At 39.7% G+C, this 144179-nt stretch overlaps 1 protein-coding gene and 1 non-coding gene across 2 annotated transcripts; both read right to left on the bottom strand.

The window, feature by feature from the left end:
• Positions 1-33798: 33798 nt before the first annotated feature.
• SLC15A5 (solute carrier family 15 member 5) lies at positions 33799-121951 on the bottom strand. Its single transcript, XM_075553076.1, has 9 exons — positions 121591-121951; positions 109005-109227; positions 95431-95600; positions 87380-87600; positions 81421-81607; positions 71674-71862; positions 65498-65629; positions 40663-40771; positions 33799-33940 (listed from the first exon to the last, which is right to left on the bottom strand). Exons 1-9 carry the CDS (start codon positions 121949-121951, stop codon positions 33799-33801), a joined length of 1734 nt encoding a protein of 577 aa, XP_075409191.1.
• LOC142452008 (U4 spliceosomal RNA) lies at positions 51982-52123 on the bottom strand. The gene has a single exon (XR_012785080.1). It is a non-coding gene; the product is annotated as a U4 spliceosomal RNA (small nuclear RNA).
• Positions 121952-144179: the final 22228 nt, after the last annotated feature.

The raw sequence follows: 144179 nt of genomic DNA, 5'->3' as shown, positions 1-144179 counted from the left end.
ACACACACACACACACACACACTCACACTCACACACACAAACACACTGATAAGAAAGGGAGGTAGAAAAACACTAAATACAAAAGGTATAAAACAACAACACATTGTCCACAGTTGGAGGTAATAACCCTGAATATCAATAGATTGAATTCAGACATTAAAAGACTGAGGCTAGAAGGCTGGCTTAGAAAACACAACCCATCAATCTGCTGCCTACAGGAGACATATCTCAAAACTACAGACAAAAATAGTTTGAGAATCAAAGGTTGGATAAAAACACACTAAGCAAACAGCAATTCAAAATTAGCAGGGGTTGTAAGCCAGATCTCAGATAAAATAGACCTAAAAATAGATAAAGATAGATCACAGGGAAAGAAACTCAACAAGGAGGATAGAGAGCTAAACACCACAATTAGAAAATTTGATCTGATATAAATTTACAGAGTTCTTCATTCAAATACAAAAATTAATTCACTTTCTTTCCAAGCCCACATGGCACATATTCAAAGATAGATGACATGCTGAGGCATAAGGCAAATCTGCATACATTTAAATACATTGATATCTGGAAAATAAGGCAAATCTGCATACATTTAAATACAGCATACTGATAAGCACAGACCTCTCTCTGACCACTGTGCCATAAGGCTAGAAATCAACAAAAGGAAGAGGAAGAAAACAAGGGTAAACAATTGGAGGTTGAATAACTTTCTATTGCAAAAGGAATATGTACTGGCCAAGATCAGAGATGAAATTAGGAAATGTCTAGAAAACAGAGTATGAAAACAGGATGTATCAAACAAAGGCAGTTATCAGAGGACGTTTCATAGCAATAGATACACACATTAAAAAGGTAGAGAGACATGATTGATATGCTGGCACAAAATTTACAGCAAAAAGGACAGAGTCAACAGAACAATCCTACTAATAGCAAAAAAAAAAGAAATAATAAAAATCAGTGCTGAGATTTATGAGAGGGAAATTAAGAAAACTATGGAAACAATTAATGCTGATAAAAATTGGTTCTTTGAAAGGATAGACAGAATTGACACACTGCTGGCCAACCTAACCAAAGAAAGGAGGGAACAAATTTCGATAGCAAGGATGAGGGATGAAAGAGGAGAGACTGCAACCGACCCTAATGAAATCAAAAGGATAATTACATAGTTCTAGGAAGGACTGTACTCCAATGAATTCAACAACTTGGAAGACAAGGAAAAATTCTTGGAAAAGAATTTTGGATTTTCCATATCTCAACTGACCATAGCATTAAAAGAAATAGACAAGGTTATCGAGTGACTACCAACAAAAAGATCCCCTGGACCAGATAGCTTCACAGGTGAATTCTACCAAGCATTCAGGGATGAACTGGCACCAATCCTACACAAACTCTTCCAGAACATAGAAAAAGATAGAAAACTCCCAAACTCCTTCTATGAAGCTAATATAACTCTGATACCGATACCGGGCAGGGATTCCACAAGAATTGAGAACTACAGACCAATATCTGAAAAATCCTTCACAAAATACTGGCCAATAGAATACAAAAATATATAAAACAAATAATTCACATGACCAAGTAGGATTTATACCAGGGACGCAGGGATGGTTCAACGTATGAAAGACCATTAGTGTCATTTACCACATTGACATGAAAAACTATAAGAACCACATGATAATATCAATAGATGCAGAAAGAAAGCATTTGACAACATTGAACAATTCCTTTATTTAAGACACTCAAGATCATAGGAATGGAAGGAAAATTGTTCAAGATAATACAAGTTATATATGAAAAATCAAAAGCCACCGTGATAGGCAATGGAGAAAAGATGAACACAATCCCACAGAAAAAGGGGATCAGACAAGAATACATCTTGTCCCCACTCTTATTTAACATTGTACTGGAGGTTTTAGCTAACAGCATAAGGCAAAGAAAAGTTATCAAAGGTATTCGCTTGGGAAACGTCGAGGTGAAACTCGTTCTTCGCAGATGATATGATTTTATGTATGGAACATCTCAAAAGCTCCACAAGGGGAGTACTGGAACCAATAAAGGAATATGGCAGAGTGGCAGGATACAAGATCAACAACAAAAAGTCTATCAGAGAGCTATACACATTGAATAAGAACACGGAAGAGGAGATCCAAAAGGAGGCCCTTCACAAAAGCCAAGCACAAATGGAAATATCTAGGGATATACCTGTCTAAAAATCCAAAGGATTTATATGAGGAAAACTACAGAATACTATTACAAGACATCAAGTCTGACCTCAATAAATTAAAGAATATCCCATGCTTGTGGATTGGAAGACTCAATATAGTAAAGAGGTCATTTCTGCCTAAGACACTATAAAAATTTGATGCAATCCCTATACAATTATTCTCATCTTCCTTCAAAGAAATGGAAAAACTGATTACCAACTGCATATGGAGAGGGAAGAAGCCCAGAATTAGCACAGAACTCCACAAGAAGAAGGACACAGTGGGAGGGCTTGTTTTACCTGACTTTAGCACATGTTACACAGCCACAGTTGTAAAAAAAAACACATGGTATTGGTATAATAACAGATACTCAGACCAATGGAAAAGAACTAAAAACGCAGAAATGAAATCATCAGCATACAGACAACTGATCGTTGAGAGGGGCCAAAAAATATCCAATGGGAAGCAGATGCTCTCTTCAACAAGTGATGCTGGAAAAAAAGGATATCTACCTGCAGAAAATTGAAGCAAGACCCTTATCTCACTCCATGCACAAGAATAAACTCAAGGTGGATCACAGACCTTGAGGTACAACCCCAAATGATTAGGGCCATCAATGAGGGAATTGGGACAAGTCTGAGAACGTTGGCACAAGGAATACATAGGCTATCAGAAACAGGGAAGAATACAAATACAGATGGGTCACAAATTGACAAGTGGGATATACTGAAGATAAAACACCTGTGTACATCGAAATAATTCACCAAGAGAGCAATGAGAGCCTATAGACTGAGAAAGCATCTTTAGCAATGACACATCAGATAAAGGCCTTATTACTAAAATCTACAATACTTTGCTAGGTTCTAAAAAGACAAAAAAAGTACTTACCCACTGAGGAGGTGAGCAAAGGACCTGAACAGAAATTTCACAGGGGCAGAAATCCGAATGGCTAATAAACATATGAGAAAACGTTCACAATCATTAGCCATAAGAGAAATTCAAATTAAAACACCAATGAGATCCACCTAACACCCTCAAAGATAGCCCCAGAAAATAACAAATGTTGGAGGGGCTGTGGTGAGATAAGAACTCTCATCCATTGCTGGTGGACCTGTAGGTATGTTAAAATACTATGGAGATTGATTTGGTGATATCTAAAACAGATGGAAATTCAGCTACCATATGACCCAGCAATCCCTCTACTAGATGTATATCCAGAAGAGGCAAGAAACAAACCACGGCCAGACATCTGTGCTCCAATGTTCATTGCAGCACAGTTCATAACTGTAAGGAGTTGGAAACAACCCAAATTTCCATCAACAAGTAGATTAAAAACTGTGGTACATACATTCAATAGAGTACTACACGTCCCTAAAAGGCAATAATGAATACATGAAGCACATTGCCGCATGAGAAGAACTGGAGGAAATAATGCTGAGTGAAGTAAGCCAAGCACAAAAGGACAAGTACAACTTGAGTCTGCTGAAGCAAGCTTAAAAAAATGCAAAAGGGTATTAGGTAAAAAGCTACTGTATACAAACATTCCTGGGGTGAGGACCAAGTAGTATGGCAGGGGCCTTACCCAATCCAGGGATACATATTGTAGTCAACCAAAAAGGAGGGAAAAAATAAATGGGTAGCGGGGGAATAGAGCACTAATCCACACAAGGGGAGGGGCTTGTCTATATCTCCACTGGGAAAGAGGGACCAGACTTCATGATGTGAATGCAACATATTGGTATGAAGCAGGGAACCAGTAGAGAGGTCTAAGGGGCCGACCCCAATCCCAACTATGTGAACAGATGCCCATCCCCCCAGAAGAAATAACTTCAGAGGACAGCACTGGAGCTGCAGCTCAGGGAGAGGGACATGTCTGATCAGAGCACACAAGATCAAATGAAGGGCGAGGAAGAGAGAGTGGAGCACATCCTGGCCCACCAAGCCTTGAGGTCAATCTCCCTGCTCAGAGCAGCCAAGCAAAATAGAGGACCATATTGCCGACCCCACTATGCGACTAGACATCTGTCACTGGCCCATAGCCCTACAGGGGACAACCTTGGAGACACAGTGTGGGAATTGTTCCCGATCTGACTGCACCACGCCGAGGCAAAACACTAAGGGCATGCAACAGAATAGCAAGGGGAACAGAGCAAGGAAGTCCTGAGGGAATACCAAAAATAGACTTTGGGTCTAGGGCGTGGCACCCCATCAAACTCGACCAGAAAACATTCCTAAAGATCAACAAACAGACCTTGAAATATTTACAGACTTTTCCTTTTTTTGTCATTTTTTTTGTTGTTATATTGTTTTGTCTTGTTCTGTCTTGTTTTTGTGCATGTTATTATCTTTGCAGATCTGTCTAAATAAAATAGGCTGGATGAACAATCTGGAGGAGATTAGAACAGGACCGATGGTTATGGGGGACATGGGAGAGAGGGAGGTGGGAGAAAAGGAGTGGTGTTAACAAACCCAGGAACATGGGAACAACAAGTGACCCAAAAATCAGTGGTGAGGAAGGTGTAGAAGGCCTGGTAGGGCTTGATCAAGGGCAATGTAACTGAGAGGAATTACTGAAATGCAAATGAAGGCTGAGCATAATAGTGGGACAAGAGGAAAGTAAAAGGAAATAGAGGAAAGAACTAGGAGGCAAAGGGCATTTATAGAAGTCTAAATACAGGTATGTACATATGCAAATATATTTATATATGATGATGGGGAAATAGATCTATGTGCATATATTTATAGGCATAGTATTAAGGTAGCAGATGGACATTGGTCCTCTACTCAAGTACTCGCTCAATGCAAGAACACTTTGTTCAATTAAACTGTTATTCCATGATACTCACCTTCCTGACAAGATTGCTAAAGACAAAGTGGGCCATAAGCAAATGTGGTGAACAAAGCTGATGGTGCTATCAAAGCTATGCAGCGTATGTGGTCTTAAAAGCTTGAAGATAAACAAGCGGCCATCTAGCTGAGAAGCAACAAAGCCCACATGGAAGAAGCACACCAGTCTGTGTGAACATGTGATGTTGATGGGATGAGGTATCAGGCATCAAAGAACAAAAATATCTCATCATTGTGAATGAGGGGGAGTGTGGAATGGGGACCCAAAGCCCATCTATAGGCATCTGGACATTCCCTTACAGAAGGGTCGTGGGGAAGAGATGAGCCAGTCAGGATGCAGTTTAGCATTGATGAAACATACAACTTTCCTGTAGTTCTTTAATGCTCCCTCTCGCCCCCCATCATGATCCCAATTCTACCTTACAAATCCGGCTAGACCAGAGGATGTACACTGGTACACATGGGAACTGGAAACACAGGGAATTCAAGACTGATGAATCCCTCAGGACCAATGGGGAGAGTGGTGATCGTGGGAGGGTGGAGGGTAGGTGGGGTAGAAAGGGGGAACTAATCACAAGGATCTACATATAACCCCCTCCCTGGGAAACGGACAACAGAAAAGTGGGTGATTTTATATGTTGGACAGTGTGAGACATGACAAAATAATAATAATTTATAAATTATCAAGGATTCCTGAGGGAATAGGGGCAGGGAGGGAGGGGAAAAATGAAAAGCTGATACCAAGGGCTCAAGTAAAAATAAAATGTTTTAAAATGATGATGGCAACAAATGTACAAATGTGTTTGACACAAGGGATGGATTGTGATAACTGTTGTATGAGCCCCCAATAAAATTATTTTTTTAAAAACCACTTTTACTGAAATATAATTCACTTGAAATATAATTCACAGGCAAGGTTAAGTTCTGTCATGCAGAAGATTGTTATAGGTCAGAACAGACTCGATGAAAACTAACAACAACTTCTCCTTTTGAAATAGTATTTGTGAATAAAGCACTTCCTTGTCCCTGGAAACAGATTATGTTCGTAAATGTACAATTCTGTTGAATATGACTGAATTATGGGAGGATCTGAGACATGTATTAATCCCAATTAGTAAAAAAGTTGTACAATCATTAACACACACACATATACACACAAAAAAGAGGCGTGACCTTGGAAAAGTTACTTCTAAATTCCTGCATTTCTTCATCTATAAAATGAATATAATGATAATATTTCTGTAGTTTTGAGGATAAAATATAAGTGAAATATTCAAAACAATGCTTGGTAAAATGATAACGATGCCTCTAAAGTAAACCAGAGATGTTTATAAATCATAGACAAGTGGATGGATTTGGGGCTTGTACTTAATTCTAGCCCCAATCCAAGAACAATGAGTTCTTATGGCATGGTCCTGCTTGATGCTCACGCTCGTACCGAGATCAATGAAGAGATGGTTGCTACAGCCAAGTAAGAAAGCAGATGGTGCCCAGCTATCAAACAGACTAGCATCTGGGATCTTAGAGTCTTGTATTCAAACAAGAAGTCATCTAAGAGAGGTTAAGCAAGTACACATGGAAGAAGCATACCAGCCTATGTGATCTAAGGCTGATAAATAATAAAATCTAAATCTGAAGGAGGGACTAGTATTAAAGTTTCAATTGTGATCACCCAATTTTTAGAAGATTATTGATGACAGTGGGAGCCGAAAATCCATTTATAGGGTCCCTACATGGATTAAGCCTCTGGTGAATTTTCTCTGATGACAGTCAAGGGATGTGAATGACAGCAAGAATTGTAAAGTTGATTATGGCTGATGTAATTAGGTTAAAATGTAATACCTGATTTTTTTATCACCATTTTGACCCATTTTAAATTTGCTCTAGTTTTTTAATCCTGACTTTTCTCAACAGAGGTTTTTTTCCTCTGGTTTATTTTAATCCTCTTGTTGGTCTTTTCTTTTTAAAATATAATTGTGTTTATTGGGGGTATATTTTCCAGTCTATGAAGCACAGGATGGGAAAATATGTAGAGACAATAACTGGTGAATGACTTATTGAGGATGGAGAGTTGGAAGGAAATTGGGAGCAAATAATGAATACAAAAGAGAAAATATTTTAGAACTGATTATAGCGATGTATATATAGCACTTTTTAATATGGCTGAACTATGAAAATGTATGATATATGAATTATATCTCAATAAAACTATTGAAAAAAGTTTGGCTGTTAGAAGGAGCAAATCAAGTTTAATTATTGTAGTTTAATGCTTTTGAAGAGGAATGGGATACTTGTGTGACTGGAAAATGGGGAAGGAGTGGGGGCATTGATGAGAGAGGAGAAGAATAAAGATCTCAGGGGCCCCTTTTTAGGCCAAGTCATTTTATTACTAAATGCCAGTTATTTTTGAATAATTAATCCGTATTTGAACTTTTGTATCGTTATTTTTTATTTTTGTTTTAATTTGCTTCTTGGGAAAGTGCCTGAAAAACTTCAGTATTGAAGCAATGCTTGTTCTAATGCAGGCATTTTTTGGCTTTGAAAGACCTGCGAAGTCCTTATTTTGCTTATGTTTGCGCAAGTTAGCTTATGAAAAATTTGTTTAAAATTATTTAGTCAGTTTTCAGGAAGTATTATATTTGTTATAAACAATAACAGAAAATTATTTATTTGTGTACACACACACAGCCTCCTCTCAAGGAGAATTGCCTACATAATTATAGACAGAGATCGTAGGTCTGCAAGATTATTTTGTGAATCTAAGTTTTCTCCACTGCCCTGGGGATGAGGTCGCACGTGTCCCAAGCCTGGGCCTAGTAGAATGTCTTTATGTGACACTAATTGAACTTTTCTTCAATTTCTCCATTATAACAATGAGATGAACCTTTTTTTTTTACATTTTATTAGGGGCTCATGCAACTCTTATCACAATCCATACATATACATACATCAATTGTATAAAGCACATCTGTACATTCTTTGCCCTAATCATTTTCAAAGCATTTGCTCTCCACTTAAGCCCTTTGCATCAGGTCCTCTTTTTTCCCCCTCCCTCCCTGCTCCCCTCTCCCTCATGAGCCCTTGATAATTTATAGATTGTTATTTTGTCATATCTTGCCCTATCCGGAGTCTCCCTTCTCCCCATTCTCTGCCGTTTGTCTCCCAGGAAGGAGGTCACATGTGGATCCTTGTAATCAGTTCCCCCTTTCCAACCCACTCACCCTCTGCTCTCCCAGTATCGCCCTTCACACCCCTGGTCCTGAAGGTATCATCCATCCTGGATTCCCTGTGCCTCCAGCTTCCATATGCACCAGTGTACAATCTCTGTCCTATCCATATGCACCAGTGTACAATCTCTGTCCTATCCAGTAGAATTCGGATCATGGTAGTTGGGGGGAGGAAGCATCCAGGATGTGGGGGAAAGCTGTGCTCTTCATTGGTACTACATCGCACCCTGACTGACCAATCTCCTCTCCTAAACCCCTCTGTGAGGGGATCTCCAGTGGCCGACAAATAGGCTTTGGGTCTCCACTCTGCACTTCACCCTTCATTCACTATGGTATATATATATATATATATATATATATATATATATATATATATATATATATATATATAATTTTTTATGATGCCTTATACCTGGTCCCTTTGGCACCTCGTGATTGCACAGGCTGGCATGCTTCTTCCATGTGGGCTTTGTTGCTTCTGAGCTAGATGGCCGCTTGTTCACCTTCAAGCCTTAAAGACCCCAGACACAATCTCTTTTGATAGGCGGGCACCATCAGCTTTCTTTGCCACATTTGCTTATGCACCCCTTTGTCTTTGGCAATCGTGTCATGGAGGTGTGCAGCCAATGATATAATTTTTTGTACTTTGATGACTGATAACTGATCCCTTCGGGACCACGTGATCACACAGGCTGGTGTGTTCTTCCATGTGGGCTTTGTTGCTTCTGAGCTAGATGGCTGCTTGTTTATCTTCAAGCCTTTAAGACCCCAGACACTATCTCTTTTGATAGCTGGGCACCATCAGCTTTCTTCACCGCATTTACTTGTTCACCCGCTTTGGCTTCAGCAGTTGTATCAGGAAGGTAAGCATCGCAGAGTGCCAATTTAATAGAAGAAAGTATTCATGCATTGAGGGAGTGCTTGAGTAGAGGCCCAAGGTCCTTCTGCCACCTTAATACTAAACCTATAAATATAGACACATAGATCTATTTCCTCATCCATATATATATATATATATATATATATATATATATATATATATTTGCATGTACATGTCTTTGTCTAGACCTCTATAAATGCCCTTTGACTCCTAGCTCTTTCCTCCATCTCCCTTAACTTTCCTCCTGCCCTACCACCATGTTCCGTCCCCACCTGGGTTACAGCTATACCTCTTCTTTATGTAACCTTACCCTTGATCATTCCCTACCCGGCCTGCCACTCCCCCCTCACTACCATGGGTAAGGAATTGGTGTTAACTAACACAGGGACAAGGGAACATGAGATGAACCTTTATTGTTCTCTCTTCTCAAAAAAGTCCTCCTGCTACCTGGAGAAAATCACACTGGAAGTGAGACATGAAACTTAAAGATATGTGAGTCGAGTCCTTTAGATTTCTAGATTTCTAGAATTAATCCTAGTTTTCTGGGGGCAATTGAGTGGGTGTGAAAACAAAAACTTTTTAGAGGAAAACATTCCTTTTACAGGGTCACAGGTGATTAAACAACAACAGTGAAAAAGTTGGAAAAACTGGGGTACCTGTTATGGAAAATGAAATATACTTCGGTAAGCCTTTGGCTTTTTCAGGTAGACTTGGGGATAGACACTAATCAAAGTTGACAGAATGTTGGGAGTTCCTATCTAATCCTGCTAATGGGAACGTACAGAATAGGAGTGTTCCGGATTGTGTGAAGCCCACCCAGGAAGGCAGGACCAGGGTGAGAGTTTTCAATGCTATGAAAGTCGATAATCTGTGCTCCACCATTCTTTGGAAGTTAATGTAGCAAGCCATTTTGTTGAGGGCAGAAAGTCGCGATCTGGATTCTCGCTCTGGCTTTGCCACTCGAGAGTGGAACTCTGTCTACTAAGGAAAAGGATCCAAGTCGATGACATTCAGGTCATTCTCAGAGATCAGTTTCCACACAACTCAACCCCCTGGTGCTACAGGAACTTATTTCCAATCCCAAACAATTTTCTGTGATATAATTTTTTTAATGAGAAACAGAGCAATATTTCTGGAATCTATCCTCATCAAACTCTGAAATCCTTCACAAGATCGTAGACTCAGATTGTAAGCTGGCCAAGCACCCACGTTTTCTTTAACCATGAAATCTTGGTAGTTTTTAAGACCCTCAGGTATCCATGACATATATGTGTATGTTCATGTGCCAGGACATGAAGGCCTGGCTACTCTGATTTGATATTTGTGTGGTAGATTAGAGCCCACGATCGGGTGAGATTTTAACAAGGAACACAAATATGGCTTCAAGAAATTGAGGGATTCTGAATAAAGAATCCGAAAGTTTCTAGCAGAGTAGAAACATCTGCGTCAGTCCTTGGTATCTGGTAGTGGTGATACTTGCAATGATCTTGGGAATGCTGAGTAACAGATCCCTGAAAGTCAGTGGGCACCTGCTGCGATGTGCCAGTTAGAGTCTCTTGAATGGCTTTTTGTGAGTGCATGTGTTAGGGGAGGACACAAGAATGATGTACTCCCTGTGGGATGGATAAGGCTCTTCCTTGAGAACAAAAGAAACTACCCCACCCCCAACCCATCGTGAGACTTTAAATGGGGCAGAATTTCCCAAACTGATGGGTTTGGTGGAGAATTTGACAAACACAGGTGACTACTACACATTTGACCCACTTTTTTTTTCACTCTCCAACCTCCATCTTTAACTACCCCCTACTCTTGGCCATCTCTTTTCCTTCAATCTGGTATTCTGACAACTACCTCGCCAGAAGTAGAAATCCCATTGGAAGCCTGAAGGAAATAGAGCTAACATAGTTGCGGAGCTTGGTACTGTGATGTTGAAAAGCAGTTTTTATGTGACAGGAGTAGAAAGGGTTTTTGAGGGTCCAGGAGCGTTCGAGTGGAGGTGTAGGTGTCAAGGCTAGGATGCAGAGGTAATCCTAAAAAACGCACCCAAAGGGGATATCCTGGTGCAGACGCTGGAGAAGGGCCACGGCATCACGTGCTGCACAACCTTACCTCATGGTCTGCATTGTGAGAGAACAACCCACTAACTCAGCAATACAAACTCTCTGATGCTTTCTACCACCCCCCCAGAAGTTTGATTACTTAATTGCTTTAAACTTTCTTTTCTCACATCACAGATCGCCATCTCTGTCATGGTGATAAATCTGTCATAAAATGAAACCAAAGGCTCATGAAAATCTGCTTCCAGATTTTATTCCTGAAGCTCTGAAAATATTAGTATATTAGAGATCAGATATCAAACTGTCTTTCCATAGATAGTGGGATAAAGTTTTAGGGAAGTCAAACTGAATCCACATATTTTGCCAACTAGAAGAGTAGAGCCCACATGCACTGATGCGTCGCAGGACTCTGTCCATTCTACTGTGGATACTTCCTTCAATTGTCCGTAGTGTGGACATACTTGGCCTAATTTTGATTGCTGGGTTGGTGCACCTGCCTAGTAAAATGCACCTTTCAGATGACCGTTGTTAACTTTCTTAAACACAGGACCATTTGAAGGCAATGTGTGCCAGTATACCAAGATTCCTGGCAAATTCAAACAAGCAAAACGAATGCTGTAGAAGACTGCTGTTCCCTTTTTAACGCAACTTCAGAAAAAGTCACAAATGCTGTATTCTAAGCAGAGATCTTTATAGATGCATCTTCAATTACAGGATGTGCAAGGCAATCAATAATCACAGAGGGTTACTTCTGAAAACCAACTTCCGGTTTCCAAATGAGGATTGAGATTTGAAATTTAGAACACTCTCCAGCCTCCCCCCGGATGCGATTCCACATGCAGAGCTTCCATTCTGGCCTCAAGAACTACCAGGGAGCAGAGAAAAAAAAGAAAGAAGAAAAAAAAACGACCCACGACAACAACAGTATTTCACTAGCACAATTTTCTAAAGAGGAATCACGTACAGAGTGGATGGATATTTTTTATTTATTGAATGTTCTCTACATTTCTCATTGGTGTCTCTAAGCAGCAGAACTAAGATCAATAGGAAGGCATAAAGTTGCAGGATGGGAATGAAAAATTAGATTAAGAGGAATGCTTGTGAAAAATGCAAAGATATCTGCTTGAGAGACAGTGGGGGTTGCTTTGACCCAGCCCCTCTCAAGCCTCCCTCTCTTGTCCCACGACAGTGTCGATGCTGTAACCCTCTTGAAAAACCCCACTCCCCAGTGCTGAAAAATAAAGTCTCCGTGGAGACAGAAACAGAGCCAGAGAGCGTGCCACTTCCAGGGAAATGACTGCTTAACGTTGAGCTCTTTGTCATGGCCCTAACTTCATGCAGCTATGGCGTGGCTGCTTTTTTTTTTTTTTTGGGGGGGGTCTCTAATTTCGCACAACTATTCTGATAAATCCAAATGTATGTTTTATTCAAAACGGTCACCAGGGAAATACATGTAGCTATTTCTCAAAAGAGTTGTGGAATTGCCTTTATTCTTTCAGTGTATTTAGAACTAATAAACATTTGTCCCTTTATTTTTAAGAACTGCCAGATGCCACCAAGTGGCATGTTTGGTGATTGAAACCTAGATTTAAATTGATAAAGTTTCCTCTCTCGTTAAAAAAAGAAATTCTTTTACAATTGGCAATCAAATCTGGAAAGCCAATATAAACTAATGGAATTGATTTTCTTTTATGGTTTCTAAACGGATACTGAGGGCTTAAGAAAGGATTTGAACAATGGCAACATCATAAATAGAGCCTCCCAAGGCATGTGTTCTATAGCGTTCAATAGTCAAATACATTTGGGTATGACTGTAAAGACAAATGAAAGCAGATCAACAATGAAACCACACGCACACACGCACACGCACACACGCACACGCACGCACATACATGCACACGCACGCACACACGCACGCACACGCACGCACGCACACACACGCACGCACACACACACGCACGCACGCACACACACACACACGAAGCCGACTTGGAGGTTGCAGTACAGGTAGTCCCTGCTTAGGGAGGTATTCAGTTCTGATGTAAGTCAAACACGGCACTTTCCCTCCTTCTTCCCGTCCTTCCGCCGCACCCCACAGTTTTCATTATTATTGACGTTTGTCAATATAAATCTGAGTTTGATTGGTCTGCGCGGCAACATTGTGTGCAGTACAATGTACCACTCATGAACTGTTTTCTTTGTTCCTATTGGGGTTCATCTCAGGTAAAAGTTGTTATCGCGGGTGACCCTCGTGAACTTTTGTTGTGTGCTTTCCTGTTTTCCAGCATGTGGAAGCTAAGACTGAAGAACCTACAGAGACAGCAAACAGAATTCTGGGGGTACAGTGGTGGTGGGGGTGGGGTGGTAAAAGGGAGCTGAGGTCAAGGGGCCCAGCAAGGAAAAGACTGTTTGTATCTGATTGTGGTAGCAAGTGTACAACACTGCTTGCTGATACTGCACTATGTATGGAATGATACGATATCTGTATTAGCTCCCAAGTAAATGGTTTTGGGGAAAAATACCACAGAAAGTGTGGTTAGTCATAACTGGAACACATAAGCTGTGGAAAATGCAGCTAGATTTTCAAGTGACCTGACCGTGTAAAATATGAAACTCTATTTTGTGTAATTGAACGAAATATACATTCAGAGAAACCACTTCCACCACTGTGGTTATAGACAGTGTAATCTAAATGTTCTCGATTTGGGGCTTGAGTTCTGGTTTAAGCTGCATTCGGTCTCCTTTTTCCTGGGGCGGATTTAAGTCTTGAAGTGTTCGCATGCTCACGGCCCTAGTGAATGGATGGTAGCTACTCCTGGATTTATGCTTCTCCTCAGCCAGTCTTTACTATCATACCTTCACTCCTCAGGCTGGTTTCCATCGACCAGGTGATGGGAAAATTGCAGACATTTTCTATTCGCCCCACCTGCAGCCTCCCTGCAGACACGGCTGCACTGACGTCCTGAAAGAGGGAGCAGAGGAGGACTGCAGGTCAAGGCAGTAACTTTCAACTATTTTAGGCTCACTGCTCCCCCTGTTGCCCACCCCTTACATTCTGTGTTCTCCTCTGCTCTGGAGTTACCACCTCCGCGTCTGCTTGTGACTTCAGATCCTGTTCCCTTGGGTGGCAGAGTGGTTATGTGTTGGGCAGCTAACCACAAGATCTGTAGTTCGAAATCACCAGCCACTTAGGGAAGAAGAAGAGACTTTCTATGACGGTAGAGTTCCAATCCAGGAAGCCTTCAGGGGCAGTTCTGCTCTGTCCTATAGGGTGGCTATGAGTTGGCATCAACTTGGTGGCAGTGAGTGAGGGAGTGTCGTTGGGGTGGGAGTGGAGATTTCCTGGAGCCTTTTCTCCTACAAGTCTGTTCCTGGATATCTGGAACCCCCTGTTCCTTCTGCTTCCCGGCAGTCAGTCACTTCCTGTACCCTAGGTGCCTTTCTTCCTCAAGTTTCCGGCCATGCCCAACAGACTGGGCCTTCCTTCCCTACGAGCTAAGCCTCTGTGTATGCAGGGGCGGCTCCCACCACCATCTCTTCCTGGCTGAGTGCCAGCTGCTCTCCCAGTACTGCTTCCTCTGCTCCCCAGAACTCACAAGTTCCTCCCCGTGCTTGCAGGAGCCAGCCCCAAACGTGGGCAGCCAGTCTGGCTGCTGCAGTAGCTTGCATAGCCCCCCCTTGCCCTATTCATGCACCTGTGCATGGGCTTTCTGCTCCCTGAATTGTGGGCTTGTCAACCTCTTTCTCAGACTGCTTGTTGGGCCTCTGACGCCCATCCTGCTCTAAAGGCCAGTCTGGGAAGCCCATCCCCAGCAGTGGGCATCTCTAGATGGCTCCCTTGGGAGGGCCTCACACCACCTGTAAGCTGGGTGCAGTCACCACGCTCCTGAAACTCCATGCTAACCCCACAACACTTCTGCAGGCCAGGCCCACTCTGCACAGCTTCTCCACCCTGAGCTTTAATTCTTGGAACTGCCGCAAGCCCAGCAGGGGATCCCAACCCACGGTGGCTGCAGTTCCTGCAGTGTGGGACTGAGCCTGCTGCCCTCTTTCTGTGTGTGCCCTTGGGGCACCTAGTCTGCCAGTGTCATTGCGCAGGCTTTTCCCCAGCGCACCAGACTGGGTGGATTCACCCCCCCCTCCCCTCCCGCTCCCAACCAGATGGTGCAGCCCTTGTCAACCAGGCAAACCACCCTTCATCTGAATCCTTTCACCAGGTTTCTGATCATTAACGTTAGCCTGCTGAATAGACTTCTGCTATTGGTGTAAATGAATAATGCATGCTAATGAGAGAATCATTAAGTGAAGAATACCCCCCACTCCAAAACAACAACCACAAAGAAACAAGCAAACCCTCTGTCTTGGAGCTGATTCTACTCATAGTGACCTTACGGTTGTAGACAATTATTCCACTTGGCCTTCGTCTCTTATGTTAGAGTTCTCTAGAGAGATAAAACCAGAACAGTAATAATTTTATATATATTTATATAGATAGATAGCATGAAAAATAAACAGTTAATTAATCTATAAAGCAGTACAAATGGCTCAGTGCAACTCACTCCCATGAGACAGCTGTGAAACACTGGCAGTTGTTCAAGTCTTGAGGACTGCTGGGTAGTCCTTTGTAGAGCAATTCAGGCTATCCAGCCACAGGCAGCAAACAACAAGGCAGGCCATCAAGAATCAGCCAGATGACAGGGTCCGACGGTCCCCAGCTCAAGAGATGTAAATTCCAATGGTGTGGCAAAGCAAGTCTTGAAGGAACCCCAAACTACAGTGACACAGTCCACGAGTTAGATGTCCCACAGGTAGTGTAGTTTATAAATTGACGCACAGAACAAACTAAGGCAGCCACACACTGGTCTGATGTTTAAAGAGCATGAGATAAAGGCGAGGCTCACCAAGCCATTTACCTCTCTGCCGTTCAATTAATCCTGCATGTGTTTACTGGCCAGGTTGGTACAATAAATGTTAACTATCTCCGCCCTCATCTTACTCCTTGCTGCAGTGTACCCCGCCAGGACTGCAAGGTACATAGGGGTACCCGCTTGCTCTCTCACTCTTGTTCTTGTTCCCATTCTAATTCTTGCTGTCCCTCTGCTTCATACCTAAATTCTAAGCTCTGCTAATGCAGAAGGGAAGGGAAGTTTATTGTGGCTGCCATATGTTTCGGGTGTAATGAGATTTGGAGAAATCTTGGGACCAAGGCAAACATGAAGGTATTCAGAAATAGTGCTGTCTGACTTTACCAATGTGGGAGGAAATATATGCACAAATGCCTGCTCCATAGAAGGAGCTCTATGAGTGTTTGTTGACTCCCTGACTGAATAACTACAGAGACTGCTTCCCAGCATTCCAGAAGGGAAGTGGGGCACATGCTTTCTCATCTCTTGCATTCCAAAAATTCCCGTGGCTTGTTCTAAGGGACCCTGCTGCTTTAGATCAGAGGACTTTTTACAACAATGGAGTCATTTGAGAGGCTGTGCGATTCTGAAACATTCTTTTTTTTTCTTTCTCTTGCCTTGTTTGGCTACATTCTAGTCGTCTTTGGGTTTACAGACCAGACTTTCCCCTTGGTTCCGCTCTCGACTCTCTGGAGTCTGCATTCCAAGAGGGCCCCCAAGTCTTTCCTGACCTTCTCCCCATGCACTAGTAGGTACTGTGATGGGCACATCAGGTTGTCTCCTTTCGCTTCTTCTTCTTTCTGTCCCTCTGTGAATATGAATGAGTGAACGATCTGAGCAAGGCTGTTGAGACTGTTTGAGGATTATTGGCTCTTTCCAGGTTTTGATAGTTCAGTTATCTTAGGAAGTTAGACGTACTGTCTTAGTCCTGACCGAGGGACAGGTTTAAATACATTCCTTGAATGTAGCGTGTAACACGTGACAGGTCTTACACAAAGGGACAGTTCACAATTCTGTGAGAGTAAACAAAGGAGCACTAACATGTCGGCCACTTTCTTCACAGATGGGAGGGGAGGATGAGGCTGGGAGGCAAGTGGGCATTGATCTCAGGTGGAGAGGCAGGCCAGCCATTGCTTCATCAGCTCCCATGGCTGAGCTCTCAGTATTCCCCCACTGGCCATGAACTGTGAAAGATGGGGCTCCTGTCCCTTCCGGCTAAGGAACAAACAACATTTCCTCCACACATTTAAAATTCAACCAGAGTCTTAAAAGTCTGACAAAGATCACCACCACCTACTGACTTACGGTCACCCTATGGAATAGAGTAGAGCTGCTCCTTAGGATTTCCCAGACTGTCGAGCTTTGTGGGAGCAGACAGCCTCAACTCTCTTCCATTGAGTGAGTGGTGTGTTTGAAGCGCCAGGATTCTTTTGACAAGGACAGAAACCATATATAGAATTTTTTTGTTGCATAACCGATAATCAATTTCTTACACTTCAGATTCCTCAGTGACTGTAAATGACTTTGGCAGGAAATCTCCATGGCTTTTTAGTGCAATGGTGATTATGAAAGCCTGGTGAATCTTTAATGGACATTTGGCTCCATTCACTTTGGGTTCATTAGAACATCTGCACCAACCTTCCTAAACTGAAATACTCTGTATTGTGCAAAGACTGCTCAGCCTTCCTTCCTTCCTTCTTTTCCCTTTCTCCATTACATTTCTAGCTCCTATAGCTTTGACCTAGTTAACTCGATGGAGACAGAAATAATTCTATGATTGACATATGAGGGTGCAAGGAGTACTCATTTCTAGTTGTTCAAACCTTATCCATCTCCAGGATGGCTGTACATAGGAGCTAAATTATTTAAGGACGAAAAATAAAATCCAAGGAGGATATCAGTAGTCTGGGGTTTCTTTTCTATATGTGCTTTCCTTTCATCAGGTAGCAAAGAAGGAGAGTTATTATATGGTTTGGAATAATGACACAAATGATTGATGAGATCCCTCCAAACCCCAAACTCACAGCCATGAAGTGAATTCCGACTTATAGGGAATATATAGGATAGGTTAGAACTGTCCCTGTGGGTTTCTGAGACTCTGACTCTTTACAGGAGTAAAAATCCTCATCTTTCCCTCAGGTAGGAGAGTTTATTTTTATTGACTTAGATTCAACACATATGAGTAGCAAAGTCAATCAGAAAATCAGAGGGAGAAGATCTTGGTCCTCGGGGATGTGCGTAGCCTTGCTGTCATGCAGAGTGCATTGCCAAGTGGATTATTGCAGGTGGAGTTAGGCTAAAATTTAACACTTTATTTGATTTCCCTTTTGAACCATTTAAATTTTGTTCTGGTTTTGAATACTTTTTACTTTCTTTTTGATTGAGTCTTTCCTCTGTTTCACACGGTTATTGTTGTCTGTCTCCCCCTCCGGCACCCATTTTTAGGTGGTGTGAGTGCGTGTGGGTGTTTTCCTGGATAGGTGCATGTCTGTCCAGGATAATAAATTGATAGGGACAGTAGGACAGTAACTGAATTAATGGTTTCTTGGGGGGTATGGAAGGGAAGGTTGGGGAGAAATTGGGAGCTAATAACAATGAGTACAAGAAAGAAGAAAGTTTTCTAAAATTGATTGTGTTGATGATTGCCCAACTCTTTTTATATGACTGAACTATTGGATTGTGTATGTGGATTATGTGCCAATAAACCTGTCTAAAAACATTTTCAATTTGAGACTAAATGGTCTTAAAAACAGGACAAGAAGACAAGGGAATGGGGAACTAGATCACTGAAAATAAAACAACCAAAATATAAATGCTAAAAATTGACATGTAAAAAATGTAACCAATGTCACAGCAAGAAATGTGTAGAAGCTGTTAAATGGGAACCCCATTTGTTGTATGAAAATTCACTGAAAACTTGAAACCATATTCTAATTAAAAATTTTAAAATTATAAAAAAGATTGGTCTTTTTTCTCAAATCTAGGAGGGATATTAGTTAAGATATTAACTATAGTTTTTTGAAATCTGGAATGTTTTCAATGGAATAAACATAAAACGTATTGCTGTCCAGTTGATTCTAGCTCATCATGAGAGTATGTGTCAGAGTAGAATGCACGATGGGGATGTAGAGGCCGGACATTTTACAGAGCAGGCCACCTCATCCTTCTCTCAGGGGGTGGGTGGTGGATTTGAACCACCAACTTCTCAGTTAGTGGTCCAACATTTAACCCACTTTGCTAACAGGCCTCCTGGAGCAAACATATCCATTCAATAAATTTTTAATTTCCTTCCTGTAGTTTTGACAGTGGATCTTCATTAGAGGGGAAAATACGATAATCAAGAAGCATCTGTTTAGTAATGATTTGCATATGTCACTGACCATGCTGATAGTATTTATAGCACATAATTAAAAATGTTTTTATTATAGAATATCTCAAACATACACAAAAACCGTGAGGATGGCATAATGAACTCCTGTTTATGAACTCCCAACTCTAGCATTTATAAATTCATAGTAGATTTTGATTTAGCTAAAACTTCACATATTCCTTCTCTCTCAAAATTATTTTGAGGCAAATCCTAATTCCCATAGGCCAGAGCTTTCTGATTTCCAAAAGACAAGGATTATTGTATGAAGACATGACCCCAGTAGGTCAGTTTAGATCTTAAGGTTGACATTCCTTAATGTCATAAGATGTTCCTTAAATACTGTCATTATTCACATTTCTCCTTTCTTTAAATTCATTTGTCTTAAAGAAGGATCTAAATACAGCCACATTAGAATTGATGGATTTTTGAAAACTCTCTTTTAATTACACAGGGTCATTCTTCCCCCTCCTTGCACACTATATTGGTGACAGAATTTAAGTGGGTTTTCCCCCTCCTTTTTTTTCTGTGTCTCCCCCAGTCTTGGTTTTGCTGATGTATCACCGGCGTATCATCTGATATGTTCCTCCTTTTCCTGTATCCCTGATGTCTCGAGGAAGAGGCATAATTTACTTCGTTGGTGGTGGAGCATGCTTCTGTTGGTGGCATCTAATGCCTAATTTTCTGTCTTTTGGTGTAGCATGCATTCTAAGACTGGATTGTACATCTCATTTTAAAATTTATTTTATTAATAAATGTCTTATCTGCCAAAAGATATTTTAAATGCCTGTAGGGAGAGAGTGGCTTCTTAAATAGACTGAATAGGGCATTTCCCAAGGCGGACTCTCTGCAGGTGGGAATACATACCATTTGTTGAATTACTTACTCTCTGTCTTCCAAAAAATGTTGTCGGGTATAACCATTGGCAAACATGGCCAAGAAGCAGGCTTTATCACATTCCTTATTAAGAGGCTTAGGAAAGGGCAGATGAATTCAACAACTATTGCTCATTAGAGAGGAAAACCAGTTAACTCTACCCAGGCTTCCATGCTTTCAAGAAAAATTCTAATGCAAATGTATAAAGTGCAATCAAGATCGTATTTCTTTGAATTTTCCATGTGATTATCTGCATAAAGCTCCGGGTCCAGTTGTAAATCCAGATCGGACTACCATGCAAATGAAATGTCTGCTTATCCATCACCTGTAATGTGAGAATTATCTAATCTATTTAGCATCAAAGGTGATTTATAGTAATGGGCTCATATTTGATTTGGAGTAAAGTAATTGGGAAAAGCTGCAAACTTTTAGGGTTGTTTTTTTTTGTGGACAATATGACTTGGTTGTTGGCTGTATATTTCTGAATGATTGGGGTGTATAGAAATAGCCAATAAATATTAACCAATTGGAAGAGGAAAAATGAGTAGGCAACTAATTTGCATTGCCATCTGTTGTGTAGATGTCTACTACTATCCACTACGTCTACTGGCCTTGCTAATGAAGATCAAAGGTGGCAACCTCCAGCATGGATTACAACGGAAGGAAGGCCACAATCCTCACAACCAGAGCAGTATGTCACATCATGATAAATTGAGGAAAGCTTGAAGTTGTCAAGGATTTTGTCTTGCTTGAATCCACAATCAATGCTCTTGGAAGCAGCAGTCAAGAGATCAATAAATGCGTTGCAGTAGGTAAATCTGCTGCACAAGACCTCTTGAGAGTATTTCAAAGAAAGGATGCTAAGGACTAAGGACCCAAGCCATGATATTTTCAATTGAAAATGCACGTGAAAGTTATACTTTGAATAAAGAAAACGAAAGAAGAATCTATGCACTTGAATTATGGTCCTGGAGAAGAATATTGGAAGAACCACAGACTGCTAAAAGGACAAACCAGTCCATCTTGAAGAAATAAGACCAGAGTGCTCCTTTGAGATAAAGATGGCAAGACTTCATCTTACATACTTTGGACATGTTATCAGGGAAGACCAGTCCCTGGAGAAGGAGATTATTTTTGGTAAACTGGGAAGGATCCAAAACCAGGCAGACCGTTAAGGAGATGGATGGACACAGTGGCTGCAACAATGGGCCCAAGCATAGGACCAAGTGTGAGGATGGCTCAGGACTGGGCAGTGTTTTATTCTATCGCATATAGTGTATAAGGTCGATATGGGTTGGAAGTACCTCAGTGGCACCCAACAACAGCAAAATCTATCTGAAAGTCTGTGCCATACGCTTTAGATATGCTGATGTAAGAAATACTGTGAAATATTTTGTACATGTGGAAACTGAGGCTCAGAGAGATTAAATAATATGTTTAAGGCTGCCAAGCCACTGCCCACAGAGATATGGTACAAATTCACTTCAGTCTAATTCCAAAACCTATAATTTTTACAACCTACCAGCACATCCAAAGGGGTGCAGAAGATCAATGCTGAGACATATTCCTTGAGTTAAAATTTATATAATCATATGGGTTTATGAAACATTGAAAATCAAATTTCTTTTTTTAGATGGTTTTATTGGCATAGAATTCAGATCTCTTACAATTGAATAGTTCAATCACACTAAGAAGAGTTGTGGAATTGTAACCACAGTCGATTTCAGAACATTTTCTTCTTTCTTGTATTCATTGTTGCTAGCCTCCCCTTCCCCTAACGTCCCCTGACATAGCCTTAATTAATTATTAATCCAGTTACTGTCTTTATAGACTTACCTAGCCTGGATTTCATATACAGAAAATTATACAAAACAACCAGCAATAAAAAATGAAACGGAGAAAAATGTCAATCAATATGAAAGCAAAAAATACTAGAAATAGAAACAACTTTAAATTGGGTCAAAAAGGAAGTCAAATGATAAGGTGCTGCATTTTCACCACCTACCTCTGCCATGAGCAACGTTCCAATGTTCTCTGTCTGATAGCAAGACTATTCACATCCCTGGGCCAGGATCAGGGGGTATTCTCTGGAGGCTTATTACATGTCCATAAAGGAACCTGCAAACGGATGGATTGGGGTTTCCACTGTCTTCCAGACCCTTCTGGAAACCAGGTGTGCAAAATCTAAGCTCTGATAGCATTCTTTCCCCAAGATTTTGATTTTATTACTTACAGCCTTTGGGACACCGGCTGCTCTGCTTCTTCCACGTGGACTTAGTTGACTCTTCATTTAGATGGCTGCTGTTTTCAACACAAGCCTTTAAGATCTCAGATGCTATTTTGATAGCTGGGCACCATCTGCTTTCTTCACCACACTTTGCTATAGCACCCATATCTTCTGTGATCTCTTTATGAAGATGCACATCGAGTGGGGCCTGAACATCAATTTTCTTTTTAGTGATTTCCTATCATAAAGCTTCTCAGAAGTCTGGACTAAATAAAGCTAAGTTAAGTTTGTTTCACTCAGTTATGGCAATGGACACTTTTCTTCTTCCTTAATAGCTCTTGAATAATCCACACTCTAGTAAACAGAACTGCAAGTCAGAAATCCTGGATATTTTACTAGCTAACAGGTGTTTGCCTGGGTAAGACACTTAGATTCCCCTCATTTATAAAATACAATTGTGGTCAGCTGTTCTCTGAGGTCTCCTAGCTTTACCTGTAAATGCTTGGTGATTTTGACTCATTTCTGGATGAATAAAACCCTATATGCCTTGTATAGATTGCCAACAGGATATTAGAAACCTCTACTAGCTTCCCCAAGAGCCTCAAAAAGCCTAAAACTGTTCTTGTCTTTTCCGTGAGCTAACGCCCCATTCCCTCTACTCCTGTAATTCTGTATATAGTTAGGTGGCATCAGCCATCATTTGATTGCTTAAATCAGAACACCGGCAATGAAACTGGGCTCCTCCTCTATCATCACTTCATCGAATCACAGCACAGTTACTACATGTGTGGGCTTCCGTGTCAGATTGCACAAACATTGGACTCCTGGCCCTTTGGGTGATGGGCAAGGGATGTTACCTCTGTTTCAGTATCTATAAAATCATATACTCACTGCCATGACGTCAATTCCAATTCTTACTGGCCCTAGAGGACAAGATAGAACTGCCCCTGTAGGTTTTCAAGACATAAAATTTTACCAGAGTAGATAGCCTCAACTTTCTTCCATGGAGTGGTTGATGGTTTTGAACATCTGAACTTGTGGTAAGCAGCCCACCACATAACTCCATTGTCACCAACGAACCTGTAACCACCATCATAAAATATTATAGATATGATATGAGATAATTAAATGCACAGTGGACATGCAGTAAATCCCCCCCTATTATTCTATCTTTGCATTGCTTATATGTCCCCTCTCTTCCCCATTCTCAGTACTACCAACTAACTCCAGGTCTTCTTATCTCGTACCCTGGTTATTTTCAGAGAGTCGTCTGACTAAGCTTTCTAACTCTTATCTGGTTCCTGCCAGGCAATTGTTTTTCTTTTGTTTTTCCCCCTTCAACCCTGTACTCTTGTTGACTTGCAATTCCCTGAATAAACTGTGCTGGTTCCACATGAGTATTTTGGGTAGGCACTTTCTGAGCTTACCTGGAGTGTTTCTGCCATAGCAGGTTGCCTGACAAATGCCCATCCGTCTTTCAATGAAACATGCCCACGGCACCAGTCCTCGCATTCGCTTCCAGATAGGCGACTCCTCCCAAGGGCGTGGAGTTGCGCAGCTGTACTCTGCCCACACGGGAACACTGTGAGTTTTTGGATACCAGCCTGTAAATGCTGAAGGTCTCCAGAAGAGCTCACAGGGCCATACAACACAGAGAGGAAGAACCTCATGGAGAAACCCGGGACTCTCAGCTAACAGCCAACATCAACCACGGACCATATATGGGACTCCATTGATAAGAGTGAACTTACATATCTAGATGGACAAATTTACACATACCTACATGCATGTATAGAAGTGGACTTATGCATACACCTGGATTTATATACACCTGTAGATGCAAAGGGGTGCTAAGTATATTTTAAGATGTTGAGAAGTGCACAGACTTTGAAGATTCTTGCCTTCATGAACTACGCATGCTCCACAATCCTGTGTCCATGAAGGAGGAAATGGGAATGCTGTAGCAAGAGGAACATTCCGCAGAAGTCTATCCAGTTAGATAGACTTATTAATATGCAAGCTCATTTGCTATTTCCTGTGAGCTAGAAGAACAAGCTGGGAGAGACGAGGAGTTCTTCGAGTTCATCCGCCTGTTCATCCAGCTAGTGAACTCTAAGGACAGTTATAAGTGCAAGCTTGCTTGTCATTCAAGCCTGCTCGTCTGCTGCATATGGCGATCTGGGCTAGCCGTCTGCGATGTGACTCCAGCTTCAGGAGCAATGATTAAGTTCCTAGCACTAGCTGTCATCGTGGGGAACCGACTGTTGTCGAAGTGTTATTATTAATGAGCATTATTGCTGGACAGCTTGAACCAGAGAATAATTTATTCTCCGTGAACTTCTAATTGCAGTAACATGGTTCATTCCCTGCCACACTTGTCCATCTCGTTTGTTCTGTCTTCTGGGCATGGCTGACTGCGGCGGCATTGGCAGAACTGAGCAAGCTGCGCGAGACGCAAAAACGCTGAATTCCTGGAGACACGGAAGACGCTGGCCGGGAAGGTTGAGCTAGTGGTAAGAGAGGCTTGGGAAAATGGTCAGAAAGCAGTGCCCCTGCGGAAGGGCATCATAATGCATTTGTATGAACCCAGGCACCTACCAGGTAGCAAGGCATGACGTCACAATAGAAGCAACAGAGTTGCCAGATGGCCACTCATGGCTCACACACTCGAAGCCCACGCTTCTCTGGCATTAAAACAGGGAGCTTATTCCTTTATTCGAAACTTCCCCATGTCTCCTCCACTGCCTTTCTCCTTTCACTTGACTGGATTGTTTGGGGAAAGTAAAACCTGACCATGAAGGTGACATGTATTCTTTCTCAGCACTATCTGATGCAGTGGCCCCTTTCCTGTGATTTTTGCCATCTCTCTACCTCCCATTGATTACATGTGTCTCCATCTTTTATTCCTCGTAGAATTGTTAGCTTCTTTTCTTTTGCATAAAATGTCATCAAGTGTGCTTCTGAATTGCTGCTACCATGGTAATAGACACTTGTCATAGGCTATTGATTCATTACGGTATTTATGTGAGATTTGGTCACTTGTGGTTTAGCAGGCTTAAGAGACAACCTAATTCCCAACCAGTAAATGGATTCACACCTGTCCACTATGGATGATATATTGGGATTTGGATGTTATTATTATTTAATACTAAAGCTTTTGAGTGGATTGTTGCCCGTGCATCGCCTGGGGGAATGAATCCTAGCTGTCAAACAGGGCCCCTCTTACTGCAGACGGCCTCAGTGCGACACAGAGCCAGCGAGCCAGAGACAGACAGACAGACAGACACACAACAGAGACACAGGTTGCATCATGCCTTCTCTCTTAGCCTTGATGAAGCTATAGTTCGTTGGGGGATAGAGCTGGAGGAACCCCAGGGGATGACCATATAGAATCTATACTACAGAGCTGTGGTTCTCAACCTTCCGAATATCACGACCCTTTCAGACAGTTCCTCACATTGTGGTGACCCCCAAACCATAAAATTATTTTTGTTGCGACTTCATAATGGTCATTTTGCTACTGTTATGAATCAGGCGACCACTGTGGAAGGGTTGTTCGACACCCAAAGTGGTCGCCACCCACTGGTTGAGAACCGCTGCTCCAAATGCTATGAAGGCAGAGCACCTGATTGACTTCAAGTTCTCGTCTTGATCTAACTAGGGCAGAGTAGATGCTAAATAGTTAACTTTCATTGTGATTTGAGGAACTCTGGAAAAATACCCACGTAATTTCTAAGTAGATGTGCCGTGACTGCCACTGAGCCTGGAGTTCTGCCCTGGGAGCCATTCCTTTGGGTTGAAGCAGTAGCCAGGAATTACCCATTAAAAGAGAGGGAAAGCCACAACCTAGGGGGATTGAGAATCACTGTGGTTGCCATCGGGTAATTACTGATGAAAGGAATCTTATGCTGTGTGTGTGTTGGGACAGAAAAAGATGGAAATCCGTTTGGCTAAGACCTGGTCTTCTCTGTGATTCCCCCGAGAACCTATAAAAACCCATTGTAGACAGCCACTCTACAGAAAAGCCGTTATGGAGAGGCTTCACCAGCAGTCTGTGCAGCCCGACTCCCTTGGGTCCCAATTTTGACTCTGCCCACACTGGCAGTCTCACCTGTGGACAGTCGTTAACTTCTGGATGCTCAGGCTCCCTCGCTGGGAATGGGGATAGCAGGAACACGGCGCTCATAGGCTTATTGTGAGGAGGACAAGAAGGACTACATCAGGAAATCTGGGGAACACAGTCCTGCCCAAACTATAGAAGTCTTCGCAATGACTCAAAACACTTTTTAGGGTGATTTTGTTTTTCTCAATTTTCTCTTTTCTGATATAGTTTGAGGGTTATTGTAGTGAATCCATTCCATTTTGCTAAGCTAAAATGGAAAAAGAAAATGGCTTTGAACCTTATATATGATGAAGGGATTTAAAAAAAAAAGTCACGGAAAAGTCCCATTATCCGTCTATAGGATTTTCCCAGAGCCTTTTGGAAACTCCCCCATAGACTGCCCTTCTATCCGCCCATCAGCCAGTGCTCTCACATGGCCCCACTTCATGTCGCGCGCATCTCTTCAGGGGAGCGTTGGCCAGCCTGCGCACGCATGAGGACAGTGCGTGTGTGCACAGGCTCTCCGAAGGAGCGTGGCTCGAAGGGAACAGACACAGGGACAAGTTCCCATTTTTGTTTACCATTCTGATCATGTCTGTAGCCAAACGGTTTCCTCTCGTGCGTGTCGTATGCCCCCCCCCCCCTTGCATGTAGTCATGTAGTTGTAGAATGTTTCAGCGAAGGGGTGGGGGGTAACCCAGCGTTGGTGACATTCTGGGTGTTGTTTGTACAGAGCACTGACACCTTAGTGAGCGACACATCAGAGATCCAGTCCTCACAGTGCCACCTACGACCCCTGGGACTCGTGATAAATCACTTAATGTCTGAGAACGGCATTTTCTCATTTACAACGTGGGCATACTAAAATGTGCCTACTTCCCAGCGTGGCGGTGCTAATCAAATGTGATGATTTGTGTGACAGCATCTTGTAAACTGTAAACGGCGACATAGATACGCGTTGTTATTATTAGTGGTTCTGTTAATTTCCCCGCTTTCTGCGAGCAGACCTGGATTTTAGCAGCACCTGTGTGCTGTCATCACTTAGTTGATGATTTTATTTCAGGGCTTTACTCAAGAGTCTGTAATCGGCAACGCATGCCGGCTTCTCTGGCAGTGGCGTTGCTGTACGGTCCTCACTGGATTATTGCAGAGAACGACGGATTGATGCTCCGAAAACAAGGGAGCCTGACACTTTTCAGAAGGGCTTCTTCTCTCTCCTACAATTTGTAAATCGCACAATATTACTAGAAAACCTGTTGGAGCTGTTTTTTGGTGATACTGTTACTCTGATAGTTGATAAAACACCTTCAGAAACCAAGAGAATTAGAGGTTGGTCAAGGTGGAATGAATGCTATAAATCAAGATTACCTGAAGGGAATATGAGAGATAAAGGATTAAGCCAAGTATAGAGATAACAAGAGGATCTAGTCAAGGAGCTTGGAAAATATACGAAGATCCAGGAGCAAGGCTCTGAATGCTATTAACCAACCCCCACTCCTCCAAAAAGGCAGAGAACTCACTACGATGGAAACAAATTCCCTTCTAAATTCATTATCATGGGATTAAAAAGAATTGTACACTGGGTGCAGTAGAGGGGCTGTTGCCTGCCTTGACTTGAAGTGTTAAAAAGAAGAAAAAGATGTCACTGTCAGATGGTGACAGCATCCAATGGGGTCAAGCCTGTGCTCTGGGTGTGTGGGGGGGTGGGGGGGCAGGTGTCAAAGGAAACATTTTCAAATACCTTTACTTGCAGGTTCCCATCACAGACAGAAGTGGAGCAAAGGCATTCCCTGCTTCCCCAGGTAAACTTCATTTCTCTAATCTTTCACTACTTGAAAAATGGATAAGTGAATGGCTGGGTAGAGACTTTTGGCGCCAAGTGACTGGGAGTAATGGAACACTGCAGGGACACGGAACGTTGCCCGACACCGGGCATATTACTGGAGACATACAGCGTGAAACTCAGCAGGCTTCTGCAAACAACGCATCCCTTTAAGTTAATTGGTGTTATATAGAAGCTGAAATGCTCCGCTTATTTACAAAGCTACAGATTTATGTAAAGCAAAACCAATTACACTTAATGCCTAAACTATTCCAGGTGCTCAATGATAATGTTGCTAGGCACTGGAGAAGAGACTGCTGGCGGAATGCATCCTGTTCCGAATGGAAGCATGCGTAGTCGCCGCAATGCAGCTCATCATGGGTGTCAACCCCAATGTGAGACTTTTAAGCTCTTTTTCGGATGTTTGCTATGGGTCCGCTTTATAATTCTGCAGATCACCTTTCATCTCTAAGGATGAGCGAAGGCATAACGAGCATACTTTTCTATTATGATTTAGAAATTAAGGCGACGAAGCCAAATGTTGGGGGGGGGCATCAAAATAAGGTGGGCCCCTAACACAACCCCTTTTTTTAACAGAGGTTGTGCGGCTGTCTTTCTCACTAGTGCTGACTGGAGGTGCTTAAAGTTTTCGTGATCTTTTGGGGTGCTCATTAAACCCAAATTGCAACTTGGCACTTAACCTTTTGCAAAAGAAAAGCTCTTTTTAAGTTCTGTCAGGAACCTCTCCCACTGTTCTGCCAGTGTTGAAATGCTTAACAAAGAAGGGTTAGAAAAAGATGCAAGGGAAAGAATGCGTGCTTATAAAAGATAGTCTTTCCACTTGTCCTCCAAAGAAGTAAACAAACAACAAAATAGTTTGAGTAAGAGAAACACCTGGTGTTTTACAGCTGCTCTTTGGCAATTAAAAAAGGTGTTTCATGCCTAATGAAGCTGGATAAATCTTTTATTCTACAGATCTAAAATATTTTATGTATACACAAGAAGGGCTTAATTACAAATCAGTTGCAATCAGCTGACATACCTATCTATTCTATACAGCATCAACTGTCCTGGAAAGCAGTGGTTCTGTAGCAGTGGTCCTCAACCTTCCTAATGCTGCGACCCTTTAATACAGTTCCTCATGTTGTTGTGACCCCCAACCATAACATTATTTTCAGTGCTACTGTAAGGTCTCTCTCTCCGGGACTAGATTTCAGCCTCGGTCCTTGGCTCGCATGAGGAAGATTTCAGGCCAAAGCCGGACTCGTGATCCAAGTGAATTTAATGAGAGTTAAAAGAAGTTTCAGGTTTTACGTGGCACCCATAGAATTCCTTTGACCATGTGGCCTGGCGGAGACTGCTCTGGGACACACAAGGATCTTTCCCCTCCCACGAAGACGACCAGACCACCTAAGCAAGACCCCTTTCCCTCTCGGTCCCTGCCTTTTCAAGTGTTCCCGGGGGAGGTGTGGTGAACGACCCCAGGTCGATCCCATTGGCTGAATTGCAATCACCTGGCCCAGGTGGGCTGCTCCAGGTGTAACGCCCATCTGGGCCCACCGGCAGGAAAATCCAGCTTTGTCCATCTGGGCCCACCGGCAGGAAAATCCAGCTTTGTCCTTTGCTGGCTCTCCTGGGCATGCGTAAATGGACTTCCCAATTCCCTAGGCTAAGCTAGCTAACACTACTTTATAACTATAATATTGCTACTGTTATGAATTGGACAGTCCCTGTGAAAGGGTCGTTTGACCCCCAAAGGGGTCATGACCCATAGGTTGAGAACTGCTGTTGTAAAACTTTGGGGAGCATCAGAACAATTTTGATGTGTTTATAAAACTAATATCTGAACTACACACAGAGAAGCAGATAGAATTAGGGTGGTGTGTGATAGTGGCTTTGGTGGTATTTCAGGTAAGCATTGGACTAACTGCAAGGTTATCAGTTCAAACCCACCAGTGCCTCTGAGGGAGAATGTTGAGGGTATCTGCTCCCATAAAGATTTCAACCTCAGCCAGCAAAGTGAGGTGTGAGTTAGATCCACATGGAAGACGCACACCAGCCTGTGTGATCCAAGGATTATAAATAATAAAATAAAAAAGAGGGGAGGGAACCATATTAGAGCTTAAATTCTGAGCACTGTTTGAAGAAGGCTATGGATGTCAGTGAACTCCCCAAATCCATTTTCAAGGTCCCCAATGTGGATTAAGTCTCCAGTGGATCCCCTCTTATTATTGACAAGGGATGCAAAGAGTCTTGTTATCAGACAGAGTGCATCGGGAAATGAATTAATGTAGATGTAGTTAAAAGGTAACACCTGATCATTTAATTTCCTTTTGACCCATTTTAAATTTGTTGTTGTTAGGTGCTGAGTTAGTTCCAATTCATAGTTACCCTGTGTACAACAACAAAAAACACTGCTCAATGCTGTGCCATCCTCACAATTGCTCTTATGGTTGAGCCCATTGTTACCCACTGTGTCAATCCATCTTGTGGAAGGCCTTCATCTTGTTCGCTGCCCCTCTAACAAACATGATGTCTTGGTCACTCCTAATAACACGTCCAAATTTGTTGTAGTTTTTTTTTACCGTCTGCTTTATTTTTCAAAGTGCTGACCTTTTGGATTGCAGGCCAATGCATATCCACGGCACCACCAAGGCTCTTTCTGCTTTATTTTGATTGAGATTTTTCTCTGTATTTTGTTATTCTTGTAGAGTTTTTAAAAATTGTTTTTATTTATATAAGATCCAGGATAACAAACTCTTTTGAGACAGTCTCTGGATTAATCATAGTTAGGGTTACGGTAAGGGAGTTGAGAAATGAGGCACTAACAATACTGAGTTCAAGAATGAAGAGGATATTCTAAAATTAGTTGTGGTGATGATTGTACACCTTTTTAATATGTCCAAGTGTTTGAATTGTACGATATGTGCATTACATGTCAATAAAACTGTTCAAATAATAGTACAAAAAGATGAGACCTTGTATCAGGTGACTCTGACTTGGAATGGACTGTGTTTGGTTTGCTCTTTTAGATGATGTTGGCTGAGGATTCCCTGGAACAGGGATAGGCAACCAAACTTTGACAAACAACAAGCTTCTACAAAAGTAGAGGCTGTTCGTTTTGACTCTGTGTGTGTTTGCGTGTCACATGGCTTAGTCCACGTGGGGACGATTAAGATGTCCTTTGGGTTAGGGAATCCCTCTAAGCATATCTGTTTGCTTTGGCCACTTACTTTCCTCTCAGCACACGTTCAGCCTTCTGTAGTTGTCTTCTTTCCTTTTTCCTAATAAGATTATTGTTTAAATTATTTTACAACTTTTTTCATTTGTAGGTATTGTCTTTGTTCAGGATTTCACTTCCAGTAAAATTGGTATTGAATGAAAATAAATTCAGATCTTGATAGTATAATGCTAACATCAAATATAGTATAATCAGCTATAGATATATTTTTTACTCATAGAGCAGGTGGGTCTGCATGTCATACATACAATTAAATCGGATGTTACCTTATGTGGAGGTCGTGTGAGCACCATATTAAAACCTTATGGGAGCCGGCCTCTTGATGTCCTTGTGTCCACTGCTGGAGCTGCTGGCAGGTGCTGGAGGGACTAAGTGTGGCAGAGGACTGGATGGAGAAGCGACAAGTGTGAGAGGGAGTCGAATGAGCTCTGTCCCACTATTCTGTCCACCAGGCTCCATCTGCCTGCATCCCATCCATGGTCTAGGGCTGTAAGAGTTTTGGTTTGGGGGACTTTAAAACCATCAGGTCTTAAAGGAATAATAAGCAAACGGAAAGCTGCTTTTCCTTAAAATAACAAACAGCAGTTTTGGCAGGTGAATATTGCACACGTGGACAGTAAGGGATGCATACCTTAAATGGTCACAATGACTGGCATGTAGGAAGTATGCAATACATTTATTGAGATGAGAATATTAAAGTACTATTAATTTTCTTCCAATGACTCTTGTTTTAAAAACTTTTAAAAAATCATATATGATGCTCTTTGTGGACAAACCATTGTAAGAAGTAGTATCATCGAGTGCTCAGGATAAATGGGTGCATAATCAAATGTGGTGAAGAACTAAATGTGGTGAAGAAAGCTGATGGTGCCCGGCTATCAAAAGATATAGTGTCTGGGGTTTTAAAGGCTTGAAGGTAAACAAGTGGCATCTAGCTCAGAAGCAACAAAGCCCACATGGAAGAAGCACACCAGCCTGTGTGATCATGAGGTTCCGAAGGGATCAATTATCAGGCATCATCAGAACCAAAAAAATCATATCATTGTGAATGAGTGGGAGTGCAGATTGGGGACCCAAATCCCATCTGTAGGTAACTGGACATCCCCTTTCAGAAGGATCGCAGGGAGGAGATGAGCCAGTCAGGGTGCAGTGTAGCAACGATGAAACATACAACTTTCCTCTAATTCTTAAATGCTCCCCCCTTCCGCACTATTATGATCCCATTTCTACCTGACAAATTCAGCCAGACCAGAGGATGTACATTGGTACAGATAGGAACTGTAAACAGAGGGAATCCAGGAGAGATGATTCCTTTAGGGCCAGTGGGGAACGTGGGGATATTGGGAGGGTGGAAGGAAAATGGGGTAGAAAGGGGGAACCAATTGCAAGGAACGACATATAACTTCCTACCTGGGGGATGGATAATAGAAAAGTGGGTGAAGGGAGACATTGGGTAGTGTAAGACATGACAAAATAATAATTTATAAATTATCAAAGGTTCATGAGGGAGGAGCAGTGGGAGGGAGGGGAAAATGAGGAGGTGATTCCAAGAGCTCAAGTAGAAAGCAAATGTTTTCAGAATGAAGAGGGCAACCAATGTACAAATGTACTTAACACAATGGATGGATGTATGGATTGTGATGAGTTGTATGAGTCCTAGATAAAATTATTTTAAAAATTCACATGACACAATTCAATAGTTCAACTATATTATGAAGAGTTGTACAATAAATTTTATAACATTAAAAATGTAGTATCATATATAGAAGTATACTATAGAAAATTATGGTATATAAAATGATCATTTTCTATCAGAGTGTATTCACGTTAAAATCTCTTTATTAATTTGCATAGATAGCATACGGGTGAAAAATACAATTGTTTACGGTAGCAGTCACGATTGGTCTTTGTAAATAAAGTAGGCACATAATGGTCAGAAAACCTCTTCCATAGATATTGGCCCTTACACTAAAATACGTAAAGCATTAGAAGGAAGACAACTAGGAAAACGATGCTCTTAAGACAGGTAGAGTCCAGCACAGTTTCACAGGGCTGTCTCCCAGAGATCCATACTTGAGGAAAACTCCTGTAGACTGCCATAAAGGTCCAGAGACTTTTCTTGGAGGAGAAGTGTTTCTTCAACATCACTCCTTCTATTGTTCTCGGCATGATTTAGACGATGGTACCTGAAAAAGCAAGCAAGCAAGCTTTTCTTTGGCTCAGATGTCGATGACTTAATAAATCATTTGCTTTCCTCTTGTGCTTGTTTCCTTTTTAACCCTCGATGCTGGCCTAGCAGTGAGGGTTATTTAAGAGCCCTGCTCACCAGAAGGGTGGTGATAAACCGACAGAAGGCTTTTTAGTGCCAATCCGGGCAACACACGCAGACCATTAGAGGGCGCTGTTAGAACCTGCAGAGTCTGCTGTCAACCCCGACCAAGAATCTGAAAGCCCATCATCGTAAGAGAATTCGTAAGGGGCTAGGATATGCAAAAGGTTCATGACACTAGACTGGGAATTTGGAAATGTACAGCCGAGGCTGTGAGGAAAACACCACTGTTGAAGAGGAACTCCAGAGATATACTTCTTGACTGTGTCTAACACCTGAGAACCGTGCTTCCCTCAGTAGTGGCTTTCCTGGGCATATTCTAAATACCAGGCCCTTTCTAAGTACTAGGTCCCATGGTGGGGCACGATACTCACCCTAACTTACTTCATTCTCACTACAGCTCAAGAAGGGTAGGGGCGTTCCCATTTCACAGACTGGAGCATCAAATTCAAAGAGGTAAATAATTTGCTTCCGGTTCAGATGGTGAGTCACCGGGTGAACCCGGGTTTGGAAACAGAACTCTTCTTTTTAATCCTGGATTTGACAGATTCTTTTCTTAATCACTTTTGGGTAAGTTCCAGGAGGATAAACATTTATGGCTGCTTTATCCACCGCAAAATTCTTAGTTCCTCGACCAGTAGCTGACATATCAGAATGTTTCATAAATATTGGAGGAATGACGAAAAATATGCCCAGAAGTATACTTTTATCAGATACACGTAAGTCTCTGGGGACAGACATCTATTTTTGATTTGTGAAGGTTTCAAAAGTTAATTTTACCTTTAAAAACTGTAAGAGACAGTTAATTCTGTCTGAATAACACTAGTCATCTCTCTTTGAATTTTGTCTCTTTTTCAATAATTGTTCCGAGCTATACACAAAAGATTATTGGGATCTTTTTCAAAACGAGTACAATGCTATCAGATGTATGTGATGTGTTGTATAACATTGGAGGGGCAATGGTATTACGTTAGAAACACAGATACCCTCCCTTCCATAAGAAACACCTGGTATTTCTTTCTATTTTACTATGTAATATGGTATAGATGGATTATATTAAGTCCCACAGATATATTTTCCTAATAATTTTCAGCAAGGGAAAGATATTTCATCTGCCTGCTACTAACTCCCTGGCCACTGCATGTCCCCACCCTGGGTTAGGGTCTGTCACTGTTACACTCTTTTAGGTCATATTGAGGAGGATTCTAATATAGGCAGAGGCGGGGGCTGTTATTTTGACTACGACAGAGTAAGATCTGCTTTAACACCCATGGATAATTCCTAAATTCCAGCTGAGGCTTTGACTCTAACAAGATTCGCTTTAGTCTAGAACTTAAAGTAGGAGTGCGTCACACTATTGCAAGGTCGAGAGTGGGCCTGCGTTGTTGTTCACTTCATTAGAGTTGATTTGACTCATAGTGACCCTATTTTCCAATGCATCTCCGTGAGTGTATTCCTGTTAGTCATTGACCCTCTATTCTACTAAGCAAGGTTCCCCCTCCCCACCCCACTTTTCCAGGAACTGTTTTCCTGATAACATTTTCAAAGCGTGTGAAGGAATTCCCACTACCCTTTCTTCTAAAGAGCAATCTGGTCATACTTCCTCCAAGCCAAGCTTATTCTGGTAATTCATGGTACTTTCAATATTCTTTGCCAACAGTATAATTCAAAAGTATCAGTTCTTCTCTGGTCTTCCTTGTTCATGGTTCAGTTTTCACACGCGGACGAGGCCTATAAAACACCACGACTTACCTAAGCCACACTTCAGTTCTCTAAGTGATGTTTTCTCTGCTTAACACTTTTTAAAAGTACATCTTTTTTAAAGCACAACTTTTTCTTAAGTACAACTCATCACATACATCCATTGTGCCAAGCACATTTGTACATTCGTTGCCCTCATAATTCTCACAATATTTGCTCTCCACTTAAGCTCTTGATATCAGCTTGTACCCCTTCCTCCCCGCTCCCTCTTTCTCATGAACCCTGGATAATTCATAAATTATTATTATTTTGTCATGTCTTACACTGTCCGACGTCTCCCTTCACCCTCGTTTCTGCTGAGAGGTCCTGTGTCGCAGATTTGTCCAATTCTTGAGAAATGCTGACTGCGCTCTTCTCTTTTGGCTTTCGTCTTCTTGTGCTGCCTTTTGAAATTTCTTTTCAGTTCTTTTATTTCATCATTTTCCCACTTGATTTTCCGCTTCCATTTGCTCTACGCGTAAGAGCAAATTTCAATGTCTCTTCTGATATCCAATTTGGCCTTTTCTTTTTTCCTTCCTTTTAAATGACCATTTGCTTTATTTATATGTGACACTCATGATGTCATCCTACAACGTATAAAGTCTTCAGTCTCTAGTGTCTAATGTGTTCAATCTGTTCTTGAGGTGGTTGATGTATTCAAATGGAATGTACTCAAAGTTGTATTTTGGATGGAGGACTTAGCTGTCTTCTGGTGCAACTTGAACTTGCAGATGCATATGACCAATTGATGGTCTGTTGCACAGAGGACCCTTGACCTTGTTTTGGTCAATGCTATTGCGTTTCTCCACTGTCTTTCCCCACAGGTGGAGTCCCTTGAAATCATGTGCATTCTATATGACAAAACCACATGTCTAGTCACATGTCTAGTCACATGTCTAGTTATTGAAAGAAGGCATTTGCAATGATGAAATCACTAGTATTACAAAGTCTATGATCTGAGGTCATACACTTTTAATAACCAATAACTTTTATTAACCAAGACCCAATTTCCAACTATTGTGCCTTCCTCTTTATTTCCATCTTTTTCATGCCAATTGATAATAATCATCAATGTACCTTGATTGCATGTGTCTTCCATTTCAGGCTGAAAATCTTGGTAGAATTCTTCAATTTGTTTATCATTGGCTTTATTGGTTGATGAATAAATTTGAACAATGGTTATAATGGTTTGTGCTTCCAGCTAGATCTTAAAATGTTCCATTTGATAATGAATATGATGCCACTCCTCTGGAATTTGATATTCTAAGCATAGTAGGCCACATGATTGTTTGATTCAAAATGACCAATACCAGCACACTACAATTTAAGATAATGGCCTCTTTGTGTTCCATTTCATTTTTGATGACTTCTAATTTTCTTAGATTCATACTGTGTTTGTTCCACAGTCTACTTGTTCATGGACATTTGCAGCTATTTTGTTCCATTTTGAGTCATGCTTCATCAGCAAGTTAAGGTCCCGAAAGCCTTCCTCTATTCATATCATTAAGGTGGACACTCCTGGGAGGAAGTGGCTCTTCCTCGTCATATTTTGAATGACTTCCCACCTGCGAGCCTCCTCTGTGAGCGCTGTATTAAACTACATTCCATAGCGAGTCTGATTAGTCTCGGAGCTCTGCTGACACCTGTTCACCAAGGGAAACCCTGCTGGCATTTGAAACCCCAGTGGCAGCGCTTTTGCATCATGGCAACAGACAAGCCATCGCAGTACAACAACTTACAGATGAATGGCGACAGGCTAATGCCAACTGTATATTGTTGGAGATGTGGTTTCATAATTAATCAAGATCTTGGAGAAAAGAAGAGCTTGGGATATTTCTTTTAGTGATGGTTGTGCTATCAATATCTGTCCAGGAGCAGGCAAACCTTTGGGCTTGGTGAAAATTGTATTGAAATTGGATGGGTATTGAGATCAAATACATATTTATTCATTATTAGTTGACAATAAAAATCAGTATATAAGTAAAACAATTCTGTACTTCTCATTGTAGGAGTAGATTGTAGCCCAGCAGGTAACCACTGCACCATGAGGGCACCCTTTCTGAGATGGAAGGGTGCTCAAAACATGGTGGATTAACTTCTTCCCTTCCTACTTTGTTTCATCTACTTTCTTGCTTCCTTTGAAAGAATTTGGGAGAAAAGAAGATAGAAAGTGAGGAATACTTGTTAAGAATCAGATTTATTTCTGAACAAACACTACCTCATCACTTTGTCTTTTCTTATCTCTGGTTTCTCCATTGTCTGATGTTTTTCATTTTAAAATCTTATTCCTTGTCTGCATCCCACCCACCATCACTTACTTATGGATATTAACTCATTTGCTTAATAATTATAGAAACAGAATCAGTTGATATTATGTCCATATAGACATGTACTCTGCTCAACTCTTTTTCTGTAGAACTTGAACAATGCTTACAGTTGAATGAATGAATGAGGAGCTTCATAAGCAAATAGATTTTGACTTTAATGAGATTTCACTCTGACACGAGACATAATCATACCCACCTTGACTCTACTTCCAAGAGTTTAGGAATTAAAAAAGGAAGAAGAGCACAGGGCAAAGTTGTTATTATTGAGTCAATTTTTCGCTCACAAACACCTCATGTGACAGAGTAGAACCACCCCATCAGGTTTTCTTTTCTGTAATCTTTACGGGAGCAGATGTCAAGGTCATTCACTGTCAGAGCCTCTGGGTAAATGTCAATTGCCACCCTTTGAGTTAATTGTCCCGCACTTAAGTGTTGCACCACCAGGGCTTCTTAGGGAAAGTATACGGGTGTTATTGTTATTGCTAGCCTTTGTGAGCAGTTGATCCTTTTCACAACAAGTTTATGAAGCAACTACTATTGCGTTTCCATTTTACAAAGGAAAGCAAAACAAGTTAGTCAAGATTAAACAACCTGCTCAGGTTTGTCGATTTGATAAACTGTGGAGTAGATACAAGTGGGCTGACTGTAGAGGTTATTTTTTAAGCCAATTCATGAAAGATAAAGCGCAGAGCTTACAATGGGAGCCAAAGCAGAGAACGAGGGACGGTGGAGGGTAATGAGAGTTGGCAGGTAGGCATTGCGTTTGTTTGGAGTCAATCAATGGAGAGGAAAGAGGCCCTGCATGTCACTCTAATTTGCATCCTGCATGTTACTTAAATTTCATTAGCCACTCAATTCTGGATTGAAGGACTTGCTTTGGGTCCTTCTGTAAGATTCTCTGCTTCTCTAATGTGCCTTTTGACCTAAGGACAAGACTGGCATTGTAGAGCAGTTATGTCTTATGGAAGGCACCCTAGTGGCACAGTGGTTAAGGTGCATGCCTTCTCACTAAAAGGTGGACCGTTGAAACCCATCAGCTGCTCCATGCTAAACAGATGTTCCTGTCTGCTTGTGTAAAGACTTGAACTCTTGGAAACCCCAGTTGTCTTCTGTTTCACAGTGTTGCCACGAGTGGGGATCAGTCTTATGATGACAGGTTTGAGTGTATATTATGGACTGTAAATTTGGTTCCTTACTCACGTTGGAAGGTAGGAAATTTAAAGATTCAGAAATCATACAGGATTTGATTCTGTCATTAATATTCTGCCTTCTATGGGGTTATTTAGGTTCCTCCCCTTAGGACTGCTCTGAAAGAACAGAAGCATGGTGAGTGAGAAACTAATGTTGTACGCCTCCAGTCCACTACAGGACCCATCATATGATGGCTCCAACAGAAATTCATTTGATGTGTACAAGAACGATTCAAGCAAGGGAGAATTGGCAATATATGACTTTTAATGCAGAGAATTGAAAAAAAATTCCACTACTATGTAGTGAGCATTGAGCTTAAATCTTAATGAAATGAATTCCCCTGAAACCTAAAAGAGGATGACATTATTGCCTCTACATGTTTGAAAATAGAAGCGCAGAGAGGTTAGGCAAGGGCACACTGTCACCTAACAATATGTCAGTGGGATAGGGGAAGTGGGAGGGAAACAGAAAGCTAATAATAATGGAGTGAAAACATGATCAAAAATTAACCACAGTGGTGACTGTAAAACTTAAAAAATATATTTAAACCACTGAATTGTATGGTATGCAGAAATTTACATCAATAAAATGGTTTTTAAAAAGAATATGTCAATGGGAGAGAAGGAGGGAGAGATGGGGTAGTGATGATTTGATGACAGTTATTAAACATTAAGTCATTAAATGATCTCTGGTGACTGACAATGGGATTTTAGGGTTTGTTATTGACCTTGAAATGGGCACTGTCTATTTAGAGGCCCGAAAGGGATCTAAATCTTCAGCTCCATTAAATTTCTGGAACTATTTGTTTAATGATATTTTCTTTTAATGATAACGACTCATTCAATCTTATTAACCTGGCTAGTTTCTTTCCGTTTTTTGCTCTATTTATGGATGTAGTTTTGTTACATAAAAAAAGATACAAATGAAGAGACACATCGGATAAGGTCTGGCAGGGTTTGAAACATGGAGCTTCCAGTTCGTAAAAGCGATGTGTTCCTTTCCACCTCCTCATGCGAATCATTGCTTTTGAATTAGAACCTGGCTATTTCTAATGCTAAAGTGGCAAAAATTTAGTGGCGATATAATTTTTTACTGCTGTTTTAACGTATATTTTTAGAATTGAGTAAAGCATTAGTTTATTATGAGGATCAATATAAAAAGTAAAATCTAAATTTCAATTTCTTGCACTGCATAACGTGTTAAACTGCTCTAATATGTTAATTTGTTCATAGCCTACTGGAGTCACATTGGCTTGGTGATGGTTCCCAGACCAATTTTTCATGGACTCAGAAATTATTCATGCTACCGCATACTTACTTACCTTTGTGAAACACTCCAGAGTCCCAAGACGTTCAACAATGTTAATGATGCCAGGAAGAAGAAGAAGTTTTCTAAATTGCCTTTGTTTAATGTGTTTGGAAACCAATTGCCTGTTAGGAATGAATGTAATTGTTATTCAACTGCAGAGATGTAAATTTCTGTGAATATTTTATCATTCCACAATTCATAGCGTTTTATTTGCTTCAAAAGCATCTACAAAGCAACAAAGCTCATCTGAACCTTCACTGTCAAAATTCACTTACTCCTGCAATTAGTAGTAAACTGGTAAACATACCATCCAAATATTATCAACATTTTGAAGGTCAAAAATGAAATGCTCCTAACATAATTTGAGGATCAGAAGAACTGGGTTCTGAATGTTATCTAGTGTGATAGGTAGGTTTATTGTGCCAACCTGGCCAGTAAGAACATGTGGGATTAATAAGGACGTAGTTTGATTGAAGGGCAAAGAGATAAATAGTTCGATGAGCCCAACATTTCTCTCTCTTGCTCTCTGGTGATCTGACCAGTTTGTGGCTGCCTTAGCTAGTTTTCTGCCTCAACTTGTGAGCTATACTACCTGTGAGACACCCAACCCATGGAATCATGTCACTAGAGCTTGAGGTTCCTTCAAGACCTGCTTCACCACAGTACTGGTATATACATCACTTGAGCTTGGAACTGTCACATCCTGTCATCTGGCTGACTCTTGGTGACCCACTCTGCTGTTTGCTGCTTGTGGCCAGACTGCCTACATTGCTCTATAGAAGACTCAGCTGTCTGCTTCCTTGACCTTGGACTGAGCAGCCCTCGTGAGTTGAAGGACTTCCAGTATATTAACTTTTTCATGGAAGGACGTTGAACTGAGCCCTCTGTACTGCTGTGTGGACTAATTAGCTGTTATATTCCTTTGTTCTGTATATATATAATATATATAAAATCATAAGTGTCCTGGTTTTGCTTCTCTGGAGAACCCCAACACATCTAGATTGTGCTATTAATTTGATAGAACCGTGTTTACCTCACTCATCTGAACACTTCCAATTTTAGAACAATGAATGGCACATCTGGATTTTTCAGTAATTATGTATTGAATGAAAGATAAATATTTGTCATGACCAGGTATTGAGCTCTGACCGACAACCATTTAATTAGCAGCTGAATGTTTAACCATAGTGTAACACTTATTTTCATACAATAGTTTTAAAACAACAATGGGATCTAGTATTACTAAATACATTATAGACAGATAGTACCACAGGATGTCTCAAAAGGGAAAATTTATCTTAACAAAGGAAAATAAAATTCAATGGCAGTTATGAATGGGTAGAATATTTCTTCCAAACTGTTATATAAGAGCAGAATTTGATCATCTTCAAACAGTCAAACACCAATGTTTTGTAATTCTTTGCTTTTTTGTGTGTTGGAGTATTTCATACAGTGAGTGGGGAAGACGGTTGTAAGACCAAAAACAAGCAGTCCATGTGCCGGCGGACTTGATCTTCAGTGTCATCTTTGGTGCATGGGTTGTGGGTTGCTTCCTGAACTAGGAAATGGTTCTTGGCCTCTCCTTTGACTGTGAATCCTTTTAAATGGGATTTGAATTAAATGCTCTGATCAAGGTTGATAGTCAGCAAGTGCATAAATATGACAGTCATGATTAATTGTGCTACTTCCAATTTAAAGCTGTTTCTCTTCTGTCATTTAACTTCCCAATGACCATTATTATGGATCAACCATGAAAATTAGCAGTGTCCATTATAACCTTGGGTCCATAAATGAAAGCTAGTACTGAGTTGAAAGCTATTTTATAAATTCCAATTCCCCATTTTATTAATTTGTGTTCTATTACAGAGGAAATTTATGGTTTATTACTATATTGACATGAGGCTTTCATCTGATATTTGGATAGGTTACATGTTTCATTGAATGCTTCCCCATTATCTATTTATGGAGAATTGTCTAGCCCTTTTAGTGTGTGTTTGTGTGTCTAAGAATGAAACATTTGACTACAGTTGAGTGTGGGGAGCTGGGATAGAGGTCAAGATATGGTAAAACAGCATCTCAATTAATTTTAGGAAGAACCAAGACATCCTGGTAAAACCTACTCAAATAATCCTATTTTCTTATTTCTCTTGAATTAATATCCCAAGCATATTTCTGTCCTTTTTCATTTCACATCAGCACTTTGCATGTCCTGCAATTACAACATTTTATGACCGTGTTTCTCCAGCTGGAGTAAGAGGATTCGGCACAGACGATGGGATGCGTTGGAATTAACATGACGCTAATTCTTCTTGGAGCATGAATTTTGGCCCATAATAAGTAATTGAAAAGACTATCTTTATATTATAACAAAATCAGATGAGGAAGGAGAATATAAATTTTGTAAGATCTTTAAAGATATAGCATAATATTTCTAAGAAATTGTGCAATTACAGCAAAGACAAGCCTTTTAGGAGACAGCACCAGATTACCATGGACTTGCCACTGCACTTGAGTTTATTGTTGGGAACTCCGTGGTGGGCAGAAAGAATGTCGGTGCAGGAGAGCACAATGCTAGAATGGTTAGAGCAAGGTAGTGGCAACTTATGGTTATGCACAAAATATTTTTAAGTGGGTTATTGAAAATTATTGCCCTATCACCCATTTAAACTTCAGATAATGCCTCTATGTTTTTTGCTTAAGTAATATCTTTTAAGGTACAGTTCTTGTGCTCATCTTTTGTGACATAACTTTGCTTTATTCAGTTATAATTTAATATTATAATTTTACATAGGAGCTTCATGATATAGTGTCATTTGAATTGATAGCATAGGACAAAAACTAGCATCTAATCTTATAAAGAGACTCTTCATGAGACCAAAAACTTGATTTATTTAAACAGAGGTTATCTGTCTATATAAAGAGACAGCACTGGATATAGAAAGAGTATGAGCTTTGAGGAAAAGGCAGTTTTTAAAAGTCAAATCTTGCCTCTATTATTTAATAGTTTCGCTGTTGGGCAAATAGCTGGACCACTTGAGCCTCCATATCTCCGTTTTAAGATAATGACAATGATGCCACCCGCAATGAATTGTTACGAGACATAAAAGAGATAATGGATGTCAGAGGCTGGACACAGAGGAGGCACTTGATCATCACCTTCCCCTGCCCCCTGTACAGGTAGCTCACACACTATCTTGTAGCTGGAGCTTGATCTTGGGCCTATTTCCTGTCAGATATTTCTTCATGTCCCATCTTTTTTTTATCATTATCCCAGGACTGGTTGTAAAATGTTCCATTTAACATTGTCAGTTGACTCAGCTCTTAGGTACTATAACTTTATTTTAGTAGCTTATAAACTTTTATTGTCATAATTCACATTTGTGCCATTTTTCATCCGACATTCCTAGTGGCTGATTGAAATCAGGAGCATCCTTGCAAAAGAAGACATAGTGGAGACTTTATGTCTTGAAAGAGACTCATTACACCTTTCTCAGTTTGGGTAGACAAGAGGATTATTAACACGAGAATAAATATAGTATGAAAGGAGATCACTTTTATACTGTAATTGGGTCACTTAAGTGCTATACATACACACATATTTTTTTCATTCCCTCAGTGATCTCTGATTCCATTTAGGAATATAACTGGCTAATAACTATCAAGAGTTAGATCATTAATAGAGTACTCACAAAATATTTGCCATTGTCCACAGTTCCTGAAAATAGTTCTTACTTACCCAGATTTTCATGAGCCCCAGTGGTATGCTGAGTTATATGTTGGGTTGCTAACTGCAAGGTCAGTAGTTTGAACCCACCATCCACTTCTCAGGAGAAAGATAAATCATTTCCTCCCATAAAGACATAATCTTGGAACCCACAGGAACAACCCTATTTTGCCCTACAGGGTCGCTGTGAGTCAGAATTGATGATGGCAGTGCATTTTTTTTTAAAGGCAACATTTAGTTGTCCATTTGAGGGTCATTAATTAGAAACTTTTCGCGTCTCAGGAAATGGAGACTCTAAGTTGCTGCGGAAAGAGAGCCCATGCATGAATAGAAAAGACATGCTCTGTTATGGAGCCCGTACAGATACCAAGTGAAATGTTTCCATTTGCCTAACACTATCAAGGCCATTTCAGAGATTAAAAAGGACTATAGAATCATCAAGCTTGCTTCCTTGTTTTTATGGATGAAAATAAAATGAGATAGAAGGTTTAGAGGGGTAAAATGGAGCACGAATCAGAGAACTCTATTTTCATACACGTAGGAAAAGACTCTACAATAGCTCCCTGTTGTAACTCTTGTTAGTATATTCTCAATGATGCGTGTGGTGCAATCATTGTAGTAGGGTGCTCCAAATTCCCCCCTGAAACTCCTAGGTCATCTGTATTTGAATCCTGGTGTCGATATTTAACCCACTGTGAGATTCAGTAATTTGCCCTCAATTTAAGGATTTTGGTACTAAATTGAGAAACATATCTGGAGACTCACACATCATATATTATTATAAAAAACACAAAATGACTAAATGAAGAGGAATCTTCTGTAATTTTCTCCCATCTATTCCCCCATCATAGAAGTTAAAGTACGTTTTAGCCAGAATACCATGTCTAGTTGGCTTAATGCACAACTACCATTTTGGGGGTGGGTGGGGAGGGGGTAAACAAGCCCACCAAATCTGTCTCTATCACTGCTAAGCACCAAGAACCTGTGCTTTAAAACCATATCAAGGTGTCCCACTCCCATAGCACCACAAGAGAAGAAACAAAAACAGGACAGAAACAGGCTCTACTGCATCACAAGTGTAGTCCTCAGAAGTAAACCACTGTAGGTGGGCATGACCTCTGGAGGGACAGTACAGCCATGCGTATTTGAAAGTGCAGCCTGTGATAGCTCTTTTTGATCCGCATGTTGAAGAACCCAAGAAAAGGTGTGACTAACAGTGTATGTCAGCCAAGCAGTTTGTTGCTGTATTTAGGTGTTAATGGGGCATGTTAACAGTAGACTGAGTACCCAAATGGAAAGTGACCAGCTATTATCATGTATCCATATATTCTCTCAGAAGGTAAACATTACCTCTGAGTAACTCTTTTCATTTGAGGATGAGTAGATGGGCAAAAAGAACAACATGGGAACACATCAATGTGGCTTATAAGAAATCCCTGAAAGACTAAAATAATAATAGTAACTATAGTAAATAAAAATGTTAGCCTCATAAAACAAAAACAAAATAGTGGGAAATACTAATATCAGGCAAAGCTGAATTCAGAGCTAAAAAGGGAAAAATCATCCAAAGGAACTTTAAGTCAGGCTTAGGGTTAGGTTTAAAATTAGGGTTAGATTTAGGATTAGTGTTAGTATTAAGGTTAGGTTTAGACTAAGGATTAGGGCTAGAGTTAGGTTTGATAAGAAGGTTAGGGTTAAGGTTAGGGTTAGGTTTGATGATAGGGTTAGAGTTAGGGTTAACTTTGGGGTTAGGTTTAAGGTGTCATTAAGGGATAGGAATGGGTGAGGTTTAGGGTTACCGTTAGTGTTAGGTTAGATTTAGAGTTGTTGTTAAGGTTAGAGTTGGATTTAGGAATAGATTAAGGGTTAGAGTTAGGATTAGACTTCAGGTTAGTGTTGTATTGTCACAACATACAATCCAAATAGAATCCCTTACTATCCACTAGCTGATGAAAACATAATAAAATTGATTGAAAATATGGGAGCAGTGTTATAGAAGACACATAGGAAGAAAGGAATGAAAAAGTAAAAGCCTACAATTCTTATTCTTATCAGCCTTTGAATAAACTGGTGTTTAACCATTTGTAATTCCTAGAAATTAAAGATACTCTTCCTAAACAGTTAATTCATCAAAGAGGAAATCAAAACTGTAATCACTTACTATTTAGAAAATAAAGAATATGAGAAAATGTACTTAAAGAAGTGGGTTTAAAGATATAAATCTCTACTAAGGCATATTTAAAGATGCTCATGTTTTCATGCTTCAAGAATGAAAATAAGTGAATGACTCATTCAACCCAAGAAATAAGAAAAAGAAGGAAACATTCACAGGAAAGTTAGGAGGAAGAGAATAAAAAGGATAAAAACAGAAAATCAATATATTAATTTTAGGAGCAGATTCATAGAAGAACAATGTATCAAATTAAACAAAGCTGAAAATCTAATTATAATACAGCAAAAGAGGCAAAGAGTAAAGCAAAATGTATTTAATTATGGCTATACTAGTGGTTACACATTGGGCTGCTAACCACAAGATCAGTAGTTCAAAACTGCCTCTGTGGGAGAAAGATGAGGCTTTCTACTCCCTTAGTTACAGTCTTGGAAACCCACAGTGGACAGTCCTGTTATGTCCTTTGGGGTCCCTATGATTTGGATCAACTGGATAGCAGTCAATTTGAGTTTATGCTCCATTGATGTTAAAAAAAAAGTCTTATGTAAATTGTATTATTATTTAGGAAATATTGATTGCCAAAATCGAACCAAGAAATATTGAATGCTTTTCCAATAAGAATGAAGTTGTATTATTTAATTCTTCACAATTTGTTTTTGAAAACACAACATGTATTTTATCAGGAAAAAATTCCCAATAATAATGGAAAATGGTAGAAAGGATGATCCCTACAAGAGACATTAGTTCTTGAATACATTTTTAATTTAACAGAATATATAAACCTTTCATCTAGTAGGTATACAGGTTCACAGCATACCAAAAGGGATAATATATTGTTTCCACATATTGTTTATCCTACATATGTAAAGATGATTTAATATTAAACTATATATTAATTGGATACATGATGTTAAGTCCAATTTAAAAAATCACAAAGTGACCTAAACAGTTGCTTAAGAGGCATTCATTAGAATTTAACCTAATTATATTTAAATCTTCAAAAACAGTAAGGAATATACATTTTCTTGATACAGAATATCCTTTAAGATCCCCCTTTTAAAATAGAGGAAAGGACTAGGAGACAAAGGGCACTTATAGAGATCTAAATACAGGCATGTACATATGTAAATATATTTATATATGACAGTAGGGAAATAGATGTATGCACATATATTTATAGGTTTAGTATTAGGGAAGTAGATGGACATTGGTCCTGTACTCAATTACTCCTTCAACACAAGAACACTTTGTTCTAATAACCCTGTACTCTGAGATGCTTACCTTCCTGACATGATCAATCGCTGAAGACAAAGTGGGTGCATAAGCAAATGTGGTGAAGAAAGCTGATGGTGCTTGGCTATCAAAAGATATAGTGTCTGGGGTCTTAAAGGCTTGAATATAAACAAGTGGTCATCTAACTCAGAAACAACAAAGCCCACATGGAAGAACACACCAGGCTGTGTGATCATGAGGTGTTGATGGGATCAGGTATCAGGCATCAAAGACCCAGAGCAAAAAATCATAATGTGAATGTGGGGGGTGGTAAGGTGAGGGGGGGGTGAAATGTGGGCGGAGTGGAGGCCCAAAGCCAATCTGTAAGCAATTGGACATCCTCTTACAGAAGGGTTGTAAGGAGAAGACGAGCCGTTCTGGGAGGAGTATAGCCCCAATAAAATATACACCAATGAAAAGATGAGCTGATACTAAGGGCTCAAGTAGAAAGAAAAAGCTTTGAAAACAATGATGGCTACATATGTACAAATGTGCTTGGCACAATGGATGGATGTATGGATTGTGATAAGAGTTGTATGAGCCCCCAAGAAAATGATTTTAAAAAAAGATTTCCCTTATAATCCCACAAAAAAACAAGTAGCAAAATAAATGAGATGCCTATTAAAATCATGAGGAGATAAACTATCCATTGTATCTCTTTTCCAGCATTGACATTGCATGAGTAGTTCTGTGTCCTAACATAAATTATATTAATATGAGAAATAAAGGTATACCATTATACTTCCTTGAGGATTAGTTTGAGCAACCTTAACAGGATCAACTGAAATATTATCATTAATTTACTAGGAAATTTTGAAGCAATTGGATAGAAGATGTCAGCATTAATAATGTTTAGGTTATATAAGTACATAGGCCTAACATTACTGGGTTGTAATGATATTGGAAAAAACATCCAGTTGAGTAAACTCCCTCACTGCCATTGTTTTGATACTAACTCATAGCAGCCCTGTAAGCCAGCATAAAACTGTTTTTGCGGAGTCCCGAGACTAAATCTTCCTGGGAGCAGACAGCCTTCTTTCTGCTGCAGAACAATTGGTGGCTTAGAATGGTTGACTTTGTGGTGAGCAGCCAGTGGGTAACCCACAAGGCCACCACGGCTTCTTCAGTTCATAATAGCAAAAAAGGAAGGAAAGTAAAGCCTACAATAAAGTCTAAATGAAATGAAGACATGTTCAAGAAGCTATAGAACACTATCATTTCGACCTGACTAGATGCAGGACACACACGTCACAGACTTCCTACAACAAAGACACAAGAGACCAGGGTGGTCATTCTGGAAGTCTGAGCTTCAGAGGAAAGGACAGAGAGGTGGATGAAATAGCAGTTAGGAGAAGAAACCCCAAAGCAATGAGTGGTGACACAGAAAGGTTACCTGGAGGCTAGCCTGGCATGACTTGGCCATCTTAAAGTTTTGCAAACAAGATTTGATTGAGACAGCAGCCTGGTACACCAGTGGCTGGCAACAAGAAAGGGGGATCTTCCCTTTTGCCCCTCACCTTCCTGAATGGCCGCATCGCACTTTCACTTACCTACCTAGCAGCTGGTGATGCCTTCCCTTACACAGGCCCTACTGTGCCCGAGTATGGTGCTTCATCCTCCTGTATCAAGGTACATCACCTTTGAGGTGGGAGATGCATGAGCTCAGCCTCAGTAGACATGTAGAACACACCGTGCCAGGACCCTGCCCACCTCTGGACAGGAAAGATCCCCCTCTGTAACCAGCGGTCTGTCCCCAGCTACTCTGTGGGCCTGAAACAATTCCCTTTGGAAGCAAGTGTCCTCACCTCAGCCACCACCTGAGCTGGTAAAAACGACTCTAGATTATGTGTCCTGTCCCCTCTGCAGGCTAACAGGAGCTCCATCTAGGACTAGACTTCACTGTCACCTCCTTCCCCAACCCCCCAATGAACTATGGCTGGTAGAGGGTACAGATCCATACTGAGGGACAGGTCCCCATAATATTTTTGTTTCACCCTTTTCTTCCCCTTTCCTCCACATTTTTAAAAATTTTTTTCCCATTTTCTCTTCTCTGTAGTTTTGAATACTGTATTTTTCATTCCCTTGTTTTTATTTTCCCTTAACTTATTCTTTTTAGTTATTATATTTTTGCTGTTTGCCTGTTTTCCTCTACTCATTTAAAAAAATATATAATTTCTATCTCTTGTAGCCCCATCTACTAGACAAGGGTCAAATCTGCCTCATTCTGCTACACATGTGAACATAAAACAGAGAACAGTGTGTTCACCTACATTGTTGTCCTCTTATCCTATCTCACCCGCCAGGAGGAAATTGATGAAGGCCTAACAATGCACCACTACACAATCATCACTTAAATACAAATACAACAGTATTTGGAGACAAAAAATTCAATTCCCAGTAATAAACATGATAGAATGGCACAACAAATGAACAAAATACGGAGCGGAATGATCTTTCTGTGCAAGAAATGACATTGGAGTGACCTGAATAGGAATTCAAAAGGTACTTCAATAGCTTGTGAGAAAGCTGCAGACAACACCAAGGAAAATATGGGGGCAAAAAACTTTAGAAGAATTCAAAGCAATATTACTAAAATAAATAACTAGAGACCATACAAAAATAGTAAATAAAAATCCTGGAGATTAATGAAAAGGTTTCAGAAATAGATAATGCAATGAAAGGACAAAGGAGTGGAATAAAATCAATAGAAGGTTGAGCTTCTTCCTCAAGATTTTGTAGCAATCCCAAGATGCCAAAGCGACTTCTCTAAAGATACATTCCTTTCGCTCAGTGATGGGCAGGTGCTGGTGAGTCGGTTCCCACTCATAGCCACAGTGTGTACAGCAAAACAAACACGGCCCAATGCTATACCGTCCTCACCATTGTTATCTTTGAGGCCAATGTTGCAATCACTATGTGAGGGTCTTCCTCATTTTCCCTGACCCTCGAGCATGACGTTCTTCATCAAGAAAAGGCCTCTCCTGATAACGTGTGCAAAGTATATGCAGCGAACTCTTCAGCCTCAGGTCTAAGGAGGGTTCTGGCTGTACTTCACTCAAGGAAGATTTATTTGGTATTCTGGAAGTCCAGAATATAGTTAATATTCTTCACCCACATAATTCAAATTCATCGATATATCTTTGGGTTTTCTTATTGTCTAACTTTTGCATTCATATAAGGTAATTGAAAATACTATGACTATTTCAGGCATATAGTAAGGCTCAAAGTGGTATCTTTCCCTCTCCACCCCACTCTCCCTCCACCGTCCCGCATCGCCCCCCTCACTACTGGTCCTGAAGGGATCATCTGCCCTGGATTCCCTGTGTTTCCAGTTGCTATCTGTACCGGTCTATAGCCAGATTTGTAAGGCAGAATTGGGATCATGATGGGGGGTGGGGAGGAAGTTTTAGGAACTAGAGAAAAGTTGTATATGTTTAACCATTGCTACACTGCACCCTGACTGGCTTGTCTCCTTCCTGAGACCCTTCTGTAAGGGGATGTCCTATTGCCTACAGATGGGCTTTGGGTCTCCACTCCGCACTCCCCCTCATTTACAATGAGATGATTTATTGTTCTGATGATGCCTGATACCTGATCCCTTCGGCACCTCGTGATCACACAGGCTGGCGTACTTCTACCATGTGAGTTTTATTGCTTCTGAGCTAGATGGCCACTTGTTTAACTTCAAGCCTTTAAAATACCCCAGGTGTTATATCTTTTGATAGCCGGGCACCATGAGCCTTCTTCACATTTGCATATGTACCCGCTTTGTCTTCAATGATTGTGTCAAGAAGGTGAGCATCATGGAGTGCCAGTTTAATAGAACAAAGTATTCTTGCATTGAGGGAGTACTTGAGTGGAGGCCCTTATTGGGGCTCTTACAGCTCTTATCATTATCCATCCATCCATCCATCCACTGTGTCAAGAATCATTTGATTTCTTGACTAATGCTTCCATGGATGTTGATTACAGATTCAGTATAACAAAATCATTGACAACACCAATCTTTTGTCCACTTACCAGGTTGGTGCTCATTGATTCATTTGTGGGGATTTGGGGAACAGAGATCAAGCAATTGACTGTTCATCTAAAGATTAATGGTTTATATAATGGTTTTGTACAGGGAGCAATTGTTTTCTTTCTTTCTTTTTTTTTTTTTTGCTCAGTCTACATAGAGACTGTCAAAAATTGCCAATGCCGACTATATTTCAAGTTGTCACAGCGGAGTATTGGGGAAAGTTTTCAATTAGCAATAATTATGCCTCGGATAAACATCACTGGCTATGATATTTGCCACTGTACAAAACTAGGGAGCAATTATTTTCAATAGACATGCAATACTTAAAAAAATTATTTTAAAAATGTTGATGACCTAGCAAATGTCAACAATTTTGGAAATAACATTTATATGGGTTTTATATCCTGTTTTATTTTAGACACATCTTTCACTTCATTGCATGCTTTTTTGTACTGAAGCAAAAGTGTAATAAAATTTTAAAATAAAACAATAAAAAAGAGCAGACATTCATTCTCTAGAAGGACAGTAGGAATCAACCTAGACTGTGAACTGCTTCTGAAAACCCTACAGCTGATAGCGATCCTCATCACAGCTGCTTATGTGGACAGTGCAGCCCTGAGAAATGTTCCATTTAGGGTGCACGGAGGCCAACTCAACAAGCTCTCACAACAAATGATACAATCTAGGAGGCTGTGGGAGAGAAATGTGTTGGTAGAAGAGTCGGTGTGTTCAAACCTGAGTTTTACCATTTACCAGCTGTGTATCTTTAGGCAAATTACTAATCTCTCTGTTCCTTCATTTTCTTGTTTATAAAATTGCAATAGAATTGGATTCTACCTCAGGACTGTGAAGATTAAATATATGTAATGTGTTTAGAGCAGTTTTGTCACATAATAAACACCCAGTAAATAGAAGTTATTGTTATTTTCAAAAGAAAAAGAGAAAGACAGAAAGAAAGAAAAAGAAAGGAAGAAAGAAAGAAAGAAAGACAGGAAGGAAGGAAGGAAGAGAATAAGCTCATGGTAGTAAAAAGAGCTATGGAATCATGGACGTCTGGTTCCACCATTACTATATGATTTGGGCAACTTATATAATAACTCTTCTGAGCTCATTTTCCTCCATGTATGATAAAGCTACAAATATCTACCCCCAAAGAACTGTTGTAAAGATTTAATGAAATAATATCTTTGTGAAATGCATACAGCAAAGTCTGCATATAACTGACACTTAATAAATGTTAATTTCTTTCCTTCCTCCTTTCAGTAACCTGATTTAAATGCTTCATTTGAGATTCATAGCTCTCCTACCTGAGTTAATTTTTAAAACACATTAATTTTCATGATACCTGAAGGAAATAATACCTAACAACTAAATTCTAAGTTTGACTTTTCTTCCATTTTTTCATATTTATCTAATAAGAACTGAAATTATTATTACCCTCAATTTATAGGCAAAGAGACAGAAGCACAGAGAGGCTGAACTGTTTGCCTAAAGTCATATAAAGGAGACAGAATAAATGTTTGTTGAATGAATGGATGTACTTAGATTGAGCCCCAGATCTGCACATGCTCGATACTCTGCTATAGGTAAGAATGCCTGAGTCGTGGCTTTCATTTACATTTCCAGTTCTTGGGAATTGTGGATAAAGATAAAGTCAGGTTGGTGTTTCTAGAAAGGACACCGTGTCTTTCAAATCGTAGAGAAATAGCTATGATTTGTTAATAGTTCGTTATTCACCTGAACTGCAGAAAAACAGTCATGGGTGATATTTGCCATCACAAGGGTTCTTACAAGAGTGACTTCATTCTCTCGGAGAGCATTGGGAGATAAAAACCCATCAAGATAGTGTGTGCTCATGATGATTTCAATGAATTATCATGGAAATGAGTTTTAGAAGAGAGGTAATGCTTTGTGATAATAGCCCGATAATGCCATTAGCTATGAACTGTAATTGTAATAGCATTAGTCAAATGAATATATCTGATATTAATTTGAGTGTCAAATATTTCTATATGGTTCTTCTTGTTAATTAAACATCAGCCTTGGTATTATTAATTCAGAATCCAGCCAGGGTTTCCACATAGTAGGAGCATAATTTGTATTTGTGTGCTATTAATAAATTGAACTGTAAATGGAGATATTTAAAATAGTAAAATATTGAATTTTTAAAATATCATGGATATAGCAGAAATGGTTTTTTGCCAAATATCTGCCTATTTTTTTCAGTCAGTTATCTCATTTGCAACTGTAATTAGCTAGTGGTATGATAAATTTTAGAATTTGAGTTTTCTTGTCTCATTTGGGGGAGAAGTAGCCTATAAGATTTACCCCAAATTGCTTTAATTCAGATTGAAGTAACTTTGGGTAAAGCCGAGTTTTTCCCGCTCATCTGTCCATTTGTCATAGTGTGGTGGCTTGCATTACTGCCAGTATTTCAGATGCCAGCAGCGTCACTTAGGGTGCTAAGGTTTGAGGGGAGCTTGTGGTGATCCACTTCCGAAAAACTGTCTCATGAAAGCCTTATGAATGACAGCCTACTCCAGTGCCAGAAGCTGAGTCCCAGAGGTGGAAGGGTGCTCAGATGCAACTGGGAAGAGCTACCTCTTCTAAGTAAACCTGACTTTAGTGGCATGGGGGGGGGGGGAAATCAAAGTTTATGGTACATCATATGTTCATAGGGAATAACTCAAAGCAAGAAGAGGTCCCTTCAAACGTGCATTAGTAATCTCAACATGGACTGCATGTTGGGAATCTAGGAAAACTGGCAAACATCACAGATGGATCAGAATGCATAGAGTGATATCTTAGACATTAATAAACTATAATGGACTGGTATCTGTCATTTTAAATCAGATAATAGCATATTCTACAATGCCAAATTGAAGAGGAATGGTGCTACATACATTGCTTAAAGGAACATTTCAGGGGGGACAAGGCAAGTTAATGGGGGGTTAATAAGTTATTTAAATTGTTGAATACAAAATTATCTGAAATGTAGCCTTCCCACCCAATTCAGAGGGGAAAAAAAGAGAGACCAAACAAAAATAGAAGAACATTTCAAGATATATCCTGAAGTATACCTCTCTCAGTGATGGGTTATAATCCAAACAACTGAAATGCAGACCAGTTGAGCATGACAAAGTTCTTGGTATAAGTATGTCAGAAATAGTGCCTAGGACATATTTATTTAAATTTACTAATTGTTTGTCTAAACTTCAAGTGTAACTGGGCATTGTGTATTTTTGTTTGCTAAATTCGTAATTTCTGTATATATTCACCTGCGGTCACCATTCTAGATCTGAAATCCCCTACACCAAATTCTTAGAAAGTGTTATTTAAACCTAATGACTCTATTTCTCATTTTCTGGTTACTTTTCTTCTGAAAAAATCTGGTTTCCATTCACTTTTCCTCAACCAAATGCTTCACAGAAAAGTTCATCAGTAGCCATGCCGTTGCCCACTCTGTGGGCACTTCCAGTCTTCCTTCTAGGACATGTTACAGTGACCTTTCATGCGGTTTACCATCTCCTGCTTTGAACAGTCCTCTCATCTACAATGGACATGGGTACCGTGGACTCACAGGACAGCTTGCATGAATGAAACACTGTGCAGTCCTGTGTCATGCTCACAGTTTTTGTCATGCGTGACCCCACTGTGTAGTACTGTGGCAATCTATCTTTTTGAGGACTGCCCTCTGTTTATGTTGATCCACTGCTTTACCAAGTGTACTGTCCTTTCCCTGGGACTGATCTCTCCTGGGAACATTGTCCAAAGTATGTGAGATGAAGTCTCACCATCGTTGCTGCCATACACACATACAGATACAGAATGTTTGTTTATATGCATATGAATTTCCTTCTATAGATAGTACATGTCTTTTTCAATAGTCTATTTCACACTTGGAGTCCCTGGGTAGTTCACATGGTTAAAGTACTCAGATGATAACCAAAAGGTTGGAGGCTGCAGTCCACTTAAGGGCGTGTTGGAAGGAAGTCCTGGAAATCTACTTTCAAGTAATCAGTCATTGAAAACCCTATGAAACCCACTTCTCTTTGATACACAAGAGGTCGCTTAGAGTCAGAATTGACTTGCAGCAAATACATATTTCTTATTCATTCAAATTCTCATTTCAGTTGTAGGTCAAGGTCTCATTTTTCTTACTTTTAATACTCAACAAATATTATTGTCAATGGGTCAGATGCTATTTTTGCACCAAATAATCTCAGATTCATATATTTAAGCCTCATCAATGTTCTGAGCTATAGATATTTCCATTTGAGTTCTTCATAGTTTTGTCAAAGTTAATGTATAAAAATGCACGAGTGAAAGTTTCATAATCGATTTTTCTCTCAGCCATCTCTATTTAGTAAGTGGAAACTTGTTCACCCAATCACTCATCTCAGAATCTGAAACGCTTCCTCAAAGCCCCTACCTCCCTTCCACCCCCCGACTCAATAGCAAAGTCAGCACTAAGATTTTGATTTTACCTCTATAGATTTTATTTATTCTCTCTATTTGCTCATTTTTCTTTGTCTGTCATTACTGTAGACTTCGCTGGCTTACTTCAATTGTACCCATCTGCTTCTTCCAAATCATTCTCTTTCCCTTTGAAACTATACGGTGTCAAGAGCAATTTTAAAACACAAGTAGACCATACCACTCATCTGATGAATTCCTTTATGATATATCATTACACTCAAGTTTAAAAAATTCCTATTAACCAAGAATCTTGTATGGCTTCGCCTCTTGCCAACTTAATCTCATGTGTTTCCTTTTTTCTAAATATTTTAGGTTACTGCCCTTCTTTGAATTCCTCTGATGCAACTAACAATTTCTTACCTCATGACCACCACATATTTGCTCTTTGGTGGATACAGACCAATAACCATTCTAGTTCCAACTTCAACAGCATTTGTTTCGAGACCCTTTCAGTGTGAACATAGATTGATGCCTTACTCTATCTATACTTCAAACAGGCCATGTAAACAATGATCGATAAATGGCATGGGTTGATAAGATAAAGGTCAAACTTGGAGCACTACATTAGTCACCTCTGCCTAAAATTTAGATGTGCACACCACATTTCTAACAGTTTAATTGACTGTCAGAAATAATAGGCCATAGCTTAGATATATGAAAATGAATTGTGCAATCATCACCACAATTTCAAAACCTTTTTCTTAATTCTTGTGCCCACTATTATTAGCTCATCACTACTGCCCCCAACCCCACCTTCAATGACCCTAAGGAACTAGTTTCTGTCGAGGTAGATTTACCAATCCTAGATTTCCTATAAAGAAAATCATACAAAAACCCCAACCATGATGACCAAATAAAACATGAAAAGCCTCAATCCGAGTGAAAGTAGAAGATAATAGAAATTAGAACAAATAATTAATGGGTCAAAGGGGAAAATGATCATATGTTAAATTTGAACTGTATCTTCAGTAATCCACCTTCCATTGCACTCTGTCAGAAGGCAAGACTTTCAAATCCCTCATCAATGGTCTGAGGGAATTCAGTGGAGCTTAACCATGTGGGAACTCTGCAAACGAATTTTCACTTCCATTCTCATCCACAGCCTTCTGAAAGCCAGGTGTGCACTACATTTATTTAGCACATCCTTTTCCTTTCTTTTCTTTTTTTTTTCCTTGATAAATACTAACGTGCCATGTCAAAATGTGATGACCCAGTCCACTTGCACTATGCTCTGGGATTCATTTCAAATTAAAATAACCACTATTTTTGTGAATTTATAGTTTTCACTACCACTTGTCTATAATATTGTGGTGGCTTGTGTGTTGCTGTGATGCTGGAAGCTATGTCACTGGCATTTCAAATGCCAGCAGGGTCGCCCAAAGTGACAGAGTTTCCAGACTAAGAATAGACTATTAATAAGGAATAAATGGTCCATTTGGAGGAATTGGCCACTAAAACTTTATAATATCATCCAACCATTGTCAGAGATAGTGCTGAGGTCAGAAGCCATCCAAACATGATTGAGGAAGAGCTTCCCTCTGAAAGTAGAGTGGACCATACTGACTTAGAAGGAGTAAAGCATTCTGGACCTTCATTTGCTGCTGGGGCACAACTCAGCTGTACATGTCTATGAATAATCTGAATATAGAACGACTAAAGAATGAATCTGGGAAAACTGGAAGTGGTCAAAAATGAAATGGCATGCCTAAATGGTAACCTGGGTATTAGTGAACTTAAATGGACTGGCCTCGGTCATTTTGAATCTGAAAATCATATGATTTACTGGGCCTAAATAACAAATTCAAAAATTGGCTTAGAATTAATCATCAAAAAGTACATTTCAATACTCTCTGTCTATATTTACACAAGGAAATCCATTTAATACAATTATTATTCAAATTTATGCACAACCACTAAAGCTAGTGATGAAGAAATTGAACAATTTTACCAACTTGTTCAGTATAATGTGATCAAACGTGCAATCAAGACCCACTGATAATTAATTATTGGTGCTTGGAAAGTGAAGCTGGAAACAAAGAGGTAGGAACAGTAGTTGGAAAATATGATAGAAACAATGCTGGAGTTCAGATGGTAGAATTTTGTAAGAGCAATGACTTCATCATAAATGACTTTTGCAACATTATAAAAATCATTATACACAATGACTTCTACAAATAGAATATAGGAATCCAACTCCCTAGATCTCTGGGAAGAGACAGTGGAGAAGCACAATATCTGCACTTAAAATGAGACCAGGAACTGACTGTGCATCAGACCATCAATTGCTCATATGTAAGCTTAGTTGAAGCAGAAGAAAATGAAGTCCGTGAAAACCAAAATAAGGCTTTGAGTATATCTGACCTGAATTTGTAGAACATCTCAAGAGAATATTTGACTCATTGAACACTAACGACAGAAGACCTGATGAGCTTTGGGAGGACATAAAGAACATCCTACGTGGAGAAAACAAAAGGTCATTACTAAATCAGGAAAGAAAAGATGAAACTGAATGTCAGAGAGATTTTGAAACATCTCTGGAGTGCAGAGTATCTAAAGCAAATGGAAGAAATGACGATGTAAAATAGTTGAACAGAAAAATGTAAAGGACAATTATAGAAGACAAGTAAAGTACTCTAATGAAATGTGCAAATACCTTCCCTCCCACCCTCATGAATCCTTAATCAGTTATATATTAATATTGCTATTTCATGTCTCACACTGTCGGTTGCCTCCCTTCTCCCACATTTCTGTTACTCATTCTCCCTGGGGAGTAGACTATATATCCAACCTTGTGATGGGTTCCCCTTTTCTCCCATCACCCCTTACTCCTACCATCCCCATACCCTCATAATATCAAGACTCCCGCTACTGTTCCTGAGGGTTTCATCTGTCTTGAATTCCAAGTGTTGAAAGTTCTTATCTGTACCATTGTGTGTACTTCGGTCTAGCCAGATTTGTAAGGTAGAACTGGGTATTAGTAGTGGGGGGGGGGGTAGGGGGTGGTAGGAAACTTTCAGGAACTAGAGGAATGATATGCGTTTCATCAGTGCTATACTGCATATGGTTGAATCATGCCTTCTTTGTAGCCCTTCTGTGTGTGTGTGGGGGGGGGGGGTATGTCCAATTGTTTATAGGTGGACTTTGGGTCTCCATTCCAATCCCCCTGTTTCACATCGATATTATTTTGGATCTTTTGATACCTGGTACCTTATCCTGTTGACACCTCATGATCACACAGGCTGGTGTGCTTCTTCCATGTGTGCTTATTTGCTTCCCGGCTAGATGGCCACTTTAAGACCCCAGACTCTATATCTTTTGATAGCCAGGCACCATCAGCTTTCTTCACATTTTCTTATGTACCCATTTGTCTTCAGCAATTGTGTCGGCTCTGATCATTCTTATTCAATTTGTATGATGAGCAAATAAGCAGGAAAGCTGCCTTGAGTAGGAAGTGACTTAGCAGCGCCTACCTTTAACTGCTACTGCTTTCTCTATATTTCCGAAAGTCCTCACACACACCTTGCAAAAATAGTTTATTACTGACACTATTTTCTAAAAAGAGAAACGGGGCCTCACAAAGATTAAGTAACAACCTCAAGATCTAATAGCTCATTAAGAGCTGTATTGGCTTGAACTTAGTTTATCTAACTAAAAAATCTGCACTCTCTACTGCTTGTGAGGCCAAAGAAACGGAGGGTTGTTTGGCAAATCTAAAGGCTCATTTAGCTCTACCCTGATAATATCACGAGCCCTTAGGCTTCTAAGTAGCTTCAAGGTTTTCACAGAAGCCAAAGTTTCAAACTATGAAATAAACAGTTTTCTGTAAAACACAAGCTTTTTGTTCAAGGACGACTCTACATCTAATTCCAACCGAGGACTGCGAGCCGGTAGGAGCTGTTAGTAAGCAGCCACGTAACAGTACAGGCCCACCTAAGGCGAGATGATGGACTGCTGGGCTTTTATTTCTTCTCTTGTCCTAAAACTTTGTAAGTTCAAAGCCCTCATGAAGTTAGATCCAGGACATAAAGCTAAACGTGAAGAAACCTATCTTTTCGAAAACGGGTGTGACCCGTAAATCTTTGATATTTTTCCATATGCAGAAGTATTTTCTTTTTTCAAGCTATGGCAACTGCAAACTCCCGTGTCGAGAACAACTCTGGAGTTCACGCTGACATGACTGCCAGTGGCCTCAATAATCATGGATTTTTAAATGATAATTTTAAAGATTTCATTTTTATTTGAAGATGAACTTGGTGGGAATTAACCAGCCACTGCTTTCTCTTTCCTTAAGTTCTGGGGAGAAGAGAATTGCGGGGCAAAGATGTACCCTTTGACCTCTCGATTCTCCCCAATTATGCTTTTCTCTCAGAGGCATTTTGCTTTGCAACTTTCAGTCACCTGCATGCCTATAACTAAGATGTCATTTTTCACTGAATTCTATTTTGTTATTTTTGTCAAAAGATACGTTCGAATTCCTGGGTGTGAAAAAACAGCTCTTGTTGCTGATGGGATGTAGCTGAAATACGCAGCTTGACTGACTTCCTCCCTCCCTTATATTAGCATTGCTACTTTTAGATAAACTATTCCTGAAATGATTAGTGGCGGAGGATGGGTTTAGTCTTGTATCCTCTCCTCTAAAGCACTCACAGGGAGCGATCCCAGAAGGATCCGTTTTCTCACTTGTACTGAAAATGTCACTCTAACAGATATCTGTCTGCACAGTCAAGTTTTGAGAAATCTTTTGAATTTACCGCATTCACACCATTCTCCACCGGGGTGTTAAAAATGACTGGTGCAGCCTGGAGACTTGGAGGCTGTGATAACTGATCATCTTTTCAAACGCTACACTATCATTCACACACCCCCGTGTGCGCGCGCCCACACATGCTTAATTGACATGAATCCTTGAAGGTTTAAAGTACTGTATATGCTCAATGGAATGTTGGGGTTGGAGGGAGAAGGGGTGCTGGGGGAGGCAAACAAAGAGTCTTAGTTGCATTATGTTTGGTTTCATCAAAAAGTTAGTCTCATTAGACTGAATAGACTGATCTTGCTTTTTAAAAAAATAGCCCACTGCCCCGTTTAACTTTATTTTATATTTAAAAATAATTTAAGGCATTAAAATGTCCAAATAACGTATTTAACATTATCGGCTCATCTCTTAAAAAAAGTGAAGTGCAGCATTTGCTATTTTAAAATAAGAGGAAAAGTGCATGAGATAGTGACCTACCTAATTGTCCTGCATATGGCCAATCGCTTTCTTTTAGTGACCATAATTAGTCCCTATCACCACATCATCTCAATGAAACTGATTTCTTTATTTTGAGAAACACAATTTTGATAGTTCAAGGGGTTGTCACAGTCACAGACATATCCTGTTCTCAGAAATACTTATGACAAAGTCTCCTACGATGTAATTTTGGGCATGATCGGGAAGTTTGTGGGCTGAATGATAGTAATTGGGTGAATTGGTAGCTGCTTCTATTTAAAAAGGCAGATTAATTGATTTTCATGAACTTGCTAATTTTTCACATGGATCTATTTTTGATCCTGTCCAATTTAACCATCAGATCAATTACACGTGAAGTCTACTGAACTGCCAGATGACACAAAGTTAATACAGAAGTAAAGATTAGTAATTCACTGGGTGACAGAAACAAGTTTCAAAACTATCCGTTATTTAAGATGATGGGTTGACACTTATTAAGGGTAATGATAAAGTCATACATTGGATTAGAAAAAAATTGTGAAGTGGCTCTGACTTGAGAAAAATTGTTCAATATAAAAATAAACAACCTCTAGGTTTTAATTGACCACCAGTATAATGCAGCTACTAATAAATATATTCTCTGTTTGCATCCAGAGCCACAGTGTTCAGATTGATATATTGAATATGTCTATCCTGGCTGCACCTGTTTTGCATATGATGTTAGATTCCGGAAGTCACATTTTAAGAATGATACTGAAAAGCTTGTTTGTTTAATGAATCAGGGATGCTTGATCGTGAAAAATTAGAGACTCTCATAATACGAAAAATGCAATTATTCTATATATTGATTACATTTAATCACAAAGATTGTATAACTACCCAACGAGGTACTTGTCAATCTTGACACGGTAACTGAGACTACACACAGGTAGATTGCCAGGAGTTAAATCCGGGTGATATGATTGCAGATGAGTTGTACCATATTATGTCTTTCCATATTTGTCAAATGACTGAAGAGTTGCATTTGGATGAAAAAACGAGGCCTACTCTGGGAACAGACTCTCAAAGTGGAGAATACTTTCAGGCTGTAGGTGATGCCAGCATATTATCAAGCTTTGGAGACAACACCAAACCTGAGATTCCTAGCATTTGGTGTAACACAGTTTTATCGTGAACATAAACACCAGCCCCCATTTTTATTTGAAGTGTTAAACTGATTAGTGATCATTTATATAGTGTTTGATCAGTCTCGAGTTTTAGAGAGTGGCTGCCCCACATCCCATCTTGGTAAGGTGACTTCGCTTTGCTTCCTTGGTCACCTTCTATTAATGGGTACCTAGCTCTATCAAAATACTATGAACTTTTGTTTTATCTATCTTCATACCATGTCTAGAATATTATCAGTACTATCTTGCCTGAAGATCCAAAGAGGTTATGTTACAGAACTAACAAGGGAGACGTCGGGCAGTGGAAGATATGACAAAATAATAATAATTTATAAGTTATCAAGGGTTCATGGGGGAGGGGAGAACAGGAAGGGAGGGGAAGAAATGAAGAGCTGATACCAAGGGCACAAGTAGAAAGCAAATGTTCTGAGAATGATGATGGCAACATGTGTACAAATGTGCTTGACACAATGGATGGATGTATGGATTGTGATAAGAGTTGTACAAGCCCTCAATAAAACGATTTTTTAAAAGTCTTTTAATTGGTGGCCTTCCTAATAGCTGTTTGTTGCATTGCATTCAGTGCTGGTGCTGGTTTCAGAACACTGAGGTGAAATTATATCACTAGTGTCAACGACTGGGCACTTCACTTTCTCTATTTTGCCTTGACGGTTTTATACTTAGACTATGGGTGATGATATTTCCACCTTTACAAAGCTGTTTTAATAGATGTGATCATGAGTGCAGATTTTCATTAAGTATTCACAAGAGTAGCACCTTAAATACATATGTGAACATTTTAGGTTTATACAAGAAGATGAACTTGCGATCATATTTGACATTGCAGTTCTCCTAGAATATGTCAAGTCTGATCTGATTTTAGAAATTTCTTTCTTAGCAAATTTCTTTATTGAATCAAGGGAAGAACAGAAACATGTGTCCAATGAGGAAAATATTCCTGGGACAGATCTAGGTAAGACTTTTCCAGACTCTTTTATAAGATCCTAATACAAATGCTTTCTCCCTTGTTTATCTAACCAGAAAATTTGCTGTAGTTCAATTTGCTGTCGTCCAGACAGCTATACGTTTTTCAGTTTTAGTTTTTATTTTGTTGGGAGTCCTTACAGCTCTTATCACAATCCATCCATCCATCCATCCATCCATTGTGTCAGACACACCTGTACATATGTTGCCATTATTTTTTTCAAAACAGTTTCTTCCTACTTGAGGCCCTGGTATCAGCTCTTCACTTTCCCCTCTCTCTCACCCTCCTTCCCCCGTGTCCCCTTGATAATTTATAAATTATTCTGGTTTTATTTTCCATATCTTACACTGTCCACTGTCTCCTGTCATCCACTTTTCTGCTGTCTGTCCCCCTGGGAAGGTGACCGTATGTCGATGATTGTGACTGGTTTCCCCCTTACTACCTGCCCCCCTTCATTTACCCTCTGAGAGTCGCTGCTCTCCTTGTTGGTCTTGACAGGCTTATCGGTTCTGGATTCCCTGTGTTGCGAGCTCTTATCTGTACCAGCATACATGTTCTGGGGAAATGGAATCTGGCTTTTGCCTGGTTTTCTAAATAACTAAGAAATGGTGGTGGTAGGGGATTTGATCTTGCAAGGACCAATCAAAGATTGGTAGCTTTGCTCCCTACAACTATACTATACCAGGAATGGAATGAATGACTCTTAATTTTATGACTTTCTTGTGTCCCTAGAAGTGTTTGAAGGCTTGTACCTATTTATCTTGCTTGCCTCAATGCTCCGTATAGTTCCTGACATAGAGTAAGTAGATCACCAATAGGGTTAACAGGAGTTTGTTATTCATAGAAGATAATTCTTACAATGTGTGAAAATGGGTAAATTGTACTTTTTTTGTATCTGTGCGTTGTCCTGATTCACTGTTTTGTTTTTAATCATTTTATTGGGGACTTGTACAATTTAAATCATACTTTTTATTAGAAAACATAAACCAGTACTTTGGTTATGTTAAGTGCAGATCTCAGTGTATTTTTAAAAACCGTTTTACTGATACATAACTCACATCTCATGCAATTCCATAATTCAATCATGTTAGAACTGTGTGTATTTTTGAAAGGATTGAAGAATAAGATTATAGTATTTGTCTTAAAATCAACCAAAACAAATTAAAGTAACATTTACACTATATGAACCAATAATAATAAAGAAAGAAAAAATTTTTAAAAAACATCATAGATTTAAAACACAACAGAGACAGTCACCACTGGCTCCTCTCTGATTCTTTATCGGCACAGGTCACTAAAAGGTGACACTTTTATTTGCATCTGAACTTCTTTGATCCTAAGATCATTTGTTATTCCCCCTCTTTTTGCTGCATAGGAATGATTTCTGGTGAATTGTGTGGTGGCGGGGAGGGGTAGAGGATAAGAAACAGCATCCAGACGCCCTGTCCCCCTACGTTTACATAGGACAGACCTCTTTCTGAGGATTATCATTGCCAGTTATGAGGCTTTATTGAATGTAGCCTCATTGAAATACTTAATAAGAATATAATGGACAGTTTGCTTTAAAGTACACGAAAGAAAGATAGCAGACAGTGTCTCATGAGAAGTGACATTCTGTAATTACCTCCTCCTATCAAAAGAAAAACAATTCCTAGAAATTAATGAATACAGCAAGAGTCTATTTCCTATCTTAATTCTATCTTAATTGCAAAAGTGGATCAATTAAAAAAAACTATACTGCAAAGTCCCTCTCTGAAGATTTTGTCTCTCCCAGTGCCTCAGCCAACAAGTCAACGTGTAGAAAGAAGCCATGAACTTCGTTTACCTTCTGAGAGGAGATATACCAGCTCCACCAGCACTGCTCCCAGGAAACAGCTGAATCCATTGCACAGGGACAAAGCACTCGCAGAGGTTCCGCTGACTCTACTTGGAACAAATCGGCATGATAGTTCAGATACTGAGTGAAAAGAGATGAGAATTTAGGAGATTCTTCCAAAAATACTGTCATAGATACTGTCTACATTAAAACTGTTGACCATAGGATCATAATCGGGTTGGACTTTTTAGAGGTTATTATAGTAAAATGAATTACAATATTAAAATATACAGATCCAGCTAAAGAAGAACATATGGCAAATGCTACCTCTGTACAGCTTTTAAAATAATTTGATTATGTGATTGGGTATCTTAATATAGATATTCACATTTTACCAGTTTCATAATTGGAATGATTTCTGATGAATTTTGGATTGAAGTGAGACCTGAAATAGATAATATCATGACAATCTATCAATGATATCTAGGACACTGTGAATCAATAGGTCTCTGTGAATCAATAGGTTCTTTATGGAAACCTTGAATTTATCCTAGAAAATTAGTGTAGTGTATGAGCTTGAGAGTTGAATAAGATTGTGCTGAAATGGTAGACAGTTTACTATCTAACTGTGACTTTAGATAATTTCTTAAAATCTCTAAGCCTCAAAATTTTCCCATGTAAAAGGGCTTAGGACAATGCTTGACTTCTCAGGATGGAATAAAAGGTAATTATTTTTAAAATGTTAATTTTACCAACTCAATTAGCACCTACCTTTGGCAACTTCCCTTGATATTTTAGATGCAGGATCCTATTTAAGGAGACAACACCTAGAGACAGTAACTTAAGCATCAGCTTCTCAAGATTGCTGCCTTCTTCCCGGTCATCTTGGTGAAGTAATAATGAGGGCAAAAGATTGGGGGGGGCGGGAGGGGAATCATGGAGGAAAATTTGGGAAAAAATTCAAAATATATTTTGAAATCAGAATTGATAGATTAAAAACAAGAACACACCTATAAAATATGCCTGGAGATCCTACGGATCCATGTAAAGATATTTCTGATATTTATTGTAATGTGGTGGTATCTATGATTTGCTTTAAAATTATAGTCATGAGAAAGGGGGAATATGTGAATGAAGATAGAGATGAACCACGTTTGTCCATGAATTGAACTTTGTGGAAACTGGATGCATCTGAATTTAATCCCTCATCTTTGTATATGTTTAATATTTTTTGTTATAAAAGTTTAAAAATGGCTTGAGGAAAGTTTTATAAAGAAATGTGTCCTAAACTCACTGTCATCAGGTCAGTTCCAAATCACAGCAATTCTATATAGGCTTTCCAGACTGTACACCTTTACGAGAGTGAATGGATACATCTTTCTTCTGAGGAATGATTGAGTTGAACAGTTGACCTGGGGTTAGCGGTCCAACATCTGACTCATAGAACCAAGAGGGCTCCTTGCTGAATTACTAGATTTTACTTTTTCTTACTCTTCTATACATTCTAATTTCCTATAATTGGCAATCACAAAAAAATACTAATGTTTTTGTATTTTTTTTAAGAAAAGGGCTAATAGGTAAGTAATGTTTTTGTAAAGAGCAAATCATTCGTTTCCTTCTCTATGAAAAAGCAGAGATAATCTCTTTCCTTTCCTCTGAGGAGTATTTCTCCCTTAGTTTACTTTTTCTGTGCTCAAGTTTTACTCAATAAAACTGCACGAGCTCATCTCTTTAAATGAACTTACTAATACAGCATAACTTACTAATACAACATACGGTTGCTATTGCTGCTGGTTCCTATTGGATCGGCCCCCAAACAACTGAGCGAAATGCACGCTGCCTGATCCTTAAGCCATCCCCGTAATAGTGTGGGAATGGAGCCACTATGATCCAAAGGATTTTCAATGGCTGATTTTTCAGAAGTATATCACCAGGCTTTTCCTCCAAATCTGCCTCAGTCTAGAAGTTCTGCTGAACCCTGCTCACTCTCATAGCAACACGCAAGTGTCCCATGACAGATGGGTGCTGACTGCACTTGAGGTGCGTTGGCTGCGAATCAGACCCGTATCTCCTGCATGGCATGTGAGAATCCTACTACGGAATCACTAGGGCCTCGTGTTCATCATGGCAATGCCTTCAGGTTCTTTCCTGCGACGATCTAATATTTCAATGGGTCTATCTCTGTGCTCCAGACAAGGTGTAGGCTGTTAAAGCTGAGGGTGGAAAGGGTGTTTGTTTGATTTTTTTCTAAATTAAAAACTCTCTTTAGGGCATAGATTTGTGTCACACTGAGTGCACTGGCCACCAGGCATTTACTACCACAAATACAGCTTGGAAATGATGACGATGGTGTTGACCAATAAGATACCATCGAGGAGGCTTCCAACCTTTGGCAGTGATGTGCAGTGGTTAAGCCCCACAACTCTCCTATGCCATGGTGCTCAAACCACTGAGCAGAGTCAGAGGCCAAGAATCTTTTTTTTAAGAAAGGTGCAAATTTAAAGAAATAGTTCCCAGTTTTAAATACAAACTTGGCTTATAAACTTTCTCCTCTATCAATATGAAGAGACAAACAATGGGCGGAAAGACTAAGTAGAACCATTTCTTTCCCTGAGAAAAGGCAGAATGTACAAGGCCATTATTACTCAGCTAGTTAATTATTAATCCGATGCTTCTCTCTTGCTGGGACTCCTGGTGCAGTATATAATTCATGAGTACACTTTGCCAGCTCTCTGCCCGCTGCTTAATCTCTCTTTGGTGTCATTTTATTCATTTTGAAAGTCTCCCGTTCCTTCTTATAGGACTTAACGTTTCAAGTCCTCGGATTGCCTTTTGCAAGCATCTATTTGCATGATCTGATCTTTTTCAACTTTAGTGATCATCAACCTGACTTTTCGGGTGCCAGGACACTTCTTTGAGCCCGCTACAGCACAGATATTATCCACAAGTCTGTCACTGTTCTAAAATTTTCATTTCACTATGATTACACAGAAATAAATATTCAGACTGTTTGTGAAATCCGGTCTTCCTGCCAGTGAGAGCTAAAATGTGTCCCCAGGTTGTGGCTGACTAGTGTTTGTAAGATGCTACATCACAGCATATGCAGAATCTACTTAATCTAGCATCGCAGCTACCTTTCCAAAGCACCTGGTACTAGGGACTCATCGATGGAAATTACTTTTACTGCAATTGTTCGTAAGCAGTTAAAATATGTTTTATTGTGCCTGGTGAGACGTTGTTGCGTACATGTGGGGGACACGTACTGCAGTCCCTGAAAAGGGATCTTTCTTTTGTTGCCAACCTCAGACAATTATTTTTCCTCAACTGTGGAAAGCTGAATCTCACTCGATACTTTTCCTTTGTCCTCTCATCTATCAACCTTTGGGACATTGGGGGGGGGGGAAGAATCCATTTGTCATATCTCCCACCCTTAATCCTGGGTGATTTTGACATATGTCTAGATCATCTTTCCCAAGCGCCACCAAATCTTGGTTTCTCGGTTCCTCGATCTCCTATCTGATGTCTTTGCCTCCAGTCTACCTTTGTCCCTCGGGCTTCAGGTCATATTTAGACCCGGGATTGTCCAACTGTAACCTGGCAACACATTATCTGCAGCCTCTTTTAATAAATTAAGTATTATTAAACCACAGCCACATCCATTCATTATATTTTTGTAACTGCTTTTGCACTGCAGCGCCAGAATTCAGAAGCTACGACAGAGACTGCCTGGATGCACACTTGAACTCTTTCCCCTCTACCTCCTCGCAGAAAATGTCTGCCAATCCCTGCCCTAGAGCCATACCATCACCACTCCCACATTTTAACTTTGTGCATTCTGTTCTGACTACCGCCATCTATCTTTCCAGTTTATTTTCTGTTACTCATCCCTAAAATACGGGCCTTCCTCCCAAATCTCAATGGTTTCTTTCATTACTTCCACATTTTCCACCTCCTACATTTTACATTTCTTACCTCCTAGATGAGACTTGGTGGTGCAGTGGTTATGCATTCGGCTGCTAACTGAAAGGTCAGTAGTTCAAAATCACCAGCTGCTCCTTGGGAGAATGACAAGGCTTTCTATTCCTGTCAAGACTTGGTCTCGGACACTCACAGGGGCCGTTCTGCCCTGTACTATAAAGGGTGGCTAAGGGTTGGCATCGACCCAATGACAGTGAATTTGTTTTGTTGTTGTTGTTTATTTGTTGGAGCTGTCCCAACAACCCCTTTTACCCAAATTACATGCTATGGTCCATTGCAATCATACTCTTTCACAGACTCATATGAACGATAATAATAACATATGTCATTGCTGTCATTATTGGCGGTTTCCTATGCACCGGCATTTTTGTATGTAGCTTTATCTGACACATTTTATTCAGTCATCACAACTCTTCCCCATTTTGTCGATGAAGAGAAAGCCTCTGAAACGCGGGATAATTTTCCCAAGATCACACAGCTTGCACCAACAGTCTGAATGCTGGTCTACCCGACGTTAAGCCCACTGATTTCAACTACAACATTGTACTGCCTCTCAAAGAACAATATTTTAATTTTGTCATTCAGCACAGTCTTTCACAGATTATTTCCCTTATATCTCAAGGAGCTCATAAGGATGAAGAATCACCTTGTTAAAAGCGGAGAAGGTAAAGCTTGCAGGTTGACTGACTACACTAGGTTACTCAGTGAGAAAAAAAGCTGGAACTCAAAAGGAAGTCTTTGGATAAGTTATTTATATTACAAAAGCTGCTTTTGAATCCCTCCGTGGTTTATTAGTATCTCTTGGTCTTATATCTGGAATGATTGCCGGGCTGCCTGAAGCTTTTCTCTCCACACTCATTCATTGTCTTCCCCCACACCTACCCCTGAAAGTATTGACATCTCACATGCCAACAAATTTCTGGAAATAACATCAGGAAAGATGATAAACATTTGTATTGTGGCATTATTTGCCGCCTCTTTAGTCTCCCTGGCAGTATCAAAAACTGGTTTCCACATCATAGAATCTTATAGAATAATTTATTCATGTAAAATAAGTAGAATGAAATTGTTTAAGATGATGAAATGATATATTAATCATTAAACATGTTAATTAACTTTCTTTTGACTTTTAAAAAGGGTTGCTTTAATATCATACTTGTGTGTTCATATATATGCACACACACATATGTATTACTCTATTGCAGGAAGTCACTGAAATATTTTATGGATTTCTAGAGGGCTAGATGAATTAACATAAGCAATCTAAACACTTGAGAAACCCTTAACATGGTATAGAGTTATTTTGAACCTGTCATGAAATATTAGTGATCGTACTGAATTTAATGTAATTCAATTTAATCACTTTGAGTTGTCTGGAAATTTGGCTCAAGTGCTCACAGCCGGCACTTTGATTCTGACTCAGAGCAACCCTACAGGACAGAGTGGAACTGCTCTTGTGGGTTCCCGAGTTATAAACTTTTTGTTTTTAATCATTGTATTGGGGGTTCATACAACTCTTATCACCATCCATCCATCCATCCATCCATCCATCCATCCATCCATCCATCCAGTCAAGCACATTTGTGCATTTGTTGCCCTCATTGTTCTCAAAGCATTTGCTCTCCACCCAAGCCCCTGGCATCAGATCTTTATTGGAGCACAGAGCCTCATCTTCTTCCCATGGAGCAGTTGCCTGGTTTGCTTTGCTGATCCTGAAGTTAGCAACCCAGCATGTGATCCTCTATGCTACCATTTAGTAACCATTTTGGAGGAGGTTTATTTTTGAGTTTACCTATGAGATCGAAGGAGGAAGTTTGGGAAAGGGGAAGGAAAGAAGAGGAGAGTTTTCTTCTGAATGTACTGGACTTTTCTTTTGGGTTTTAGCAGAGTTATTTTTGTTCTTTTAGCCCCTGTTGTATAGCAGACAAAATGGTTGCTACCTTCAACCAAGTTAGCAGGTCTTCATTCTAACTCTGATGATGTCGAATTAATTATTGTTGTTGTTGTTGTGTGTGTGTGTGTGTCAGAGGAATAAAGAGAAGTTAAGCATTTTGAAAATTAGGGTGATAAATAGGCTTCTTTGCAATGTGCGGGAAATCTTGAGGAGTATGTAGATCAGCAATTGCTTTAACTGCTCCAGTTGAGATTATGTGTTTTGTGTTAAAGTTCAGTATGTTCTAACATTGGATCATAGAATTATTACTCACAGGCTGGATTCACCAGAGTTTCAGCGACACCGAGTAAGACATATTGAAAAACCAGGTGGAAACAGGGCATGGAGGAAACAATGAGAACTTTTCCAGAAAGAGTTTGCTCCATTGGAGGGAAGTCTTTTCTGTGCATTTCCAGGAAGCCAGCTACCATCACAGACAACACAACAGAAAGATGTCCAACAACTGAGTGGAAAGCATGCAAAAGAAAAATTAAGTATAGTGTTAGAAATCAATATAATAGGCCACAGTGTTTCTTATATATTTATGCAAGGAGTATTTCCTAAAATTATTATTATTATTTGCTCTGGGGATATTCGGCCAGCTCACTGTATTGTGCAGGTGAGGGCTTTAAACTGGTTAAAGTTGGTTTCGTTAAGGCTGATGAAACGAGAACAGATTGAAATTTTTAAAATGTGGATGAAATGAATTGACAGGTGGAAGAGGACACTTATGGTTCAAAGCCTTGGGATGGGAGAGTTGGAAGAGGCATAGTGAACCTTTTCTAGATCCTGGTTCAGGAGACGGGATTGCTGCCAGGACTGCGGAGGGTAGCACACATTCAGAGTGGCGTGGACCGCTACCATCCTGGTGGTCAGGTCACTGCTGTTGTTGACTCTGTTGCTTAAGAGTTGATTGTTGTGCAACAGGTGCACAGCCCTTGTTTTCTAAAAAGGAGAGCCAGTTTCAAGCAATTTTCCCCATTCTGGTTTACCCACATTTTACAAATTAAAGTCCATTTTGGTTTTATTTCATGGGCTGTGACCAGGAGGAGCTGGTTGGAAGACCAGGTATTGATCCTTTGCTTAGGTGGTGGTCTCAGAAATGTTAACTTTTTATTTTTTAACTACTTAATTATATAGTCTCTGACCAGTTACCCTGTGCTTATTAATACTTTCCTGAGCAATATAATGGGGAGCAATGATTATTATAATTTGTTATTTTTTAAGGTGGCTGTGAGGTTTCAATAAAATTACATGCTGGTATTATAAGTGTTCCTGGTAGTAATTAGTAGCAATTATCATTGAAGATAGAGCAATAGTTTTATACTTCTAATTCTAGATGAGATATAACATTCTAACCAATTTTAAAGAAATATATGAGTCAAAAATGATTTGGAGAAAATTTTCAATACAATTATTTCTTCATGTGGTTTCGATCTTTATTTTTAAAACTTTTTTGAAATGGCATGTAGATTTTATCAGCTTTCAGGTTTTCTGCTATTTGTCTAATTTCTGCAGAAAAAGAAAAGTAACCATTAGAGAACTTCAAAACTAGAAACTTCGGTCTAGGACAAAAAGGCTTGAAAGGACAAATTAGCTCGACAAAGAGTATAAATGGATGAAATTATTCAGGTAGTGGTTCAAGTCTTCACTTCTTTTTATCTAGGAAATTTTGGTGTAAAATGAGCTGGAATTTTGTTAATATCTATTATAATAATTTTATTCTCAATTTATCATTCATGTAACTGGACTTAACCCCATTGTTAGAGAAGCAAATCTGAGCTTGATGGGATTCATTTGAAATTTAGAGATGGCCACATTTCGTTAACTTGCATAAAATTTAAGATAAGGCAACGCTTTCAACTCAGAAAAATCAATCTCATGTTTAAATAACTTAGTGTTTGTTTTGGTTGATAGAGAAACTGGTAGGCAAATTTTGTGATTCTATCTCAGCATTTAAATGCACCAAGAAAGTCTAGCCCCCAGAAATGAGAGGTGTGAAAGAAGAGGAAACCTAAATAACTTAAAAAATTAAGAGATTTATTAGTGTTATTTTAAATTAAGTTCCACTCATAGGGGAGTAAAGCTTGTTTTTCAGTAAATAAAGCATATAAAAATATAAATTTCACATATCATCTGGTTGAAGAAATGGTGTGCGAGCCACACCTGACCTCTTCAAGCTTGACAATTCCACATCTGCCCAACAATGATAGCCCTCCCATTTTCTTTATCCTGTCCTTCCCTCAGCTGTTCTTCCCGCCACACACTGCGGGGTTGGATCATCTCTCTCAGTGGCCACACAGAACGCATGGACCATGCTTATGATTAGGGGGGATATTATGGAGGTTAACAGGTTACAAGTCATGATCAGAAATGCTCAGGTTGCAATGATTTTGTCTGCAGCCCCTTTTCTTGTCCACAGTGAAGGCAGCTCTCTCTCTGCTCTGACAAGTGATATAAAGTTCCTTTGGCACTAGTAAATGCTCAAAGGGCCCCCACTCTGCAAGCCAGCCCTCTGCCCAGAGACACTCAGCTTTACACATTCTGTGGACCTGGATGCCCTCCATTCTTTCTCTTGGTCTCTGTGGACCCCCACCCCACGCCCACCCTTTGTTTCTGCCTGCCACTGCCACTCTTCCACACACACCCCTGAATGTGCTTCACCCCGGATCTTCTTTCTTGCTGATTGTGAGATTTTTTTTTAATTCCTGTTTCTTAGATGGCTCATTTTTTAATGAAAAAAATTGTCCAATCTCCTCCTTTAGAGTCCTCGACCTCTATACCTAATTTGCACGCTCCCACCCAGACACTTTTTGAGAGTATCAAGACTGCAGAGCGAGATCCCTACAAGGAATACCGCCGTGCCTCAGTGCCCAGGATCAAATGTGTCTGATCGTTGCACTTATCTAGATTTCAACGTATTATAGCCTTGGCCTCCTCCAAAAGAAACCTAATAGATTAATTCATCTACTTTGCTATAGGCCGAGTAGTACGATGTTGAATGTAGGCTGGTGACGCAAACCTAGGCAGAGGAAGCTACCTGTTCCTGTACAGAGGGATAGTCCCCGAGGAGCCATTCCACTCTGTCCTGAAGGGTTTTTGTGAGTCAGAATGGACTCAGTCCCACTGGGTGTGAAGCCTAACAGCACAGAAGGTTAAGTTCTTGGATGCTCACCGAGAGTTCGGTGGTCCGAACCTATCCCGGGGCCCTGGCTGAGGAAGTCTTGGCAATGTGCTTCTGTGAAGATCACAGCCTAGAAATCCTCTGAGGCACTTCTCCTCTGTCACCCAGGATCGCGACAAGTTGGAGTCAACATTGCTCCCCTCTAACAAGAACAACAAATGCCATGTATGGAGGGCCATGGATGAAGTACAAATAATTCAGAGCTTGGCTGCTAACTGAAAGGTTAATAGTTTGGGGCCACCAAAGGAAGGTCTGGCGGTCTACTTCGGAACAATTAGTCATGGAAACCCTAGGGAGCGCCGTTTGCTCTGACACACGAGTTGGAAGTAACGTGTTGGCAACTGATTTGTTTGTTTATGTTAGGCATAATGGAGGATACAAAATGGGGGAAAAAACCCCTCTGTTTTCAGACATTGTATATTCATATCAACACTTAAATTGGGGAATATAAGAATAAATTATTTCCAGTTGGGGAGGTGAGCAATGAAATTTTATATTTTAGAGAAGGTTCGATTGGAAATGGGGATGGGGCCACAAATAGCATGAACAAAGGCACAGAAGTGGGAAAGGATTGGACATGTTTTCAGAGTGGTCATACGTTGAAATTATTTGGAATCATGGGGAAGAAAGATTGGGGCCATTTAATACTCTTTTTGAAAGAAGCATTTTATATCCTTCTTAAGGAATTTAAAAATTACTCTGAAGATAATAGAATCATTGTGAATTGTAGACACAGTGAAATGATTAGAATTGTCATTTAAGATGATTACTCTAAAGGCCATTTGCTGGGTAGATTGAATGGGAGAGATATTAGTGGTATAAAGATAGGAAGTTATAGAAAAAAATCTTTGTAAGGTATAATGAATTACAATCAGGATTCCCAGTGCTGGAGAATTTTAGGGACGATGGGGACATAAGACTCATAGATTCAACTAATAAAACCTAGGAAAGTAAATCAAGGATGAACCAGACATCAATGTTGAATATTAATCCAGGTGACTGGAAAGAGGACATGGTGGTGACATTCATATATATATGCCCATTCGATTGAATATTTACACTTTCCCTCCTAAATAGGAATTATCAGAGATGTGCATAAAGATAATTAATTTTATTCTGAACAAGTTGAATTTGAGTTATAAAAAGATAACCTAAAAATTAAAATTGTAGCACAAGTGAATCTGAGGAGATTAGTTGGGGCCACTTCCTCAATTGCATTGCCTTCCCCAGTTAATCAATACGTTCTCTAGATTTTCAAGATCCATGCTGATTGGCCTTCTTCTTTCATTGCCACTGACATTATAATTTTCATCCAAGCCTTTATCATTTTCAATCCAGACCATGTGCAATAATATACATATGAATTTGGAAGCTTGGTTCCTGGCTACTCAAAGTGTGTACTGATCAATAGCCTAAGTGTTCCTTGGGAGCCTACTATTAAGATCCACTGAGTCAATTTCAAACCATAGTGACTCAAGTCATGTGTCAGAGTAGGCCTGTCCCATAGGATTCCTCGGTTTCTGGAATGGTTACAGAAGCAGATTGCCATGTCTTTCTCGGTGGCATAGCTGGTGGGTTGGAATTACCAACCCTTTCCTCAGCAGTCCAGTGCTTACCCGTGGGAACAGCCAAGGGTTCTTGGCAGCTTCTTCTACCTGCATAATCTCAGGTCCACTCGAAATGACTAAGTCTTTTACCTGAAGGACCTAGATAACTGCCGTTCTACTGTCCTATTTGCTCCTGTAATCCAGGTGCTGGTGAAAAATGACTTTAAGAAAAATTAAAAACAACTTTGATCCCACCATAAACTTAATCCACTCCATTTTTATTCTTAACCTGTATAAGATTGCAATAGCTCCAAAGGAAATTGCAATTTATCAGAATGTGCACATTTTAAACCTTTAGCAGATCTGTATTTACAAGATAAAGCACAATGGTTTCAAAGGAGATATTATATCCAGATAAATAATGCATGTTTTAATATCGGCTGTGTGGTTGCAGACAAGTCCATAAGAGTCCTGAAGTTCTTATGCTTTATTCTATGATCCTACCATGCAATAATTTTCCAAATTAAGCCATAATGAGATACAAGGAGATCAAAACACACTCAAACATTAAAAAATTGCACTTGCTGTTTTGTTTGAAAGTACAACCTTTATATTAAAAAAAAGACAAATGAAAAGAAGAGGATATTTTAGGATTTTGGTTATTGGTCAAATTCACTCCCTGAGAAATTAACAGGTTTCTTACATAGTTTGATGCTTGAGTCCATGACATATAAGTTCACAATCATGTAGAGGAAATTCTATTGACTTCAAAAAATTCTTCCTGGATACCTCATTCTGTCACATATTCAGAAGAGGAAAGTTGTTCATGTGAGACCTTACTGTTGCAGATGCAACATAAAGGCAGCTCTCATAAAGGCAGCTGTCATTCCAAAGCTCATCTAGCATATTGAACATTGTTTGTGCTTTTATTTCTGAATATATAACAGGCCGTCATTGACATGGAGATCAGATATCTATCTGTATCACCATAAGGAATCACCTACTGTTTTGGATGGTGGAATAAATGATCGACTTCACCTCAAATTGAATTTCAACTTTGATGTCAACTTTAAGAATACGAACCTGAGGATCTTAATGTGGTTTTATTAAATAAGTGAATAATTGAATAAATGACTCACTCCCGCAAAATATTAACAGGTTATTTCTTTTGCTGTTTGAATAGTCCCTCTTATTAGGTACTGTGAAATGGAACTTCCCTGCAGCGTTCTATGGAGAAGCATATCAGTTGATGGAGAAAACATGGGGTCTTAAAGGCTTGAAGGTGAACAAGCGGCCATCTAGCTCAGAAGCAAAAAAGCCCACATGAAGAAGCACACCAGCCAGTGCGATCACGAGGTGCCAAAGGGACCAGGTATAAAGGCATCATGCAAAAAAAAAAGATATATGTGTGTATATGTATATATGTCTCTCTATCTATCTATCTATCTATCTATCTATCTATCTATCTATCTATATATACCATATTGAATGAAGGGGGAAGTGCAGAGTGGAGACCCAAGGCCCAAGTGTCGGCCAATGGAGATCCCCTCACAGAGGGGCTCAGGAGAGGAGATGGGTCAATGAGGGTGTGAGCTAGTACCGATGAAGAACACAGCTTTCACCCACATCCTGGATGCTTCCTCCCCCCAACTACCATGATCCGAATTCTACCTTGCAGGGCTGGATAGGGCAGAGGTTGCATACTGGTGCATATGGGAGCTGGAGGCACAGGGAATCCAGGGTGGATGATACCTTCAGGACCAGGGGTGTGAGGGGCGATGCTGGGAGAGTGGAGGGTGAGTGGGTTGGAAAGGCGGAACTGATTACAGGGGTCCACGTGTGACCTCCTCACTGGGAGAGGGATGGCAGAGAAGGGGGGGGAGGGAGACTCCGGATAGGGCAAGATATGACAAAATAACGATGTATAAATTACCAAGGGCACATTGGGAGGGGGGAGCGGGGAAGGAGGGGGGGGGGTAAGAGGACCTGATGCAAAGGGCTTAAGTGGAGAGCGAATGCTTTGAGAATGATTGGGGCGGGGAATGTATGGATGTGCTTTATACAATTGATGTATGTATATGTATGGATTGTGATACGAATTGTATGAGCCACTAATAAAATGTAAAAATAAAAAATAAAATAAAATGCAAAAAAAAAAGAAAAAAAACCCACAGGATACGGCAGTGGAAAGAGACAGAGATGTCCCAGGCTTGAGGGAGAAAGAGAGCATTCCCATGCCTTTGTCGGGGACTTCTGGCCAGCAAAGCTATGGAAAAATAAAGCCCTGTTCTTTAGAAAAAAAAAAAAAGATAAATAGCAATGTGAAAATAAAAGACCAAGTTGATCCTACTTTCAATTAGGGTGACAAGATCCTTGACTTGTTTTTAATTTATTATATTCTTTGGTTCCAACAAGAAATAATCTTTATATTAACTAACAATTACTGGAACTAGTAGAATTTACTGATTAAATACGGAAGTCAAACATGTGACTTTATCTATATTATAAAGGACTTTTAAAGATGAAGTTCTTGAAGATATTTGAGTATACTTCATTTACATTTCAATTTATATAAAAGTAAAATAATTGGTACCTCCTGTGTTACGTATTTATGCTTTATATAAGGCTTAATAGCAATCTTAATTAGGCTAATTTTAGTCAGATTAATACTTGGGTGTGTCAGCACAAACTTTGAATCAGGCATACTGCTGGATATAATTAATGTTAAGGAAAGAAAATACTTAACAATCTGTATAAACAATCTGTAACTAGAAAAGGCTAAAATGAAGTATGTAAATTTATAGCAGCGGATAAAGCACAAGGAATTACTTATTCTATATTTTTAGTAGAATAAGACTGACCTTAAACTAGATAAATAAATCAGATCAAGTGTAATGATAAGAGAACCTAGTCCATATTTGAACTTCATATCAAACTTTTGCATTTTGTACATAGTTCTGACATATTTTAATAGTTGGTTCCCTAGAACTCAGGAATGTTGTGTTTTGGATTTTTGTCTTTTGTCATTGATGAGCTAGAAAAAGGAAGTAAGTGTATATTTTCCTCATTACATTTCTAGTTTTTCAACTGTGTGAGATTTCTCTGGCCCTCATTCATGTCAGGAGCTTTACGTAGACCTGTAACATTAGCATAGTCTCCCACTTGCTCCCCATTCCTCCTGCATTCATTGTTTGCTCCCCATTCCCTTCCCCTCCCCACCTCATTCCTGATAAGCCCTTGCATCAGTGATTGTCTCCATGCTGTCCCTCCTTCTGCGCTTCCTAAGTGGGGAAACCCAATAAAAACAACGAAAAACAAGCAAAACAGAAAAGAGACTAAATATAAAGATAAAATATAGAGTAAGAAAGAAAAGAACAGCAGCAATATTTAAAAAGCCAGAGCAGAAATTTCTGTCATGGAAAGAGCGGGAAAAATTTAACTTGAGAGCAAATTCTGGTTGGGTAGAGAGGGGGGTCTTCTGCACAAGTCTCACATTACACCACAGTATGAGCCGTCACAATCAAGTTTACAATCACAATATGAGCTTTTCTTTTGCCTGCACACACCAGGCATTGCATGGCATACACTGCCCACTGCGGGGAGTATATTTCTCCTCTCAGTGAACCTATAGGACACAGTTAAAACTTCCATTTCAGGTCCCAAGACTGAAAATCTTTACAGAGCAGACAACCTCATTTTTCTTCTACAAAGTGGTTGATGAACTTGAACTGCTGGCCTTGTGGCAGTCCAATGGGCAATTTACGGTGCCCCCAAGTCCCCTACACTATCTCTTCTTCAAACATGATAGCCCCTGAAAGAAGAGTAACCGAATGGTACTCTGATACACCCTGAAAGAATGTCAGGAAGTATAAGAAGTAACTGCCTACAGTGCTGATGATGTTTTTCATTTATTTAATATAGTTTATGGGAAATAACAGTGAGGATTTCAAGTTGACAATAATTTAACTTCTTTTGTTGTATTAATGATGATCATAAAACGATGACCTCAGAATTAAAAGACCTTAATTCAAAAGACACTACCTTGATCTTTTAAATGATCATTTACCATGAGTACATGACATATATATATATATATATATATATATATATATATATATATATATACACCTAGGTTCAAATTAGAAACTTAATGAATATTTGTTTAGTCATAATTTATATACATATAAATTCCATTCACATTTTCCAGGCACTTGAGTTCAAGGTAAAAGGAAATTTTGAAGTCAAACTGATTTGATTATGCAAATTACTATTAAAAGTACCCTAGTTAAGAAAAAAATAAAAGTACCCTAGTTTTGTACTTATGCATCTTAATGAAACATACTAATCTTCTATATCATAATATGAAAAATGTAAGCGACTATCTAGTTGAAAATTTAATCTCCTCACACTTTTTATATTCCCAAAGCAAAATAATACACAATAAATGAACAAATATGCAAATCATATATGAATACAGACTACCTTTCAAATAACAAATTTCAGGCTTTAGTCCTGAAAGGAACACAATTCTGGTTCAGTTGAAGTGACTAGCTTTCCCCTTTTGCTCTAGCAGGGCTTATTATCAATCTTGAATGGAAATATTTAGTTGATTAGATTTATCAAATAATATACTTAGTATACTCTGCTTAGGCTCCTCCTCTTGCCATCAAAAATATGCTCCCTTTAAAATTAAACATGTTTTCAAATATACAAGAGTAAAGAATTGTCCCAGAGAACATTACCCATACTTATGATGAATTTAAGATTTCCTGTGCTCAGAAAGGATTGCTAATGTAATCCTTACAGCCATGGTGTACAGAATATTTTGCCTCAAGTTGTCCATATGTAGTATCTTTTTTGTAAAAAAAATGTATTTTGAAGCTTAGTCTGGGACAGTACAAAGCATTTCACAATATAAATCCACCCCATGTTGTCCTGCACTCATTCTGCTTCAATTCCGTACTGGATGGGGATCTAGACAGTGCCTTGCTTTGCTTTTGTATCTTCGGAGTCCTTACGAGAGTGCTGGACATGCACTAAACCCTGGTTTATGGATTTCAACCCTGGCAGGCCCACGAAGCAATTTTAAGGACTTATGGATTGTCAACGCCATTAAGAGTTTTAGTTTCCTAAAAGTTGATGTAATACATAAATATGGGTCACGGGGTTAAAATTTAACTCGAAAAGTTTATATACTAAAGGTCTCCAAAATCTACCCTATTTAATACCTTACAATTAGGAGTCTTTTAAAAAAATTATGTGATCATTCAGGATGCTAAGTTGTACTCACCTATGCATGCCAACAGAAATGGACCCTCCCTCTTAGAAGAAAAGAGACAGGTGCTGAAATACTCCATAAGCGGAGTCAGGATTAATAACGGCAAGGTGCTCATCACATTCATGACGGCAACAGGCAGACGAAATCCATTCACACTCAGGCTGGAGTTCATGGTCTGCAGATAATACCCTGAAGGAATCTGTGTTGGAGCAAGAAGACCGCCGTTCGTTCAGACCATGGATTCACTTGGAAGGAAGCCTCTTGTAGCCCACAGTGCCAAGAGTGAGGTTGGTGTCATGCAGTGTGGGAAAACCTTGTGTCACACACAGCCTTTCCCACCCCGTGGGGAGAGCTTACACCACCCCTGGGGGTGAGTGCTATGCCACGCAGCCCAACCTCAAGTGATTCCCCGAGGCTCCCCCACTTTCTCCAGTTGTCCATGGCACAGACTTTCCTGTGTGGTCACTGTGGAGAGCCATTCTTCACCCTCATTTGGGGGAGGGGGTTGAAGCTTGGGGTCATTCAGAACCACCAGGGGGTGTGCTCCCTGATCCCCCATTGTCACCCCAGCCCCACCAGTGACCCAACTGGCTGTCGTCATCTTGTCCAGTGTTTGTACGCTGGGATGGTGAAGCTACACGTTCCCTGGCTGTTCAAGTCCCCATTACAAGCTGATAAAATGCCTCGTCAGGCATTTTGAACTCGGTGTCGTCTAGTCACAATATTATGGAAGAAAGTTTTGTCATCTCCCCTATGTTCTAACTTTTCCTAAGGGAAGAAAGTTTGCGCTGGTTTTATGTCTAGGATGGCACAAAGAAATCAACCTAACACAAAGTTTTAGTGTTTAGTATATATTTTGTATTTAATATATATTTAGTATTTATACATATAAACTTTCCCTCCATAAATAAAAAAGTCAAAACCAAGAGAAGGCTTAAGGCGTTTGTTTTTAAGTAGATGAAAATAAAGTGGTTTTTTTTTTATGATAACAGATGCTTTAAATAACATCTAGCTCAATGGCAAACTAGACAGGAATGACTTTTAACCCTCTGAAAAGAAGGGTTCTGTGTGGACAACACATGTCTGGCTGGGGCTGTCCGGCTGTCACCTTTGGCTTCCTTCGTTGGCTTTATTTCTAATGTGAGTCAAACAGGTAAGAAGGAGAGAAGGCAGGCTTAGGTCTGTTTCCTTTTTGAATGAATTATGTGACATGAGTGAGCTGTCCAGGAGCCCTGGTGTCAGGGTGGGCTACACATGAGGCTGCTAAACAAGGTCCGAAGTTCGAAACCACTAGTAGCGCCGCGTGACCAAGACCGGGCTTTGTACTCCAGGAAGCAGTTAGAGCCTCGGATACCCACCAGGGCAGTCCTCCCCTGTCCTGGAGGGGTGGCTTGAGTTGGACTTGACTCGCGGGCAGCGAGGCTAGAGTTTGGAAGCGGCCGCAGCACCAGCCCTCTGTCGCCAGTTTGCTGCTCTGTGGTGGCCTGCATGCTGCTGTGATTCTCGTACTGTGCCATCGGGATTTCAAACCCCCGCCCAGGGACCCCCGAGGGACGCCTTTTTACAGGGCTTCCAGACTAAAACTGCTCCCCCAGACCAAGACAGCGTAGGAGTAGAGGCCTGGGCATTTACGTCCGAAGTGTGGCTGATGAGCACTCAGTAGGTGACAGCAGACCGATCAGATACAGTTAGACCTTGGAAGGCGAGCGAGTGGGTGGGAAGGACCCGCAAAATACACAGAGGCCGCAAGCAGAGACCCCGCAGCCCGCTGTGAAGAGTGTAGGACTGAGCAAAAATGGTAACCTTCAAAAGCAGACCACAACGGGAGCTAGAAGGGCAAGAAAAAGACGATGGACAAGTAACTGATATTTTATTTGCCCACTCCCAAGGCCCTCAATGTTTTATTAAAAAACAGCAGCACCAAAAACAAACAAACCAAAAACCGCCCTCACTACCATCAAGTCAATGCTGACTTTTAGCCACTCCCTGTGGGTCTCTGAGACTGTTTACTGGAGTAGAAAGCCCGGTCTTTCTCCCGCCAAGCTGCTGGTGATTTCGAACTGTGCACCATACAGATCGCAGTCCAGTGCATAACCATGACACTACCAGGCTCCTTAATAGAGTATTAGGTTTTCATTAAAAACAAAAAAACAAAACTGTAAACCCAGTGCCAACTGACACTCTAACCCTGACCTGAAGACTCGGGATACGTTCCCTTTAGGAAGGCTGGACACTGTTGGGGGTGGGGGGTGGGGAATGGACTGATAGACAATAGCATTTTTTTCATGATTTTTTTTGAGCTCCTCTGATTACTGGATCTCAGGCAATGTCACGGGGAAAGGCATCTTTTGACAGCTTTAGTTCAGCAACCTTTTTCCAACCACCCCACCACCGTCACTATCATTGGCAACCTGTGGGATTGCCCGAGTGCCCAGTGGCACACAGAGCTGCTAAGTGGCATGGAAAGAACATGAACCCTGTGCTTCTCCGTAAGGAATGGATGCTTCCTGCAGTGCATGGCCTGATTAGGATTCCTTCCTGCCTCCCCCTCATCCCAGAAGAGCATCCCTTCTCGAGCATCCGGATGATAACCTCTCATCTCAAACCTTCCCCAGTTCTGAGAGAGAGTAAGGAGACTCGGAGCCCAGGAGGCAGTTCAGTTGCTGTGAAGTCCACACCTGTAAAGTGAGAGTAATGCTACCTTTCCAACTTACAAACAGAAACAGACCACCTTTTCACTCCACTTCTTTCCAGCCATCAAACATGTCCTGGTAATAATTTATCCTATAATCACTATTTTACCCTTAGGAGCGTAAACAAAGATTGCTTTGGTTGAGGGCAGACAGCACGGATGAAGAGAACATGAACTAATTCTTCCCCCAGTCCAATAAAATTAACAAGCGCCTATCCCCCAACCAGAAAAAAATACAGTTTTTTAAAGGGCTGGCAGTAGAATCGCTCTAAGGCTGAAAGGCTCCCAGCACAACGTGGAAGTTTCTGTTGCTGATTTAAAATGAGAATTATTGTTAATAGGAATTAAGTTATTATCGGTATGAATCACAGACACAGAAACCTGTTAACTTAATAATGTGGCAAATGTACTATTAATCTGAAGTGAAGCAATATTAATATATTGCTTAATCTAAGAAAAGGCTCCGGTGTCTTGAAAGCTTGAAACCATTCGTGCTTCTCCCTCAAGTTCTGAAATCATCTCCTTTTAAGATTTTAAATAATTTTATTTCATACAAGCCTCTGAGTATTCGGAAATAATTGCTGTCAATCGAGATTCATTTTCACCTTTGAGCGGCTAGCAATGACAAATGGCAGCGGCATCAGACTTCGTATCAACATATTTTAAATGTATGTCTTGGAACTGAAGGTCAGTAATGGCTACTAAATTTAAAATATGGAATCCTATGATGTTTTATTCTCTGTACTCTGATCGCTTTTGTACTGCTGATTATTCCATCTGGGGGGAAAAATCAAATCCTAGGCTATCCCAGTGGAAGTTTCATCGAATTCTCTAAAGAGGTACAATTTAATTATTTTCTTTGAAGTGTTCTGCATAACATTACTATTTGTATATAATTTTGGAGCTCATATCTAGCGGTGATCTTTACCTGAGCCAGGATAGAGGGACTGGAAGAAAGAGCAAAGCATGAATGTTGATACTAAGCCCAAGCTGAATGGCTACTCTGGCTATATTGACTTAATGTCTCTGAGCCTCAGAGTTAAGCTAAACATACCAGATGTTCCGGGCTTGTTGTGGGGATTAAATTAGATACAGGGAAGCCATCCTTTAGAGTTCTGCAACATAATAGCTATTCCAAAAGTATGAATCTTTTCCCCTTTGAAATAAACTAGGCACCTAGTTTTATTGATTTACTTAAAAATAGTTATCAAAATGTATCCTCTCATTGCCATGAAGCCAATGCTGACTCATAGCTTCCCCCCCCCCCCCCCCGTGGGTTTCCAAGATGAACTGCTTCTGGGAGTAGAAAGCCCACTCTTTCTTTGAGGGGTGCTGGTGGTTTTGAACTGAACTGTCAACCATGTGGATTGTAACCACTGCCACTGCCAATAAGTAACCACTACCCCACCAGGGCTCCTTCAAATCCTAAGGTGTGTCTAATTAAAAATATATGTGCAACAGTTTATAGAAAGGGCTTCAATGTCACCAACGGAAATATCAGCTTTCATTGCCCTATGAAGATTAGGTTTTACTCATTTGTAGTGTTTGCACAATCAGTTCGTGCCTATGGATCAGATCACAGTAAGCTTACACTCATCGATTTTTTCATCCTAAAATATTTTATATTAATGATCACATATATGGATCATTAATATATATGACCCATGTACGTGATCATGAGTATGCTAAAAACAATGGGTTTAAACATAAGAACAATTGTGAAGATGCCACGGGACGAGTTAATCTATTGTTCAAACAGCAGCATTCTACATGTGTCTGCTGTAATTTGTTGTGTTTTACGCCGGCTACCATTGTAGAGTCAGTAGGGAAGTGGATCTTCTAAATCAGACTTGATTTCATGCACTGTTTTAGTCGATCGGTTGGCAAACTTCTGCAAAGGACCAGATATTAAATACTCTCACATTTGACATGTTAAAACAACTCAACTTAGCTGGTGTTGCATGCAAGCAGCCATAGACAAGACAGACAGACGGGTGTGTAATTCTTCCAGTAACTTGATTTATGGGTGCTGTTAATTAAATTTCACATGCTACAAAATCTTATTCTGATATCTTAACTACATAAAATTGTAAAACTTTCCTTGTTTGTAGACCGTACAAAAAAAAAGCAGGGAGCTGGACTGGGCCAAGTGAGTATCGATTTAGAAAATTGAGCATTGTACTGAGAGAGGGCAAATGAGTTTACCTTAAGAAACTATGACTTCATTTTTCTGAGTCTCCATTTCTTCCCCAATATATGAAGTAGTCTTGGAAGTTGTCTGTTTCTTTTTAACTCTATTGTCCAAAGATTTTGTAGAACTCACTCGTTGACCTTCTAAATTCCAAATTGTGGGTTAGCAATGGAAAAAGTCTAATATCTGTTCAAAGGCTTTCCTGGTCCCTTATTTTCCTCCATCTACAAGTTAGTCTTTAACCATATCACATTACTTTTAAAGAACAATGTAGACTTATAAGATGTACTTGGGGTTAGTGTTTTTCTTCGGCTTTTTCTACAGCATGATTACTGGTTCACTAAAGAGCTAATAGAGTGGGTGGGAATAAAAACCATTGGCTCACTAGTACAGTGGAGTACAGTGGAGGTGGTAATCAAACCAGTCAATTTAGCCACATGTTAATCCCACCGTTTAAAGGTTTAACGAGGGAGGAGGGCAAAATCTTTTGCTACAGTGAGGTTTTGTCATTGTCTTTAGATTTGATATTTGTGTCGCTGTTCCTGAAGCGTATGTTCCTATGCACTCTGAAGTGTTGTCTGTCTTGTACATCTGCTGGCAAGTGGTTTTAGTTCTGTGGAAGACCAACATGTGCAGGCTCTTCTCACGGCCCCCTTGGCCTGATTCCTCTTACTTTTAGCTGCCTGCCAGTCATTTCTGACTCATAACGAGCTCAGGTGCAACAGAATGAAACACTGCGTGGTCCTGCGCCATCTTCACAATTGTTCTTTTGTTCGAGGCCATTGTTGTAGCCACTGTGTGGATCCCTCTGTTCACTGCCCCCCTAGAGCCCAGTTCCATGAGAGAAAGATGTAGCACTGTGCTCCCATAAAACATGCAGCTTCGAACACCCTGTTCAGCAGTTTTACTTTGTCTCACGAGGTCACTATAAGTTGAAAGTTAGCTCATGGCACCTAACAACAACAATGGCGATGTTTACATGCATTTGAGCATGTACATAAAGGAGTTGTTGGGGGTAACAATAACAGTGTACTTGAAGCATTAATATGCGGCTACTTTATTGGTTTCATTTTAATGGCCTTCCTTACCTGCATGATACACATTCTATACAGAAGCTGGAAAATGAAGAGAGGGAGAAGCAGCAGGAATGCTTTTGCATCTTCCACATGGAACTCACTATAGCAGCCACCATTTTTTTTCTTGGCCTGGTCTAAGCAGCCCGTCACACCTCTGCCCAAATGGTAATATCTCAGGCAGTGCATTTTCAGCGCATTAAAAAACACCCCAAAGGTGGCCAGGAGGGAGCAACCTGCAAATAGTCGGAGATGTGATATATTAGGAAAGGCATGGCGCTTCAGTTTTCCAAGATGTCAGTCAGAAAGATGACAATCGCAATAACAAAGAGCAGTGAAGTGACTGGGAAGGAAGGTTTAGCACCCAAGGGGTTGGATTCAAAGGAACAGACTTCTGACAAGGACTTGGGTATCCTGGTGACCAGCACAAGGCGGTCTCTGGCAGCTGATGTGAAAAGGAAAAGGGGAGATCAATGGGAACATATTCAAAAGGAAAGAAGGCGACAAAATAAAACCCCAAAGTAAAGGATTTCAGAATCTCTTAGAAGTCTCCAACTTTAAGTCATCACTGAATAAAACAGCCTGAACTTTCTTTTGCATCCTCAACACAAAGAACTAGTACTTTATAAAATATATATATCATTATATAAATAATCTTCACTTCACTTGGCAGGGAGGGGGTGGGATCTTATTTTGACATGGAGATGAAGGGAAATGTATTCATTCCTTTGATTTTATCCTTGGTTCAGCTGTAAGGTTAATCTTTGAACTCTTCAAGTGACTTTGTACGTGCTGGTAGAGTCACTAAGAGTTCAGATTGGATTACTTGGCTTTTGACTTTTGCAGTAGTTTTCTCTGGGTTGATGTGGCTGATGCTCCAGCATGAGAAACATTTTATTGCTTCCGCTGTTAGTAGTCACTTACTGCTAGTGATTTGCAACCCAATTGTTGCTTCTTTTATGATCTTTCAGATTCCACCTTGTCTTTGACTCCATTAGAACTTCCTGATACAATGACAGATAAGAGACCCCGTTTAGTTAGCAGTTCAGCTCTGGCATCAGGACTTTTACAATTTTTTATAGCACCCTCTTTGCCCAGATAAATCTTTCTACAAATTACATAACACCAAACCATGGTTGCAGGATAAATGATACAGTAAGTGTGAAAAGGTTTGCGTGTCCCAAAAGAGTGCTGCAGTAGAATCTCAAAATGTAGTTTGATCATCATTTTTAATTACGCTCAAGTTTCCCACAGCAAAATTGAGGATGAAATGCATCTAACCGGGCTCATTTTAATGCCGTAGATTATTGGTGTCATATTTAAGTAAAGAACATTTACTAATATTTCTTTTTATGACCAGAGAGTGCTGATATTGATTTGATCTGATCTTCTCTTTAATATTGTAATGGCCCTATTATGTCAGCCTTTGATTAACTGAGGAGGCTGGGGACCTGGTAATTGAATATGGAGCCTTTCACCTTTAAGTCACTGAATCAAATCCATCCCAAATTGGTAGTGACCAAAAATGATTACATCAGTGGCTCTTTGGTGGCCTCTGTGAAGTGTGTTTAAGTCATGTGGATGGATGTGGGGATAATTGCTGATGGAGATGGGCTCATACATAGAGTCACCAGTGCCCCACCTTAGGCAGATATACACCTCAGGTCCAGAGGCTGATAAGGCGGACGGAACAGATCTCCCTGTGAGACTTATCTCTTAGGAAATAAGTAATAGGACTTTCTGTGAGTCAGAACTGACTCGATGGAAGTAGTTATTGCAGAAAATACTAGTACGACATTTTCCTAGCGTTGTCAATTCGTTTATTTAAGGTTTTAGTAAGAGGGGAGCTGGAATATGTTGATGAACATGCAGGAGACCAAATGTAAGCACCCCTGAGCTATGAGGCTTACCTTCTTACCATTTCCTTATAATGTTGTCTATCTGCTACTCATTAACTTGCTCCCTGTTCAACTTTTGTAAAACAGTACTGGGCAGATACCCCAAAGAGCAAACTGAACCAGTGCTGCCCACTGGGTTCCAACTCATAGTAACCCTCTAAAGAGCTTCCCATGCTGGAAATCTTTACAGGAGCAGCGAGCCTCGTCTTTCTTCCAAGGAGGAGCTGGTGGGTCTGAAACACCAACCTTTCAGGTAGCAGTCCGTTGCTTACCTGACAGTGCCACCAGGGCTTCGTTAGTAGAGTCAATAATTGCATTGGCCAAATTTTCTGTATGCTTCAATTAGTCCTTGTTATTAACAGCTCTATTTGTAGGATGAAAGCCTATCCCCAAAGATATTTTACCCATTTTTTTCAAGTTTCAGTGCATCTATCGAATATAATACACACGTTCTCAATGTTCTTTTTGAACTCATCATCAATATTTGTTGCAAAACAAATGAGGATCTTTTCCTAATGTATGATAATTTTATTCTTCCATTTTATTACACAATTGAGCATCACTTTTATATCATTCCTCCAGGGAGGTAACTTCAATAAGTACTTCTTAAACCGTGCTGGATGATTCACTTAGAATGAGATGCAAAAAAATAATAAGTACTGGAAGTAGAATAAAATAAATAAACAAACTATAAGTCATGATTCTTATTATAGTCCATATATATGAAGCTACTATAAAAGTTCCGTAAACATCTCTAACAGTTTTCTCTCTGTTTTTGTATTTATTCTGCTGTCAGCTAGCAGGAAACAGTTCATAGATCAGTGCTATTACCTGGACCAGGATGTAAGAAGTACTGCCTTCAATTGAGTATACATTGTAAAAAATAAAGTTTTATCTGAAACAATGATATGAAGCAATGGAAACAAAATAGTGAAGAAGCAATAAATGAGTAAATAGAAGTGAGGTTCTCCAGTCTGTACTCTCATGGGATCATGTGCATTGAGCAGCATAGTTGATGGCAAACACGGGTGCGCGTAGTCCCTCATTCATTCAATCTCTCCTGGTGGCACAGACTGGTGTAGGCTCTGGGAGTATAGCAGTGAGAAAGAGGTACAAAGCCCCGCGTTTTCTTTCTGATGGGAGGAATACTCAACAAGCAGGGAAATGGTAGATAAGTTCTATGAAGAAAATAAAATGGGCTAATATTATGGCTATAGATTTGAAGGGCATTATGGGTATAGATGTAAAGAGTCTCCTCTAAGAGGACATTTGAGCTGGCTTGAATGACAAGGAGGCCAAAAACCAAACCACCACCACCCCCAAAACAACAACAACAACAGCAACAACAAAACAGAGAAAGTTTATGCCATTCGGTAGAAATGAGCTGAAAGAGCTTCAGGAACAGAAGGCCCATTAAATGAAAAGGAGATTGGGAAGAGAGAAAGTCCAAGATGAAGTCCACAGGCACAAGACCTTGTAGGCCAAGGTAACAAGTTTGTCTTCAGGGCTCTAGCAGGTCATTGTGGCGTTTTAAGCAGAGTAGAGCATATTCAGGCAAGGTTCCTCTGCAACTCTGCTGTGTGAGTAACAGATCTAGGGGAATCAGAAAGGAGGCTGGGAGAAAGGCAGGAGCTAATGATCACTTTAGTAGTCATGGTAGCGACAGAGAGAGTTGAAAAGCATGAGAAGGAAGTGCTTTTTCCTGAATGCATAAAAAGTAATACATTATGAGGCATAATATTATCTGTACTATTTGTGTTTTATTGTAATATATTTATATATTCAACAAAACATTTGCCATTTCAACACTTTTTTGCATGTACAATTCAGTGATACTGAGTTCAACATATTATACAACCATTACCACCATCCATTTCCAAATCTTTCCATCACTATTAATAGAATCTCTGTATTCCCCAAGCAATCATTCCCTCTTAACCCCTCCCACCTACCTCTGGTTGCCTCTAACAAGTTTTTGTCCCTATATGTTGGCTTATTGCAGGTATTTCACATATGTGGGATCATATAATATTAGTCTTTATGTGACTGACTTATTTCAGAAGAATCTGTGATTTCTAATGTTGGAAGGGAAATGAAGAAGTGAGAAGATCTGAGGGTGATGGTTGGTTTATTTTTTCCCCTTAACTGAGTGTTATTGGTGAACTGAGGTGGAGAAGACAAAACGGAGCAGGCATGGGAGTCAAAAGTTGAGTTCTGGCCAGGTTAAGTTTGAGATAAGTGTTCAGTAGCCAAGTCAAATGTCAGATTTAGAGGAAAATATATGAATATTGAAGTCAAGAGAGAGGCCCATATAAAATGGAATGTTTGATATGTCCATCAAAAGAGCTGCTATTGGGTTGATTCTGATTCACGAGACTCTATGTGTCTCAGAGTAGAACTGTATGCCTTAGGGTTCTTCCAGTTGTGTCCTTTCAGAAGCAAGTCACCAGACTCCTCTTCCACGGCACCTCAGAACTGCCTTGAGTAGAATCTAACCCCTTCCCCTCACCCCGTCTTTCTGTTAGTAGCTGAACATTTAAAGTCATGAGACTAGAGAGGATTAAATAAGAAGAAAGTGTGGGTAAAAGAGAGATAGCAACCTGAAATGAATTCTAGGACTTTATGTCAGCTAGGGGACCATTTAGAAGAGAAGAGTTAGCCAAAGAGAGACAGTGTGACCTTGTGCTACGTAAGACTATAAATAAGAGGGAAGAAAGGCAAGAAAGTCATGAACCTAAAATGATCAGATGACTAGAGAGTGAGCCAACAAAACAGAGAAGACTGGGAGAGGGAGTGCACAGTCTTCGGTCCACAGAAGGACTGACAACTGTTCTAGGAAGTGACTGGAAAGTTCAGGAGGATATACTATTGAAAACATCTACATGTAAACAATCAAGTAATTGACTTGGGTTGAATCTATGAGATTCAATAGAAGATTCCTGCCTTCTAGACAAATAATTGTGATTGCCATGTATGTCCGGCAGCAAAAAGAATCCCATTGTCATTATAATTCTCAAATTGCTTTTTTGTGCCATGAGCAGAAATGGGATGTTGAAAAAAAAATCAGAAATGAAAAGTTCAACCGAGACTTCAAGCTCCAGTTAAAATGTGCATGGAAAACACACCAGGCGTGCCCATTCTAAAATAAAACAGATGAGCTATTTTAAATGTTTTATTGCAAAACCTAAAGATTGTAGCTATTACTATTTTAAAAAACTCTAAGAAAGCAATTTTTCTATCTTTGTACCTTTAAGTCCTTGGCTGTGATGTTCTGCTCCTCTGACCTTGATCTAATCATGAATATCTATGCTACTTAATTATAATGAAAAAGCCTACATTGCACTCTAGATGGTAGATGCACATTTCTTCCTCTTTGGTCACCTGCCAGTTCTCAAAATTATAGCAGTGGGAAGAAATGCAAATGAAGGCCGTGCTTGACAGCTAAACATAATGGAATGCATGGTCCACATTTGAAAAGTTACCTTAAAATAAAAGGTAGCACATAAAAAATCATTTCTTTAAGGTCACCTATGGCTTTGAATTACAGCTTTGAGGAATTTCCAATTTAGTCATCAGAGAGGAAGAAGCCAAAATAAGGATTATATACTTTGCTAGAGGGAAGACAGAGTTTTACTTCATCATAGGTGAGTCATCTTATAACTTGGAAATAGTTTTTTAAAAATAATAACTATACCCCCACAAAACAAAATATTCATTTTCTGAAGCATGTTGTAAATGAAGCTACTGGTGAATATTTTCTACACCAATTGAGCTTACAGGTGACAAAATTTTTCCTTATTACTATCCAAAGAAAAATTACCTTCTCACATGTTCAAATATGTAATATATGAACTACAATAGGCTGGCAATGAACAGAATGGACTATAAAGATCTGCATTACTTGAAAAAGAATTGCATTCCTTTATCCATGTGAATATATTTTTAAGTAAGGTATTGAAATGCAAATGAAGGAAGGATGAATAGTTATTTATAAAATTTAAATCTATAAATAATATATATATGCTCTATCTAGCTACGCTCAGAAGCCCTGCAAATTATTTGATAATTGTACACTTTAGAAAATGCCAAAATGATCTTCCAGTGAAAAATTTATAATGAACATTTTCCTCTTTCTTTTTGCTATTCAAGTTTAATGAGAACCTCTCTCTGACACCTTTCTGCATATAGGACCTGTTCAACAGACTACCAGGAGGGTATGCATTACTAAGTTGTAGCTCCTCCACCCCCAGACTACATAACTCTGAGAATCAAGAAAAGGAGATTCTGTGGATCATATTTCCAATGCTTCTCTGCCTCAGCATATGCTAGAACAACTTCTAGCCTGAGAAAAATGATGGCTAAATCTTGTTTCACTTTGGCTATTCTTGGAGAAAATCTTAGGCAAATCACTTAAGTATGTTTCAGTTTTCTTACTTTTTCTAAGCATCACAAACTGAATGAGAAATTACGATAGTCCACAAATCTCAGTATATACTTAGTCCCAGTATATACATATATACTTATACATATGTCCACATATACCAAGTATGTAAGTATGTATATTGTATATGTGTATATTATATATGTATATTCATGTATGAATATTAGTCAAAGTATATACAGAGTCCAAGTATATAAGACACTGAAACCAAAAAAAGAGACCATTGAGTTGACCCTGACTCATGGCAACCCATTGTGGGTCACAGTAGACTTGCACTCAACAGGTCATTGATCACCAGACTTTTCTCTCAAGGTACTAACCCTATTGGGTTGCTATGAGTTGGAATTGACTCAATGGCAATGAGTTTGGTTTGCTTGTTTTTTACCGGATGAACCCAAACCTCCAAACCTTTAGTTACCAGATGGGCAAGATAACCCTTTACACCACCCAAATCTAACTTAATTCATAAATAGACTATTTCAATATAAAGTTATAAGTGGATTGGTAAATTATTAGTGGGGTACCACAGGAGCAGAAGCAAAGCTTAAAAAATCTAGATTACAGAGGATGCAATTGTCTCCTTCCTGCCTACCGCACAGGTTTTCACTGAAAATACAGTAATGGTCAGGGTACTTAAGTTTTAAAAATACAATCAATTATATTCTGGTGGCAGTTGTATAGAAGAGCAGTAAAAAGAGGTGCAGTAGTAAAAGGAAAGTAAGTTAGGAATTAAGGTCAGGGTTTAAAAAGATAGATGCATTGATAAAATAGAACAGAGTACACCACCCTGAAGGGAATTTTGTATTTCATAGCAGCAATAAATGTGAATTTAATTTTTGATTTAGCAGCCCTACTTCTAGGGACCTAAAGCTACATTGGATAAAAACAAAAGTAAAATAATATAGCATGCTATTTATTAGACTAATTATTAGACAGGGTAAAAAACAGCAAACACAACCAACTCAAATATCTAACAATATAGAACTGGTAATATAAAATAAATTATGGTTTATGTACATAGTGGAAATCTATGCAGCTATAAAAGTAAATGAGGACTATTCTTATATAAAACAATGAATTCATCTTCAATGAACATTAAATTAAAAAGAGTAGGTAGGAAAAATAAATAATATACTACTGTTTGCATTTTATTGTTTATAAGAATTAGAGAGATAAATATGCATCAACTATGACTGAGTATCAACTTGATGGAAAGGAGTGTATATATATGTGCATGTGTATTTAAATATGATACTTACATTAGCATTATGAATTTTACGTACTCAATTTTCATATAATATATAATGTATCATATACAAATAAAATGATTCAATGTTTACTTTCAAAATTATCCAGAAGAAGATGGGGGGGGGGGGAGTAAGGGAAAATTAGCTCACTGAAGCTGTGAGCTAGGTACATGTTTTATATGCAAACGAGCTTCAAAATATTGTGGGAAAATTCTACTATAGTTTTGTTCCTATTTTCCATAAACTTTTGATGCTCCCTCATATATATTTTTTCTTTTTTGTGTATGTTTGAAATACTCCACGGTTAAAACTTTTTAACAGAAAAAAATTAACATAGAAATGACGAATATTTTTGCAGACACTTGCTATCAAGTGCAATAACTAGTGGAATCTATAAGTTCTATGAATAAGAAATTAAAGAGAAAGGACACTTGACAAGAAGACTATGAAAAAAGAAAATGGATTGCATAGTTTACTTACATTTTTCTGGCTGGTGAATCAGTTTAGAGTACATCATATGAAGAGTTATCAGAGCCAGCAGGGTGGACATAAAAGGAGTAAGCAAAACAAAGGCCCAGCCTCGGGAGTGCTGGATGTACGATATTCCCAGAAAGACAACGGTTGCATTGAGGTTCATGAGCCAATGAAACCTAGAGTACGCAAACAGAAATAATAAAAATACCCATGGGCGGTCTTCAGACAAAAGTACTAATTTTAATGCTTTTATACACGTCTAAGGTATGAAAGGATATCAAGTTAGTGAAACTATAGTGTGCAAATATTTATCCCATTTTCTCACACAAGTGTCAGTCAAAAAGTTGTGCTCCTGGGTCCACTTCATATATACATGACGCTGTGCCGAACAAAACAGGTTTAAATGTCTCTGCAGTCCATGGATTATAAAAATAATACCCTTGCCGTAGTCTCATTAGTGCTTTCAAAAAGAAAAAAAGATCCAATTAAAACATTGGCTTCTGAGACAATGTGTTGGGCCAGTTAAATTCAGGACAGAGAGGTCCGCTAAGAATGCGGTGGCAATGTGCTACTGCGCTTCCTACTGGGTAATCGTGATAGATTTTTTTCAAAGGACACAGAATGATCCTTGAGGCTATTGCAAGGAAGTTTCTGAAAGCTTGAAAACTGCCTTGAAAGAAAACGGCTTTGAATGTTGTGCCAAAGCTTTTCCCATCGTGACAGGGCTCATTCTTCACGGAGACCAAGCGTTGTCCTGTGAGAGTTTCACTGGAAAGCACTCGCCCACCCCAGCTACAGTCCTGATCTTGCCTGTTCAGCCTTCTCTTTGTTCCCTAAACTAAAAGAACAATGAATAGGAACATGATGTGAGTCCCGAGGATCTCAAAGCTGCCTGGTGTGACGTGCTGTAAACAGAGGAGAGCGCAGGAGTCTTTGTGGACGGGTTAGAAACATGGAAACACCACGTTCAGAAGTGCATAGGCCTAGCTGGAGGAGATGTCAAGAAACAATAGGTTTACATTGTGATATTTTGCTTAATAAAGGTTTGTGTAGTATGTAGCAATACTTTTTGACTTACAGTGGTACGTGTGTAAACATCAACTATCATCTTAGCTTTGTTTCAATTCTATTTAGAATATATAAATGTAGGAAGAGTGAGTTCTATTTTATCCAAATTGGATAAAATCTTAGGCAAAGGGTCCTATGGTAAATGTTTTTTTAAATTGATAAGTAGTTTATTTTTAACAGTTTCACAGACCTACAATTCACATATCATACATTTCAATGAGTCAATTACATTCATAAGAGTTGTTCAGACTCTACACTACTATAATCAATTCCAGTGTATTTCTTCTTCCTTGTACTTGCTGTTGTTAGCTCAAGATTTTTGGCCAGCGTCCCCTGTCATGTTGCTTTAAATCTACTGATCCAGTGGTTGTCCCTATAAGTTTATCTAGCCTGGGTTTCATAGACAGAAATCGTACAAAATCAAAACAAAATGGAAACAAACAGCACAACAGCAATTCCGTATTGAAACAAAGAAAAACTTTAATTGATGACAAAGCAGAAAATATTAAACATTGGAACATTATATACTGGGTCAAGAGGGCGCTCACTGATAAGGTGCCATATTTTGACCTAATTAAAATCGCAGTAATCACTCTGCAATGTACTCTGTTTGATCGGTCTTTCCCATCTCTTGTCCAAAATCAGGTTCACATGGGGGACCCTGCAAATGGGTTTTGACTTTCCACTGTCATCTGCAGACTTCTGCAATCTGAGTGTTCAGAATTTAAACTTTTAGTTCATTCCCTCCTCTAGGTTTTGATTTTATGGTCAACAATCCTTGGATCACACATGCTGGTGTGCTTCTTCTGTGCGGACTTACCAAACACCTCAACATACAGGCACATGGTCTCTGTTGCAACTCTTTAACTCTCTAATGTGCTGCTAAAGAAGTCATAGAAAAAATATTTTATTATCTCGGATGAGCTTGGTTAAATGGCGAAATAATTGAATCTAAATCATTTCAATTTTCTGTGTACATTAAGACACCAAGAGAGTGAGAGAGTGAGAGCGAGAACGAGAGCGGGAGCGAGAGCAAGAGAGAGAGAGAGAGAGAGATACAAGGCAGAGGAGTCTTGGATATAAATTTAACAGGGTTGTATTCAGAGAAGGCACTAACCAAAGAAATGTGTGATATTTGAATAAAATTTTCACTTGCACATTTTAGTTATTACTATAACAAACAGTTATCTCTTTCATTTGTTGGTTTTCCCCTTTTGGGGTCTTTGTATTTATTTTTATCTCAATAATTGTTTTAATTTTAATGTTAAAATGAAAGTCTACTGGGTCCAAAATTGAGAGTCAAACAACTGGGGTAGATAACTCATTGTCACAGTCATAATTAGGAGGAGAAATGGAAGATTTCACTGATGAGGAATCATTTTAACATTAAACTCAAAACAATCATTGGGATAAAAATAAATAGAATAAAACTCGCCCACTCTAAATGTATAGGTTGATTAGCTTTGGGCTAAAGTTTCAATTATTTAAATGTCAATAGATTTAAGTTTTAGAGCATTCATTTCACCAACTTTAAAGGGCTTGGATAATTAAGCCAGGCTCACCAGGATAATATCCCCTTTAATGAACTAAAAATCAACTAATTATAGCTCTTAATTATATCTGAAAATCCTTTCACTTTTGCTATATAATGTAACAAAAACAATGACATGATATTTCCTTGCTAGCTTCTATTGTTTATAAATTGGTCGTAGTTCTGCTCACATCACAGGTTACAGGACTGTACAGAACCATGACTCCTTAGGGGTCAATCTGTGACACATTTTCCATACCTTCCATTCCTCTGTCCTTCCCTTTTGCTGTTTTCCTTCCCTTTCTCTTCCCCCTTCTATATCGCTTGGTGTTTCCCTGTCTTCTCAGTGGTACATTAGAAGTTTTAAGGTTGACTGAAATCCACATTTCCATTATGACTCAGGAAAAACAAAATCCATACACATTTCATTGGGTCAATACCAACTCAGAGAAACAGGATAGAACTGTTCTGTGGATTTGCAAGACTGCAATCCCTTCTTTCTCCCACAGAGCAGCTGGTGGTTTCAAACTGCTGACCTTATGGATTGCAGCCCGTTGGGTAACTACTACAAGTCCAGAGTTTCCATTGTAGCCTATAGACTAATTTTAAACCATAGATGATAAACATATTTTGTTATATAAAAATCACTTTAACCATAAGTGTTGAATATTCTCTCTTATTTTTTTTCCTAGCAGTTATGTTTTCATTATAGGTAAAGTTTATGATGTACTTAGATTTTTTTTCTACAGGATATCAAAATTTTTTCCATATAGGTTTCTAGTTATTCTAGCAGTATTTATACTTTCCCTCAGGGAGTGATATGCTTATCTTTGTTGAATATCAATTCATCGTATAAATGTGGGTCTGTTTTCTGACTCTAATTTCTATTCCGTTGATCTTTCTTTAAGCCAACACCATCCTGGCATGATTACAATTGCTTTGCTTTTACCATTTAAAGAGCTTTATTGAGATATAATTGATATACAATAAACGATATGTGCTTAAAGTGCACACTTTGATGTGTTTTGAATATATAGCCACCCATAACCACATTGCCATGTTCAAGATTACAGAGTTCTCACTTCTAAAAGTTTTTGGGTTTTTTTGCAATCCTTCTGTCCTGCCCCCTCTTGTTCTCTCCCTTCCCCTTGACAACTTCAGGATATTACTTATCTTCATTCTGTTTGGCACTCACAACTCAATTCTCACTGCCATTGAGTCAGTGCTGACCCATAGTGAGCCTCTGTGGGCTTCTGAGACTGGAACTGATTACTGTTTACAGGAGTCGAAAGCCCAGTCTTTTTCCTGAAGAGCTGCTGGGGGGTTGAACTGCCAACCATGCAGAATGCAGTCCACCATGTAACCACTACACCACCAGAGAACCGTAGATTTTGAAATATTTATTTACTATTTTTTATTCTGGCTTCTTTTACTTAGCATAGTTTTTTAGAGTCACCTGTGTTGTGTATACCAGTACTCATTCACTGATATTGCCGAGTAGTATTCCATTATATGAATGTATCACAATTGGTGAGGCATTTATATCTTCCTGGCTTATTACTCTTAAATAGAAATAGGGCCATCATGAAATTTCCTTAACAAGTCTTTATGTAATATAGGCTTTCATTTATTTAGTTACTTACTGTGATAATTAGGCTTTGGGTCAGTATTCTCAGGCATTTGGTAAATCAGACTTTCTCCATGATGTGATCTATCACGATGTGAACAACTCCACCGTGGGATTTGCTGCCATGCAGTTGTGGGGAGATTAGGGTGGAGCACAACCCTCCTCAGGTCCCTGTCTAGTGGGAGTGGCCTGCTTCGTATATGTAAGTAGACACTGTTGATAACTGCTCACTTCTTGCTGTGGTTTGAATTTGCATTTCCTTCATGACTAACGAGGCACTGCAGTGGCACAGTAATTACAGCGCAGAGCTAATAACCTGAGACCAGAGGCTAGAACCCCGTAGGCGCTCTGCAAGAGAAGGCGGTGCAGTCTGCTTTTGTATAGATCACAGGCTTGGAAGCTCTGTGGGGAAGTTCTACCTTCTTGAATATTCTCCTGTTCTGTTTTCTGAACTTCTAGAATAAGAAATACTCATTCTCCAATTATTTCACTTTTGTTGGATTTGTGTTCTCTTTTATAAACTTAGAGTTCCCCAACAGCAATACTCTATTTATTTACTTCCATTGGTTCACAGTACATGAATAATAAATCATAAAGTGATGAATTATATAGTATCTCTTATCAAAAATCAATAAAACAAACAAACAAACAAGAAACACTCAATAATTGACCTAGTTAATAGGAAGTTTTAGCCATGCCATGAAAACTGATGTACTGTAATTCACTAATGGAGATTCATTTACCACAAAGTAAGCACAGAACAATGCTGGAACTTTCTAGAACAACTGATTAGTCTCCATAGGCTCAGCCTCAGGTCATCCTTTTGTGCTGACGCAAGCTGCACACTTGAGTTGTGGCTATAGAAGCTGAGGAAGCTCGAGCTGAAAGCAAAGGTATAGTTCTTTTCATCTTCAGGAACACTACAATTCAAATTTTCAGAAACAACAATTCAGTCTTTAAGAAAATGTTTTAATTTGTTTATCTTAAAATGTTAAGTATTGTTGAAAAAATCCAAGAGGATTATCTTGCATCCTGCATAGGGATGTAAAACTGAATTGTTTTAAAGAGGGCCAAGGAAAGTGACAATTATTCCAAGACTTAAATCTTGTAAAAGGTAGTTAGATACCAAAGAATTATATTACTGAATGTCTATATATGAGGGGATTTCACAGAAACCATTTTGTATTTTAACACATGACACCCAATCTACTTGACTATGCAATTTTCTGAAACAATTACCCAATATAGGCATGTTTTATATGCGTCTTTGTTGAACCATGTACAGGACAAGCCATAGAAAATTAAGGGTGAAATTGTGAATGTATCAACGGTTAAAAAGAGAGCTAGAAATAAGAACCCACGGTCTTCAAACTCACCATTAAGTCTCCTTTCATCTCAGAGCTCACTAGCCAATTGAATATAGAAAGCACTTCTCACCCAGAAAGTCAGAGAGCAAAGCACTCAAGCAAAACAAATACCAGTGATTACGGAAAATTGAAAGTAGCAGGAAAAATATGTTTCTTTAGGCTACCTTTAAATACAGACTGGAAACTGCAAATAGCTGGGAGTGCATACAAGTGGTAATTTTTTTTGTCTTTGTGACTCCACAGTGTTAGACACAAATTATAACACCACCCCCAAAAACCTTGCTGCTACAAACATCAGGGCTCTTTTTGAAATTATGAATTTTAAAAATTCATCTCAATTTATTCAGTAATCATTTTTAAATAAGTCAGATATTTCCCCATGTCTTAGACTGGCCACTTTTGACATGCTTCTGATACTTTTAAGGGGTTTTAGGATGCCTGGTTTCAAATAGTCTCTTATAACCTGGGAAGGTGCCAACGAGAGGAGGTACATTTTTTGCTCTTTACAGGATTCGAGGACAGTGGAAAGAAGACAGAGACTATCCTATTCTACACTGTAAAATACTGAAATAATTCACCAGGAGGGCTGTGACTCTTCCATGGGATAAATAAAAACACCTGCTTAGGAGACCCATCCAAGGGCTGCTTTCATGGTAGATGAAGGTGATGCACTGTTCCTTGTTTGGCAGGAACATTGACCAATTGAACTACTGCACAGAATGTAATTGCAGCTAGGAATTAAGAGAAAGAAGGAGGAAATTGAAATTTTAGAGTCCTTCCATTTCATTTGTAAAAAAATTTTTCCAGCGGAGTTAATAAAGGGAAGATGGTTTGTAAAATGACAGCAAGATTAAAGTCAACGTTTTATTCTTAATAAATTTGGAGGAATGCCTTACATGCTTTCTCGTTCCCTTGCTCTCTTGGTTTTGTTCTTTTATCTGATTTCAACCTCTTTCTCTCTCTGATCCTCTTTTTATTGTGGACACCTTAGTTTTAACAGTTGTTTACATATTTCATTCTCTTATTTCCTGTAGTGAAGATCTATAACCTCCACATGTCTTAGAGTTTTGTAATGATAATAAGTAGTGACTTGTGGGCTTACTAAGCTTCAAAGAGACCCAGCTGGGTGAGGTAGCAAGAGCCATAACAAATATAATAATTTATTTTTCTCCCTCTTTTCACTTTGTGTTAGTTCCCACAGTTGTATATGTTTGGAAAGTAATTTTGAATTTATTTCCTGAAGGCTTACAATTTTGGCACAGGTAAAGAAGGGGGCACCTGTTATTATGTCGGTGAGAGAGGAGCGTCATTCAGCTTGGCTAGAGGCAATGCAAAGAACATTCTGGAAGGACCAGTGACATTTTTTTCAAAGGTATTGGTAGGTTCCTGCTCTGTATGCAACTCAGAGGGTATAATAGATATTAATTGGATAATTTCGTGAAATACTGTGAGTTTGTTGGCTAAAATACCTTATAAATTGTAGCTTTACTGTTGCAAAATAAAGGAAAATCTGTGTTTTCTTTTTTTGCTTTACAAAGATGATGTAAAATTTCTTAAATAGTGCTGCTTCTAAGTGGTGTGTCCTGTATTAGAACTTAACTTCTGAAGAGCAGGTTTGCAGTAAGCTACTGTTCATAGTTGGAGCCCTAAATCTGAATTTCCACAAGCCCCACCTGGACTTCCTCTGTCCATTGACTGGCAATGTAAGAAAATTGGTCTTCAGGTGTTTGAAAGAGGATTACTGTGTTTGAAAGAGGATTACTACTACTCCACTGGCCTCAGTGTGCTCTTATGAAAATTGGATCCAAGGACAGTATGATCAAGAGTCCTATCTGTACCACGGTGGTAGGAAGGCTCAGGAGTGATCTTGTAAACTTCCATGTAACAGTCTATGTATCCCAATCACGGACCCTTTCCCAATCCTGTGATGCTGCCTGTCACTGTGATTAAGTCCTCTGCCACCAATCGTGATTTTGTGACCATTTCCTTTGTGGTCCTGGTCTATTTAAGTAGCTGTGTGGTTGTGAATCTTTGAACAGCATTGTGGCCTCATGCTGATGGTCTCCCTCGTGTGAATGTTTTGTCTTTATCTTGTCTTTGCCCTGCTTAAAACTTAATAAAGGCGTGCCTACCAAATCTATTTGAAATGGGTCTTTTTTTTCCCCTCCTGGCATAATGGGATAGGCACTGGACTGCTAACTGCAAGGTCATTAGTTCAAAACCACCACATGAGACTATCTATTCCTGGAAAGCATTACAACCCTGGAAACCTGCAGGCAAAGCTCTCCTCTGCTCTGTAGGTGCTATCAGTCAAAATCAGCCTGATGGCAGTGGAAGTTGAGTGGGCTTTCTCTGAGGACTGTTCTAAGAGGCCATCAATGGGAGATCAAAGTGATGTACCAAAGGACTCAGGGCGCAGGAAACGATAGACAATCTTAATAGGGAGGCGATCCATTCATTATCATCAAAGCAGGACCATAGAAGACCGGAAGAAGGACCATGAGTGGGCTAGGTAAGCAACTGCAAATTAGGAAAGTTTACAAGATTGATTCTGGGGTACTCAGACCACCTGTCTGCTTCACAGTCAGGGCTATGACTTCTGCCTATGTGACGTTAGCACCTCCAATCCATTATAAGCACAGGTAGACAAGTCTCCTAAGGGCAAGACTGGCTCTCCTTGGGCTGGTTCAAAAAAATACAAAATCCGCAATCATGGCGTCCAGCTTAGGGGAACAGCTTTTTACATTGCTCTTATGATCAGGAAGATCTCAAATGGAAGCTGAATTTGTGTCAAGATAGAAAATTTAGTTGCAGCTCTCACTGTAATCTATAGCATTTAGCAAATTAAATGCTTAGAATTTAAGATGTGATACAAGTGAATTTATTATGAAACACCAAAACTTTCTACAGGATCCTGGTGGGCACAAGTAGGCAAGCTTAACCCATGTTTCAATTCTTTTTTTTCATTGATAACTCTAGATTGTGCCTATGACCCCTTCCTTCTGTGGAATTATTTTCAAAATTTGCTTCAATTTTGAGAGTACCTGAAATACTGGGTTAAAAATACATACTTGCAGCTATCTGATCCAGGAAGGGGCCCTAGAAAAAGTTTTTAACAAAATCCTTCAGTGATTCTTAAAACCAGGCAACACTACTCGAAAGAAGTACTCTCAACTTTAAATTTGTTAGCAGGTGATGCCCACTTGATTCCACCCCACAGCAACTCCGTAGTGATCACAGTAGAACCGGAATCCAAAGTGTTTTCAATGGCTCATCTTTTAGAAGTAGATCATGAGACATTTCTTCTAAAGTGATTCTAGGTGGCTTAAAGCTCCAATCTTTTGGTTAGTAGCCAAGGGATTAACCATTAATGCCACTCAAGAACTCCCAACTATTTGTTATTGTTGTTGTTAGGGGCCTTCAAATTTATTTCAATTCAGAACAAACCCATGTGACAAAGCATCATCGTTTCCTATGTACTCTAAATTGTACAGCAGCAAATTGCCAAAGTGTTCTTTTGTAGAACCATTAGGCAGGTTAGAACTGCCAACCCATAATTGGCAGCTAAGTAATTAGCATTTGCACCACCAATGGTCCAGTCCAGTTATTCAGACTGCTTAATACAGAAAACATCTGTGTGTCTGGGCCATTCGCAAACCACTGTAAAGTAGCTTCTCATGGTGGGGCCAATCATCTCTTTTTTTAAATGGAGTACTCAGCTAGTTATTTTGCTCCTATAGATAAAGAATCAATACTCTCAAATAATTCTCAGATGAATGTTAAAATGGCTTGAGAAAAATATTGCGGGATAATAAAGTTTTACCTGTAATGTTTCCTTAAGAAAAAAAAGAATGTTGAATTTCAGTAGTTATTGCTATTAGAAGCATTTCATTATAAGACATATCTCATAAAGAATCAATATGAATACCAGATAATCAAAATGTCTGGGATGGAATAAATCAATGTCCAGAACTTTTACAAGAACTTTACTGATACTCTATCTGGGTCTTCAATCGTGTCTAATTTACTCTAGTAACCGTTAGCAATATACTACAACATGCAGATGAAATGCAAATGATCAGAAACACCGACATAAGATTTGAAGTTAGTTTTGGTAGAGCTTGCAATTATGGTAATAAACAGACTTAATTATCTACCCTCTCTTTGCTTCCAGGAAAAGATCTGCACAGGTGTATTTACTTCACCAATCTCCAATGTGGTAACTCTTAATTGTACACCTCAGATTTTGGAAAGTGCTGAAAAAGCCAGGTTCCAATCTGGATAATGGCACAGGATGCTGGCAGACTATCCTGCCTCTTGATTTCAGGGAGTTTAGTTTTATGTTTTCAATGAAATGTGTAGTTGAGGAAGATCCAGAACCAGATGGTAATGTTGGCTGGAGTGGTTTTCTCACCGACGTTTGGCAGCTCCACGCAGAAGCAGTACTTTCAGTAAGTAAGACTTCAGTCTCTACTACTTAACATGATCGTGGGGAAGCTTTAGGTGGTAGGTGCAATGACATATCTCATTAAAGGTCTTGTGAACTATGAACATCTGACATCTGTGCGGAAAATAGGACACGACGCATCTTTAAGCTCTTAGAGATCCAAAAGGTGTGCTCTGTTTTTAAAGGTACTGTTGAAATTCATTATATTTGCCAAGCTTATAATTTGGAACACATTTAACATGGAGAAATTGAATGAGTGACTGCACTGCTGATTTTAAAGGTGGCATTTTCCTTTAAATGGGTTCTCTTTCTAGAATGTTGTCAGCAAAGCCCAGGCCCTGGAGAAAGACATCTTGCTTGGTAGAGTGGCAGCAACGTGCAGGAAGGCCCTCGAAGATATGGATCGGAACAGTGGCAGCAGCAATGGGCTCAAACTTAGGAAGACAGTGAGGATAGCATAAGACCAGGCAGTCTTCCCTCCTGTTGCTCATCGGGTTGCTATGGGTTGGAACCAACTCAATAGCTCCTAGGAACAGCAACAACTTGCTGGCATTTGAGCAATGGTTTGTCCGGATGCTTTATTTACCATAGGTTAATAATAGTCATCATGATGATCTAGAGTTGAACTTATTATGTAATCGTAGACTCGGCGTATGTGTTTTATAACACTTCTCCAAGGTTCTCCCAGTTTGTGTTGAGGAACCTGAGGCTCTGAGAGGTTGGGAACGTGCTGAAGATCTGTTGACACTAAGTGGCAGAGCCAGGATTCTGCAGCTGTCTGGTGGCCAGCAGGTGCTCTGTCCGTCTTATCACCAGCCCCTCCCTTGTACAGGAATATCAGCAGCAACAAGTCTTCGAAACTCAACATGAGGCTGTTCAAAAAAGCATTTCTGTAATTTAGTCTTTTCATTGAAATAAACAAAACAGCACACCCCCTCAGACTCAGCTCTCCAGAAGTTTGCTACTCCGAATAGTCTCTGTCATGTTGAAAGAAGGGCAAGCATCCTGATTCTCCGTCTACTTCCCTAGGTATTTAAACTTTAGCTTTTTAAGACGGCGCCTGATTCTTTTTCCAGAGATTTTAGTGAAATTGAGAAACAATAAACCCACAAATCAAAATGTGCTCATCTGAAATTTGACTTGGCTCTTCAATGCTGCAGAAATTCATTTTCACCTATTTCCCATTCTCCTTTCCAAAGTTCTGAAGCACGGATCCATTGGGAGCTCGTTGTATGTCCCAAAGGAAATATTTCATTCATATAATGTCTCCTTTGTAATCAACACTGTGAAATGTCACTTTGATTAAACACAACTCTGAATGACTAAGACCACAGTACAATAAATTCTCCAGAGCGATCTTTCAGAACAACTGATTGCTCTCCAGTCTTAATCCTCCAGAGTCTTATTTAATCAAAATGATGTTGCTAATTAAGGATTAAAACCTCAGAATAGAATAAAAAATGAAGGAGTTTTCGTTCTCCTTTGGGCAGGTCAAGGAGGCAGAACTACTATAAGACACTAAATAGTCCCTTCTACCTTTGATAAAACTGCATTATTCTCTGACATTTGGATTTAATCCAAAATAGGCCAGATTGCCTGATAATATTAATGTAATTGGGAAAAAGGCAGGGGAGAAGGGTTGGAGGGAGAGAGATAAAAAAGAAAGAAAAATGAAAGGAAGGAGGGGGACAGGGAGACAGAAAGAAAGGAAAACAGGAAGGAAGGAAGGGAGGAGTGGGAAGGAAGGAAGGGAGGAGTGGGAAGGAAGGGAGGAGTGGGAAGGAAGGAAGGGAGGAGTGGGAAGGAAGGAAGGGAGGAGTGTGAAGGAAGGGAGGAGTGGGAAGGAAGGAAGGGAGGAGTGGGAAGGAAGGAAGGGAGGAGTGGGACGGAAGGAAGAATGAAGAAGCTGCCCTGGAGAGCCACGTGTCTTCTTATTAGGTGCCATTGAGTTGGATCTCACCCACAGTGACCTTATTTATGCACAACAGTACGAAACACTGCCCGGTCCCATGGCATCCTTACAATTGTTCCTATGCCTGATCCCATTGTTGCAGCCACTGTGCCAATCCATCTCCTTGAGAATCTCTGCCCCTCTGCTTTGCCAAACACCATGTCCTGCTTCAGGGACTGATCTCTGGTGGCCACCTGTCTAAAGTATGTCTTGTCATCCTTGCCTATAAGGAGCACTTTGGCTGTCCTTCTTCTAGAGCAGATCCGTTTGTCCTTTTAGCAGACCATGGTACTTTAATGTTCTTCTCCAGCACCACAATTCAAATACATTCATTCTTCTTCAGTTTTCCTTATTCAGTGTCAAACTTTCATATGCATACGAGGCAACTGAAAATGTCCTGGCTTGGGACAGGCACATCTTTGCTTTTCAATACTCGAAAGAGCTCTCATGCAGTGGATTTATTCAATGTAATGCATCTTTTGATCTCTTGACTGCTGCTTCCATGAGCATTGATTGTAGATCCAAGCAACACAACATCCTTGACAACTGATAGCTACATATAGTTCCGATTTATTTTTGTATTTATTCTAAGTTTTAATTTAATGATTTAATATGATCTTTATTTATATTGTCTGATCACAATGTCTATGCATTATTTGATCTATTGTTAACATGGATTGAAAAGACTCCGAGTATTTTGGCAAAATGAGGGCAGTGCATTTTACAGAAAAGAAGCAACAAAAGATGTAATGTGTCTGAGATCTATTTAATGTTCACTGATGAATAACAAAAACCAATAAATTCTATGCTAAATGCTTAAATGCTTTCCTTTCAAAAATGACTGTCCATGCATTTTCCTTGAATTTACATTTAGTAATAACAACTATTTTCTTACAAAACATCCAGACTGTATAAGAGCACATGAAGAAAACGCCGGTTGGTTTCTATGAATACAAACTCCTAGAGGTGCTGGGGGGAAGGGAGATAAGACACAGAGCTACTGATTGATGCTTTAGCAAATTATAAAATATTTCTTTCATACTTCTCATCTTCTCTAGGAATTAGCCTACAAATGTACGATCTCTGCCAAATTGGTCTATTACAATACAGACATAATTAATAATCACTACCATCTACTAATTTCCATCTACTGATTATACTATTATCTCTAGTAAAGCTTAAGAGGTGGTTTTAGTATCATTTCTTACAGATGCATGCACTAAATTTTACAGAGAACACATGACTGGCTCAAGTTCAGGTGGCTTCCTTAAGTAGAAACTGATTACGTTCCTGAACTACACACTATCCAACTGGACAGGTCACTACACGCCGCTTTACTGAGAGGTTAACAGTGTCAGCGTGTCTCAGAAAGGGGCTAGTTGGCTGTATTGGTCTGTACCTGCCTCATATGCTCCCACAGTAACTGACTGGATCATTGTCAAAAGCATTGCCATATTGCCACTCACACAGCCCAATAACGACACTTGGGACCGCTCCGAGCAAAATGGGACTAGAAAGCAAACGATGAGCAATCTCCAAAGGAAAAGAATGTCAGAAACCTGTTTTTTCTCCTATGAGGTGTTACCTACCAGTTAAAAAATGACATTTGCTTCCTTGATCCATACTCCTGAAGGCTGTAAGCACCCAGTGGACACATGATAAATCTTATTCCACCTATGCCAACACAGATGATCAACAGGGCTATATGAAACAGTCTCTTCTGCTCCTTTTTTGTTATGTAGTTAATCACATGGTAAGAGCCCATATAGAAATCTTCTGAGGGAAAAGCGACCACAGATAACAAAACAGTACCTGTAGGCAGAGGAAAAGGGGAATAAATATGGCATAGAGTAATTGAATTACCATTCAATTCTAAAAGTAGCATCATTGTGTTACTGTTTTATCAAAATATTTATGTTAATTGCTGAAATTGGGTGATAGCTTGCTTTTGCTAAGTATGACTTCAATAAATGTTCAACTAATTTAGAATCCTAGCTTTTTTTACCCTCAAGCTTGAATTATCTTTTCTCTCAGAAAAAAAGCAATCATGTCTATTTTAACACAATTAAAACAATCCAGTAATGCATTAAGTAGAAAATTAAGATGTCAGTAATCTCACCACTAGAGAAAACCACCGTTCACGGGGTCATTTGTTTTTAATCAGTAGAGTGATAGAAAACTTGGTGGTCTCAGACATCTCAAAAGCCTGTTAAATCTCAGTTTTAAGAGGAATATTATTCTAGTTGGAGGAGAACATGACCTTTCTTTCTCTTTCTTGGCATCTTACAGTCTGCTGAGTTATTTGATGTGGCTTTTCAAGCTATAGTCTTTGTGGCACTCACCAAATGAATAGACACCAAAACTCTATTGCCACAGAGTTAATTCTGACTCATAGTGGCTGAATAGAGGTTTCCCAAAGCTGCAAATCTTTCTAGAGTTATATAGACTCATCTTTCTACAACTGTGCACCTGGTAGTGCCAGCACCACATTTACATAGTCAGTAAAAAAAAATAGTAGATATCTTTTGGATATTCTCTGCTTTCAGCCAAGATCCACCTGACATCAGCAATGATATACCCTGTACAGGGACGGTGAATTATTTAAAATGGCTCTTCTAGCCAAAGCCTCTAATTCGCAACAAACAACCTTTCACTGTATGGGTCTGATAAAAAGCTGGAGAAAAATGCTGAGAGTATCCCCCTGGAAGTAATTGTAAACAGGATTCTCTTGAATGCATCCTGTTGTATATAAGTTGAGCTCCCTGAGAAGTAGGAGAAAGGTTTTTGTTTGTTTGTTTGTTTTTATAATTACCAGTACGAGCTAGGAATGGTGCACATCTTTTGGACCCGAGGACCCGAGATCCCTGCATAATGAATCTCTTGGATCCTAAACCAGCTTTAATATCCAAAGAGCAGCAGCAGAGTCAGGAGCCTGAGCAGGGAACAAATGATGGACTTCCCAGCCCAGGGATCAAGTAAAGGAGGTTGCTTTGGTGCAGGAGGCTGACTTGTGGAGTGGGTTGCCACTGGTCACTTAATTCAGGGATCTGAACCTTTAGAAACTCCTGTCAATGTACTGCTGCAACTATTGTTGGATGATCCTTAGCAAAATTTTACTTGCATGTGGTATCAATGGTATTTTTATATAATTTGCACATTCTGTTGGGTCACCTTTCTTCCAGTCAGTTGGCCATGTAGCTGCCTTTCAAATTTCCTGGCATATATGAGTGAGTGTGTCATCAACTTGTTGAAACATTTCAATTGGTATTCCATCAATTCCTGGAGTCTTGTTTTGGCCTAATACTTTGAGTACAGCTGAACTTCTTCCTTTACTACAATTGGTTCTTACTGATATGCTACTTCCTGCAGTGTTTGCCTCAACTAGTTCTTTTCAGTATAGTGAATCTGGGTATTTTTCCCCATCTTCTTTGCATGGTTCCGGCATCTTTTAATGTTTTGTCCATAGTTCAATAATTTTTCAATAATCGGCGTTCGCATTTTTTCTTCATTTCTCTTAGGTTAAGATATGCTGAGTGTGCTGTAACTTTTGGTTTCTTACCTCTAGGACTAACTTGTTTGTCAGGTTTTTGTACTATGGTAGCTTGTGTTTGGCCGGAAGCTATGGCACTGGTGTTTGAAATACCAGTTGGGTCACCCAAAGGGAACCGGTTTTTGGAGAGCTTTCAGAAGGAAGAACAAACTACAAGGAAGGATTCACTGCCCACTTCAGAGGCATTAATCACTGAAAACCATGTGGATGGCAGCTGAATATTGTCAGGGATAGTGACAGAAGATGAGCCCACTGAGGCCAAAGACACTCAAACCGAGAAAAGGTTGCCTTTCAAAACAGAGTTGGCCATAATGATGTGGTTGGAGAAAAACCTTTGAGACCTCATGTAGCATGCCTCTAAATGAGGTGAAAGAGCAGCAAACATCAATTAATAACTGGAAATTTCAATGTACAGAATATGAATCTAGGAAAATATCAAAATGAAATAGAATGCTTGAAGATAGGTATTCTAGGTGTCAGTGAACTGAAATGGACTGGTGCTGGCCACTTTGAATCAGAAAATCATGTTTTACTATGACAAGAATGATAGATTCAAGATAAACAGTATCACATTCATAGTCTAAAATAGTGGTTCTCAACCTTCCTAATGCTGCCACCCTTTAATACATCTTGTGGTTAACCCACAACCATAAAATTATTTTCATTGCTACTTCATAACTTTAATTTTGCTACTGTTATGAATCAGGTGACTCCTGTGAAAGGGTGCTCGACCCCCAAAGGGTTTGTGACCCACAGGTTGAGAACCACTGGTCTAAAAGGATATTTCAAGATATATCTTCAAGTACAATACTGTTTTTAATAGGATAGTATATGAACATACAAGAAAATCCAGTCAATAAACTATTATTAAAATTTATATATCAACCACTAAAAGTAATGATAAAGAAAATGGAAGAATCCTACTAATTTGTTCAGTTTGCAATTGATCAAACATGCACTCAAGATACATTTACTGTTATTGATATTAGAATGTAAAAGTTGAAAACATAGAGGAAGGGGCAGGTATGGGAAAATATGAACTTGGTAATAGAAATGAAGCTGAAGATAGCATGATAGAATTTTGCAAGACCAATGACTTCTTTATTACAAATGCCTTTTTTTCAACAAAACTAATGTTGACTATACATGCAGACTCAACAGATGGAATACACAGAAATCAAATGACTACATCTTTGGGAAGAGATGCTGAAGAAGCTCAATATCAGCAGCTAAAACCAAGTCTGGGGCCCAATGTGGAACAAACCATAAATTGCTCATATATAAGTTCAAGTTAAAGCTGAAGATAATTAACACAAGTCCATGAGAACCAAAATATAACCTTGAGTCTATCCCACTTGGAGAACATTTCAAGAACAGATTGATGTGTTGAATGCTAATTACAGACGGCATGATGGGAGAACATCAAGAACATCAAGAAAGAAAAATGTCATTAGAAAAACATAAAAGGAAAAAAGATCAAAGTGGATGTCAGAAGAGACTGAAACTTGCGTTAATTGTAGAGTAACTAAAGCAAATGGAAGAAAGGATGATGTCAAAGAACTAAACAGAGTCGTTCAAAGGGCAGCTCAAGAAGACAAAGTAAAATGACTAGATAGGACTACACCAATTGGAGGTGTCTGTGGTCCACCAAAGGGGTTGGATAGTATTCCATTAATGTAAATAAGATATACTGCACAGTTTGGAGTGAGGCTATGGAAATAAGGTATATAGGGCCCAACAAGGGGTTCAATCAGTTTTGACATACCACTAGGTTAAATCAACTCACCTCAGAAATAGGCAAAAGGGAACTCACTACCAGGAATGAAACATGTCTTTTAGACCAGAGATCCAGGCACTGAATCTATTGGATCAAGGAGACAGAGCTGTGACACCACAGATGACAAGAGACAACAGCAGCAAAGAAAGAGAAACATTGCAAAGAAATGCCAGCCACAAAACTAGAAGACTGATAAGATGGAGAATAGACTGTAAAATAATGCAACCACTATGGAAAATAGTCTGGCACTTGCTTAAAATGGGAACTAGAAGTTCCAGATAACCCCGCTATCTTTCTGCTTGGTATTTACCCTAGAGAATACAACAACACAAATAGGAGATTGCATAGTCATGCTCATTGAAGCCTTATAAGCAATAGCAACAAGATGCTCACAAAAGAGAAAGGTGACACTTTTGAAGAGTTCTGACAAGATAGTGACTGTGTAACACACTCCGGAGGTACTCTGCGGAAATCAGTGCAGAAGAGCCACTGAGAGGGACACTCCACTCTTCCAGGTCACAGGAGGAGCATCATAAAGATAAGTACTCACATACAATAGGTTTTGAAAAGCTGTGAGATTTTGGCTTACCATTGAGGAAACCAGCTGGCACCAGGCTACTTTGACTGGCCTAAGGGCTTTACTTCAACACAGCTGCCACCTCCTTGGGGCAGGGATTATGCCCCTCCAGCCCCATAGTCAGGCAGAGGGAGCTCATCTATTTCTTTATTTTTTTTCCTGTCATCTTTTTCCTGCCTCTGTCATGGTTGGCTCAATTTTTTCTCCCTCCCCCCCTCTTTCCTCTACCCTTTCTTTCCTTTCATATGCCACTGCTGGCCTCCAGGGCACTCCCCTCTGCCTAGGGCAACCATGCCCACCCTCTACCCAGCTGGGAGAACTCAAGCCACATTTTAGCAGCTTGGGTAACTCCTGATGATCTCCAGCGGCTCTACACACACCTGAAGGAACTCCCACAGCCCTCCTAGCACACAGGGGAACTCCTGTTGCCCTCTTTGTGGCTGGGGGAACTCCTGCCCACCGTCAGTGGGCATACACGCTTCTGGGGGAACTACCGTTGTCTTATGAGTGGCTGGAGGAACTCCCACCCACCTTCTGCCCTACACACACCTGCAGGAACTCCTGACACCCTCCTAGAACCTGGGGGATCTTCTGCAGACCTCTGAGCAGCTGGCGGAGCTCCGCCAGACTTCTGCCAACCCCAATGTGACTAGCAGAACACCCGCTTCCCTCCAAGCAGCTCAAGGAACTACCACCTACCATCAAAAGCCCTCTAAGCAGCTTGGGGAACTTCTGCCCACCCTGCCTGGTACTCCATTCAGCTCGGGAATTTCTGCCGACCTTCCATGGTGCCCCACATGACTGGGGGAGCTCCTGCTGCCTTCCTAGTGGCTTGGGGAGCATCTGCCTCCCTTCTGTGGCAATATATGTGGCTGGTGGAATACCTGCTGCTCTCTTGATGACTGGGGAAACTATAATTTGCTCACCAAGGCCCTATAAGTGGCTGAGGGAACTCTCAACTGCCCTTACTTTTGTTCTGCCCAGCTTGGGAAACCCCAATCTGCCCTCTGAGGCCCTACACGTTGCTAAGGAAACTTCATCCCACCCTTTTCAGTGCTTCACGTGACCTAAGGCAGGTCCACCAGCCCTCACCAGTGTTCCATGCTGCTACAGGCACCCTCACCTGCCCTCTGCTGTATTCCCATAGAAGTGGGCAGCCCCACATGCCCTCCAAGGCTCTACAAGCCACCCTGGGCCACACCACCACAGCTTGCCATTAGTCATCCAGCATAGTGCCATCCTCACTGGCCTGCAACCACTCAACCAGCATCCCCTGAGAGGGCCATCCAACTTGCCCTCCAAATAACAGAATTCTGGTTGGTGAGGGAGAGTGAAAACACAGTGGGGTAAATCAGAAGGCCAATCCCATAGCAGAGTTAGCTGCAAGCAGTTCTTAGAAGCATTCCTATGAGCCTCCCAAAGAAAGAGCCAAGTGTTCTTCAACTCCCTGGAAAAGACGCCAAGCTCTTCTAAAATGTCACATAGACAGAAACCAGATCCAACAACCTCAGTGAGAAAAAAAGGAGAACCCCCCAAAAAAAAATACTGGAAGAAGTCCTGAACCTAATGACGTGCATATAAGAATCAGATGTTAATCTACTGTAGAAAGAAATCTTCAGAATGCTGCTTGAAGTCATACAGGATATGAGGGATGCAATAAAGAAAAAGGATGAAGTGATAGAGGAGATAAAGGACACATACCAAAGGGAAATACAAGAGTTAAGGGACAAGCACCAAAGGGAAATGCAAGCAATAGGGATGAGATAATAAAGGCAAAAAATGAATTAACAGACATCACTAGCAGATTAGAAGAAGTGGAAAACCAAAACTGTGACCTCAAGGACAACCAGGCAGACGTCAACAAATGGGAAAGACAGTCAAACAAGTTATCAAAGAAGCTGAGGAAAACCTAAGAACAATGTCTAAAGTCACAAAGAGGAACAACATCTGAATAGTTGGATTTCCAGAACAAGACACAACCAAGAAGTCAACTACAAAATTAGTGAGGGAATTCCTGGAAGAAAACTTCCCCAGCTTAATGAATGAGAACCAGGCAACCATTCAGGTAGCAGAGATGACATGAGCAGAGACTGAATACCAGGAAGAAGTCGTCAAGGAACATAATAGTTACTATATAACTGTGAGGAAAAGAAGAAAATCATAAGAGCAAGCAGGGATAAAAAGGTAGTCACCTATAAATATTCTCAGATAAGAATATGCTCATACCTATCAGCAGACACCATGAACAAATGGAGAGGGTGGAGTAACGTCTTAAAATGATTGAAAGAGAACAGTGCCAAGCCCCTAATCCTCTACCCTGCCAAACTGTCTATCAAGATAGATGGAGAATTATGAGTCGTCCCAGACACGTACAATTTCATAGAAAAGGTTAAGAGAATCCCAGCTCTACAAAAAGTTCTCACCCACCCATTCTGGTGAGAAGAACATTCATTGAGCACAAATAGGAGACCATCACATACAGCAACTCCACCTAGAGGTCAACACATTGAAAACAGCCTCCAAGACAACACAAAATCAACATTGAAAAGATGGCAAGAATGAATTGCACCCCCCACCCCAAACCGAAATGATAAGAAGGGTGGTAGGTAAACACCAACACAAAGGTATGAGATGGCATCACAGAGTCCACAAAAGAATGTAATAACCTTGAACATCAATGGACTGAACTCACACATTAGAGGACAGAGAGACTAATAGTCTGGCTTAGAAAACATAACCTATCAATTTGTTGTCTACAAGAGATATGTCTCAAGCTCATAGACAAAAATAGGCTGAGAATTAAAGGCTGGTGAAAAATATACCAAAAAATGGCAATTCATAGAAAGCAGGGATTGCAATCCTGATCTCGGACAAAACTGATCTCAAGGTGCAAGCCATAACAAGAGATAAAGAGGGGGCACTATATAATACTTAAGGGAACCGTAGACTAAGAAGAAGTGAGCATAATAAATATATGTGTGCTCAATGAGAGACCTGCGAAATTTGTCAATCAAATGCGCCAAAAAAAAGAAGAAATTATAGACTCAATAATCATAGTAGATGACTTTAATACACCACTCTCTGAGAAAGATATATCATAAGGAGAGAAGTTTAACAACGATGCTAGAGAATTAAATTCTACAATTAGGCAATTTGACCTAATAGATATTTTTAGAGTTCCTTACCCAAATACAAAAAAATTCACTTTCTTTTCAATTGCACATGGCACATACGTGAAGATAGACCACATACTGGGGCACAAGGCAAGCCTGAGTAAATTCAAACACATAGAGATCACTCAAGCTTACCTTTCGACCCACAGTGCAATAAGGCTGGAAATAAAAGCACAGTTAAGAAAACAAGGGAAAATTATTGGAGGATGAATAACTAACACCCTACTGCAAAGTGAATGACTACTGGTCCAGAACAGAGATGAAATTAGGAAGTTTTTACAAATCAATGAGAAAGAATACAATGTACCAAAACCTTTGGGACCCAGCAAAAGCAGTTATCAGAGTAAGCGTGATAGTGGTAAAAGTACAGATGAAAAAGGAAGAGACTTATGATTGACACTTTGTAAAAAATCTTCCAGCATCTAGAGCAGTGTCAACACAATAATCCTACCAATAGCAAGAGAAAAGAAATAATAAAATTCAAGGGAAAGATAAGAGTGTGAAAACAAGGGAAAAAAGCACAAAAGTCAATGCATCTAAAGCTGTTTTTTTTTTAAAGGATTAAACGGATAAACCATTAACAAACCAACCAATGTAGGAAGGAACAAACATCAACAGCCAGGATGAGGAATGGAATGGGAAATTACAATGGACCATAATGAAATTAAGAGGTTAATTACATTCTATTATGAAGGCCGTACTCCAAGGAATTTAACAACTTGAAAGACAGGACCAGAAACGTGGAAAAAGAATCCCTCCCTAGATTATCCCAGATGGACATCAAGTACCTCAAAAGAGCCATAACAATAGAAGAAATAGATAAGGTTATCAATGGACTACTAAGTAAAAAAATCTCCTGGGTTAGTATAGCTTCACAGGAGAATTTTACCAAGTATTCATGGATGAACTGACCCCAATCGTACACAAACTCTTCCAGAGCACAGAATGGGAGGGAAAATTCCAAAATTCTTTCCATGAAGCTATTAAAACACTGATACCTAAAGCGGGCACAGATCCCAGAAGAACTGAGAACAACAGACAGATGCAAAAATCCTTAACAAAATAATGACCAATAGAATACAAAGGTATGTAAAACGAATAATTCATCATGACCAAGTAAGATTTATTCCAGGCATGTAGGGATGGTTTAATATCTGAAAGTCTATCAACATTATTCACCACATTGGCAAGAAAAAGAATAAGAACCACATGATAATATTGATAGACACTTAAAAAGCATTTGACAACATCCAACACCCATTCCTGTTTAAGATATTCAAGAAGATAAGAATGGAAGGAAAATTCCTCAATATAACACAAGCGCTATATGAAAAACCAACAGCCAGCGTGGTAGTCAATGGATAAAACACAAACACAATCCCACTGAAAAGGGGGACCAGACAAGAATACTCCTTGTCCCCACTCTTATTTTATATCATACTGGAAGTCCTAGCTAACAACATAAGGCAAAGAAAAGATATCAAAGATATTTGCCTGGGGAAGGGAGAGGTGAAACTATCATTATTCACAGATGATATGATTTTATATATGGTAAATCCCAAAAGCTCCACAAGGGGAGTGCTGGAAGCAATAGAGGATTAGGGCAGAGTGGCAGGATACAAAATCAATAGGCAGAAGTCTACCGGACTGCTATACACATTGGACAAAACCACAGAAGAGGGGATCAAAAGGTAGTACCCTTCACAATAGCCAAGCACAAACTGAATATCTAGTGATATACAAAATCGGAAAAAAAAACCCAAAAGATTTTTACATGGAGAAGTACAGAACACTATTACAAGAAACCAAGAATGACCTCAACAAATGGAAGATTACACCATGTTCATGGACCAGAAGACTCAATATAGTAAAGATGTCAATCTTCCCCAAGGCACTATATAAATTCAACGTTATCCTAATACAAATACCAACATCTCTTTTCAAAGAATTGGAAAAACTGACTATGAACTTCATATGGGGAAGCAAGACGCTCAGGATTAGCAAAGAGCTCCTCAAAAAGAAGGACAAATTAGGAGGGCTTGCTTTACCTGACTTTAACACAGTATTAAAACAGCATGGTATTGGTATAATGGCAGATACTCAGACCAACGGGGGGAAAACACCTCAGAAAATGTAGAAATAAAAACATCAGCATACAGACAACTGATCTTCAATAAGGGCTCCAAAAATATCAAATGGGAATTGGAGGCCCTTTTAAAAAATGGTGCTGGAAAAAATGGATATCCACCTGCAGAAAAATGAAGCAAGATCACCTGCAGAAAAATGAAGCAATATCCTCACCTCACTCCCTGCACAAGAATAAAGTCAAGGTGGATCACAGACCTCAAAGTAAAACTCCAAACTATTAGGACCATCAACAAAGGAATTAGGACAAACCTAAGAACTCTGGTGCAGGGAATACACCAGAGGAACTAGGGAAGGACACAAACACAGAGGAGGCACAAATTGACAAGTGAAGGTAACACACCTGGTCAAATTGAAAGACTTCACCAGGAGAGTAACAAGAGAGCCCACAGATAGGAAGGCACATGCTTTACCTCTTTTAGGAAAAATGTTGTAATTTTATTAATAATTCAAACCTTATTTCTGTTAGAGTAGAAATATAAATTTGATGTTGTTAAAAATATAACTTCATGATAAACCAACAAAAAATATCCTCGCTGTCATCAAGCTGATACTGACTCATGGTGACCTTAAAGGACAGGGTAGAACCGATCCTGTAACTCTTTACAGGAGCTGAAAGTCTCGCCTATCTCCCATGGAGTGGCTGGTGGTTTAGAACTCCTGACCTTGAGTTTAGCAGCCCAACTCATAACTCACCACACCACCTGGACTCCTAAAATATTTCCTTTTTGATATGGTGTTCTTTGTGCACTCACAATCAGCATACATGCATTTACGGACTCTGTATCCAGGACCATGATGTGTCATAGTACCTGCTACTTGATGGAGGCCCATTGTTCTGTTCTCCAATGAGTACCCCAGAGAAGGCTGATGTGCAGGTGGACAGTTATGTGTATCATAGTGGGATAAAGGAAATCATATATGTCTGACGAAAACATAGTTGAGTAAAGTAATAAACGCTGTAGGAGGCTTGACAGAACACATTTCCAAGTCTTGGCTTTGGCCTGGGAAGATGAAGGACGGCAACTGCTTCAGATACAAAAACTAACTTGTATAAGATTAGAAAGGTCGGGAATCAGCTAAGGTGTTCACCATTGTTTGGATTGTGTATAGAGAGGGGAGAATTTGTTATCTATTTTAAAGGACCGTGTATACTAAATAAGTATGAATTTTAACTTTTAGAGAATAGGGATAAAATGTAAAACAAAAATTTTGGTTGTAATTTAGGAAATCAGTGTTATTGGCAGAAATATGTGTAGACTGCAGTCCACAGGTGACTGACAGACCAGAAAATAATAAATAAAGTTGCTTCTTTGAGCTAAAGTTGTGGCAGCTCAGAAAAGAAGGAAAGTTTCTGAACGCTTTTGTCATGGGTCGGGGTTAGAATTTGATGGCAGCTGAGTCAAATAAACAGGAAATACCTTGTATTAAGTACGTGGATGGACATGGAATTAACAGAGGTCTTTTTGTTTGCCCAAATCAGAATCTGGAACATCAGTAATGGTCTGATGACTTATGTAGGATGTTCTACTGATAGAAATTAACAGGGTTCACAAGAAGTAACTGTTACTGATGGGGCCAGTAGAGAAGCAGCCTGACACCTGATGAGGAAAGTAAATTATTCAGATTACTTTATCAAAAAACATTCCCTGACTTCACTCCAGAGAATAGCATTCTTGTCACTGTTTACTCCCTCCTGTCCTCTTACCCAGACTTTCTTCATAGCTCTCACCACCAGCCATAGCTCTATTTCCGCTTGATTATTTTCTCCTGGCATCAGAAAGTATACGTCAGCCTTTTCCCCTGTATACATCTAGATCCTTAAATATTTCAATGAGAAATATCTGTAGAATATTTACTGTACATTTGCCATGCAGAGATTTATTTATTTTTCATCGGATTTAAGTGACGAAGAAGTTTCTACATTTGGCTCAATGATTCTGCTGAAATGATACAGAGTTTCTGGCGCTTATTCCTTCCTTGGTCAGCACCAAATGTGTGTTTTCGTTTGCACTTCTCACTGGTAAACAGCACTTCAGCTCACAATCTTGGAGAGTTCATTTTTGCCCTGCCATTGCCTCTGGACCCTTACTTAGTCACCAAGTTTAAACACTTTGCCTATATCTCTCCTGATTGACATTTCTCCACTACCAAGCCCAGTATCCCAAAATCTCATTGTTTCTCTCTATTCAAGCTTTCCCTGTGGTTACCCATCCTGTTTATCAGAGAAAAAATTTTCTCTATGTATTCAACATATCCTTATTATATTTTGTGGCCTAGAAGAACAACTTGAATGTTTCAGGCTAAGATTTTAGACTATTTATCAATTAGCTCTTCATATCATATAAAACTCTTGGCATCTTTGTGAATTACTTCACTCCCAATTTTTTATAGATATATTTATTTTCTCTATATAATGCGGCACAAGATGATGTCTGAATACATTAATTATATTAGTATTTAGGCCTAATTTATAATATAGAAATCATACATTTATATGCAGCTTTAATTACTATATGACTAATTAAAAGACCGCCTTTGGGCAAAGACTTATTTCTCATTTATTCTCCATGAACTTCAAAAACCTTTTTTTAGCACATTTCATCTTATTGTGAAATATTTAATTTTATGCTTTGCATAGAATTTGTCATGAGTCTGAACTGGAGGTAGTAATGAGAAAGAGCGGGCATTCTAAAAAACACAGACATGCAAAGAGATAATTATTACAAAATATAGTAAGTGCGGTGATATAAGTATCAAAGCACCGTCTAACACAAGAACACACCTGTATTAGATGGTATCTTTCAGTAACGCAGAGGATGAGCAAATGGAAGCAGCATTCTTACCTTATTTCCTACATTTTATCCTAGAAGCATGGTAGCAATAATAAAACTGAAAATTTTAAAGAAATCGATGCAACTAAGTTAAAAAACAATTCACAAAATACACTCACCTAGAAAGTGTAGAAATAAGCAAATGTAGATGAGTTTGTTTCTTCCTACACAACTCTCAGCAAGCCATCCTGCAAACACCGGGGCAAGTAGTGAAGTTCCAATAAAGCACAAATTCAAAATGGCTGCCTGGTAATTGGGATAGCCGAGCTTGACAGTGCAAAAGGGGATCATATTGCAGACGACTTCAAAGAAAGTGAATCTCTCACACAGCTCCACCAGAAGCAAACCAATTCCAACCTGTATCTTTTTCACAGAATAGGATGAAGAGAAATAACCATTATCTCTTATAGTTGTCTCCTTCTTAATGCTACGATTTAAAGGTACTTTCTCATCAATATTTTTAAAGTCTGTACTAGACATGACTGCTTTTCTTGAAGGTAACTTCTGATCATGGCTGTAACTTGGTGGTTTTTATCCCCACCCCTCTAATGAAAAAGTAAATAAGATCTTTGCTTTGAATTTCACATCTTCGTGCTAAAATTTCATAAGGATGTGTTGTACACTAAATGTTGTTCATTTTGATGAACCAGAAGCTCAGGGAAGAAGACAAGAGTATTTAAACGTTCATGGTAGCCCAGAGTAGCCAAATCTGATTTGTTTGTTTAATTACTTTGAAGCTAAATTAGGTTTTTTTAAAATCCCAAATTATATTGAATTACATGAATCCAGTTGCATATGTGTGAAAACTCATCTGCCTCACACTGATAAAGGTTGAAATACCAAGGCAGAAGAAGCCGTTTTTCAGGAGAATTTGAGCACCAGAACAAGAAATAATTTGAGTCTAATAATTTTTGATACTTTAATTAAATAAGCCAGAACAGTACCAAGAGATAAAGCGTGAACGAAAATCTGTTTTAGAGGGGCCAGGTACCTTATCATTATTACATTTCTTGTTATTTTTGGTTGGGATTCTGATAAGAAAGTTAATTAGGTAACAAAAGTGCTAGTACATTTAGGTAACAAGCAGAGTTTACAAGAAAGTAATTTAAGTGCACTAACGAAAGGAGAAAATATTAAACAGAAACCCTCTTCCCTTCAGTTGACCTCCTGCTTGTAGAACAGCCTCTCAGAGGAAATCAGAATCAAAAGACATTATTTGACTCCCTTATTACTAGCTAGCACTCAGGGAAACAGCAGCCAGCCTACACAAGCTTTGGGGAATATTGGATTCGGTAGCACCCTGACCCTCCAGCTGAGTTCAATGGATGGTAGCATTCTATTTTGGAAAGCAGTAGGGCACCAATTAGGCTAAAATGCAGCAGCAAAAGGAAATAACATTTAAGGATTTCGCTGCAAGGACTTACAAAGACAAGGGACTAAAGTTATCTGGTCAAAGTTATAATAATCCAATAATTGTGAATATTCGTGTGTTGCAGTCAAAAGCAAGAGACTTATAAAAGCTTTTGGCTGGAATTCATGCCTTTCAACCGGGAAACTGGGAACAAGTCTCTCTGTTTTGACTTCTAATGTTCTCGTGCTAGTGGTAGCTATTTGGGACTGTTCTGAATCACTTTCCCCTTTTTGGTCACGATGCCTTAATTTTCTTTTATGTAGCAGGATCATGTAATTTATTATCCCAAGTTGGATACTTTGGTGAGTGAAAAGTAATCTATTTATAGTTTTTCTTGGGCATCAGATATAAACCAGAACTGCCTGGAGTAAACCCTAACATGTGGGGTTTGGAAAATTACCCTGTTACATAGGGTTCCTGTTGGAAACTATTAATTGGGACAATTAATCAGAATGTGAATATATACATATAAATACATATGTGTGTATTTATGTACACAATAATATACCTGTGTATGTTTGTATATGTGTGTGTGTGTATATATATATCAAGGGGCAGCATCTGATCAAAGATGGTCCCTTTATTTCTCCTCAGAAATATTTATGAAGACTGTATTATCTCAAAAGTAGTTGTGGTGGGACCTGAGCCATTCATCTAGTTGTGTTACTGTCAGCTCATCTCCAACATGTGGTGGCCCCATGTACAACAGAACAAAACGTTGCCCGCGACCATTGCATCGTCATATGCATTGATATACACATTCCTGTGCCGCCACTGTGGGTTTGGGCTTTTTTTGCACCTTCCCACATAGGGACTCATTTTTTCCAGGCCTATATGGACAAAGAAGCCCTGAAGGTATGTATAGTGGCTATTGGTTGGGCTGCTAACTGCAAGGTCAGCAGTTTGAAACTACTAGCAGCTCCTTGGAAAAATGATAGGACTTTCAACTCCCTGAAAGAGTTAGTCTCAGGTGGTAGTGCAGAAATGGATTATCTATGACATCCTGGTGGAAAAGTCAACATTGCCTGGCTATTTGCCTTCTGGAAGCGTGTTTGTAAAGTTTTTCCTTCCATCGGTTCAGTTGAACTAAATAAATTGTGCTTTTAAAAAACATCAATTTTATTTTTTGATCATGAGTTGGGTGACCATTTACAGAGGAAGTCAGTTTTCCATTCAACAATCATACACATTTTGTTTCACATCGTTGATGGCCATTTCCCACAATGTAGCATCATTCACCCCTCTTTTTCCTTATTTCTATTTCCATTCTTCTTTTCCAGCCCTTTCTGCTTTCTAAACATTACCCTTGGACAAATGCTGTCATTTTGATCTCAAATGCCTGATTGTGATAAGGAGTATGTACCTACCTTGTGTTATTGTTCACCGTGAAGACCTACTTACTGTTTGGCTGAAAATTGAGCCAAGAGAGTGAGTTTAGTTGAAGTTAATAAAACCTTTTCAGCTTAAATTTTCCCCTTGAACTTAGCCAAACAGATCCCTTTAGAAGACACTCTTTGTGACTGGCCCTTCCCCCCCTCCACTCCCCAGCTCTCAACTCTTTAAAAAAAATTTGTTGTGAAGTGAGCGAGGGCTGGTAGTTATATTTCAGACCACCAACTCTGAATTCAACAGTTCAAGTCACTCATCAGCACAGCTCCTATTTTCTATGCTAACCTCACCTTCTCTGATTTCTCTTCTCTCTCTTGTGGTTATCTATCTTCCCTTTCGCTCAAGTCAATGCGTGTCAATTCCTTTGGTATGAACGTCTTTTTCTTAGCTTTTATCCTTAGTAATGATCTCATGCAGTATTTGTCCTTCTGATTGGCTAACTTCACTCAGTATAATGATATTCAGATCAATCCACGTCAGATCAATCTTGAGGTGCTGTTAGGTAGTTTAGCTTAGGAACTGGGACATCCATTATGCATGCTCAGAGGTCCGAGCGACTGGCCAGAAAGGGGAGGTACACTGGGTGGATGCTGCACCTGGATTGGCCCACGTAGGCCAGGTAAATTCAATTCAGCCAATGGGGTCGACCAGGGTTGTCCATCATGCCTTCCTGTGGAATAATTGAAAAAGGTGGGATCCCAGAGCCTACTGTGTGACTGTCCCAGCAGTTTCTAGGGAGACTGCGCCTTTGTGAGGAGCCCTGTGGGTGCCGTGTAAACCTGAAACTTCATCAAACTCTCATAAAACTCACTTGGATCACAAAACAGGCTTTGGCGTAAATTCTTTCTTGTGTGGAGCCAAGGACTGAGGTATATCTCTCCCCCAAGAGATCTAGCAGTGCTTTGTGGGTTCATCATATTTTTCAGCTGTGCATAGTACTCCATGTGTGTATGTATCAATGTTTTTATGCATTTTTTCTATTGATGGGCATTTTGGCTCTTTCCAGCTTCTTGCTATTGTGACAAAGGTTCCGTGCACATGGAGCCCATATGCATGTTAATGTAATGTGTCTTACTTCTTTAGGATGTTTATCCAGCCAAGGTAATGCTGGATGGTATGGAATTTTTAAAAATCATTTTATTAGGGGCTCATACAACTCTTATCACAATCAATACATACATCAATTGTGTAAAGCACATCTGTGCATTCATTGCCCTCATCATTTTCAAAACATTTGCTCTCCACTTAAGCCCTTGGCATCAGGTCCTCATATTTCTACTCCCTCCCAACTCTCCCCTCCCTCATGAGCCCTTGATAATTTATAAATTATTATTTTATCATATCTTGCCCCGTCCGACGTCTCCCCTCACCCACTTTTCTGTTGTCTGTCCCCCAGGGAGGAGGTCACATGCAGATCCGTGTAATCGGTTCCCTCTTTCCTACCCACTCTCCCTCTACCCTCCCAGTATCGCTACTCACACTGCTGGTCCTGAAGGTATCATCCACCCTGGATTCCCTGTGGTTCCAGTTCTTATCTGTACCAGTGTACATCCTCTGGTCTAGCCAGACTTGCAAGTTAGAATAGGTATCATGATAGTGGGGCCGGGGGTCGGGGGGAGGGCAGAGGAGGAAGCATTTAGGAACTAGACGGAAGTTGTGCTATATTACACCTTGACTGGCTCTTCTCCTCCCCTAGACCCCTCTGCAAGGGGATCTTCCGGTGGCTGACTAATGGGCTTTGGGTCTCCACTCTACACTCCCCCCTTCATTCACTATGGTAAGATTTTTTTTTGTTCTGATGATGCCTTATACCTCATCCCTTCGACACCCCATGATCGCACAGGCTGGTGTGTTATATGGGCTTTGTTGCTTCTGTGTTAGATGGCCGCTTGTTTATCTTCAAGCCTTTAAGACCGCAGATGCTATATCTTTCTATAGCTGGGCACCATCAGCTTTCTTCACCACATTTGCTTATTCACCTGCTTTGTCTTTAGCAGTTGTGTTGGGAGGGTGAACATCACAGAATGCCAATTTAATAGAAGAAAGTATTCTTGCATTAAGGGAGTACTTGAGTGGAGACCCAATGTCCTTCTGCTACCTTAATACTAAACCTATAAATATAGGCACATAGATCTATTTCCCCATCATATAAATATATTTGCATATGTACATATCTTTATTTAGACCTCTATAAATGCCTTTTGCCTCCTAGCTCTTTCCTCTATCTCCCTTGACTTTTCTCCTGTCCCACTGTCATGCTCCATCCCCACCTGGGTTACAGCTATACCTCTTCATTACATTACCCTTGATCATGCCCTACCAGGCCTCCCACACCCACCTCACCACTAATTTGGATCACTTGTTGTTCCCTTGTCCCTGGGTTTGTTAACACCAATTCCTCTCCCCCCAACCTCCCCCTATTCTATGTCCCCCCTGGAACTGTTGGTCCCGTTGTTTTCTCCTCCAGATTGTTCATCCTGCCTATTTTATTAAGACAGACCTGCGGAGATAATACCATGCACAAAAACAAGACAGAGCAAAACCAAGCCATAATATACAACAAAACAACAACCACAACAAACCACTGACAAAGAACAAAACAAAACACACCAAGAAGGAAAAGCTTGTAGTTAATTCAAGGATTGTTTGTTGGTCTTTAGGAGTGTTTTCCAGTCCAGTCTGTTGGGGCACCACGCCCTAGCCCCAAAGCCCACCTTCTGCATTCCCTGGGGTCCTTGCCACTTCATTCCCTTGCTGTTCTGCTTCACTCCTCCAGTGCTTTGCCTCGGTGTGGCAGGATCAGGTCAGGCACAATTCCCACAGTGTGTCTCCGATGCTGTCACCTGTAGGGCTATGGGTCAGTGAGGGGTGTCATGTCTCATAATGGGCTGGCCATGTGGTCCTCTCTGTGGACTGGCTGCTCTAATTTGGGTCATTGTCCTCAAGGCTTGGTGGGCCAGGATGTGCTCCACTCTCCTACTCCAGCTTCATCTGCTCCCATGTGGTCTGATCAGATATGTCCCTCTCCTGGAGCTGCAGATTCAATGACGTCCTTTGAAATAAATTCTTCTGGGGGGAGGGACAGGTGTCTACTTAGTATTTAGTACTGGGACCAGACCCTAAGAGCGCTCCACGGATTCCCTACTCCATGCCAGAATGTTGCATTCACACCTTGGGGCTTTGGGTTTAAGTCTTGTCCCTCTTTCCCTGTGGAGATATAAACAATACCACCCCCCCACACACACACCCCTACCCCCTACCTTGGGTGAGTTAGCGCTCTGGTGCCCCTCCTACCCATTTCTTCCTTATTTTCATTTTTCCCCCTTTCCCCATCTTCTCCCCATTTGTCTACCATGTGCATCCCTGCATTTGATCTGGTCCCTGCCATACTACACAGTCCTCACCCCAAGAATGTTTCTATACAGTAGCTTTTTCCTATGCCCCTTTTGCTTTTTTTAAAAAAGCTTACCTCAGCGGACTCATGTTATACTTGTTCTTTTGTGCCTGACTTACTTCGCTTATCGTGATTTCCTCCAGTTCTTCCCATGCCACAATATGCTTCATACGTTAATCACTGTTTTTTAGTGATGTGTAGTACTCCATTGTATGTATGTATCACAGTTTTTTAATCCAATCATCAGTTGATGGAAATTTGGGTTGCTTCCAGCTCCTTGCAATTGTGAACTGTGCCGCAATGAACATTGGAGCAAAGATGTCTGGCCTTGGTTTGTTTCTTGCCTCTCCTGGGTATATGCCCAGAAGGGGGTCATGTGGTAACTCAATTTGCATCTGTTTTAGATATCGCCAGATCTATTTCCATAGTGGCTGTACGTACTTACAGTCCCACCAGCAGTGGATGAGAGTTCCTGTCTCCCCACAGCCCCTCCAATACTTGTTGCTTTCTGATTTTTTGAATTGGGCTACCTTTGTGGGTTTTAGCTGGTATCTCATTGTTGTTTTAATTTGCATTTCTCTTATGGCTAAAGATCGGGAACATTTTCTTATGTTTGTTGGCCATTCGGATTTCTGCCCCTGTGAAACTTCTGTTCAAGTTCTTTGCCCACCTCTCAAGTGGGCAATTCATTTTTTTGGAAGCTATCAGAGTATTGTAGATTTTAGTAATAAGGCCCTTGTCTGATGTGTCATTGCTAAAGATGTTTTCCCAGTCTGTGGACTCTTTTATTACTCTCTTGGTGAATTCTTTCGATGTACACAGGTGTTTTATCTTCAGTATATCCCTTTTGTCAATTTGTGGCTCCTCTGTGTTTGTGTCCTTCCTTATTTCTGATAGCCTGTGTATTCCCTGTGCCAAAGTTCTCAAGTTGGTCCCAATTCCCTTATTGATGGCCCTAATAGTTTTGGATTTAACTTCAAGGTCTGTGATCCACCTTGAGTTTATTCTTGTACATAGAGTGAGATGAGGGTCTTGCTTCATTTTTGTGCAGGTTGATGTCCATTTTTTCCAGCACTACTTGTTAAAAAGGGCATCTGCTTCCCATTTGGATTTTGCGGGGACCTTATCAAAGATCAGTTGTTTGTATGCTGATCATTTATTTCTGGGTTTCCATTCTTTTCCATTGGTCTGAGTATCTGTCACTGTACCAATACCATGCGGTTTTGACAACTGTGGCTGCATAGTATGTGCTAAAGTCAGGTAATGCAAGTTCTCTCATGGTGTCCTTCTTCTTGAGGAGTTCTCTGCTAATTCTGGGCTTCTTCCCTCTCCATATGAAGTTGGTAATCAATTTTTCCATTTCTTTGAAGAACGATAAAGGTAATTGTATCGGGATTGCATTAAACTTCTATAATTCCTTAAGCAGAACAGATATCTTTACTATATTGAATCTTCCAATCCAAAAGCATGGGATATTCTTCCATTTGTTGAGGTCACTCTTGGTTTCTTGTAATAGTGTTCTGTAGTTTTCCTCATATAGATCTTTTGTCCCACGTCTCCCTTCACCCACTTTTCTGTTGTTTGTCCCCCAGGGAGGCGGTCACATGTAGATCCTTGTAATAGATTCCTCCTTTCCCACCCACCCTCCCTCTACCTTCTCATACCTGATCCTGAAGGGATCATTGGCCCTGGATTCCCTGTGTTTCTATTTCCTAGCTGTACCAGTGTACATCCTCTGGTCTAGCCAGACTTGCAAGGTAGAATTGGGTCCTGATTGGGGGAAGCCTTTAGGAACTAGAAGAAAGTTGTATTTTTCATCATTGCTACATCGCACCCTGACTGCCTTGTCTCCTCCCCGAGACCCTTGTCTCCTCCCGAGACCCTTCTGTAAGGGGATGTCCAATTGCCTATAAATGGGGTTTGGGTCTCCACTCTGCGTTCCCAGTGAGATCATTCCTCTAGTTCCTGAATACTTCCTTCCCCCACTACCATGACCCAGTTCTAACTTATATATCTGGCTAGACTAGAGAACACAAAAGACAAGAGATAAGTACAGATAAGAGCCTTCAATATAGGGAATTCAGGAAAGATAAACCCCTCAGGCACAGTAATGGAAGTAGCGATATAATGAGGGTAGGGGGCTGGCCAGGGAAGGGTTTGTTGTCTAATGGTTCTGTTTAAGACTTCCAGTTCAATATTGAATAAGAGTGATAATAAGGGTCATCATTGTCTACTTACCATTCACAGGGGAATTCATTCAGTTTTCCCCTGTTGAGGAAGCTGTTGGCTATTGAATTTTCATATATGGCCTTTATTGTCTTGAGAAAGTTTCCTTTATTCCTATTTTCTTTAATGTTTTTACCAGGAATAGATGATGAATATTATCAAATGCCTTTTCTGTGTTGATTGTTGTGGTCATGTGGTTTATATTTTTTGTTTTGTTTATATGGTGGATGTGTTAGGCTGGGTTGGCTAGAGAAATAAATTCAGTGACACTCATATGTGTATAAGAAAGAGCTTTATGTCAACAAATAATTATATATTAAGAAAGTGTCCCAGCCCAGTCCAACTCAAATCCCTAAGTTCAATACTGATCCATAAGTCCCTTTTCAGAGTCATGCAACCACGTGCAACGATGCAGAATGCAGGAAGATCACAGGCTGGTGGGTGCAGAGTCATGTGAATCCAAGGCCAGCGGAAACATGGCAGGGCTCCAGCATCTCTCAGAGCGTCCAACAAAAAAGAAGGTAAAGGGAGACAGAGACAAGGGGATTCCCAGGTCGTCCTTATGAGAAGGCCATGTCCCCAAGGAGCCGGCATCAGGCTGTGGCCTCATTGACAGGTCTGACTCCACCCCTAGTCACTAGTTCTAAAATCTAGTAATCATCTAACTACCAGAGTGGATTGCATTGATTGTTTTTCTAATGAACAATCCTTTCATGCCTGGTATGAACCCTATTAGTCATAGTGTATTGTTTTGATATGTTACTAGATTTTATTGGCCAGTATTGTGATGAGAAATTTTATATCCATGTTCATGAAGGATCCTGATCTATTATTTTCTACCTTTGTGGCGTCATTACCTGGCTTTAGCTTCAGGGTTAGGTTCACTTCATAAATGGGTTTGAGGATTTGATGTGCTTTTTTGGAGTCTGGAAGAGTTGGTGTAGAATCGGTGTTGTTTTTATTGGTTTGTTTGTTTTCCGCCTCTCTGAATATTTGGTAGAAGTCTCCGGCGAAGCTCTCTGGACCTGATCTTCTTTGTTCTTGTGGGAGGTTTTTTTGGTGACCTGGTCTATTTCTTCATTTGTTATTGACCTGTTGAGGTTTTCGATGTCTGCCTGTGTTTATCTGAGTAGATAATGTGTTTATAGACATTTTTCCATTTCATCTAGGTTTTCAGATTCACTGGGATATGGTCTTTCACAGTGTTACTAATCTTTTCACTTCATTTCGTTCTGTTGCGATGACACCCTTTTTATCTCTTATTCTGGACACTTATGTCTTTCTTTCTTCTTCTTTGTTAAATTTGCCTGTGGCTTACCAATATAATCTTTAGACGTTTTAAACATTTTCAAAAGCCCATTTTGCTTTTGGAATGCAGAATATGCTCATCCATAGAATTCTTCACTGGAAATCCAAAGGCCAGAAGTTAACATGTAGTAGTAATAATGTGGATCACACTGGTACATATTGTTAGAGAAAATTAATCAGCCCTGCTTAATGATCTAATAAACTGTTCATTATTTAGTGAGCATCTAGATCTGCACTGTGAAAGTATCAGAAATATATGCTGTGTTTTTAGGATCCTATTTTTAATTCTATAAGATTAAAAAGTATATCTGTAAGATAAGTTCAAGATAATTATGTATTTCGAGAAAACTAGTTCTTTCTAAAATGCTTTTACTGTGTGTTACTGCAATATTTTCCCATTTTTATATGTACTCTCAGAGTAACTTTTTATAGGTTCACTAAACACTTAATAAGCATTTTTGAGGGAAGAGCTTTTCTAGCTCAATAATTTTCTGCAAATGGTACACACAAAGGTCAGTTGGACATATTTATTCTTTTAGCTCTATTGATTCCATTTAATTCCATTGATTATGAGGTGTGGTAGCTGGTTTGAAAGCATTGTTAACAACACGAGGATTGGTCTTTCTGTAATTTAATTTTTAAAAATCACATATTATAGCCTTGCTGAATTGAATTTTTTCTTCACTGATCAAGGTGCAAAGTGGAAATGGAAAGGTAAATATTGAACTTTATTTTCTGTTTTGTAAAAAGTACATTATCTGTACCTTTAAAACCCTACACTTTGATTGTAAACGAGCTCTGACAATTGTGTGATATCCATTGTGAAAACGGTGTGTGGGCCACATCTAACCTCCACTGGCTACATGAGGGAGAAGAATCCATTTTCCCACTGGTCAGTTGTCACACAGCAGATATCAGACATGGCTCCATCCTCCATCTTTTTCTTTTCTTAATATATACATTCCTCCTGAGGCATGCTACTTTCTACTGGGCTCAATAATTCATTCATTGCAATGACCACACAGAACTCACAGACAAAATTTGCAACTGTGTTTGTTTGGGAAGTTAACAGGTTGCTACAAATCAGGACCAGTAAACAGGTTATAGTCATTGGTGACAGCATCTAAGTCACTGTCTCTAGGTCTGCTTCTAAGCCATATGGTCCCAGATCTTCATGGGCCAGGAAGATGTCCCCATACTCGGCCTCACAATCTCCTAGTCTCAGCACTGCGCTTCTGTTCTGTCTCAGTCTTCTGGCTTCGGTGTGGCATGGTGTGCTGGCTCCATCACTTCCGGAAAGGCTTTCAAGAGTGCTCCATTAGTGGTTCTTCCTTGACTACCCCAGTAATTCTCTCTCTGTCTGCTTCTGAGATGCCTCGTTTTTTGTAGCCTGGGACATGGCTTTGATGGAAGTGTAATTTTTGCCTTTCATCAAACCATATCCTCAAAGAGAGAAAGGGTGATAATTTGATTCACACCCTGTAGTAAAATAGAGACTCAGAATACATTTCATCTTAATCCTATCCATTTGCATAACAGAGAACTTTCTCCAAAATGGGATTATAACCACAGGCATTGAGGCTAGATTTTATAATAGAGATTATGGCCCAAATTCACTGTCATCCAGTGGATGCCAACTCATAGTGATCCTATGGAAAAGGTTAGAACTGCTTATGTGAATTTCCAAGGCAGCAATTCTTTAAGGGAGTAGATAGCCCGTTTTTCTTCCAGAGCTGCTGGTGGGTTTAACTTACTGACCTTGAGGTTCACAGTCCAATGACTAAAAGGGTCACATTAATCGAGTACATCTCATCCATCATCTGACATATTTCTCTCATGTGAAGGAGGATTACTTTAATTCTTTGCAGGTAACATCTCACGCAGTTCCAAGAACACATATAATGTTCAGTTCTTTAATGTAGTGTGAATTTTCCACTTTCTGGGGATCACTAAGAATGAAAAAATATTGTACTTCTATTGGAGTCTTTCATGTCATGCCATTATGAACCTTGCTATTATGGTGAACTCCACATAGAAGGTATAAAGTAGTAAGGTGGGGATGAATCATCACACTAATACCATCCATATTGTCCCCAGTTTTTCTTATATTATTTGCTCTTTGCTTTGACCATGAGGAAAAAGAGATAGTCTTAAGAATATGGCAGTGATACCTCCCAATTCTGAGCATTTTAATTAATACATATTTCCTGAGCTTCAAGTAAATTACTGAACATCTTCATTTCTATTTCTCATGGAAAAGTCAAACTCATTATGTCCTAAGGTTACTTCAGTATTTTCCTTGAAGATAATTTCTCTGTTATCTTCCTTGTGTTGCTCTATTTTCTTTATGGTTAAACAAGGTTAGAACTGCTCGTGTGAGTTTAGAGTCACCATAACCAAATGACACAAATCAGAAAACGACGAGGCTTTCTCTGCACTCCTCTTTACGTATATATTCCATAAAATACTTTCTCCATAAAATACTTCTTGAGTATCCTACATGGTGCAGACCCTCACATTGACTCGAGGGGGCAAAGACTGTCCAATCAACCTTTTAAATACACTCCTGTGTGGCTTAATGTCCCCACTATGTTCTGCAAAAAGGTACATCATATGTTTGGAATTGTGTGAACTCTACACAGGTTGTCCCCAGAATATGGGGGAACGTTATCACCAAGTCTGTCTTTAATGCAAATTTGCATGTCATTAAGAAGAGTGAGATATAGTTGACTTTAATTAGTTTAACTAAACTGTTAGTTAAATGTTTGTCTTAATATATAATGTATCTGAATCGGCATAAAAGTGAAAGAAGTGCTGTTAGATATACTAAGATGTCTTTAGCATAATAATACAGTAACAATAATAATGTGCAGGTGCTTTTCACAAAGTAACATCTGTTTATTATTATGAACCGCGTGTACCTTGAATATGTAATGTAATGGGCTTTTGTGGCGGTTGGGACCATATATTTGGTCTGAAGTGATGTTATATGGCACAAGACTGTATCTTCCAAAGCTCTCTTTCTTCTCTGTCTCCACTAGTCTTAGTTTGGGGCTCAATAGTTCTCCTCTATGCTGCTATCTGCCATATAAATAGCCATAAATACAAGTTTAAAATAATTATAAAACTACTTAGTTAAAAATATTGGCTAGTTTTATTAAGTACTTTACCCCCAGACTCTTTCTAAGTATTAATTCATTTCTTTATAACTATCCTATGACTTAGAAATTATCATGATGCATTCCACCTGACAGTTATGGAAACTGAGGCACAGCATGTCAACAATGTATTAGATTTCACTAGCAATTAGTAGAGCAGTAATTTAAATCTGGTGGTCTGACTTGAGGGATTACACTCAACTGATGCTTATTTCCTTCTTATAACCCAAACAATGAAAATATATGACATAAACCACTTTTTTTCTCACTAAAAAATTTCATATCATTTAATATCCAAGCCACATATCACCTTAAATCAACTCTAATTTCAAGATATTAGGAAACACTCTTTTCAATCACCTCTACCCCAGAACTCTTTTTAAAAATTGAAAATTTGAATCTGATTAATTTTTTTGCTTGCTTATAATCTGTGAACAGTACCTGTAACCCATGGAAACAAGGTGGATATCCTTTACAAAATGTTTCTGGTGAATCAATTCCTGCCTTGTGGTCAGGTATTGCTATGATTTGGAATCAACTCCATGGCAATGAGTTCCATTGTATTACATTGTATTATGCCAAGGTAAGTCAAATAGTATTATTACAAAGTCATGCTGTTGTTGTTGTTAGGTGCCATCGAGTCGGTTCTGACCCATGGCGACCCTATGCACAATAGAATGAAACACTGCATGGTCCTGCACCACCTTTAAAATGGTCCCTGTGCCTGAGCCCACTGTTGCAGCCACAGTGTCACTCCATCTCAGTGAGGGCCTTCCTCTTTTTGCTGCCCCTCCACTTTAGCAAGCACGATGTTCATCTCCAGGGACTGGTCTCTCCGGGCAACCTGTCTAAAGTATGTAAGATGGCGTCTCACCATCCTTGCCTCTAAGGAGCACTCTGGCTGTACTTCTTCCAAGACAGATTGGTTTGCCTTTTTAACAGCCCCTGGTACTTAAAGCGTTCTCCAGCACCACAACTCAAAGGCAATGATTCTTCTTATAAAGTCATACCAACCTTTATTAAACAAAAATATGAACTAGGAAGGCCCTTTTTTCTTAACATATCTTCCACCCAGACATGCATACTACATCAAAATGGCAATTTTGACATTTTTGAAGCACCCAATTCTTCTTCCTTTCCAATGTTTTGGGAACAAGAAGAAGTCGAAAGCAGCAAGGTCAGGGTTATAGGCTGGATGGAGTAAGGTTTCCCAATGAAATTCTCACAGGACTGCGAACCATGAAGAATGCATAGGTGCATTGTTGTGCTGGAAAAGTTCATCGGTGCTACTTGCCTTGTCTCTTTATTACCAATAAGGGTTTCAGTTTTCCTAAACCGTATTCTTAATAAGCCCTTGTGCTTATTCTATGCCTTTTGAGAAAACCTATCCAAATCACACCTTTGACATACCAGAAAACATCACCGCGAAATTCCAGACAACATCACCCTCATGTTCTGAGCTCACCGCTCTGCCTGGAGTTTAATGAGCCCAGCAGAGCCTCTTGGAAGTCACTGTTTTGATAGGACTTTTTTTTTTCCAGGCACCCTTAGGAAAGGAAGACCGCGTTTGACTGAGAGAATTTCTGTCGCCACACTCTGACTGAAGAGACATTTGAGAACACTTTTGGTTTTGAATAAACCCTTAAATGTACGAAGCGTCGCCCTCAGAGAGATCTGTTTTTACTCCCCTTCGTGTTTGTTTGCATGCCCTTGCCCTCAGGGTCCCCAAGCCCTTTGGGGGGAGGACCGTTTCCCGTGTCTCTTTCCACGCCCACCGACGCGTGCAGTGGCCAGAAGGTCCTAGTTCTTTGCGGATGTCCAGTGGCTGAGAACGACTGTACCATGAGCTATATTCAGACCTGAGAAGCTTTCATTCAGGCAGAATTCTTCAAAAAATGCGGATTCTTTGATTTGTCCACCTTCCTACCAAGATCCTGATTTAACAACCACGTAACAGCCACTTGGTGCTGTTCTATTAAAACCCTTCGAACCAGTGAATGATAGCTTGACTACCTGACTGAATAGACGAGAGTCATGGTGTAGATTTTGACAGTGTTGAGATGTGATGAAGGACAAAAAGCAAGCCCGTGCTCCGAGTGGATGCCATCTGACCACTAGCCTGAGCATCTAGTAGAAGTTAGACACCGGGAAGCTCTTGCTGACAAAACGCCAACCCTAGTATCATGTGGCTTTATCTAGTGCATAATTCCAACTATTAAGAAAGAACTACAGTCCAGTCAGAGGAGCCCTGGTAGCATAGTGGTTATGTATTGGGCTGCTAACCATAAGGTCACCAGTCAGAAACCACCAATCACTCTGCGGGACAAAGATGAGACTTTCTACTCCCCCAGAGAGTTACAGCCTGGGAAACCCACGGGGGCGGTGCTAGTCTGTCCTCTAGGGCCACAATGAGCCAGAATTGGCCTGACGGCGGCGCGTATTTGAGAAAGTGACATGACTTAGATGCTAACATGGAGGAAGGAGAATGTGCCATAGAAGCATATACTAGGCTGTCCCTACCTGCAAATGTCCACAGGAAGATTTCCATGAATGACGCGTATGTTAAATCTAAGCCAGTGGCTATCAGGTTGGCTCAGACTCATGATGATCTTAGGCATGTTAGAGTGGACTTTTGCTCTATAAGGTTTTCAATGGCTACTTTTCTTAGAGTATCTTGCTAGGCCTTAGTTACAGGGTGCCTGTGGGTGAACTTAAGCCTCCAAACGCTTGGTTCGCTTGGCACACATATTCCGCTCCGGGAGAAGGGATAGAATTAAGCTTGAGGAAGCCGTATGGTGAAGCAGGTTCTAACAGAGAACACACGGCCTCTGCTAGCAAGTTAACAATCCTACTTATTAAAAGCTGCGTTAGTCAGGCTTCTCCAGAACAACTAATTATATATGTGTATGTATAATATAGTGTATACTGTATATATGTATAATTATATAATATATATAATATAGTGTATACTATATTATATTATAATATAATATATTATATATGCATAATTATATGTGTATAATATAGTGTATACTATATATATGTAAAGCAATTGGCTTATATGATTGTCAAAGCAGGCAAGTCCCAAGTTCATAGGTTAGATGACAGTTAAATTAGACTAACGTACCATGAACTGATCAAAGAACAAACAGCTCTGTCTTGGAAGCAGTACAACCAGACTGCTCTGGGAGACAGAGATGGCTCGACTTTGTCTCGTGTCCTTGGGACATGTCAGCAGGTGAGACCAGTCCTAGCGGAGGATTTGGTAAAGCCACGTCGCAATGAAAAAGACATGGATTGACAGTGGTTACAACAATGGGCCCAAACAGAAGAGCAATTTTGAGGATGGTGTAGGACCAGGCAGAGCTGTACAGAGGCTGGCTAGGAGTCAGGACTGACTCGATGGCATCTAACAGCAACAGCCATAGGAGACAGTTTGGAAACTCTGGCAATCTGAGTCAGAAATCGGTAAGCTAGCCAGGTTGGGAATTTTGAGAAGATATCTAGGTAACAATCTTAAGGCAGAATTCCTTCTTACAATCAAACCTGAATGTTCTCTCTTAGACTTCCACGAGACCTATCACATTATCTGGAATAATTGTCTCTATGTAGTGCCAACTGTTTGTCGGTATCCATCACATCCACAAAACACTTCCAAAACCATGTCTAGAGTGGTGTTTGACCAAACAACCGGGCACCCTCAGCTAGCCAAGTCCGTATAAAATTAACACAAAGACATTAAGGAGCTATGGCTTAAGGCAGGAGCAGATTTGGGCTGTCTGGGTCAGAGATGCAGGGATATGAGGAGAAATGAGAAATGTCAATGGAAAGATAGGAAAGAGTCAGTTACAAATGAATCAATTTGGCCATTTCCGAAAGCCTTTTCTTTTGCATATGCCGGTTCTGATAAAATAGAGTGCATTTTCACAATAAAATGGAGATAAAAGACTAAAGTCTTTCAGACCAAACAATACTTCCAATCAAGATCAGAGGTATGGGTACCACATAACATTTACTTACAATACTCAGTAATTTTTTAGCTACTTATTTTACTACTAACACTACTTCTACTGCTGGTACTATAACATAGGGAAAAATGAATTGATAAAAGACATGCCAGGATTTGGTAGAAGGACCAATATTTGAATGAAGAATTAAAGGCCGAATCTTTGGGGCTGATAGGATGTGGGCCGGAGGAGGGGGTATCAGGACTGATGTCCAGGTTTGTAAGCAACTGCTTAGCAGGGAGTGCTGCTGCTCAGTAAGAGAAGAAATGGAGGAAGGGCTGTGAGACAAAGGCCCATGACTTTGCCACCGGACGGACTGTATAATCAGCACCAGCGGCATATCTAATCGGTGGTAAGGGAGGGAATTGAACATTTTTGTGGAGAAAGTAATTTCTTGCTTTGAGTGCAGGTGAAACATAACCCCTATTGCACAGAAAAAAGAAATCCAGTGACACTTTGCCTAACAATGTTAAACATGGCCAAGATAAAAGCAGCTTAGAACATTATTATTTAATCACCTCTGCTGAATATGATTCCAATTTCATGACGATTTATGAGGGCACGGTGCTGTTCCTATGCAAAATACCCAGAGAAATCTGCGGGAGAGCTTAGACAACGCTAAGGTGTTGTGGATACCAATAATTTTGAGAAAAGTTCAAGCTGTCTTTAAAATAAGAAAAAATGGATATATTAATCATTTTGTGATTAATTATACAATGTTCATCTAAATTCAATTTCAATGTGTTCAAGTCACATGCTTACACAATTTATACGAGTAATGAAACAATTTAGCTACTTTTTTGGACACCAAATTTTCATTGAAAGAAAAACATAAGCAGCTGGATGGCATACTATGTTAGTAAATGTGAAGGTAAAGCTGATTCTTCATGGTATGTCTCAGACTCGCCTGCTTCCACTTTAAAAGACGTGTAGAAGGAGATAATTGACCTCTATGGTACTGGTTTAAAATTGTTAAAGTGTTGATGAATGTGAAGCCCGAGCTTTTATGCCAATCATTTACTTAAAAAATAAGCTAGACTGTCAATTAACATGCAGGTCTTGAAGGAATCCAGGCTCCTTAATGATGACACCTTTCCATGGGTGTGGGGCGGTAGGGTGGGGGGGGGGGATCTGAGGTGGTGGATACAGAGAGGGAATTAGCCAATAGAATTTGATTTTTAAAGTTCATTGCTTTAGACCAATTGTTCCATAACTTGAAAATTTTGCAACTTTGGAATTAGAAGAAGACATGTTGGCAAAATCTTTATTTCACAGTGAACCAACTGGAGACCTGTGAGGTAAAGGGACTGATCCAAGTTAAACACGACCAGTTGCTGCCTAGTTGGCTCTGACCCATAGGGACACCAGGTGTGCTACAGTAGACCTGGACTCCATACGGTTTTTCAATAGCTGGATCTTTTTGTTTTGTTTGTTTTGAAATTAAGTCTCTAGTCCTTACCTCTGAAGTGCCACTAGGTAGATTTGGACCTCCCAACCTCTGGTTAGCAGCTAATTGAGTTAACCATTCGTATCACCTATTAACTGGAATCTGAATTAACATAACTAATTAATAACCTTTCTTGAGCTGCCCCTTTGCTGCTGGCCTAATTTTATTTCTATAGCATCATATTTTTTCACCCACTATTAAATAAACAATTGTCTTAGAGCTTTAAATTTTGAATATCTTGAAAATTAGATGTTGACTGGGATCAGTGAACTTATGCCTAATCAAATCCACAGCATTATTTTTTTTAAAAATTAACACCTATTCCACTCTGCCAAAATTTATATAATAAAATTTAGACTTTGAGTTTCTTATCTAATGACTAAGGAATTTGGATGAGAGTACATTTAAGGCCCTTCCTAGTTCTCTGGTTCTAATTTTCCTTGCTAAAGACATTGGAAGTGTATAAGAAATATACCCTTTTCACAGTAGTAATAGAACTGCCTTGCTACAAATCGTAATGTCCATATCCGCAAACTACGAACAAGGCATATGCAAGCCGTAACTAGTGTATAAGATACAATGACCATGTTATGGCTATCTCTCGGCCTTTGTCGCACTGTCCCTGTGGCTCCAATTTGAGAGATGAAGAGGGTGAAAAACAAAGGACTCCAAAGTCATGAAATTATCTCTACCCTTTAAAACAGTGTGCAAAAAATCCTGGAAGATTGTATAACCATAAATAGAGCATAGTTTCTGATTTCATTGTTTCTTCAAATTCTGCAAATTTTGTTCTGGGGACTTCATTCAAACACATGTAAAATTTCCAAAGCTGTTTTTCATGCTTTCAAGGCTCATGCATTATTGCACCTGTACAGTAGCTTCATAATCTGTAGCAATTGAACTGCAATTATTTTTTCACGGTGCATGTACATTTCATATCAGATGATTGGTGTCCATTCTTTGTGATTGTGTTGTTCTCACTTATAAAGAAGTTAGAGTGAGTTACCTTAAAGAGTGAGATATCTCTTTTTGACTCATATCCTACCTCCTGATACGGATGTTCTCTAAAATGTCTGTCTGTCTTGCAAAGGAGTCTATACAGCCTTATAAGAGTGACAGTGTTGTTTCTGAACCTATGGAATCTATAGTAGTTGGAGGAGAGTGAAGAACTGTTTTAAAGGGATAATAAAACCCTGCTTGTGCAAGCAAACAGTGAACCCTGATTTTCAATTTACATATGTATCTATGTGTCATTTTTATAACTGTAAAATTCCTTACAACCAAATACCAAGACTTGCAGGTTCATTAAGCTTTTTAGAACATCTCAGCCCCAAATACCTCTTCAAATGTCTAGCTTCCAGCCCTACCGACTCACTAGTTTTTCATAGGATAGGACAGAGGGCTGGCATGATTAGCCAATAAATTCAGGCATTAAATAATTTCAATCCAGTTCATTTAAGACCAATCAGAAATAAAAGTTTGTTGAGTACCTTACTTATAGGAGACACTCTGCCTGGTCCCAGGAAATCAAAGATAAATGAAGTCTATTCTTTAGCTTTCAATTTACTGCAATAATTAGATTATGTATTTTTAAAATATAATAACATATATATGTATGTATATATACACATATGTATATGAGTGTGGGTGTATGTATGCCTTATGTAGCACAATTACTTTATTTACCCAAGGGCTATTGATTTAATACCTCTTGTGTGCTAGAATACTATATTCAGTAGTGTACCAAGGGAAAAAGACATAATAGTGACCTTCAAGGAATTAATAGTCGGCGAGTAGAGACAAAGAAAAAATACAATGAGAAAAAAGTGACCACCACTCACATAGGGGTAGGTACTAAGCACTACGGCTTCATGAATGAGAGGGATGTACTCAATGAAATGGTACAGAAAGTCTAACTGGTAGAAGGGATGCCTAACCAAAATCTCCAAAAGGGATAGAGGCTCATCCGTGCCAAGAGGAAGGAAAGTGTATGAGGAGAAGAGGAGGAGCTGTCAAAGACAACGATGTGTGAAGGGAAATCGAGAGCAGGAGAGCTTCTGAGGCTGTGACAGTACCAGAGCAGGGTGAGAAGTGAACTAGATGGGGAAACACTGTAAAAAACCTTGTGTACCATGATAGAGTTTCAATTTAATTCTAAGCTTGGTGGAAATGGATGATACGTTTTTAGCGGGGGATTGATAAGTGAGAACTACATTCTAGAGAATAATGGGGAGCGTTATTCTGTGGGCAACGTGAGGAGTGGACAGGGGTCAATCTAGGTGTAAGTGATGAGCGCTTACAATGAAGCCTTTACGTGGAGAACGTAAAATAGGATGCCAATTAGTGAGTCATTACGGAAAACTAACAAACAAAAATCCTGATTGATTTAAATGTCTGGCCTAGGAGAAGAGAAATCAATCTTGAATCCCAGGTTTCTGGCTGGAAAAATGTCATAATTTGGCTCCCTGAATCATAACTACCTGACAGGGTTCAGTGTAGGTTAGTGGATGAGGGTGAGGGAAAGAATTAATTTTTGAACTGCTACTTTTGAAAAACATAGGGAATATACAGAAAGAGGTGTCCAGAATATTCATAACAAGTTGAGACAGCAGATCTGAGTAAGAGATATAAAGCCATCTATTTATGTATGCTAGACAGCAATGGTTAAGGTTGCTCACAGAGGTGGGGAGAGTGAAAATAAGGACAAAATAAGGAATCTTGGAGGAGTACATGAGCATGTTGGATGAGAATAGTGAGTGGCAGGAGTTGGAAAACCTGGTAGATTCAGGAATAATTGTGTATTCAAATGTCAAGTTAGGTGGGAACTAAAATGTACCTCTTTGATTGAATAATAAACAACATATTGACATATTTGGCAAGGGAACAATTTCCTTGGCACAGTTAGTGCTAAATTGAAGGTAGTTTCATAGTAATCAGGAAGAAGGAGGGAACAGTTCCCCTGAGGTAGGGGGATCATCAGATGTGATTTGAGCTAGTAGGGATGAAAGTGGGGCATTACTGGATGGAAAAGAGAAACAGTAAATTCTACCCAGAGAAACAGCATGAGCCCTAAATCATATGGTGTCGTGTTAGTGACTCGTTTTCTAGATTTTCTTGCAGTGCCTTCTATTGTTCAAGCTAAAGTGGAAGTCAGTTAGGAAGGGAGCCTCAGAAACCAGGTGCGCCGACTTCAACCCCAGTTATCAAAAGAAGGAAACGCAAGAAAGAGATGGTCTTGAGCGGCAGAAATACTGAACATTGACAAATTTAAGTTTAATAGATATGTCATAGGTATGAATTCCTTAACATAATAGTTGAGCGGAAGGAGCTATAGATACTTCAGAGAAATGTGGAAAAGGTGAATTTATTACAACCTCCACCCACTGACATAGGCTAACGATATTATATTGGGAAGAGGAACACAGGAAAAATAAAACAAAATGGAATGGGCTTGGATACTTACCTTGAATTTCAGCATAGAGGTTGACGTCATTGGGAAACGTTTAGAGAAGGATGGAAATCTGGGCATGAAATAGAAAACAAGAGCTAATGATGGAGATGTGGGGATCATCAGTGCCTAGTAATCATTACAGCAACGGCACAGATGAGGACACCCTGGGAAGGGGTGTGTAGTAAGAAGAAAAGTCCATTGTGATGAGTTGATGGGTATTTCCCAATATATGTATTGAATGCCTGACCCTGGTAGCTTTGGCTGTGATCCTATTTGGAAATTAGGAGTTTATTTGGTTTTTATTAATAAGGTCATACCAGTGTAAAGTGGATCCTAAACCAAATCACTTCTGAGTTACAAAGGTAAAGAAAGACACATACAAAAAGAATGACGGAAAGATAGATGCCATTGAACCCTAAGGAATGCCTAGGATCGCGAGTGGATTCCAGACCCAAGGAGATAGGCTTATAAAAGGAATCCACAAGTTCAAGACCTTGATATGAACTTTTAGTGTTTAGAACTGTGAGCAAATAAACTTTAGTTTTACAATGTCACCCATTTATCGTATGGTATTGCAGCAGCACTGGGTAACCAAGGCAGACACCTGGGGCACAGCCCTGTGGAAACTAAACATCCTTTATCATATAGCTATAATATTTCTTCTCAGTTACTCTTTTAGATTTTGATGGTCATATATCTGATGTTCATATCTACACTATATATATATAATTTTTAAATGAAGCTACTCTAATAGTGCTAAATATTCCAATAATCATTTATAAAGAAAACTTTTACTACTATGAGAAATAAACTTCAAAAGGATTGTCTATTTACTTGGATTTGTATTCATCTTATTTCATCCCCTAATTTCCAGATACTCTCTTTATTTGCTGTATGTTAATTATAGTCAGATTCAG

This window comes from Tenrec ecaudatus, chromosome 6 (genome assembly GCF_050624435.1).
Source record: "Tenrec ecaudatus isolate mTenEca1 chromosome 6, mTenEca1.hap1, whole genome shotgun sequence".
NCBI classification, from domain to species: Eukaryota; Metazoa; Chordata; class Mammalia; order Afrosoricida; family Tenrecidae; genus Tenrec; species Tenrec ecaudatus.
This window is presented reverse-complemented; position numbering and strand designations above follow the sequence as displayed.

Bases quoted from the DNA above. Each gene is read 5' to 3' on its own strand.
- SLC15A5 (XM_075553076.1), bottom strand. From the start codon at position 121,951: ATGTCTAGTACAGACTTTAAAAATATTGATGAGAAAGTACCTTTAAAT. The intron at 87,601-95,430 runs GTAAGTAAACTA...GACTATTTGCAG, and splicing joins GATTCACCAGCCAGAAAAAT to GTTGCTCCCTCCTGGCCACC. The intron at 33,941-40,662 runs GTAAGTAAGTAT...TTGCTTTTTCAG, and splicing joins CTCTGGAGTGTTTCACAAAG to GTACCATCGTCTAAATCATG.